Source organism: Eleutherodactylus coqui, chromosome 9 (genome assembly GCF_035609145.1).
Source record: "Eleutherodactylus coqui strain aEleCoq1 chromosome 9, aEleCoq1.hap1, whole genome shotgun sequence".
In the NCBI taxonomy this organism is placed as follows: Eukaryota; Metazoa; Chordata; class Amphibia; order Anura; family Eleutherodactylidae; genus Eleutherodactylus; species Eleutherodactylus coqui.
Window position 1 is genome coordinate 137,096,156 of NC_089845.1, and position 144,179 is coordinate 137,240,334.

The 144,179-nt window shown below is 45.3% G+C and overlaps 1 protein-coding gene across 1 annotated transcript; it reads left to right on the forward strand.

The window, feature by feature from the left end:
* Positions 1-17,569: 17,569 nt before the first annotated feature.
* Positions 17,570-88,858, forward strand: KCNV1 (potassium voltage-gated channel modifier subfamily V member 1). Its single transcript, XM_066579039.1, has 2 exons — positions 17,570-18,590; positions 88,350-88,858. The coding sequence occupies exons 1-2, from the start codon at positions 17,570-17,572 to the stop codon at positions 88,856-88,858; spliced, it is 1,530 nt and encodes a 509-aa protein (XP_066435136.1).
* Positions 88,859-144,179: the final 55,321 nt, after the last annotated feature.

Consider the following 144,179-nt stretch of genomic DNA (forward strand, 5'->3'; position numbering starts at 1 on the left):
TCAGTCACACAAATGAAAAAAAAATAAAACCTTTCCTATATTTCTGCATATTTCCATAACGAAGGTCGAAATAGAAGTCAATGGCGTGTGCGACTGAAATGCGGGTGCAAAAACACTGAATATGAGGGAACCCATTGAAAGCAGTGGGTTCTATTGTCAGCAGTTTATGCAAGCAATTTTGCACATGCGAAAATGCACACAAATCACCCGTGTGTAGGAGTTCTTAGCATTTTAAATCAGTGTGTCTTTGTTTGCCACGTGTAAATGACCATGAGCACAAAAAGGACAGTAAAATACACCAATGCATGCAAAAAAAAGCCATCTTCACGCACGTCTTTCACATGTTATTTCAATAGGAGAATTTAAAAATCATACTTATTCCATGTCCAGTGGTCGAGTTTTCTACAGAATAGGTCACGTTGCAATTAGAGATGAGCGAGCACCAAAATGCTCGGGTGTTCGGTACTCGAGTTGAACTTTTTGTAATGCTTGAGAGCTCGTTTCGAGTAACCAACCCCATTGAAGTCAATGGGCAACTCGAGCATTTTTGTATGGGACCGATGCTCCGCATAGCTGAGGACTTGTGAAACTCTGGAAAACCTCAGAAAGTTATGGAAACACCACAGAAATGGATAGGAAAGGGTAGGGGCAGCATGCATGGCTGCATCTGAGGCACCCAGGTCCCACTATTAAGCCAAAATGGGGGCAAGAGCCTGGCGGTCACCCCCTTAATAATTTACTTGGGACAAACCCTCATTAGCTAGGCACATGCGCTGAAACATCTTAGCTAAGCACCACACCACCTGCAACCAAGGACAATCACTGCCTGCGGGTCACACCGCTGCCTCTTCTCCTGGGTTACATGCTGGCATTGCTGTCCAACACCCCCGCACGACCCTGCATCCACAGCGCACACAAAAGTTTCCCTGGGCAGCGTTCATCTGCCCTCATGCCACACACTCGCTTCATGGCCACACCACCCTCATGTCTATTTATAAGTGCGTACTGGATGAGTAGGAGCCGGAGGCACACACTGCAGAGGGTTGGCAGGGCTAGGCAGCGACCCTCTTTGAAACTGGAAGCGATAGCCCACAATGCTGTTGAGAATTGATGATAAATTGACGTATGATCATCATTCCAATCCCATGCCATTTGCGTCACAAAATTGTCAGGAGCCGCAAACGTGGGCATAAAGGGGACTCAGGTGCCAGCACTTCTACACATCTCTACAATGCAGCAATACTCTGTATGGGAAGCACGTGAGCGGGCCCAGGGTCAGGCTCGGTCCCAGCCTCCACCTTGTGTGACCCAAGGTGCCGCGAGTTACATAACAATGGGAAATCCATGTGTCCCTACACAATTCATTCTGTGTAGGTGTCAGATCAATTGCTCAACACCGCAATTGGAAGTCTTTGAGTTCCTTGGGCTCGTCTACGCTCTCGGTGCACAAAGATGGTATTACACAGGAAGAAATCAGAGTGCCCAAAAATGGCAGAGTTTCACCCCACCAAGGACCTCGGCCTCGGTCCACATTTCTGCCCTAGTCAGTCAGTGTATTTGTGCCAGACAGGTAAAATACCACAATGGGAAGTCTATGTGCACCCACATCATAGGCGAGGCCAAGGAACTGAAAGATGGTATTACACATGAGGAAAACAGAGTGCCCAAACATGGCAGAGTTTCACCCCGCCAAGGGCCTCGGCCCACATTTCTACCCTAGTCAGTCAGTGTATTTGTGCTAGACAGGTAAAACACCGCAATGGGAAGTCTTTGTGCACCCACAGCATAGGTGGGCCCAAGGAACTTAAACATAGTATTACACATGAGGAAATCAAAGTGCCCAAACATGGCAGAGTTCCACCCTGCCAAGGGCCTCGGCCTTGGCCCACATTTCTGCCTTAGTCAATCAGTGTATTTGTGCCAGACAGGTAAAACAACGCGATAGGAAGTCTTTGTGCACCCACAGCATAGGCGAGCCCATGAAACTCAAAGACAGTATTAAACATGAAGAAAAGAGAGATTGCCCAAACATGGCAGAATTTCATCCAGCCCAGGGCCTCGGCCTACACTTCTGCCCTAGTCATTCAGTGTATTTGTGCCAGATAGGTAAAACACCGCAATGGGACAGCCGTCTGCAACCTAGCCAAGTCAGTCAGTGTATTTCTGTCAGACAGGTAAAACAACGCAATGGGAACTCTTTGTGCACCCACAGCATAGGCGAGCCTATGAAACTCAAAGAAGGTATTACACTTAAAGAAATCAGAGAGCCCAAACAAGGCAGTTTCACCCCACCAACGACCTCAACCTCGGCTCACACGCTCAGTAATCGTGGGTATAAAGTGGACTCGGATGCTAGTACAGCTGTGAACGTCTCTTTAAATCAGTAACGGTTGCTTTCATCGCTCCAAAGACTGAATGAACCACAGGCCAAACCTGACGCAGTTGATTCTTCCCCCCCAGGACCTTGGCCTCTGCCCACACCCTCAGTAATCGTGGGCCTCAAGCGGACTCGGATGCTAGTGCAGCTGTGAACGTCTGATTAATGCAGTAACACTCCTTTTGTTTGGCCCCAACCACTGTCTCAGATAACTGTGGTAACACGAGAGAAAATACATGTTGCCCACCGCTGATCCCCAGACCCCAAACAGGAGCAGGAGGTGGCATAATAAGGCCGAGAAACCATGACCGAGGAAGAACTTGCAATACTCTGTGTGGGAAGTATGTGAGTGGGCCCTGGGTCAGGCTCGGTCCCAGCCTCCACCTTGTGTGACCCAAGGTGCCATGAATTAAAAAGCTATGGGAAAACCATGTGTCCCCATACACTTAATTCTGTGTATGTGTCAGGCAGCTGAACACCGCAATGGGAAACCTTTGTGCACCCACAGTATAGGCGGACCCCAGTAACATTTCTGTAGCATGAGTATAGGTGAACCCCTCAAACTTTTCAGTAGCAAGTGTATAGGCGGACCCCAATAACATTTCTGTAGTAAGAGTATAGGCGGACCCCTGTAACATTTCTGTAGTAAGAGTATAGGTGGACCCCAATAACATTTCTGTAGCAAGAGTATAGGTGGACCCCAGTAACATTTCTGTAGCATGAGTATAGGTGAACCCCTCAAACTTTTCAGTAGCAAGTGTATAGGCGGACCCCAGTAACATTTCTGTAGCAGGAGTATAGGTAAACCCCTCAAACCTTTCAGTACCAAGTGTAAAGGTGGACCCCAATAACATTTCTGTAGTAAGAGTATAGGCGGACCCCTGTAACATTTCTGTAGTAAGAGTATAGGTGGACCCCAGTAACATTTCTGTAGCAAGAGTATAGGCGGACCCTAGTAACATTTCTGTAGCAAGAATATAGGCGTACCCCAGTAACATTTATGTAGCAAGAGTATAGGCGGAACCAAGTAACATTGATGTAGCAAGAGTAAGGCGGACCCCAGTAACATTTCTGTAGCAAGAGTATAGGTGGACCCCTGTAACATTTCAGTAGCAAGAGTATTGGTGGACCCCTGTAACATTTATGTAGCAAGAGTATAGGTGAACCCCTCAAACCTTTCAGTACCAAGTGTATAGGCAGGCCCCAGTAACATTGATGTAGGAAGAGTATAGGCGGACCCCAGTAACATTGATATAGCAAGAGTATAGGCGAACCCCAATAACATTGATGTAGCAAGAGTATAGGCGGACCCAAGTAACATTTCTGTAGCAAGAGTATAGGTGGACCCATGTAACATTTCTGTAGCAAGAGTGTAGGCAGACCCCTGTAACATTTCTGTAGCAAGAGTATAGGCGGACCCCAATAACATTTATGTAGCAAGAGTATAGGCGGACCCCAATCACATTTATGTAGCAAGAGTGTAGGCAGACCTCTGTAACATTTCTGTAGCAAGAGTATTGGTGGACCCATGTAACATTTATGTAGCAAGAGTATTGGTGAACCCCTCAAACCTTTCAGTACCAAGTGTATAGGCGGACCCCAGTAACATTGATATAGCAAGAGTATAGGCAGATCCCAGTAACATTGATGTAGCAAGAGTATAGGTGGACCCTAGTAACATTTATGTAGCAAGAGTATAGGCGAACACCTGAAAAAATTGGGTTACCAAGAGTGTAGGCGAAGGCTGGAAAAATTAGTTAGATAACAGTATAGGCGAGGGCCAGAAAAATTGGTGTACCAAGAGTACAAGTGTACCCCTGAAAAATTGCTCAACCGCGAGGGCAGGTGAAACCTATAAACATTTTTTAAAGATACAGCTCGCTGTTGCTTAATTTGTAATGGAGCCTGGAGGCAGCCCTGTGAAAAAAATTGGTTTCTGTTAAAGAATCAATACTTTTGAAACTTTAAAAAATTGTAAAAAACTTTTAAACAGAGCCTTTTGGGCCGCAGAAAAATTGGCAGTTCAGAGTGATGACATGATGTTTTAGGAGAAGGAGTAGTAGGAGGAGGAGTAATAATATCTGAAAGTGCCTGACAGAGCTAATTCCCTCTTTTTTGTGGTGATAGAGGATACATTATTCTCCTGTTCCAGCGAAAAGAATCATTAGGTTCCTCTGCTTTCCGCCGGTGGGAAGAGAAGTCTGGGGAAATCCAGAATTTGTTCATCTTTATGAGTATAAGCATGTCGGAACTGGCAGTTGACAGGCGGGTACGCTACTAAACACCCTCTCTGACAAGACGCTAGCGGCAGGGCAGGCCAGCACCTCCAGGGCATACAGCGCAAGTTCGTGCCATGTGTCCAGCTTTGACACCCAATAGTTGTATGGAGCAGAGGCATCACGGAGGACAGTGGTACGATCGGCTACATACTACCTCCCCATCTTTTTACAGTGTTCCCTCTGACTCAGCCTAGACTGGGGAGTGGTGACAGTCTTGCTGAGGAGCCATAAAACAGGCAAAGGCCTTGGAGAGTGTTCCCCTGCCTTCGCTGGACAGGCTGCCTGATCCCCGCGCCTCCCCTGCTACTTGGCCCTTGGAACTGCATCTTCTGCCACTAGTGCTGTCAGATGGGAACTTTAGCATCACTTTTTCCACCGGGCCCTGTGGTATTGCATCACTCTCGTACCCCTTTCCTCTTCGGGAATGAGAGTGGAAAGGTTCTCCATATACCGTGGGTTGAGAAGGGTGTACACCCAGTAATCCATGCTGGCCAGAATGCGTCTAACGTGAGGGTCATAGGAAAGGCAGCCTAGCATGATGTCAGCCATGTGTGCCAGGGTCCCAGTACGCAACACATCGCTGTCCTCACTAGGAAGATGACTTTCAGGATCCTCCTCCTCTTCAGCCCATACACGCTGAACAGATGAGAGGCAAGCAGCATGGGTACCCTCTGCAGTGTGGCCAGCTGTCTCTTCCCCCTCCCCCTCCCCGTCCCCCTCCTTCTTCAAAACGCGCTGAGATATAGACATGAGGGTGGTCTGGCTATCAAGCGACATACAGTCATCCCCGTCTCCTGTTCCAACCGCAAAGCCTCAGCCTTTATGCTTAACAGCGAACTTCTCAGCAGGCAAAGCAGCAGGATGGTAATGCTAATAATCTGCCATCCATGCCCACTCCTCAGTAAAGAATTGTGGAGACTTACTGCCACTCCGCCGCCCATGTTGCAGCTGGTATTCCACTATTGCTCTACGCTGCTCGTACAGCCTGGCCAACATGTGCAGCATAGAATTCCAGCGTGGGGCATGTCACACAGCAGTCAGTGCTCTGGCAGCTGAAACCAATGTTGCAGGGTCCTCAGGGTGGCAGAGTCCATGGTGGACTTGCGGAAATGTGCGCAGACGCGGCGCACCTGGCCGAGCAGGTCAGACAAGTGGGGGTAGTTTTTCAGAAACTGCTGAACTACCAGATTGAAGACGTGGGCCAGGCATGGCACATGTGTGAGGCTGCCGAGCTGCAGAGCCGCCACCAGGTTACGGCCGTTGTCACACACGACCAAGCCCGGTTGGAGGCTCAGCGGCGAAAGCCAGAGGTCGGTCTGCTCTGTCAGGCTCTGCAACAGCTTGGGGGCCATGTGCCTCTTGTCACCTAAGCTGATTAATTTCAGCACGGCTTGCTGACGCTTGCCCACCGCTGTGCTGCCACGCCGCTCGCTACCGACTGCTGGCGACGTGCTCACACTTCTTAATTGAGAGGTAGACGTGGCGGAGGAGGAGGAGGAGGGGGGGAGGGTTTGTAGGAGGTGGCATAAAACGCCACAGATACCAGCACTGAGGTAGGACCCGCTATTCTGGGTGTGGGTAGGACGTTAGCGGTCCCAGGCTCTGACTCGGTCCCAGCCTCCACCAAGTCCACCCAATGTGCAGTCAGGCAGATATAGTGGCCCTGCCCATCAGTGCTTGTCCATGTGTCTGTGGTTAAGTGGACCTTCCCAGTAACTGCATTGGTGAGGGCACGATTTATGTTGCGGGATACGTGCTGGTGTATGGCTGGGACGGCACACCGGGAAAAATAGTAGCAACTGTGGACCGAGTAGCACGGGACCGCCGCCGCCAACATGTTTTTGAAAGCCTCCATTTCCAAAAGCCTGTACGGCAGTATCCCCAGGCTGATTAATTTGGCTATGTGCACGTTTTAAGCTTGTGTGTGCGGGTGGGTGGTGGCATATTTCCGCTTTCGCTCCAACCCTTGTGTTAGCGACAGCTGAACGCTGCGCTGAGAAACATTGCTAGATGAAGTGGAGGATGGTGGAGGTGAGAGTGTGGGTGCAGGCCGAGAGGCGCTTGTGCCTGTGTCCTGAGAGCGGGATTTGATCTGTGTGGCAGGTTGTGGCACAAGGGAAGAGGCAGTGGTGCGACCAGGAGGTGGTGAATGTCCTTCGTCCCACCTTGTGGGGTGCTTGGCCATCATATGCCTTCGCATGCTGGTGGTGGTCAGGCTGGTAGTGGTGGCTCCCCGACTCATCTTGGTGCGACACAGGTTGCACACCACTGTTCGTCGGTCATCTGCGCTCTTACTAAAAAACATCCACACCTTTGAACACCTAGCCCTCTGCACAGAGGCTTGCCGTGAGTAGGTGCTTTGGGAAACAGTTGGGGGATTCTTCGCTCTTGCCCTGCCTCTACACCTGGCCACTCCACTGCCTCTTCCAACCTGTCCTGCTGCTGCACTTGCCTCCCCCTCTGAAGCCCTGTCCTCAGTAGGCTTAGCAAACCAGGTGGGGTCAGTTACCTCATTGTCCAGCAGCTCTTCCTCTGAATCCTCTGTGCACTCCTTCCTCGGACTTATTGCCCTTACTACTACCTCACTGAGAGACAACTGTGTCTCATCATCCTCATCCACAAAAAGCTCTTGAGACAGTTGCTGGAAGTCCCCAGCCTCATCACCCGGACTCCGGGAACTTTCCAAAGGTTGGGCATCGGTCACGACAAACTCCTCAGGTGAGAGAGGAACCCTTTTTTTCCACTCATGGCAGGGACCCGAGAACAGTTCCTGGGAGTCTGCCTGCTCAGAATATGTCATTTTCATGGAGTGAGGAGGCAGGAAGGAAGGAGGAGCAGCCAGAGGATTCAGAGGTGCAGTCCCTAGGCCAAGAGTAGTGGACTGCGTAGAAGACTGGGTGGTCGATACATTGCTGGAGGCGTTTTCTGCCATCCATGACAGGACCTGCTCACACTGCTCTGTTTATAATAAAGATCTACCACGCGGACCCGCAAATTGTGATATGAAGCTGGGGAGCCCAGAAACTTGCCTCTCTTTTAATCCCTCAGCAGTCGGCTGTGATTCACTACGCCCAGGAACTCGGTCTATGCCCATACCTCACTTGGACGCCCACGTCCTCGACCCTTAACCCTACTCCTCATCATGGCGGATTAAGAATAGAGCAGGGCCCAAATAAATTACCCCACTGTACAGCACTGACAACTGTGGCTTAATTCACCACACACAGAGACTTGTAGATAGCGGAGGCTCTATGCTGTAAAATGAAAAAATTAACCCGCTGTCTTGCGCTGATACCTAGGGGTAATTTACCGCTTACAGAGACTTGTACATAAGAGAGGCTGTATTTAGCGGTGAGACCTCTGTCTAATGCACTGCAGACATAGAACTTGTTTGCAGTGGCCCAGGAAATATTACAGTACTTTTTCGCGGTGAGACCTCTGTCTAATGCACTGCAGACACAGAACGGTGTAACTGAAATACTTTGCAGTGGCCCAGGAAATATTACAGCACTGTTTAGCGATGAGACCTCTGTGTAACGCATTGCAGACATAGAAGGGTATAACTAAAATAGTTTGCAGTGGCCCAGGAAATATTACAGAACTGTTTCGCGGTGAGACCTCTGTCTAACGCACTGCAGACTGAGAACGATATAACTGAAAGGCTTTGCAGTGGCCCCTAGGAAATATTAGAGTACTGTTTCGCGGTGAGACCTCTGTCTAATGCACTGCAGACATAGAACGGTATAACTGAAAGGCTTTGCAGTGGCCTAGGAAATATTAGAGTACTGTTTCGCGGTGAGACCTCTGTCTAATGCACTGCAGATATAGAACGGTATAACTGAAATATTTTGCTGTCGCCTAGGAAATATTAGAGTGCAGTTTCACAGTGAGAGCTGGTTGTATGGCACTGCAGGCTGAGAACGCTATTACTGAAAGGCTGGGAAAAGGACTAGATGCGTAATACAAAAATTGGTGCACTACTGCTCCCAGCAAGCCACAACTATAATGCACACGGTGAGATGTAGCCCTAAGAAGGACCATTGGGGTTCTTGCACAGAGGATCAGGAGTCCTGTAAAACTTTCCCTACATAGGCAGCTATGTCCCTAAACTCTGCGTAATACACTGCAGACTGACAACGCTAAAGCGGAAATGGCCTGCACAGCCCGAGATGCTTAAAAAAAAATTGGTGCACTACTGCTCGCTGCCAGCCACTACTGTAATGCACACGATGAGGAGTAGCCCTAAGAAGAACCATGGGGGTTCTTGAAGACAGGATCCTACGCTAACACTTCAAATTTCAGTTGCCAATGTCCTATTTTTTTAGGTGCGATTATTATTATTTTTTTTTTTCCACATTTAAAATTCCTTTGCTCGCATGTTTCCGTAGAAAAGCATTAGTTCTAATAATTAACTGAAGACAGAGACAATTATAACCCTTACATGTATAGGTCTGTTCTACAGAGAGAATAGCAAGAAAGCCAAGGTAGCAGTCAGTATAGTTTCCCATAACATCAAAAGCTACTTGAAGACTGGAGGAAACTCTGACAGGAAGTTGTTTGGCAAATAGAGATGAGCGAGCATACTCGCTAAGGCAAACTACTCGAGCGAGTAGTGCCTTATTCGAGTATCTGCCCGCTCATCTGTAAAGATTCGGCTGCCGGCGCGGGTGACAGGTGAGTTGCGGCGGTGAGCAGGGGGTAGCGGGGGGGAGAGAGGGAGAGATCTCCCTTCCGTTCCTCCCCGCTCTCCTCCGTCGCTCCCCGCCCCCTGTCGGCACCCAAATCTTTAGAGACGAGCAGGCAGGTACTCGAATAAGGCACTACTTGCTCACGTAGTTTGCCTTATCGAGTATGCTCGCTCATCTCTACTGGCAAAGCAAAGACCACTACAAAATCAGATAACAAGTTTTTAAGAGTCAACAGTTTACATGATCGGCTCCTCACAATACAAAATCTTCAAGCAGAACTTAATGCAGCAATAAACAAGAAGTTTCCATTTCAACTGCGAAGAGAAGACTTCTATCTGCAGGTTTCACAGGTAAAGAATCAGTAAAAAAAAAACCATTGCTGAGACTGCAAAATAAATTATAAACAACGTGTCTGGGGCAAGCAATACCTCCAGTGACTTCTTTGGTATATGCACATGGTTTCTGTATGCTGTCGATTAAGTGAAAGAATGATTTCTGAGTGTGTGACACCAGCTGGCAAGCATAGAGGAAGAAAGTGTAATAGTCTGGGGCTCTTTTGTTGGATGCAGACTTGGTAACTTGCACAGGCTGATTGACACAGTGGGAAAAAAGGGCTACCACAGCATTTTGATATGTCATGCAATACTCTGGTGGACGCCTATTTGATCAGGGATTCTTATTATCACAAGACAATGATCCAAAATATACTTCAAGGTTATGTTAGAACTACTAGAGAAGACAAGAAGAAGCTGGTAGGATTCAAAGAATGGAATGGCCTGCACAGTCTCCACACTTATATCCGACTGAGCATGTTTGGGATGAACTGGAAAGAAGGGTGAAAGCAAAGAAACCTACACGTGCAGCACATTTGTGGGAACTTCTGCAACAATGTTGGGAAGAAAATTTCTGACCAATATCTGAATGCAATTGTAAAAAGAATGCCTCAATTGTGTAAAGCTGTTATATCAGCTAGAGGCTACTGTGAAGAGTCAAAGGTCTAGATTTAATTTGGTGAAGCAAAGTTAATCCATTATTTGTATTCATCTTAACTTGTTTATTTGTTTTATGCCTTTATTATAAAGTACATTTGAGACATTAAACTGTGTAAATATCAATAAACTGCAAAAATTGAGGTGTTCTGAAACTTTTGACCACTGCTGTAAATGTGCACAGAAAAAAAGAGAGTGGGACAAATTCCTCTATGCTGTATCTGTCCAGTGCATTAGGTTGCCTCGGTAATCTGACTGAATTATAGAAACACATGCAAGTCGTTTTTACATATGAGAGATTTAAGAGATTTAATTTATGTTTGAATTGAAATATAGTCATGCCACAAGTTTAGAAATGTGCAGTACATTTAGATTCCATATTCTGGTAAATGGCTGAAATCTAGTAAGGTTATTTACTGCTGTTCTCCCATGCTGGGTTCCTGGCTTTGAATTCAACCAAGAGTTACATCTGTATGAAATGTGTTTCTTTTCTTCCTGATATTCCAGTTTACTCACATACAGAGATGCCCTAAAACACTAATTTCATAGGCTTTCAAGGCTGCAATACACAAGATACCCAACACATATTTGAAGCATTGAGACTTGCCTGAAGTGACAAAGTAATAGTGCCCCCACTAGTATCCCCCTTAGTGGCTCCAGTAGTGGTCCTAGTAGTTATAATGAACCTATTAGCGGTCCTAGTAGTAACATTGACCCTGTTTGGTGCCCCAGTAGTGATAGTGACCCTTGTAATGGCCACAATAGTAATAATGGCCCTCTTAGTGGGCCCAGTAATAGTGCCCTTCATAGTGACCTAAGTAAGTGTCTACCAAAGTATCCTTAGTAGTAATAGTGACTCCCCTACTGGACTACCTGCCTGATCCCCTAGGGGGGTTAAAAAAAAGTTAAAGCAAAATCAAAAACGTTTTTTACTAATTGTAAAAAAAGAAAAGTAATGAAGTTTAAATCACCCCCTTTTGCCATATTTATAATAAAAGAATCTAACTCATAAAACACAAATACATATTTGATATCGCCGCATTCGTAAAAGTCTGATCTATCAAAATAATGCATTATTTACCCCGTATGATGAATGTCGTCAGGAAAAGAAAAAATAAAGAACGCCAGAAATTCACTTTTTTGTTCACCCTGTCTCCAAGAAAATAAAGTTATCATGTCATTTTTGTTGCAGTTTTTGTAACGAAGAAACAAGACGCACCAAAAGATGGTGGAATGTCATTTTGTTTTTCATTTTTCTCCACTTAGAATTTTTTTAAAATTTTCAGTACATTAAATAGTACCATTGAAAAATACAACTCGTCCCGTAAAAAACAAGCCCTCGTTTAGCTGGATTGATGGATAAAAAAAGGAGTTAAGATTTTTTAAAAGGGGGAAAGAAAAAACGAAAATGGAAAAAAAAGGGCCGCGTCATTAAGAGGTTGATATGGCCAGAAAAAAATAAATACCAGCCAAGTGGCAGCCCAAGCAATGCCCCGCTACGGTCCTGCAGACTGTTGCCTGAAGCAGCGGCCTCACGGAAGTGGTGGCTCAGCTCACACGATTCAAAAAAACATATTAACCCCTTAGTGACCAAGCCTGTTTGCGCCTTAATGAACAGGCCAAATTTTGCAAATCTGACATGTGTCACTTTAACATGGAATAGCTCTGTAAAGGTTTTGCATATCCAAGTGATTCTTACATTGTTTTCTCACCACATGTTGTACTTCATTTAGGTGGTAAAAATAGTCCAATAGAGTTTGTGTATATTTATTAAAAGTACCAAAATTTAGAATTTTTTTTTTAATTGTCATTTTTTCACATTTTCAACTGCAATATCTCAAATATGTGCAAACATACTGCACACATTTTTTATAAGATATAGATTTCCATCTGTTTACTTTATTCTAGACGCACATTTGAAAAACATTCAGGTTTTTTAACCATTTAGGAGACTTAAAAATTTAACATTGACTATCAACATTTTGAGGAACACTTTATTTTCCTACACTAATCCAAAATTGCAAAGGCTCATAGGTGTCAGATGACAGATACCCCCACAAATGACCCAATTTTAAACACTACACCCCTTAAAATATTTACTGAGGGGTATATTGACGCACAGTTTTTTCAGGAATGAATGCAATTTACAGGAGCAAAAATAAAATGTCATATTTTTGCAAATATGTAATTTTAACCCCTCAATGACATGGCCTATTTTGGCGTTGAGGACCAAGCGACTTTTGGTATTTTTCCATCTCCATTTTTCAAAAGCCATAACTTTTTTATTTTTCCGTTGCCGCGGCCGTATAAGGGCTTGTTTTTTGCGTGGCGAACTGTAGATTTTTTTGGTATCATTTTTGGGTACATAGACTACATTGTAAAACTTTTATTATTTTTTTTATGATCGTAGGGAGAGAAAACACATCAATTCTGCCATAGATTTTTAGTTTTTTTTTTAAAAGCGTTAATGATGCAGCATAAATGATACAACACATTTTTTTCTGCGGGCCGGTACGGTTACAACGATACCAAAATTCTTATATTTTTTTTAGGTTTTTCCACTTTTCCACAATAAAACCCCTTTTTTTTGGAACTTATTTTTTTCTAAACTCAGTGCATTCAAAGTCCTATAACTTTTTTATTTTCATTTTGTCTCAGTTTTTTAGCATTTTTTTTACGCTTTTTGCCGTGCAGGATAAAAAGCATGTTCAATGTATTGTACGCATCGTTATGGACGCCTCGATACCAAGTATGTGGGGTTTTTAATTTTTTTAAATTTTTTTATGCTAATATGAGAAAAAGCATTAAAGTGTTTTTAACATTTTTTTTTTTACATTTTTATTTTTTTGAACTTTATTTTTCTCTTTTTTTTACAACACTTGTGTCCCTTTGAGGGACTTTTACTGTAGCACTTCAAATCGCTGCGATAAGGCATGGCAGGGCTTCTTCCCTGCCATGCCTTATTGCTTACTATACCGATCATAGGCTATGGCAGTACAGGACGCTGGTATCCAGCATCCTGTTGCCATAGCAACCAGCCGGGCTCTCGCAATAACAGCACGCTCCCTCTGTGAACCCTTTCCCTGCCGCGATCTACTTAGATCGTGGCAGGGAAGGGGTTAACAGCGGGTGGGCGCATCTCCGATGCCCCCCGCTGTTGCAGCGGGACGCTGGCTACTAGTGACAGCCGGCTCCTGCTGCAGGATAGTGCAAGATCTGCTATGATCTCGCGCTATCCCCATGACATAAGGGTACGTAATTTTGCGGGAAGTACCCGCCTCCCATGACGTACCCTTACGTCATGGGGCGGGAAGGGGTTAAAGACCTTTTTTTTTCTATAGTGCAAATGAAAATTACGTCTTACACCCCAAAATGGATACCTCTGTTTTTCTTGTGTGCACAGCAGGGCCCAAGATATAAGGAGCAGCTGATGGTTTCAGAACATAAATTTTGCTTGAAGGTGTTTTAGGCCCCATTGCACACTTGTAGAGCCCTTGAGTGGCCCACAATGATGGAGAAGCCCCACAAATGACCCAATTTTGAAAACTAGACCCCTTAACGAATTCATCTTGGGGTGTGCTGCGTATTTTGAACCCCCAGTTTTTGAATCAATCTAAGCAAAGCAGAAGGAAAAACATTACAATTTTCATTTTTTGGCAATTGTATCAATTTAAAAACTGTTTTTTTTTGTACAGTACACATATAAATTAAGACTTGCATCCCCAAATGGATACCCCTTTTCATCCCATGTTCAGAAACATACCCATTGTAGCCCCAATCTACTTATAGGATACATGGCTAGGCCTATAATGGAGAGAACACCCATTGAAATTCAGGGCACAAGGGAATAAATTCCAGGACCCATTACTCACTTGTAGAGCCATTGAGCGGCCAAAACGATGGAGAACACCCATAAATTACCCCATTTTGAAATCAAAACCCCTTACCAAATTCATCCAGAGCTTTACTACGTATTTTGACCCCACTGTTTTTGAATTAATCTGAGCAAAGCAGAATGAAAAAATTACGATTTTCATTTTTTGGCAATTGTGTCATTTTAAAAAACAGTTTTTTATTATACAGCACACATGTGAATGAAGACTTGCATCCCAAAATGTATCTCCCTGTTTGTCCCGTGTTCAGAAACATACCCATTGTAGCTCTAGTCTACTTACAGGACACATTGCTATGCCTATAATGGAGGGATGGAGGGAACACCCATTGGATTTCAGGGCACAACTGAATAAATTCCAGTCCCCGTTGCTCACTTGTGCAGAAAAAAAAATGAACACCATAAAAATACCCCCCCCCCCCCCCCCCCCGCGCGCCACCCGCACCCTTTTTGGCGTTCCCTAAATCCTAGATAAAAGTAATAATGTAAACTGTGATTACAGAGGTCCAGTTGGGATGGGTACATGGGGCAATAAAACTGGGTATCTCTCCCCCCATGTCTTTTTGGGGGGTATTTCTTTACCTCAGTGGCAGGGATGGGGTGCAAAAAGTGGCACTCTGTGAGGCTTCGTAAGCTTGCTGAGGTGCGGTGGTCTTAAACAGAAGGTGTTCAACAAGCTGCTCTTGGAACTGCAGGAAAGTGAGAGTTTCCGAGATTCTTCTAAATTACATCAGCATTACAGGTAGCGGTCTGAATAACGCCGGACTCACGCAGCTGTATGTAAAATCCGCTTGCGGAGGGCCGCAGCGGATCTCAGCTGTTATCCGAGCTGTAGCCCTGTGTACAGCCACATAATGTACTGTGCATAACTGCGTACTCACACAGGCAGTCATGCGCAGTACATCTTTTTTTGTTTATATTTCCCACACCGTTGCTTAGCGATGACTTGGATACCTGCAGCGATGTTGTTGCATATGGGCTGTGGGTATATCTGCAAGCATGGAGCACAATGGGCTCTATGTTACCGATATCCGTGGTAAAATAGAACATGCTGAATTCTGTTTTCTGCACGTAGATTATGTAATTCCGACCCACTAATGTGAACGGAATTATGTAATCCAATGCATTTGATTGTACCGTGTATTACCGCAGAGCAAACGCATGCGGAATCCGCAATTTCTATCCGCTTGTGTGAGATCAGCATATGGTAGATCGCTAACTTTTTATACCGGGGAAAACTTAACGCGGCTACCGGTCACCGCTCCAGGCTGGGAGCAAGGAGATTTTAATTTCCCAGGTACTCCCCAGCATCTGTGCATGTGTCCAGCATATTGCTGGTGGGTGCATGCGCAGAAGCCAGGAAGGACTGTGGAGGAGTATTGCATCAGGGTTTGAATGCAGAGGCCTCCGGTAAGAAGTTTAATCTCCTCTCATTGATCGCATGAGTGAGGGAAAATAAAACTTCAACTTTTTTTTAACTTTTACATGATTCAATGGATAGCGGTGATCACATGACCAGGAACCGTATACTGCAGCCCCCCCCCCCCCTCCCCATGACATCTGCAGGCTTTTGCTGACGGGCGTATGTATTGAAGCTGGAAAAGGTCCACGGATAAAGATCCCATCGGGGGACACATCGGGGACATATCTGAAGACTTTGGGTATGTAATTTCATCTCCCCTCACAGATACAATCCGAAAGGGGAGATGAAATTTTAGCTTTTTAAACTTTTTTTTTACACTTTTTTAACTTTACATAATCACTGTTATCCAATGGATAACGGTGATTACGTGACCGGGAATCGCATACTGCGGTCCTCGGTGACCACTCCCAGGACTTGGCTATCTTTTTTGCACATGCACACCACATCGTCGCATGCGCAGAAACCTGCGGCGGATGTGGATCGCTACGGGACATCATGGGGGACAGGCGTGAGTATTTTCAGCTGCCCTCATGGATCCGATCCATGAGGGCAGCTAAAACTTGAACTTTTTAAAACTTTTTTTTAACTTTTTTGTGATCGCCGTTATCCATTGGATAACGGTGATCAAGGGAGATTTAAAGTTTCCCGGGCCTCCTGGCATTCTGCGCATGCAGATCACATAATGACATCTTTCTTTTCTCTTCTTTCCTTCTCTTTTTCCCTTCTTTCTCTTTTTTTTCTCTTCTTTCTCTTTTCATTCTTCCTTTCTCGATTCTTTTCTCTTATTCCTTCTTTCTTTTCTGCCCTTCATTCTTTTTTCTCCTTCTTTTTTTTCTGCCCTTCATTCTTTTTTCTCCTTCCCTTTTTTCCTTCCTTACATCTTCATTCCTTCTTTCTCTCTCCTTCCTTCCTTAATTATTTCCTTCTCTCTCGCTCTCATTCCTTCCTCCTTCTCTCTATTTTTCTCTCATTCCTTCCTTCCTTCCTTCCTTCCTCTCTCTCTCTCCTTCCCTCCATTCTTTTCTCTCCCCCTCCTTTTTCTCTCTCCTTCCTGCTTTTTTATCTCATTCATTTCTTCCTTCTTTTCTCTCTCATTCCCTCTTCCTTACCCATTAACTATCTCATGTCTGTCTGTGTACATAATACTCCAGAAAAAAAACTTCACGTTAACGCATTGCTACATCTTCTGAAACCACATCCCAGTGTCACTTACTTATAAAACACACAAAATCAGTTTATGCTTCTTTAACCCTTGTTCCATGCATCTTAGGAAAATATTTCCCTTCATACAGCTTTGTTTTCTTTTTTTTACCATTTCTATGGATTTCTTATTCGTACAAGCCTATAAGCAAGTAGATACATGGAGCATTGATGTGGCATGTGTTTTACAGAGACTGGCAGCTCGGAAAGGTGTATCTAATTGGTTTGATATGTGCATCCTCTCCTTCCAGTCCTGTGCACAAAGGGCAGTCAGTCGGCTATGGAGGTGCTGCAAGCAGAGAGTGCTATCCATGCTAATGGTGCTGACCGCTCAGGGCGCTGTCCACTCTGAGGGTGCTGAAATGCGTCCTGATAATGGTGATGTCCATGGAAATGTGGCTGAGCACAGAAACCCTTTCCTCTCTGAGGGTGCTGAAAGCAGTATCCTATTGTCGATGCTGAAAGCTCACAAAATCCTACTGCTATATTAATATGAGCTGGGGCTAGGTAAGCCTCCTATTTACTTAGGTCTAGAGAACTTTTCAACACCAAAGGGAGGGAGTAACCAAGACAAAAGAAACAATTACGATGTCTTCATGAGCGATGAACACCAGGCAGGCAGCAGACACTCTGCACAGGTAGTCACGAATAGAGCAGGCAGCAGCAGCAGACAGCAAGGAGGTGATCTGCTGCACACAGCCAGCTCCAGAGTCCAGGACTGATGCTCCCACATTTATTTTGCTCTGATATCCCATCTCAATCTGATGATGAGGGGGGTGTCAGATTGCCCCCACATCCTGGCAGCAGTTACTTGAGGCAGCAAATATCCTTTTCTGCCTGTGAAGATTCAGATTCTGCTCTATCCTTGGACTCCAGTGTATTCTGCAGCGATTATTCTTCTACAGCCCCCCGAGATCATTTTACCATCAATGTGGGGGGCAGCAGATTCATCCTTTCATTGCAAACCTTATCCAGCCATCCACAGACCCGTCTAGGCAAGCTGGCAATTTCAGGAGGGGATGAGGTCTATGACCTGTGTGATGATGCCAACTTAATGGACAATGAGTATTTCTTTGACAGAAGCTCACAAATGTTTAAATACGTCATGAACTACTACAAGACTGGACGTCTGCATGTCATGGAGCAGCTTTGTGCAGTGTCCTTCCTCCAGGAGATTGAGTATTGGGGTATAGATGAGTTGAGTATTGACCACTGTTGCAGGGACAAATACTTCAGGAAGAAACTACAGACTGAGACACTTGACATTAAGAAGGATGAAGAGGAAGTTGAGGCTGAAGAAGATGATTTCACAGGTGTTATATTTGAAGACTTAAGACAGAAGCTCTGGGATGTCCTGGAGAAGCCTGGATCTTCTGTAGCAGCTAAGACCTTTGGCACAGTTTCTATGACTTTTGTGGTGGTCTCTATAGCTAACATGGTTCTGATCTCTTCTGAGGTCAACAGCATTGAACAACCTCTCTTAAACATCTTGGAATATATCTGTGTCTCCTGGTTCACAGTGGAGTTACTTCTCAGGTTTCTATGTGTTAAAGACAAATGTCGTTTCATGAAGAGTGTGGTCAACATCATAGACCTTATTGCAGTCCTACCCTTTTACATTACCTTGGTGGTGGAGACTTTGTTTGGAGAGAGTACCGAACTCGAGAATGTTGGGAGGATAGTACAGATTCTGAGACTCTTGAGATCACTGAGGATGTTGAAGCTGGGAAGGCATTCAACAGGTAAACACATCTATTAAGTATTTATTGGCATCAGAATGAGCATTTAATTATGTATGTGATTGGTCAGGTGCAATTACACATCTAAAGATACGTGAGCACACTCAGTCATTAACAATACTGAGGAACCATTGTCTAAGAACTAGGACTACAACGAGCAACACGATCAAATCTCTTAAAGCTGGATAAAACATATGAAAGGATAGGTAGGTAGATAATATAGAGAGGAGGGAAAGAGAGATAAGAAGGAGGAAAGGAAGAAGAGAGGTAAGGAAGAAAGGAAGGGCAGAGGGAAGGAAGGAGAGAGAAAAGAAAGAAGGAAGGAGAGAGAAAAGAAGGAAGAAACTATAAAAGAAGGAAGAAGAGAGAAAAGGTAGTAAGAAGAGAGAAAAGAAGAAAGGAAGAAGATAAAAGAAGGAAGCAGAGAAAAAAGAAGGAAGGAAAGAGAAGGAGAAGAGAGAAAAAAGGAAAGGAGATAGCTATATAGATATGAGATAGATAAAGTAAGATTAGATTAGATTAGATTGAATAGTTTGAGTCTGTCAGTTTGTGAATAACTTTTCAGTTTGCAGACCATGATAATAATTTGAAGAAGTTAAAGAGATTGCATCAAGATTACAAATTATCGCCTCTCCACAGGAGAGAGGATAACTTGCTAATCAGTGAGGGTCTCACCATGGAGACCCCTGACGATCTCGAGAATGGGACTCCCATGTCTTGGTCTGCCTGCCACTGAGGGGGTCACTTCTACCCCTGCAGTGATGTCAGAATAAATGGATCACTAGCCAAGTATGGGGTTGATGGAAATACCCAATCTTGGATGCTCAGCTACCTCCATTGTCTCATTGAAAGTCAATGGAGAGCCAGAACTACATTCAGTCTCCTCCTCATTATGAGGGGTGCAGCATCCTGCAGACAGAGGGCCAGGATCATGGGACCCCTGTTCTCAAGATCAGAGGGGTTCTCAGTGGTGAAACTCTGACCAATAAGCAAGTTATCCTGTGGATAGGGGATAACTTGTAACTTTGGTACATCCCCTTTGAGTACATGGATAACCTATGTACAGGATAGTTGATATATTTTTGATTGCTGGGTGTTGGTCCAACTACTGTGACACCCAGTGATCACAAGAACAGCACCACCCACATGTCCCATGTGATGGAGCTATAGTGCCCGTGAATGGCCACTGCTTTATTCCCGTCTGTGGGACAGATTGATGCACTGGGCTATCTCCCTTAGTTCCACAGAATTGAACAGAGCAGTGGTCACACATGCACATCTTAGCTCCATTAACATGGGGCATTCAGAGTGCACCATTTTCGTGATCGCTGGGCATTCTCCAGCAATCAGATATTTACCATATATCATGTGTATATATTTTTTATATCTTTTATGGGAAAATCCCTTTATTAAGCCCAATAGACTTTTAGGTGAATTTAAAGCTGTTGTATGCTTTAAATAATTCTTTATAGTTTCAGGGGTCCCCAAGCATAAAATGGTCACAGGCTCTTCTGATGCTGGGATGCCAATGGATCAGCTGTAGTCTGTGGGGACCCCTAATAGTTAATGTTCTGTTTTACAGGCATATTACATAGTTCAATTCAAATAAATGGACTATCTGTCTAGTGCATATACATGCCGGGTCCCTCATGTAAGAGATACTTTTTGTAGCCACTCTCTCCTGTGGCTGGTACAGATGTAGGAGTTAACATGACTTGTGATAACTCACATTGTAGTATATTGTAGTTGAGATATAATGTGTTAAATATCAAGTTAACATTTGCTACATCTGTAGATCAGGAATCTTTAAGTGGTTTTCCTCTACTAAAGGAGTTGTCCAGGACTAGAAAAGTGTCGTTTCCAACAACAGTATCACTCTTGTTCATTGGCTATGACGAGTATTGTCTTATTCCCTTTAATGCCAGACACAGCCCATGCACAAGAGTCCGTATGAACACAAGCGCTGCTTCTGACCTTGGACATTCCCATTTACTGAGAATTCCCTATACCCCTTTGTGAGAATAATGAGGTTAATCGATTCACTCATTGATTTCTGTGCACTGGTGAAATACTAATCTGTTATTTCTAATTATCTTCTGTTACTCGGTTGAGTAGATGCCGGTTCAGATGCAGCAGAGGCAAGTTAGTCATTTTGCACAATGTTCTTTAGTAACTCCATGTGCCATCAGTAATGTTTCATAGGCATTGTGAAGTGAATGCAGAACAAAGTGTATAGTATATCCAGATATTACACATACTGAAACAGTCACCCTGGGGTTTCATTTGTGGCATAAATAGAATTCAATGGGTCTGAAAGCAAACTTTTACTGCCCCTCCCCCCTACACACCCTAACTATACCCCAAAATATTGTTCCCCTTTCACACTTTGTACATCCCATTACAAGCAGGCAGTGCAAGACAGTAAATTAAATAATTCAATGTGCTTTTAATCACACCTTCTGGATATCCATTTACGGAGTATTCGCTCGGGCGATGTTCCCATGTGAGTTCTGTCCGATTTTGAGATGGGCAGAACTCATACAGGAAGAGAACCAATTTATTTGAATGGATTACTTTACTCAAACAATTTTACTCTCGGACTAATATTGCAAATTATAATAATTGCTCTATGTCTTATTTTTGATAAATTTGTCTTTAACCCATTAACGACCAAGCACCATAAATTTACAGTGCTTGGTCCAGGGCTTTATTCACAGCCCATTTTAAAACTACGGCATGTGATTACAGCTCCGACTTTTACAATGTAGCAGGGGCAGGTCAATTCCTTGGCTTTTGGTCATACCATGTTTCCCCGAAAGTAAGACCGACCCCTGAAATCAGCTCTACCCTGACTACATGAAAAAAACAATACTTACCTAGCAGGCGCCATCCAGGTCCCTCCCGCTGGTCTCCATAGTTCTGGAAGGCTTCCTTGCAGTTCTCAGTGCCGACAGAACATCGCTTGCTTTGTAAACCCCGCCTCCAGCAAACAATTGCTCTGATTGGTTCTCGAGAGCCACAACTCAGCCAATCACTGTGGTGCTTGATGAACCAATCACAGCCATCGTATTGAATGGCTGAGAACTGCAAACAATTCTGCCTGGACCTGCTGGGACCAGCGGGAGGGACCCGGACGGCACCTGCTAGGTAAGTATAACACATCCCCTGAAAATAAGACCTAGTGCCTCTTTTGGGGCAAAAAGTAATAAAAGACAGGGTCTTATTTTTGGGAAAACATGGAAGCTGAGGACCCAGAAAAGAAGGCATAAGCCATCTTTAACAAATTCTGCCTTCTTTGCACTCAACGAGTGACTAGAGAAAGCAAAATGACCCACTGCCAATGCCAACCTAAACTGTCACCATATGCGCCCCGTAATCAGAGACTATAAAAATTATATATCAAAATGTCTGGAAAAAAATGAGGAACCAATTCTTGTGCTTTATTTCAGCGTAAATATACTAATTTTAAAAACAATCAACTATAAGTAGAGATGAGCAAGCGTACTCGTCCGAGCTTGATGCTCGTTCGAGTATTAGGGTGTTCGAGATGCTCGTTACTAGAGACGAGCACCACGCGGTGTTCGAGTCACTTCCATTTTCTTCCCAGAAAATTTTGCACCGTTTTCTGGTCAATAGTAACACAGGGAAGGCATTACAACTTCCTACCATGACGTTCCAGCCCTATCCCACCCCCCTGCAGTGAGTGGCTGGGGAGATCAGGTGACACCCGAGTATATAAATTGGGGCCGGCCGCGGCTCGCCACAGATGCACGCTGAGAGACATTAGGGAAAGTGCCGTCCTGCTGTAGCTGCTATAGGGAGAGTGTTAGGCTGTTATCTTCATCTTCAAGAACCCCAACGGTCCTTCTTAGGGCCACATCTGACCGTGTGCAGTACTGTTGAGGCTGCTTTTAGCAGTTTTGCAAATTTTTTTTTTGTATATCGGGCGTGCAGACCATAGCGTCCTCAGTCTGCAGTCATTTTACTGAGTAAAGGGGCAGTACTGGTGAGGCAGGGACAGTGGTACAGGGAAAGAGATATACTGGCTATATAGGCAGTGGGCTTTTTCAAAAAAATTGGAAAAAAAAATCTTTGGGCTGCCTGTGACCGTGTTCAGTTTACTGCGTGTCTGCTGGGGGTAGTAGTCGCTCACTATTACCCAGCTAGGTGTTACTGCAGCCTTGCGCATAATTTTTTCTGGCTGCACTGTGCTTTCAATAACCACAGTCATCCTCCAACAGGGAAATCCATATACAGGCTATATAGGCAGTGGGCTTTTTCCCAAAAATTGGAAAAAATACTATATTTGGGCTGCCTGTGATCGTCTTCAGTTTACTGCGTGTGAGCTGGGGGTAGTAGTCGCTCATTATTACCCAACTAAGCCTGTGACCGTGTACAGTTTACTGCGTGTCTGCTGGGGGTAGTAGTTGCTCATTAATACCCTAGACTGCTACTACTAATGAAATGGAACTAATACTGTGCCCCCCCCCCCCTATACTGCTGCTTTGGAATTGTTACTGGGGCCTGTCTAGACTGCTACTACTACTGAAATGGAACTAATACTGTGCTCCCCCTATACTGCTGCTAGTGATATGTTACTTGGGCCTGTCTAGACTGCAACTACTACTGAAATTGAACTAATACTGTGCTCCCCCTATACTGCTGCTTTGGAATTGTTACTGGGGCCTGTCTTGACTGCTACTATTACTGAAATGGGCGGTTGGGCAGCATGTTACCCAGGAGAAGTGGCAGCGGAGTGTCATGCAGGCAGTGATTGTGCTTTTTTGGAGGTAGTGTGGTGCTTAGCTAAGGTATGCATTGCTAATGAGGGCTTTTCAGAAGTTAAAATTGTTGGGGGGGGGGGGGGCACTCTTGCCGCTATTGTGGCTTAATAGTGGGACCTGTGAACTTGAGATGCAGCCCAACATGTAGCCCCTCGCCTGCCCTATCCGTTTCTGTGTCGTTCCCATCACTTTCTTGAATTTCCCAGATTTTCACAAATGAAAACCTTAGTGGAGCATAGGTCCCATACAAAAATACTCGAGTCGCCCATTGACTTCAATGGGGTTCGTTACTCGAAACGAACCCTCGAGCATCGTGGGAAGTTCGACTCGAGTAACGAGCACCCGAGCATTTTGGTGCTCGCTCATCTCTAACTATAAGTTATAAAGATTTTTTTAGTTTTTTATCGCTAATAAAAATGAAAAACGGAAAAATAATTCTGTAAAAAAAAAGATGCTAAAATAGCCATGTATGTGATGAGAAAAAAATGCAGCAAAAAAAATTTTGACATCTAAAAAAAAACACCACAGAAGCCCTAAAAAGTTGCAGTCATTTTGGACCAAAACGCTCTAGTCTAAGGGGTTAAGAATCGCCTATTATTTTGGGGGGAAATGTTAAAAGATTTGTATGTGATTTTCATGTGAGTGAGATGTGTTTTTAATGCAGGTTATTATGGGGACCACTTAAAATAAATAATCCGGAGGTGCAGAGAAGGAAAAAATGCAAAATACAGACGTCTGTTTTTCAAGTGCGTGAAATTTGCATAAAAGTAGAAATGAAAATAGCTTGAAAATTGCATGGAAAATGGTCAGACTAAAATCACACTTTCCCATTCGAATGCACTCTTAGGTCGTATTCACACGACCATATACATGCAGCTAATTTACCCGCATTTTAAAAAATCGCGATCGTCTGAAGCATTGGATTCCAACATATTCAGATGAGGGATTGTAAGGCGCGTAAAAATATCACACCAGGAATAATAGGACATTGGTGACTGAAAACAGCGACTGATTTTATACGGCACATGAAAAGATATGTCTTACCCTATCTTTTGACAAGATACACTGTGAGCTCCCATAGACTCCTATGGGAGCTGAAAATAAAGGGAGGATGAGGGAGTTTAGTTGCGTCCAACACTGTGAAGAGAAGACCACTGCCTCAATTTAAGCATCAGTAGCCATTCCAAGGATTTCTGCCGACCGAAGGATTTCTACGCTGCAGCATATTTTTTCGCCGATATGCTGCAGCCACCCGCTTGAATGGATGAGAAAACTCTAATTAACATCGTGGCTATTCTTTTTTCACGCAATTTTTTGCTGTGATCAGCCGGGCGTAAAAATGCATACGGTCATGTGAATAAGACTTAGCGTGGTTTCAGACTGCCGTATGCACAACTACACTCGCCAGTACAGAACGTAGTTGTGCATGAACGGTTTTTCTTTTTTGCGTCTCAGGCTTTTCAAACTCTACACAATAGCACAGTTTTAAAACAAATAGCGGGAAGATCAGTCCTGCCCTATCTTTCCCGTACGTAGTTAATATTACGTGCGGGGAAGATTGGGCAAGTCCTATCTCTTCTCGTCCATACAATTAACGCGAGAATCCCGATAGTGAGAACGAAACCAGTGAAATCAATTGAAATCATTGGTTTTGCTTTGTCCTGTTATGCGGCCATGATTATCACGGTCGCATGACGGGACAAAAACACGTTCTTGTGTTTAAGCCCTGAGGGCGCATTTATCTAAGACCAGTGTTGTACACGCCAGTCTCAGAAAGCATTGATGGAGTAAAATGTGCCAAATGTAATAAGTGGCGCAAGCCTGTTGTGCTACTTGCTGAAGTCCACAGTAAGTTAAACATGCTGTAGATTGGCGCTAGAAGGAGGCGATGTAGTAGGCAGAAGTGCAGGAATTGGGATAGCCGGCTTCAGCTCCCATTGACTGCACTTCGGCTGCTGTTCCCTGCGACGAGGTGTAATAGCTGCTTCCATGGGAGTGAAGCAAGTTATGGCACTTCCACTCCCATCCCCTATAATGACAGCAGGCCAAGGATCCGCTCATCACTAGGGATCCTGAGCTATGGGTCCCCAGCGATTAACTATTTTAACATATCCTGAGGATTGGTCATCAATAGTTTTTGGCAGAATAGCCCCTTAAAAGGGGTTGTCTGCCCTATTTCCACTGATGACCAATCTGGATATGCACTGGATAGGTCATCAGTAGTTGATGAATGGGGGTCCACCACTCGGGATGTGTCTCCCTGACCAGGAGAGAAGCAGGACATGGAGGTGCAGTGTAGCTCTCCCAGTGATTTCAAGAAGTTTTAGTAAGCTTCAATTTTTCCAGTTGTGTGAGGGTCTTCTTCGGGACAGTGATCTCCCATGATTATTGTACATTTACATGGGCTTATTTACTTAGATGGGCGTTGCACATGCTGGTCTAAGTAATGCCTGGGCGTGCCTACTAGTGAAAAATGTATTGTGAGGTATAAGTCTCTTTATTGTCTCATTGGATGGCACCTCCATGCGCCAAATAAAAACCTACGCTAGCAACGAGCGGGAGTTGGTTTTTGCTATAATCTACACTAGTTTCTGATGTAAATTATGGTAAATACGAGGAAAGAAGATTTCTACACCAACAGAAGGGGGATCTTTACTGTAAGAGCAGTGAGACTATGGAACTCTCTGCCTGAGGACCTGTGATGGCAGATTCAATAAAAGAGTAAAAGAAGGATCGTGGACGCCTTTATTGAGCGATATAATATTACATGTTATAGTCACTAATAACTTCAGTAGGGTTGTTGATCCGAGGATTATTCTGATTGGCAGATTGGAGTTGGGAAGACATTTTTTCCCCTTAAATGGAGAAAATTGGCTTCTACCTCATTGTTTTGGGGGGTTTCTTGCCTTCCTCTGGATCAACATTCGAGTTAATAGGCTGAACTGGATGGACATATGCCTTTTTTCGGCCTTAAATACTATGTTATTATGTAAGTGAGGTCGGACTCAATTCAGACATAGTGTGTGAACAGCAATAGGAACACACTTAATAGTCAACATGCCTGTTGCAACAACATGAACAGTGCTGAGGAGGGTGTGTTATTAAGCCAACTGTTGTTATTCGCACTGCCACCAATGAGATACTACCACAGAGGGCAGTGCACGAGTTGTGTATAATAGGAACACTTAGACAGGATATGTACACTGAGTTTTCAACAGACCGCATTGTTTTTAGGAGTGGGTTAACCTTTTACAGATGAACTGTGTGTTATGTTACATGGTTTGTATTTCTATTCAACAGGACTGATCTGTATACCACATTATTGATATTGTTCTTGCGGCACTATTAAGTATTGCGCATAATCGATTAGTAATTCTAGGATTTAGCTAGCAGCACTTAGGCCGCCTGCACACGGGCAAGTCGGACCACGCACGCAGAATTCCTGCAGCAGAGTTCAACCAGTATCCGGACAGTGACCCCAGCTAACCTCTTCATCTGCAATGCTGATTGCAGAATGGCTGTGGGTCGGACGGCTTCCAATGACATCAATGGAAGCTGGCTGTGCGTAGCCTGCACAAAATCGCAGCATGCTGTGATTTCTTCCCCGCAAGCAGAAAATCGCAATCGATTTCCGCTCATGGGCAGGAAATTGCGATTTGCGAAAGCATGCTATGCACTGAGTATTGCTGCAAAAACCGAAGGCGGAATCCCGCTCTGGTTTTCGCAATGCAATTCTGCCCGTGTGCAGGAGGCCTTAGCGTTATTTCAGAAGAAAAAGTTACATTGTTCACTTGTGATTTTACTATTATTCACTTTATTCCGTTGTTTATAAATAAATCTTGTACATTTTGGTTACTCCATCAGATCCTGAATCCTGCATTCCAATACCGCCATCCATGACAATAAAGCCTAACTTGCTCTGCTGCTCTTTCTTTTTGAGGACTGTGGGTATCAGAGCAATCAGATCTCTAAACTAGAAAGTGAGGGCTACCCTAGTGATGTGCCATTGCTTACCTTTAGCCCTGTAATTGATAAGATATAGACTTGGTTTGATTTCTGTCACCTTGTGTAGTCAAGGTCAGCTAGCCATCATATCCCTATAGTTACAGAATAGCTTACCGCGATCCCTACCCGTGCTACATAGCAGCTCACACTTTGGTGTTTTGTTTACAGCCCAATTTTAATTACTAATTTAAAAGGTGAAAGATTTAGAATAATCTCATGAGGAATAAATACATTTAAAGCATGCAATGTTCCCGAGTCACCGGTTTACAGGGCAGAAGAGAAGCTAATTAGAGCTGTCTGGATAGTCATCTATTTTGGAAGCAGTGTACACCTGCCTATAATAACCATCTAGATGTGGAAAATGATACAGTTGTTACATTCAGGAATATGTGAAACATTTACCATTATATCTGGAGAAGATATTTACAGCTCATAGGAACAATATTTAAAGGGGTTGGGCAGAATAAGAATTTGGCATGGATTCTGGCTGCTTTCTTCCAAAATCCATGCCATTAACTGGTGGTTGACGTGTAACTTTCTGCTGGTTCTGATGCGTAGCTTAAAGGGGTTGTCCCGCGCCGAAACGTTTTTGTTTTTTTTTCAATAGCCCCCCCGTTCGGCGCGAGACAAACCCGATGCAGGGGTTTAAAAAAAAACGGATAGTACTTACCCGAATCCCTGCGCTCCGGTGACTTCTTACTTACCTTGCGAAGATGGCCGCCGGGATCTTCACCCTCGGTGGACCACAGGTCTTCTGTGCGGTCCATTGCCGATTCCAGCCTCCTGATTGGCTGGAATCGGCACACGTGACGGGGCGGAGCTACGAGGAGCAGCTCTCTGGCACGAGCGGCCCCATTCAGAAGGGAGAAGACCGGACTGCGCAAGCGCGTCTAATCGGGCGATTAGACGCTGAAAATTAGACGGCACCATGGCGACGGGGACGCTAGCAACGGAACAGGTAAGTGAATAACTTCTGTATGGCTCATAATTAATGCACAATGTACATTACAAAGTGCATTAATATGGCCATACAGAAGTGTATACCCCAACTTTGTTTCGCGGGACAACCCCTTTAATGGCTCTAACGGTGCGTTTAGACGTAATGATTATCTTTCAAAAATCGTTAAAATTAACAATTAATAATCATTTGGTTTAAACGCGAGCCACCGAACGAACGACGAATGAAAATCGTTCCCTTTTTGTTCTAAAAGTCATCAGCGGCTCGTTCACTTATCATTGTGTTTAAACGCTCTCACATAGGAATGTGAAACATTGAACGAGAAGTTAGTATTGCTCAATGATTATCTGCCTGTTTAAACAGGTGTGAATGAGTGAGATCACTCGCTCGTTCGATGGTTCAAACGAGAATCGGCTTGTCTAAAAGGGGCATTCGAAAATATTATACACCAGTTAAGGGATTTTCATGAACTTCCAGTTTGGTTTGAACTCATACAGACGAAACCGAACTCTTTGCAAAACTTTGGCGAATCAGCTGAAATAAATTTTTCAAAAGTCCACTCATAACTACTACTTAGATCAGGTTCTAGGACCACAATCTCCCGGGAGAAATAAGCACTATAAACAACTATTATTAAAATGCAGACCACTCCAGTGCTTTGGTATAAAAATACATATATTTTATTTACGCTAATTTTGCTTTTCAGCATCTGTTGGTGGCAGGTCTTTTTTGGCAGCAGATGGTGACTACCATTTTTCGGTGGCGGCAGATGGTGGCTGCTGTTTTTTGGCAGCAAGTGGTGGCCGGAGTTTGTGGGTGGCAATTGGTGGCTGCTGTTTTTCAGCATCTGTTGATAGCTGGTGTTTTTTTGGAAACAGGTGGTATTTGATGGTTTTTTTGGCAAATGGTGATTTTTTTTGGCAACAGGTGGTGACTGATGGTTTTTGTGGCATGGGGCTGCTGGTGTTTTCAGCAACTATCGGTGACTGGTCTTTTTTTTTGCAGCAGGTGGTGGCGGGTATTTTCTGGCAGTAGATGGTGGCCTGCCGTTTTTCAGTGGCGAGTGGTGGTTGAAGTTTTTTTAGCAGCAGGTGATGGCTATTTGTTTTAGCGTCTGATGGTGGCTGATGATGTATTTGTTGGATGGTTCCTTTTTTGGCAGTAAGTGGGGGCTGGTGTTTTTTGCCATTCGGTGGTGGCTCCCATTTTTGGAAGCATATGGTGGCTGCTGTTTTTCAGTGGCAAGTGGTGGTTCATGTTTTTTTTTATAGTAGATGATAGCTGACGTTTGTCAGATGGTTATATTTTCTCCCAACAGTGTATGGCTATTTTCTTTCAGCAGTGGGTGGTGGCTTACGTTTTCTGGCGGCAGGTGGCGACTGTTTTTTTCTGCAGCATGTGGTGGATGGTGTTTTTTGGTGGCAGGTGATTTGGGCTGTTCTTTCAGCTTTTTCTTTTAAATAACATTTTCCGTGAGGTATAAAAAGTGTACAGATACAACAATACCAAACATGTATATTGTATTCCCTTTTTTAAACAAAGGGAAAGATGAGCAAAAAGGGTGGAGTTTTTTTTTTACTATTTCCTTACTATTTTACATTTTTTATGTCCTATAGTAGATTTGAACCTGTGATGCTATGATCTCTCAGATAATAAACTGCAGTACTTCTGTCCCCCTATTTCCTATAGCACCTAAAAAGAAATAGAAACAATAAAATTACATTAAAAACATCAACTTATGTGATTTTATCTTTAATATATCCTTCTAGGAGCTTTAGGAAGCAGGGGGTTTGTACAGTGCTTGTAGTTTTCTTGAACATTTTTCATTTGCTAATGGCCTTGTGCAGCCAAAACATATGTTGCATTTTAAAGAAAGAGAAGAATAAAGATTACTTTTAATTTCCTGGATGCTTCTGGTGCCTCGGATCCTCTTGTATTATTTGATGCCTGTGGTTCTTTGGAAAGACGGAGGAGGAATGAGTGGTGCATGGGGCTGCAACGAATACTAGAATATAACTAATGGTGATTGATTGGATGATACTTTGTAGTTGCTGCCCAAAATAGAGTTTTTTTCCCCATCACATATGAAGAAATATGCAATGAAGTCTTCGAGCAGAACTTCTAAGGGTGGATTCATATGAGCGTGGTTTTGTCCCCTTATATGGCCGTTATAATCACAGCAGTATAAGGGGACAAAACAAAACCACTGATCTCTATGGGATTTCAGTGGTTTCGTTTTCACCACTGCTTTTCCCGGCTGTAATAGATAGGACCTGCCCTATCTTTCCGGCATGTAGCCCCTATCTTCCCACGGTTGTTTTCAAACTCCTGCACTCTGGTGCAGAATTTAAAAAAAAACAGCAAAGGGGAAGGGATTCCCCTTGTTCCTGTGCAACTAGTTGAGTCTACAGCAGTGGGAATAAGCCCTTAAAAGAAGGGGAAAGAAGAACTTTAGTGGTTTTGTCTAAGGTGAACCACTGAGGATTGTGTTCATGCCGAACTAAACTTTTAGCAAAGTTCAACCCAAAACAGGATTTGTCTCTTTCCGTTCACTCAACACTTTTCTTGAGGAACCAGGTCAGAACAAGGGGAGCAGTCTGATATTAGTTGGGGGAAAAACACAAGCAATGTCAGGAAATGTTATTTGACTGAAAGAGTAGTAGATGCCTGGAACAAACTTCCAGCAGAAGTGGTTGGAAACCATAAATTCATTCAAGCTGCCTGGGACAAATGTAGATCCATCCTAAGGGCTTCTTCACATGACCGTCCTTTTAATGCTTAGATAGCCGCACCAAAATGTTGTGGCTAACTGAGCGTTATATCAAGTGAATGAATAGCAGCTGCAAGGACGTTGCGGCTGCTATTCGCAAGAAGGCTGCTCCCCCTCTTGCCCCTTCCCTTTGCGAGCTGGTTCACAATAGACTCCCATAGGAGTCTATTGCAGTCGCTGGAGTTTTGCCGTCAAAGGATAGGAGAAGTCCTATCTTTTGATAGCGTGAAATATTGTAAAAAAAACGCGCCTATTGTGCTTTTGTTTACGCACAATTTTTATTTATTTGAAAGAACCCATAGGAAACCGTGGGTTCTTTTAGACACAATTTTTTGACGTGCCTACACAACGTCAAAACGACACTCATGTGAAGGAGCCCTATGAGAGCAATAGTATAAGGGAAGAACAGATGGACCATGGGGTTTTTTTCCGTCAACAATTTTCTATGTTTCTAGACAAAACCTAAAAAACCTTTATTGGAAGTATGATTTGGCAGGATGGGAGACTTGTGTATTACCTGGGGCTTAAACGGTTGTGTTTTTGTCATGAAAATCATGACAGCATAAAGGGCCCGAAACAAAATTGATTTCAATGGTTTAATTTTCATCGAGATTCTCGCGTGTTATTACGATGCGCAAGAAAAGATAAGACTTGTCCTATCTTTCCGGCATGTAATTTTTCCATGTGCAAGAAAGATTGAGAAGGACCTATGTCCCCGTTTTGTTTTTTTTTCAAACTCGCGGCACAGCTCATACACCTACGTGATTTTGCCCTTACTTTACTTGAACCAAATTAGAAATACTAAAACCACACAGTAGACCATATAATGTGAAGTCTCCTTTATATCATGCACATGATCCTCAGCAGCAGCAGCCAAGTATTTATAGCCATTGTGTGATCTCACGCTGCTGAGGAACGGGAAGTGTTTCTGGAGGTGTGATCCTTCCTGTCTGGAAGATTTGATTCTTTTATTTACTGCACAATTAACAATGCAAAAATACTAAAAGTGAGAAGATAAAACTTTGTTAAATGCCTTCTAGTCTAATCTATCATCCTCGATCCTGGGTCATGCTGGTTTACATCAAAAATAGAGATGAACGAGCATACTCACTAAGGACAATTGCTCGAGCGAGCATTGTCCTCAGCGAGTACCTGCCCACTCGGAAGAAAAGGTTCGGGTGCAGACGCGGGTGAGCGGTGAGTTGCGGGAGTGAGCAGGGGGGAGCCATTGGGAGAGAGGGAGAGAGAGATCTCCCCTCTGTTCCACCCTGCTCCCCCCCACCGCTCCCCGCCCGCCGCCGGCACCCGAACCTTTTCTTCCGAGCGGGCAGGTACTCGCTGAGGACAATGCTCGCTCGAGCAATTGTCCTTAGCGAGTATGCTCGCTCATCTCTAATCATAAACTTTATGGCTGTGTGTATTCAGCCCCTTTGCAGACCAATGTGGTTACAGAGGGAAAAAATTGTGTGTCGTCTGATCTTGCAGTCATGGGCGTCCTTAGGGGTGTGCAAACTGTGTAATTGTACAGGGTGCACAGCATTCGAAGCTTGTAGCCACCAAGAATCTTATTATTAGTTGCACTGTATAGCGGTATTATTTAGACCACGTGCAGCATATTGTTAGATTAGGCTAATTTTATATTTGGGGGTACTTGGTTATAGCACCACAGAATGTAAAGCTGACATAATAAAAGACATCCATCAAGTTCAGCCTATTATCTTGCAATGTTGAGCCAGAGGAACCCCTCCCGAAGCCAATGTTCCTCATTTTAGGGAAAAAAATCCCAACTCCAATCTGGCAATCAGAATAATCCCCGGATCACGAACCCTTCTGAAGTAATCAGTGATATAACATGTCATATTGTTACACCCAAGAAAGGCATCCAGGAAATCACAGTGGTATGAAAATCTATATGTTAAATATTTGAAACCCTTCACAGATATAGATAAAAATTACTAACTTTTATTAGATTAACTTAAAAAACATGGGCTTACACTGACATTTACAACATAAATCAAAGTGAAACACAAAAAAAACAAAGAAAGAAAGTACCCTGGTTCAGGATTGTATGGGGAATTCACCACCTCAATAGTACGTGGAAATAGGTGTGTTTCAACCTCGTACTATAACATATTAATGCAAACCTTGCTTATATAGAGGCAGCTAATCAGTTACTGCTAGGTTTAAATATTCAGGTGTGGGTTCACTTTTAGGTGATTGCTGGAGAATCACCTATGTGAATATACGATTTAGCGGTGGCAAAATTGCGAATCCACCGTAAAAACCATATTGTTTATTACTTTCACCGACCCTGGTGACGAATGGTCCACATAAAAGGACTGCATATTAATCGAGGGTATACGTACCTTTTTGCTCCTGAGGAACTATCCAAAACATCGGATAGGGAAACGCGTCGAGCCCATCTCTGAGCATGAATGCATGGCGCTAAGGCAGATCGGGAGCCTATAGACTCGTATTTGCCTAGTGCCACCGCTAGCTCGATTATCGAGCCTTTAGATTCAGCACTACTGAGCTGCAAAGAGTGTGTTTAGGGGATCTGGCTAACGCACCATAACCAGATCCTACAACAAAAACACTTAATATGCAAATGAATATTGTGGCATACTTAGGGAGTCACCGCTAAATCGTATATTCACATAGGTGATTCTCCAGCAATCACCTAAAAGTGAACCTACACCTGAATATTTAAACCTAGCAGTAACTGATTAGCTGCCTCTATATAAGCAAGGTTTGCATTAATATGTTATAGTACGAGGTTGAAACACACCTATTTCCACGTACTATTGAGGTGGTGAATTCCCCATACAATCCTGAACCAGGGTACTTTCTTTCTTTGGTTTTTTTGTGTTTCACTTTGATTTATGTTGTAAATGTCAGTGTAAGCCCATGTTTTTTAAGTTAATCTAATAAAAGTTAGTAATTTTTATCTATATCTGTGAAGGGTTTCAAGAAAGGCATCCAGGCCCCTTTTTTATTGAGTTCACCATGTCCTCAAGCAGAGAGCTCCATAATCTCACTGCTCTTACAGTGAAGAACCCCCTCCTGTGTTGGTGTAGAAACCTTCTTTTCTCTAGACGTAGAGGGTGCCTCCTTGTTAGTCACAGTCCCTGGTATAAATAGATGATGGGAGAGATCTCTGTATTGTCCCCTGATATATCTATACATAGTTACTTCTGACAGAATGGCGCACATCCAACTCAGCAGATTCCCTACCCCAGCGTCAGCTTGACCACTGATAGCAGTCCGGAAGGCGCATCCTTAGGGTACGTTCACATATAGCAAGAGTGCTGCAGTTTTCTGCAGCGGCAAGATCCACAGTGTTTCCACATCTGCAGCTGATTTCAGCAGCACATAACACTCCTCTCACCTCTGAATGCTGCCAGCACCAAGAGCGCAGTGCACACCATCACAGGGCAACTACTACTGAGCACTGCTGTCACCAGTCAGGTGATGTGGAAATGGGCTGCCTGTCACTGGGGGAAAGATGGTGGCGCTCAGCAGCAGTTGCCAGGTGACGTTGTGTGCTGCACTTATGGTGCTGGCAGCGCTCAGACGGAAATCAGTTGCGGATCTATAGCTTAATCCAAGTGAAAATTTGCACCAGTGCTGTGGATATTGATGCAGGCTTTGATGCAAATTTTCCACTGAAGAAAATCCTCAGCATTTCAGCTATGTGTGAACACACCCTTAAAGCGCCAACACGCAACTAACAAATTCTTCTCTGGCCAATTATCTGGAACCTTTGGCTATGGCAGAGGGATTTTCCAGGCAGCGCCTGTTGTCAGTGCCGGGATATACCAAGTCAGAGTGGATGCCGCTGCTTCGACCCCCGTATTTATGCCTGCTATGAGCCTGTGTAGATTTGAGCCATAAACGTACCAATTTCTGGTATAAATGATAGTAAATTTGCTGGTCTGTAAAAGGCTAGACCCTCCTCCTAAAATACCCCCTTTTCAGAATATGCGCGAGAAGGTAAAAGTTGCAAATTTTTGCACAAATAACTGTAAGTCAAAATTTGCAACTTTTATATGCCACAAAAGTGACGTAAATGGTTTGATAAATATTCCACACTTTGCCTTTAACAGTAATCTGCAAGCATTAGGGACCTTTCACATTGGACAAAATTATCCGCAGGATGCAGCACAGATGCAGATTTTGTCAAATAGTGCTGACTTTTTAATATTTGTAACTGTGGAGCATCTTGTGGAACTTCTAGCATTTTTTACACCGACTTTAATTGTGGAATTGCATCTCCTGTATGTTAGAAATCCACAACAACAATTCTGCAAGATGCCTTTAATTTCCGCTGTGGAATTTAATCTTGTGGTTTTGAATTAAAGATGCAGAGATTTTAGCAGGGGCGGAACTCAAGCCCTATAGGGATAACATTGTGATGCAGAAATGTCCACCCTTTATGAAAGACTAGCTGATATACCCGGCTTCGCCCGAGTTAATTTGGTACTGGTGTTTATCTGGTGTTCACACGGAAAAGCTTATGAAGTCGTGGTTACTTTAGAGATACTGAGGAAAAAAAATATGTTCACCACTTTGCATAGTTCTCTGCGTTACCCAGGAAACACCACGGGGAGGTAACCATGCCTTTATATAAAATGACATCAGGAAGTGAGAGAATTAGATTACGTACATAAAATTTGGACACTAATTCTTTTGCGCTTAGAATTGAATAATGGAGTTGGGACCCATTAACTTTTCCTATTTATGACATAATCAGTGCTCGTGCCAAATTTCCCATTTCTATGACACCGGAAAGTGAAAAAATTACATTCCGCACGTAAAATTTTGACGCCAATTCTTTTGCGCATAGAATTGAATAATGGAGTTGGGACCCATTAGCTTTTCCTATTTATGACATAATCAATGCGCGTGCCAAATTTCCTGTTTTTATGACACCGGAAAGTGAAAAAATTACATTCCGTACGTTGAATTTGGACGCTAATTCTTTTGCGCATAGAATTGAATAATGGAGTTGGGACCCATTAGCTTTTCCTATGTATGACATAATCAATGCTCGTGCCAAATTTCCTGTTTTTATGACACCGGAAAGTGAAAAAATTACATTCCGCACGTAAAATTTCAACGCCAATTCTTTTGCGCTAGAATTGAATAATCGAGTTGGGACCTATGAACGTTTCCTATTTATGACATAATCAATGCTCGTGCCAAATTTCCTGTTTCTATGACACCGGAAAGGGAAGAAATTACATTCCGTACGTAAAATTTGGACGCTAATTCTTTTGCGCATAGAATTGAATAATTGAGTTGGGACCCATTAGCTTTTCCTATTTATGACATAATCAGTACTCGTGCCAAATTTCCCATTTCTATGACACCGGAAAGTGAAAAAATTACATTCCGCACGTAAAATTTTGACGCCAATTCTTTTGCGCATAGAATTGAATAATGGAGTTGGGACCCATTAGCTTTTCCTATTTATGACATAATCAATGCTTGTGCCAAATTTCACGTTTCTATGACACCGGAAAGTGAAAAAATTACATTCCACACGTAAAATGTGGACGCCAATTCTTTTGCGCATAGAATTGAATAATGGAGTTGGGACCTATGAACGTTTCCTATTTATGACATAATCAATGCTCGTGCCAAATTTCACGTTTCTATGACACCGGAAAGTGAAAAAATTACATTCTGTACGTTGAATTTGGACGCTAATTCTTTTGCGCATAGAATTGAATAATGGAGTTGGGACCCATTAGCTTTTCCTATGTATGACATAATCAATGCTCGTGCCAAATTTCCTGTTTTTATGACACCGGAAAGTGAAAAAATTACATTCCGCACGTAAAATTTCGACGCCAATTCTTTTGCACTAGAATTGAATAATCGAGTTGGGACCTATGAACGTTTCCTATTTATGACATAATCAATGCTTGTGCCAAATTTCCTGTTTCTATGACACCGGAAAGTGAAAAAATTACATTCCGCACGTAAAATTTTGACGCCAATACTTTTGCGCATAGAATTGAATAATCGAGTTGGGACCCATTAGCTTTTCCTATTTATGTCATAATCAATGCCGTGCCAAATTTTAAGTTTCTATGGCATTGGGAAGTGACAGATTTAGATTATGTATGTAAAATTTCGACGCCAATTCTTTTGCGCTAGAATTGAATAATCGAGTTGGGACCCAATTACTTTTCCTATTTTGGAGATGATTTATGCTCGTGCCAAAATTCATGTTTCTACGATATTGGGAAGTTGGAGAACTTTTGGCGAGTCAGTCAGTGAGTCAGTCAGTGAGTCAGTCAGTGAGTCAGTGAGGGCTTTCAGCTTTATATATATAGATGTTTTGGAAGGGTTGTACCAAAATCAACTTTTATCACCTATCCATAGTAGAGTTAATAAGAATCTGATCAGTGGGGGTCTGCCATGTCCCCCTCTCCTCCTCACTGCGGGCTCATTGTACCCTGCACAGTGATGTGCAGATTGAATGGAGTGGTGCTCGAACATGCAAGGTGCCACTCTGTTCATTTCAATGGGGATTATAGAAATAGCCCAGTAGAATTGCTTAGTTATCTCCAGCAGTCCCATTGAAAATGAATGTAGCGGAACAGCGCATGTGCAACTGTCAATCTGCCCATCACTGCGGGAGTGCAGTTATCCCACAGTAAGTAGGAGAAGGAGACATGGGACCCTCGTTCTTCAGTGCTGAGACTTCAACCGATCAGATATTTATCATCTATCCTATACTTGGGTAATAAAAGTTAAACTCCTGTAGTAAAGAAAATAAAGTTTCTCTGTTTCACTTTAGGTAATACACAGTGGGTATCGTAGCCTCATCACTCAGGTATAACTAACTATTAGATGATGCATCAGAGAAGAAAACAATGAGAAACGCTCAAGTAATGTTTACAAACTCTCCGTCTGATGCACATGTATTAAGTACATCTTATATAGTAAACTTAGTACTGTAAGGAGCTAATCACGAGCTCACCTCACGCCTTTAGCAACCAATCAAAATATAATAAACATTTCAAAGCGAATCATAGTAAGGTTATGGTGTGTGCACATTAATAAGCATTTCATAGAAATTTTTAATTAGTGATGTAAATAGAGATGAGCGAACGTACTCGTCCGAGCTTGATACTCGTTCGAGTATTAGCGTGTTCCAGATGCTCGTTACTCGTAACGAGTACCACGCGATGTTCGGGTTACTTTCACTTTCCTCTCTGAGACGTTATCGCGCTTTTCTGGCCAATTGAAAGACAGGGAAGGCATTACAACTTCCCCCTGTGACATTCAAGCCCTATACCACCCCCCTGCTGTGAGTGGCTGGCGAGATCTGGTGTCACCCGAGTATAAAAATCGGCCCCTCCCGCGGCTCGCCTCAGATGCGTTGTGAGATAGCTGAGGGACAGTGGTATCGTGTTGGAGCTGCTGTACGGAGAGTGCTAGGAGTTAGTGTAGGCTTCAAGAACCCCAACGGTCCTTCTTAGGGCCACATCTAACCGTGTGCAGTAGTGTGGAGGCTGCTTTTAGCAGTGTTGCACTTTTTTATTTTTTTGGTATATCGGCCGTGCAGAGCATTGCGCCCTGCAGTAATACTCCAGGTACAGAAGTGTGGAGGCAGGGAGAGCGTTAGGAGTTATTGTAGGCTTCAAGAACCCCAACGGTCCTTCTTAGGGCCACATCTAACCGTGTGCAGTAGTGTGGAGGCTGCTTTTAGCAGTGTTGCACTTTTTTTTGGTATATCGGCCGTGCAGAGCATTGCGCCCTGCAGTAATACTCCAGGGATAGAATTGTGTAGGCAGGGCCAGAAGACATATATTATAGATTGAATATACGCAGTGGTCCTTTAGAAAAAAATATTGGAAAAAAATCTATTTGGCCTGCCTGTCACTCTGCTCAGTGTTCTGGGTCCGTGTCTGCTGGGGGTAGTATTTCTCCAAATAAATACGCAGCCAGCTAAGTGTTACAGCAGGCTTGCGCCAAATTATTTCCTGGCTCTGAAATCACCGCTCTGTTGCACTTAATAACAGTGCAACGCTACAGTTCCGTGACACACACATCAGGGACAGAATTGTGTAGGCAGGGCCAGAAGACATATTATAGATTGAATATACGCAGTGGTCCTTTAGAAAAAAATATTTGGAAAAAATCTATTTGGCCTGCCTGTCACTCTGCTCAGTGTTCTGGGTCCGTGTCTGCTGGGGGTAGTATTTCTCCAAATAAATACGCAGCCAGCTAAGTGTTACAGCAGGCTTGCGCCAAATTATTTCCTGGCGTTCCGTAAGCGAACTCAGCCTCCAACCACAGGCCAATAAGCGGCACATTTAATTACAGTGTTGTGTTTCTGCATTCCTGGTAATACAGCATGCTGAGGGGTAGGGGTAGGCCTAGAGGACGTGGGCGCGGCCGAGGACGCGGAGGCCCTAGTCCGGGTGTGGGCACAGGCCGAGCTCCTGATCCAGGTGTATCGCAGCCGACTGCTGCGGGATTAGGAGAGAGGCACGTTTCTGGCGTCCCCACATTCATAGCACATTTAATGGGTCCACGCGGTAGACCTTTATTAGAAAATGAGCAGTGTGAGCAGGTCCTGTCGTGGATGGCAGAAAGTGCTTCCAGCAACCTATCGTCCACCCAGAGTTCTGCGCCGTTCACTGCTGCAACTCAGAATCCTCTGGCTGCTGCTCCTCCTTCCTCCCAGCCTCCTCACTCCATGAAAATGAGACATTCTGAGGAGCGGGCAGACTCCCAGGAACTGTTCTCGGGCCCCTGCTCAGATTGGGCAGCAGTGGTTCCTCTCCCACCAGAGGAGTTTATCGTGACTGATGCCCAACCATTCGAAAGTTCCCGGGGTCCGGGGGATGAGGCTGGGGACTTCCGGCAACTGTCTCAAGACCTTTCAGTGGGTGAGGAGGCCGATGACGATGAGACACAGTTGTCTATCAGTGAGGTAGTAGTAAGGGCATTAAGTCCGAGGGAGGAGCGCACAGAGGATTCTGAGGAAGAGCAGCAGGACAATGAGGTGACTGACCCCACCTGGTTTGCTACGCCTACTGAGGACAGGTCTTCAGAGGGGGAGGCAAGGGCAGCAGCAGGGCAGGTTGCAAGAGGCAGTGCGGTGTCCAGGGGTAGAGGCAGGGCCAGACCAAATAATCCACCAATTGTTTCCCAAAGCGCCCCCTCGCGCCATGCCACCCTGCAGAGGCCGAGGTGCTCAAAGGTCTGGCAGTTTTTCACTGAGAGTGCAGACGACCGACGAACAGTGGTGTGCAACCTTTGTCGCGCCAAGATCAGCCGGGGAGCCACCACCAGCAGCCTCACCACCACCAGCATGTGCAGACATATGATGGCCAAGCACCCCACAAGGTGGGACGAAGGCTGTTCACCGCCTCCGGTTTGCACCGCTGCCTCTCCCCCTGTGCCCCAACCTGCCACTGAGATCCAACCCCCCTCTGAGGACACAGGCACTACCATCTCCTGGCCTGCACCCACACCCTCACCTCCGCTGTCCTCGGCCCTATCCAGCAATGTCTGTCAGCGCAGCATCCAGCCGTCGCTAGCGCAAGTGTTTGAGCGCAAGCGCAAGTATGCCACCACGCACCCGCACGCTCAATCGTTAACCGTCCACATAGCCAAATTTATCAGCCTTGAGATGCTGCCGTATAGGGTTGTGGAAACGGAGTCCTTCAAAGCTATGATGGCGGCGGCGGCCCCGCGCTACTCAGTTCCCAGTCGCCACTACTTTTCCCGATGTGCCGTCCCAGCCCTGCACGACCACGTCTCCCGCAACATTGTACGCGCCCTCACCAACGCGGTTACTGCCAAAGTCCACTTAACAACGGACACGTGGACAAGCACAGGCGGGCAGGGCCACTATATCTCCCTGACGGCACATAGGGTGAATTAAGTGGAGGCTGGGACAGAGTCAGAGCCTGGCCCCAGAATTGCGGGCCACAGCTCGGTGGTGGTATCTGCGGCGGTGTATCCTTCCTCCACTAAACCACCCTCCTCCTCCTCCTCCAACGCAACCTCTGTCTCGCAATCAAGATGTGTCAGCAGCAGCAGCACGTCGGCAGCAGTCGGTGTCACGCGTCGTGGCAGCACAGCGGTGGGCAAGCGTCAGCAGGCCGTGCTGAAACTACTCAGCTTAGGAGATAGGAGGCACACGGCCCACGGACTGCTGCAGGGTCTGACAGAGCAGACCGACCGCTGGCTTGCGCCGCTGAGCCTCTAACCGGGCATGGTCGTGTGTGACAACGGCCGTAACCTGGTGGCGGCTCTGCAGCTCGGCAGCCTCACGCACGTGCCATGCCTGGCCCACGTCTTTAATTTGGTGGTTCAGCGCTTTCTGAAAAGCTACCCACGCTTGTCAGACCTGCTCGGAAAGGTGTGCCGGCTCTGCGCACATTTCCGCAAGTCCCACACGGACGCTGCCACCCTGCGCACCCTGCAACATCGGTTTAATCTGCCAGTGCACCGACTGCTGTGCGACGTGCCCACACGGTTGAACTCTACGCTCCACATGTTGGCCAGGCTCTATGAGCAGCGTAGAGCTATAGTGGAATACCAACTCCAACATGGGCGGCGCAGTGGGAGTCAGCCTCCTCAATTATTTTCAGAAGAGTGGGCCTGGTTGGCAGACATCTGCCAGGTCCTTCGAAACTTTGAGGAGTCTACCCAGGTGGTGAGCGGCGATGCTGCAATCATTAGCGTCACCATTCCTCTTTTATGCCTCTTGAGAAGTTCCCTGCAAAGCATAAAGGCAGATGCTTTGCACTCGGAAACAGAGCCGGGGGAAGACAGTATGTCGCTGGATAGTCAGAGCACCCTCCTGTCTATATCTCAGCGCGGTGAGGAGGAGGAGGAGGAAGATGAGGAGGAGAGGGAAGACACAGCTTGGCCCACTGGTGAGGTTACACATGCTGCTGGCCTGTCATCCTTTCAGCGTGTATGGCCTGAGGAGGAGGAGGAGGAGGAGGAGGAGGATCCTGAAAGTGATCTTCCTAGTGAGGACAGCCATGTGTTGCGTACAGGTACCCTGGCACACATGGCTGACTTTATGTTAGGATGCCTTTCTCGTGACCCTCGCGTTACACGCATTCTGGCCACTACGGATTACTGGGTGTACACACTGCTCGACCCACGGTATAAGGAGAACCTTTCCACTCTCATACCCGAAGAGGAAAGGGGTTCAAGAGTGTTGCTATACCACAGGACCCTGGCGGACAAACTGATGGTAAAATTCCCATACGACAGCGCTAGTGGCCGAAGGCGCAGTTCCGAGGGCCAGGTAGCAGGGGAGGCGCGGAGATCAGGCAGCATGTACAGCACAGGCAGTGCAACAGTCTTTAAGGCCCTTGACAGCTTTATGGCTCCCCAGCAAGACTGTGTCACCGCTCCCCAGTCACGACTGAGTCGGCGGTAGCACTGTAAAAGGATGGTGAGGGAGTACGTAGCCGATCGCACGACCGTCCTCCGTGACGCCTCTGCCACCTACAACTACTGGGTGTCGAAGCTGGACACGTGGCCTGAACTTGCGCTGTATGCCCTGGAGGTGCTTGCTTGTCCTGCGGCTAGCGTCTTGTCAGAGAGGGTGTTTAGCGCGGCTGGGGGAATCATCACAGATAAGCGTACCCGCCTGTCAACCGACAGTGCCGACAGGCTAACACTCATCAAGATGAACAAAGCCTGGATTTCCCCAGACTTCTCTTCTCCACCAGCGGACAGCAGCGATACCTAAGCAATAGGTAGGCTGCACCCGCGGATGGAAGCATCGTTCTGTATCCCCCTCAAAAACGGGGACCTTTTTGCTTCATCAATCTGTGTCTAATATTCCTCCTCCTCCTCCTGCTCCTCCTCCTGAAACCTCACATAATCACGCCGAATGGGCAATTTTTCTTAGGCCCACAAGGCTCAGTCATATAATTTTTCTAAACAATTTTTATACGTTTCAATGCTCATTAAAGCGTTGAAACTTTCACCTCCACCAATTTTTATTTTAACTGGGCTGCCTCCTGGCCTAGTTACCAATTAAGCCACATTAACCAAAGCGATTAATGGGTTTCACCTGCCCTCTTGGTTGGCCATGGCCAATTTTTCTGATGTACATTAGTACTGTTGATACAGCAATTTTTGTGGGCCCTCGCCTACAGTGTAATCAAATGAATTTTTAGCCCACCTGCATTACAGCTGACGTTACATCCGCTGTGTTGGGGAATGCAATGGGATATTTTTATGTACTGCCGGTGGGTTCCAGGGAGCCACCCATGCTGTCGGTCCACACGGAGTTGTAAATGCATCTGTTTCCACTTCTAAAGAACCCCAGTCTGACTGGGGCATGCAGTGTGGGCCGAAGCCCACCTGCATTAAACATGACATTACTACCTCAGCTGTGTTGGGCAGTGCAATGGGATATATTTATGTACCGCCGGTGGCTTCCTGGCACCCACACATGCTGTGGGTCCACAGGGAGTTGTAAATGCATCTGTTTCCACTTCTAAAGAACCCCAGTCTAACTGGGGCATGCAGTGTGGGCCGAAGCCCACCTGCATTAAACATGACATTACTACCTCAGCTGTGTTGGGCAATGCAATGGGATATATTTATGTACCGCCGGTGGGTTCCAGGGAGCCACCCATGCTGTCGGTCCACACGGAGTTGTAAATGCATCTGTTTTCACTTCTAAAGAACCCCAGTCTGACTGGGGCATGCAGTGTGGGCCGAAGCCCACCTGCATTAAACATGACATTACTACCTCAGCTGTGTTGGGCAATGCAATGGGATATATTTATGTACCGCCGGTGGCTTCCTGGCACCCACCCATGCTGTGGGTCCACAGGGAGTTGTAAATGCATCTGTTTCCACTTCTAAAGAACCCCAGTCTGACTGGGGCATGCAGTGTGGGCCGAAGCCCACCTGCATTAAACATGACATTACTACCTCAGCTGTGATGGGCACTGCAATGGGATATTTTTATGTACCGCCGGTGGGTTCCAGGGAGTCACCCATGCTGTGGGTGAACACGGAATTCCCATTGCGGAGTTGTACCTGCCTGTGACTATTTATAAAAAAACGCGGTCTGACTGGGGCGTGCAGACACCTTGACAGAATGAATAGTGTGTGGCACATAGGTTCCCCATTGCTATGCCCACGTGTGCAGCTCCAGATGGAGGTGGCACAGGATTGGATTGCTTCTGTACAGCATTGTGGGCTATCGCCCCGCCCCTTTTAAAGAGGGTCGCTGCCTAGCCGTGCCAACCCTCTGCAGTGTGTGCCTGCTTTTCCTGTGGCAGACGCACTTATAAATAGACATGAGGGTGGCGTGGCATGAGGGCAGCTGAAGGCTGGGCAGGGACAGTTTGGTGTGCGCTGTGGACACTGGGTCGTGGGGGGGAATCGGCAGCATGTAACCCAGGAGAAGTGGCAGCGGAGTGTCATGCAGGCAGTGATTGTGCTTTGTTGGAGGTAGTGTGGTGCTTAGCTGAGGTATGCATTGCTAATGAGGGCTTTTCAGAAGTAAAAATTGTTGGGAGGGGGGGGCACTCTTGCCGCTATTGTGGCTTAATAGTGGGACCTGGGAACTTGAGATGCAGCCCAACATGTAGCCCCTCGCCTGCCCTATCCGTTTCTGTGTCGTTCCCATCACTTTCTTGAATTGCCCGGATTTTCACAAATGAAAACCTTAGCGAGCATCGGCGATATACAAAAATGCTCGAGTCGTCCATTGACTTCAATGGGGTTCGTTACTCGAAACGAACCCTCGAGCATCGCGAAAAATTTGTCTCGAGTAACGAGCACCCGAGCATTTTGGTGCTCGCTCATCTCTAGATGTAAAATAAAATAATAAAAGATGAATCCTTGAAAGTGTACATCTAGTATGTAAATTAGGAATAATGCCAGTACATCTGAAGTACATGATTGTGTCTGGTTCAAAAGAACAGTTCATTATAGGGTGTTGACTTGTTGCTTTGTGAACTGTGATCAAAAGGAGTCATGTAATACCCTGTTTCCCCTGAAAATAAGACAGTGTCTTATATTAATTTTTACTCCAAAAGATTTCACTTTTTTACATATAGAGCTGCCTGGAGACTATTTAAATTGACTTTCTTTTATTAACTGTAGCTAGGGCTTAATTTTGGATTACGGCTTATAGTTCAAGCATCCTGAAAAATCCTGAAAAATCATTCTGCATCCTCAAAAATTCTGAAAAATCATGCTATGGGTTATTTTAGAGGTCGGTCCTATTTTCAGGGAAACGGGGTACCACATTTTTCTGGGTTACTTTCACGGCTGCAATTGCATCGTACACGATGGTATTAAAGGGGAACCCATCCTACATGTTGTCAAGAATAAAAGCAGTTTACAAAGCATTTCAATGGGCCTTATTCACTATTTGATTGAATAAAAACTATTCAATCTATCATATACATATTTTTCTCTTGTTTCAAGCCTCTAGATCTTGATGATTTTTCAAATCTTCAGTCAAATCACATGTGCGCTGTCTTTTCAGGTCTTACACGGAGGTGATGTGCTCCTGTCAGTAACACCCCGCCATCAGCTGCCTGCTTTGTAAATGATCACAATCATTCATATCATGCACAGCTGTTATTTAAGTACTGCGTGGATGCAGTTCTATCAGTCGTATACAGTACAATGAATGGCCATTTAATTGGAGACCCCCACCTTCGAGCCTGCTGGACCTCCTTTGGCCTTCAGAGCCACTCAAAGAGGGCTTATTCACACAAATGCATTTGTACAGCGTATTACATGGGCAAATTTTGCATGTGCATTACGAAAGTGGATAGAATCCATTGATTTCCATGAGTTCGGTCACATGTGTGTTGTTTCAGTCATGCAAAAAAACGCAGCATGTCCTATTTCCGTGCTTATTGCACAGAAAAATAGCAATGTTTTTGTGCATGCAAATAAGCACGGCATGCAAACTAAAAAAATACAGTAAAATACGCACACGCGCATGTGTGAGAGTAGCCTAAGTCGTAGAATCCATACACAGGATACACAGAGAATAGAGATGAGCGAGTATACTCGCTAAGGCTAACTACTCGAGCGAGTAGTGCCTTAGCCGAGTATCCTCCCGCTCGTATGTAAAGATTTGGGGGCCAGTGCGGGTGACAGGTGAGATGCGGCAGTGAGCAGGGGGAAGCGGGGAGAGAGAGATCTCCCCTCCATTCCTCCCCGCTCTTCCCCTCCGGCCCCCGAATCTTTACACACGAGCGGGGAGATACTCGGCTAAGGCACTACTCGCTCGAGTAGTTAGCCTTAGCGAGTATACTCGCTCGTCTCTAATAGAGAACCAAAAGTGTGCAAAGAAAACATTCCCCACACTACTAGGACTTCAACAGATGGGCTCATGCACTACTCCGCTCACCGCTGCAGAGTGTATTAATGCACGAGTCAGGGTTTTTTTTTCGACTATTCAAACTTTGTGCTATTCCGCGAGTTTGAAAAAACAGTGAGAAGATAGATCCTGCCCTATCTTTTCTTGCCGTAGTATTAACACTAGAGATGAGCGAGTATACTCGCTAAAGGCAATTGCTCGAGCGAGCATTGCCTTTAGCGAGTATCTCCCCCGCTCGAGACGGAAGGTTCGGGTGCCGGCGCGGGGGAGCGGTGAGTAGCGGCAGTCAGCAGGAGGGAGTGGGGGGAGAGAGGGAGAGAGAGATCTCCCCTCCGTTCCACCCCGCTCCCCCGCAGCTCCCTGCCCACTGCCGGCACCCGAACCTTCCGTCTCGAGCGGGGAGATACTCGCTAAAGGCAATGCTCGCTCGAGCAATTGCCTTTAGCGAGTATACTCACTCATCTCTAATTAACACACAAGAATCCCAATAGTGAAAATGAAACCATTGTGGTCAATGGTTTGTTTTGTCCCGTTTTGCAGCTGTGATTTTCATGGCTGCATAACAGGACTAAAACACGGCCAGTGTTTAAGCCCTGACTGTGCAAAGCCTGTTTATCAGAACGACTCTTGACATCCTCCTCTGACCCAATTTGGTGACGAGTTGTTTCCATCCCCCAGATCCCCTTTCACTGGATATTTTTTCTCGACTACACCAATCACTGTATACCCTCCACACCGTTAGGATGCACTCAAACGGGTGAGAAAAATCGCATTGTGAGACACAGAAAATATGCACAAAACTACAACCTATTTTTGCAATCGGTGTATTTAGACAAATGATTTTTTTCCCTTACAGCAATGCTGCGAAATGGAAAAATCGCAGCTTGTTCTATTTTTGTGCGAGTCTCAAACAAGAATAGAACATGTAGATGTGAAAATAAGTTTGACACCCCTGCCATAGGAGGTTTGAACTTACAATCATTTGATCACTTATACAGAATAAAATATTGCAGGTATTGCACTACTATATTTTAACAGGCTGCCTATCAGGGGCATAACTAAAGGCTCAGGGGCCCGAGTGCAAAAACTCAGATATGCTGCCTAGAGCCGCAAAACAAATTTACATACATGATTTAGCCCATTGGCATAAGCTTTCTAAATACGACTCATTTCCTGTACAGCATGAATATTTGTTTGTAGTCCCTAATTTCACACAGATGAGTTCGACATGGGGCCGTGAATTACAGCCCAATATAGCGCTTGCCAGCCTGAGATTCTGCCGTGAATGCAAGGCATTTTTAGATCAAGAACGTCTCACATCACTCTGGGGAAGTAGAGATTAGAGATGAGCGAACACCAAAATGTTCGGGTGTTCGTTATTCGGAACGAACTTCCCGTGATGCTCGAGGGTTCGTTTCGAACAACGAACCCCATTGAAGTCAATGGGCGACCAGAACATTTTTGTATTTCGCCGATGCTCGCTAAGGTTTTCATGTGTGAAAATCTGGGCAATTCAGGAAAGTGATGGGAATGACACAGTGACGGATAGGGCAGGCGAGGGGCTACATGTTGGGCTGCATCTCAAGTTCACAGGTCCCACTATTAAGCCACAATACCGGCAGCCATAAAGCTGGCCAGGCCCTTAAAGACTGTTGCACTGCCTGGGATGTACATGCTGCTCGATCTACGCACATCCCCTGCTACCTTGCCCTCGGTACTGCGCCTTCTGCCACTAGCGCTGTCGGCTGGGAATTTTACCATCAGCTTGTCCGCAAGGGTCCTGTGGTATAGCAACACTCTCGAACCCCTTTCCTCTTCGGGAATCAGAGTGGGCAGGTTCTCCTTATACCGTGGATCGAGCAGTGTGTACACCCAGTAATCCGTAGTGGCCAGAATGCGTGCAACGCGAGGGTCACGAGAAAGGCATCCTAACATGAAGTCAGCCATGTGTGCCAGGGTACCTGTACGCAACACATGGCTGTCTTCACTAGGAAGATCACTTTCAGGATCCTCCTCCTCCTCCTCCTCCTCCTCAGGCCATACACGCTGAAAGGATGACAGGCAATCAGCCGGTGTACCGTCAGCAGCGGCCCAAGCTGTCTCTTCCCCCTCCTCCTCATCCTCCTCATGCTCCTCCTCCTCCTCCTGTACGCGCTGAGAAATAGACAGAAGGGTGCCCTGACTATCCAGCGGCATACTGTCTTCCCCCGCCCCCGTTTCCGAGCGCAAAGCAGCTGCCTTTATGGTTTGCAGGGAATTTCTCAAGATGCATAGCAGAGGAATGGTGACGCTAATGATTGTAGCATCGCCGCTCACCACCTGGGTAGACTCCTCAAAATTACCAAGGACATGGCAGATGTCTGCCAACCAGGCCCACTCATCTGTAAAGAATTGAGGAGGCTGACTCCCACTGCGCCGCCCATGTTGGAGTTGGTATTCCACTATTGCTCTACGCTGCTCATAGAGCCTAGCCAACATGTGGAGCGTAGAGTTCCACCGTGTGGGCACGTCGCACAGCAGTCGGTGCACTGGCAGCTTAAAGTGATGTTGCAGGGTGCGCAGGGTGGCAGCGTCCGTGTGGGACTTGCGGAAATGTGCGCAGAGCCGGCGCGCCTTTACGAGCAGGTCTGACAAGCGTGGGTAGCTTTTCAGAAACCGCTGAACCACCAAATTAAAGACGTGGGCCAGGCATGGCACGTGCGTGAGGCTGCCAAGCTGCAGAGCCGCCACCAGGTTACGCCCGTTGTCACACACGACCATGCCCGGTTGGAGGCTCAGCGGCGCAAGCCAGCGGTCGGTCTGCTGTGTCAGACCCTGCAGCAGTTCGTGGGCCGTGTGCCTCTTATCGCCTAAGCTGAGTAGTTTCAGCACGGCCTGCTGACGCTTGCCCACCGCTGTGCTGCCACACCGCGCGACACCGACTGCTGGCGACATGCTGCTGCTAACACATCTTGATTGCGAGACAGAGGAGGAGGAGGAGGAGGAGGAGGGTGCTTTAGTGGAGGAAGCATACACCTCCGCAGATACCACCACCGAGCTGGGGCCCGCAATTCTGGGGGTGGGTAGGACGTGAGCGGTCCCAGGCTCTGACTCTGTCCCAGCCTCCACTAAATTCACCCAATGTGCCGTCAGGGAGATGTAGTGGCCCTGCCCGCCTGTGCTTGTCCACGTGTCCGTAGTTAAGTGGACCGTGGCAGTAACCGCGTTGGTGAGGGCGCGCACAATGTTGCGGGAGACGTGGTCGTGCAGGGCTGGGACGGCACATCGGGAAAAGTAGTGGCGACTGGGAACTGAGTAGTGCGGGGCCGCCGCCTCCATGATACTTTTGAAGGAATCAGTTTCCACAACCCTATACGGCAGCATCTCAAGGCTGATGAATTTTGCTATGCGGACGGTTAACGTTTGAGCGTGCGGGTGCGTGGCGGCGTACTTGCGCTTGCGCTCGAACACTTGCGCAAGCGACGGCTGAACGGTGCGCTGAACTACACTGCTGGATGGGGCCGAGGACAGCGGAGATGAGGGTGTGGGTGCAGGCCATGAGGCGGTAGTGCCTGTGTCCTGAGAGGGGGGTTGCATCTCAGTGGCAGGTTGGGGCACAGGGGGAGAGGCAGGGGTGCAAACCGGAGGCGGTGAACGGCCTTCGTCCCACCTTGTGGGGTGCTTGGCCATCATATGTCTGCGCATGGTGGTGGTGGTGAGGCTGTTGGTGTTGGCTCCCCGGCTGAGCTTTGCGCAACAAAGGTTGCACACCACTGTTCGTCGGTCGTCAGGCGTCTCTGTGAAAAACTGCCAGACCTTAGAGCACCTCGGCCTCTGCAGGGTGGCATGGGGCGAGGGGGCGCTTTGGGAAACACTTGGTGGATTATTCGGTCTGGCCCTGCCTCTACCCCTGGACACCGCACTGCCTCTTGCAACCTGCCCTGCTGATGCCCTTGACTCCCCCTCTGAAGACCTGTCCTCCTGAGTAAGCGTTGCACACCAGGTGGGGTCAGTCACCTCATCGTCCTGCTGCTCTTCCTCCGAATCCTCTGTGCGCTGCTCCCTTGGACTTACTGCCCTTACTACTACCTCACTGCAAGACAACTGTGTCTGATCGTCATCATCCTCCTCACCCACAGAAAGTTGTTGAGACAGTTGGCGGAAGTCCCCAGCCTCTTCCCTCGGACCCCGGGAACTTTCAAATGGTTGGGCATCAGTGACGATAAACTCCTCTGGTGGGAGAGGAACCGCTGCTGCCCAATCTAAGCAGGGGCCCGAGAACAGTTCCTGGGAGTGTTCCCGCTCCTGAGCAGGTGTCATTGTAGTGGAGTGAGGAGGCTGGGAGGAAGGAGGAGCAGCAGACAGAGGATTCGGATTTGCAGCAGTGGACGGCGCAGAACTGCGTGTTGACGATAGGTTGCTCGAAGCACTTTCTGCCATCCAGGACAGGACCTGCTCACACTGCTCATTTTCTAATAACCGTCTCCCGCGTGGACCCATTAATTGGGCGATGAATGTGGGGACGCCAGAAACGTGCCTCTCTCCTAATCGCGCAGCAGTCGGCTGCGACACACCGGGATCAGGAGCTCGGGCTGTGCCCACACCCTGACTTGGCCCTCCGCGTCCTCGGCCGCGTCCACATCCTCTAGGCCTACCCCTACCCCTCAGCATGCTGTATTACCAGTGATTTGATTTAACAGGCAGGAAATAAATTGGCGCAAGACTGCAGGCCAAATATAATTTTTGCCCTTTTGGGAAAACGAAAGGCCCCACTGCCTCTAGTGAATGAATAATCTAAGTTTAATAACTGTGCTGTGTCCCTGCTTATGTGTCACAGAACGTGAGGGTAGCAGAGTTATTATAACTCTGGCAGAGCAGGTATTTTTTTTCCCAATTAAGGAAAGCAAATGGCGAAGCCAGCAGTAAAGCGTAGCTGGGTGCGTATGATTTAGCAATGTTTTTCACGCAGCTCACACGTGTCCACAGGCGTTAGGACGGACAGAGGCTGGACAAATAGATTTGTTTTCAGTTTTTTCCCACCAAAAGGCAGCACTGCGTATATTCAATGAACATGAGAAGTGTAATAACTGTGCTGTGTCCCTGCTTATGTGTCACAGAACGTGAGGGTAGCAGAGTTATTATAACTCTGGCAGAGCAGGTATTTTTTTTCCCAATTAAGGAAAGCAAATGGCGAAGCCAGCAGTAAAGCGTAGCTGGGTGCGTATGATTTAGCAATGTTTTTCACGCAGCTCACACGTCTCCACAGGCGTAAGGACGGACACAGGCTGGACAAATAGATTTGTTTTCAGTTTTTTCCCACCAAAAGGCAGCACTGCGTATATTCAATGAACATGAGAAGTGTAATAACTGTGCTATGTCCCTGCTTATGTGTCACAGAACGTGAGGGTAGCAGAGTTATTATAACTCTGGCAGAGCAGGTATTTTTTTTTCCCAATTAAGGAAAGCAAATGGCGAAGCCAGCAGTAAAGCGTAGCTGGGTGCGTATGATTTAGCAATGTTTTTCACGCAGCTCACACGTGTCCACAGGCGTTAGGACGGACAGAGGCTGGACAAATAGATTTGTTTTCAGTTTTTTCCCACCAAAAGGCAGCACTGCGTATATTCAATGAACATGAGAAGTGTAATAACTGTGCTGTGTCCCTGCTTATGTGTCACAGAACGTGAGGGTAGCAGAGTTATTATAACTCTGGCAGAGCAGGTATTTTTTTTCCCAATTAAGGAAAGCAAATGGCGAAGCCAGCAGTAAAGCGTAGCTGGGTGCGTATGATTTAGCAATGTTTTTCACGCAGCTCACACGTGTCCACAGGCGTTAGGACGGACAGAGGCTGGACAAATAGATTTGTTTTCAGTTTTTTCCCACCAAAAGGCAGCACTGCGTATATTCAATGAACATGAGAAGTGTAATAACTGTGCTGTGTCCCTGCTTATGTGTCACAGAAAGTGAGGGTAGCAGAGTTATTATAACTCTGGCAGAGCAGGTATTTTTTTTCCCAATTAAGGAAAGCAAATGGCGAAGCCAGCAGTAAAGCGTAGCTGGGTGCGTATGATTTAGCAATGTTTTTCACGCAGCTCACACGTGTCCACCGCCCGTAAGGACGGACACAGGCTGGACAAATAGATTTGTTTCCACTTGTTTTTCCACCAAAAGGCAGCACTGCGTATATTCTATGAATAATAACTGTGTTGTGGCCCTGCCTATACAATTCTTTCCCTGCAGTATCAATGGAGGGTGGAATGCTCTGCAGAGGCGATTTTGAGAAGCCCAAAAAAAATGCAGCACAGCTAACAGCAGCCTGGACAGTACTGCACACGGATAAATATGGCCCTAGAAAGGACCGTTGAGGTTCTTGAAGGCTACACGCACTCCTAACACTCTCCCTGCCTATGCAGCACTTCTGTCCCTAATGCCAGGTGCAACGGTCTGCAGAGCCGATTTTGAGGAAAAAAAAAATCCCACTGCTAACAGCAGCCAACACACAGCTATCAGTGGCCCTAATAAGGACCTTTGGGGGGTCTTGAAGCCTACACTAACTACCAATTCTTTCCCTACAGCAGCTCCGGTATAAACAGCACTGTCCCTCATCTAACTCACACCGCATCTGAGGCGAGCCGCGGGAGGGGCCGACTTTTATATTAGGCGAACACCTGATCTCGCCAGCCACTCACAGCAGGGGGGTGGTATAGGGCTTAAACGTTGCAGGGGGAAGTTGTAATGCCTTCCCTGTCTTTCAATTGGCCAGAAAAGCGCGCTAACGTCTCAGGGAAGGAAGTGAAAGTAACCAGAACACCGCATGGTGTTCGTTACGAATAACGAACATCCCGAACACCCTAATATTCGCACGAATATCAAGCTCGGACGAACGCGTTCGCTCATCTCTAGTAGAGATCCTCCGCCACAGGCTGACAGTGGGGAAACTTGCCTTGCATCATGTGCAGCTAGCATGTGGTGCATTGCTGCCGCCGGCCCCATTGAAAACTATAGGGGATGCACGCACAGAGCGATAGGGCTGCAGAGACCTCACATCTCCTGTATATAATTATATATGTATAGCTGGTATAAGTTATATCTCCTGTATATTTTTCAGTGGGATAATGATTGGCTGCATAGACAAGGGGGTCCCAGAAATGCCTCCACAATATTGTCACACTTCCGTGGCGGTACAACAGGGTACTAGAGCCTCAAGGCCCATCTGTACCGCATCTTGTATCCAAGCTAGAGGCAGCTAAACAGGGTAATAATAATAATAAACTTTATTTGTATAGCGCCAACATATTCCGCAGCGCTTACATAGACAGGGGGAATACAGAAAGACAAAATACAAAAATTACAGAACAACGGTTACATAGTAATCAGTTGATGGAAACAATAGGGGTGCGGGTCCTGCTCCAACGAGTCTACATACTGCAAATAGTGGGGTGATACAGAAGGTAAAGGGGCTGGAGATGTGCACGGTATGGCGAGATGGAGAGTGAGCGATGTTATACACATAGACAATGGTCAGATATTTAGCCGTGTGACGGCAGAAACGGTATGACTGCAGGAGCGGTTTATGATGGCTAGCAGGGATTGCAGTCAGTAGGTCAGGGAGCTTGTTATCAGGCGGAGTACAGAGAGGTTTGTTTAGGGAATGCGGTATGCCTCCCTGAAGATGTGCGTTTTTAGAGCACGCCTGAAGTTCTCCGAGTCCTGGATTGCTCGGGTAGCCTTTGGTAGTGCGTTCCAGAGGACTGATGCTGCTCTGGAGAAGTCTTGGAGGCGGGAATGAGAAGTTCGAATTAAAGGGGTGCTCAGTCTGGTTTCGCTAGCAGAGCGGAGAGCCCGGGCTGGGTGATGGATTGAGATGAGGGAGGCGATATAGGGTGGCGCTGCGCTGTGGAGGGCTTTGTGGATGAAGGTAGCGAGTTTAAATTTAATTCTGTATTTAACGGGCAACCAGTGCAGTGACTGGCACAGGGCAGAGGCGTCCGTCCGAGTAGCGGCTGGACAGGAAGATGAGCCTGGCTGCTGCATTCAGGATGGATTGGAGAGGGTAAAGTCTGGTGCAGGGGAGGCCGATCAGCAACGAGTTGCAATAATCGAGCCTGGAGTGGATGAGGGCAACAGTAAGCGTTTTTAATGTGTCCACAGTGAGAAAAGAGTGTATTCTTGCGATGTTATTGAGGTGCAGCTGACATGTTCGGGCAAGAGATTGGATGTAGGGGGTAAATGATAGATCAGAGTCGAATATGACCCCAAGGCAGCGGGCATGTTGTCTAGGAGTTATGGTGGCGCCACACACTGAGAGGGAGATGTCAGGATGAGGTCGGTTAGTGGAGGGTGGAAATACTAGTAAGTCAGTTTTAGAGAGGTTTAGTTTTAGGTAGATAGAGGAGGACATAGTGTTAGAGACAGCGGACAGACAATCAGTGATGTTTTGGAGGAAAGGTGCAGAGATGTCACGGGAAGAGGTGTATAGCTGGGTGTCGTCAGCATACAGGTGGTATTGGAGGCCAAATCTCCTGATGGTTTGTCCAATAGGGGCTGTGTAGATAGATAAAAGAAGGGGGCCAAAGACCGAGCCCTGGGGGACCCCAACAAGAGGAGGGGAGGTAGAGCCAGCAAAGGAGATGCTGAAAGAGCGGTCAGATAGGTAGAGGGGAGAACCAGGAGAGAGCAGAGTCCTTTAGGCCAATGGAGCGTAGCATACTGAGGAGAAGTTTGTGGTCAACAGTGTCAAATGCTGCGGAAAGGTCGAGGAGGATCAGTAGGGAGTAATCGCCCCTCGATCTGTCTGTCAGTAGGTTATTGGATACCCTTGTAAGGGCAGTTTCTGTCGAGTGTTGAGGTCGGAAGCCAGACTGTAGGGGGTGTAGGAAGAGTGCTCTGATAGCTTACAAGGCAGGAGTAAAGCAGGCGTTCTAGCAGTTTGGAGATGAAGGGGAGATTAGAGATGGGTCGGTAGTTGGCAGCATAAGTCGCGTCCAGAGTCGGCTTCTTTAGCAGTGGGGATATGATGGAATGTTTGAAAGAAAAGGGAAAGATGCCAGAGGTCAGAGAGAGGTTGAATATAGTGGTGAGATGGGAGATGACCACTGGGGAGAGGGAACGGAGGAGGTGTGAGGGGAGGGGGTCGCTAGCGCAGGTGGTGGGGCGAGCAGAGAAGAGCAATTTGGAGACTTCTTCTGTCGCTGGTCTGAGTACAGACAGTGAGCAGGAGCTAGATGCGGTGCTGACAAGACTAGGGTCAAGGCTAGTCTGGGATTGGGAAGTTATTTCCTGACGGATGTCATCAGTTTTATTTTTGAAGTAAGCAGCCAGCTCTTCAGCACTAAGATCCGTCACAGGGGGCTGCGGTTTAGGGCTCAGAAGGGAGTGAAAAGTATCAAGGACCCATTTAGGGTTGAGCGATAGTGAGGAGACTAGAGAGGTGAAATAGACTTGTCTGGCGTGGTGGAGGGTGAGGTTGTAGGGTACTAGAGCCTCCATGCCCGCCTGTATCACATCTTGTATCCAAGGTAGAGGTGGTACAACAGGGTACTAGAGCCTCCATGCCTGCCTGCATCACATCTTGTATCCAAGCTAGAAGTGGCCCAACAGGGCACTAGAGCCTCCATGCCCGCCTGTATCACATCTTGTATCCAAGCTAGAGGCGGTACGACAGGATACTAGAGCCTTACTACAAAGGGTCGGTTCTCCACAATAAATTCTTCTTTTGCTCTCATTTTGTAATCACGTACTTATATCAACATTACAATCACACAGAGAAAGCTTTGTCCATTCCATCAACGTCTAGGAGAGGGATTGTTATACAATGAGTGTATTTATACAGAGAGGTTTTTTTCTGAACTAAACCCCAATTTTGATATCCTCTCTGGGTTTTGTAGCCCGCATATTCTATTTATTACTTTAGTTGCCTGTCTTTGTACCTGCTCAAGCTCTGATATGTCTTTCTTGAGTCCCAGACTCCCTGTATGCTCTGTGTGTGGGACTCAGCTATAGATTGTGTTCATGTGAGTTACAGTTGGTTCAGATGTACCGGTAGTAGTAATAGTGATCCCCATTGCAGCCCCAGTGGTGATAGCACCCCCATTGCCAACCTAGTAGTAATAGTGTCTCCTCTATCGGCCCCAGTAGTAATAATGATTCCTATTGCGGCCCCAATAGTAATAGTGACCCCCTATATTGGCCCCAGTAGTAATAGTGACCCCCTATAGTGTCCCTAGTAGTAATAGTGACCCCTATATTGTCCCCAGTAGTAATAGTGACCCCTATATTGTCCCCAGTAGTAATAGTGACCCCTATATTGTCCCCAGTAGTAATAGTGACCCCTATCGTGGCCCTGGTAGTAATAGGCTCCTCTATTGTGGCCCCAGTAGTAATAGCATCCCCCATTGCCACTTCAATAGTGATAGGGTCCCCTTTTGCGGACACAGTAGTAATAGGGTCCCCAACTGAAGTTGGAGGTTTAGCAGTGTGGATTACAATAGGGGCAGTTGGGACTGCCATGGGCCCCCTTGGTGTCTCAGACCTGGGGAGGTCACCCCATTCGCCCCTATTGTAATCTAACATTGGTCCCCGCTCTACTCATCAGAGTCCAGGACCTGTGGATCACATGACCAGATCTGGCTCATGTGATCCGCGTTGCTCTGCCGACCACAGGTTCTGGACTTTCATTACAGGCTGTCCAGATACCGCTACAGGGGTGAATAGAGAGGGGACCTAGACCCTCTGTCGGAAGTTCAGATCCCTGGTTATCTGTCGCATCTGGGCCCCCTCAGAGTAGGGGCTCAGTCGCAATTGCGACCCCTAGTGCTACGCTACTGCTGCCTAATAAAGACATGCCACAGGCAATCATGGCAGCCCAGGGCGACTTTAAAAGGTCCTAGATTGCCATGACACCCGGAGTGAGTCTATTCAGAATTGACAGCATTTAAAGGGTTAACAGAAGCGATCTGAGTTATCTCTGATCATGACTGTGGCAAGTGCATATCAGCTGTCAAAGACAGGCGATAGTCGCCGTGTATGGAGCAGGCATAAACTGTGGACATCTATAGATGTCCTAACTGCAGGGCTTATAGCAGTATGTCTGTTGGGAAGAAGTTAATGAATGTTGCCAGTAATTCTTTCATCTTCTGCTGCAGTTATTCTCCTTTTCCCTCTTTGCAAAAAAGATGGGGGAAAAGTCCCCGTACAATGTTTTGCCCAGGAACTGACAAATATATGGTTTTAGACTTGTGTAAACTTACTGCGAAAAAAGTGAGTATACAGTACATTTAGAGTAGGCGAATACAGTATATACATTAAAGGTGTTCAACTAGAATTGACTTTTACCATCTATCCACAGAGTAGGAGAACTTTGAATGGAGTCATGGCCAAAATAGTGCGCTGCCATTCCATTCATTTCAATGGGGCTGCTGGAGATACTATAAGTGCTCATAGAGCGGGTGGAGGTACAGCGATGCAGGATTCAGGATATGATGCAGCAGATGGAGTAACGAAAGTGTACAATATTTATTTAAAATACAGAAATAGAAGTGAATAATATTAATATAATAGTGATTAAGCAGTTAACCCTTTACCTTCAAGTACATCTACTGCTAACTAAAACATAGGAATAATAATACATTTTAAACAAACTGTAGTAACAGTAATAGCCACAAGCAACGTGTATAAAACTTTATAAATATCAATTCTTTTTCTCAGAAGTACTGATCACTGAGTATGGCATTCATTTCCCCCTTTAGGGGTTAAAGCTCAACTACTATTAGTAGGATCTATTAGAAATACAACATGTGAAACCCACTAGAAGTGTTTCTTTTACCCACAGCCCAAGTGCTGCTGTCCTGTAATAATATCATCCGCATTAGCACAAGCAATAGTAATTTGCTAAATAGTCCAGCTCTTTCAGCGCTATTCGTATCTTCTCCAACAGGCTTGCTGACTAACTGTTGACATCCTTATCAGTTTACACACCTAGCATTTATGTCGAGGCCAGCCTCACTTCCAGTTTGTCTTGAAAAAGCTGTAGCTTTTACTGACCCCACCAATGCACTCCTCTGTCCGGATTTCCATTGGTGCTGATAGTTGTCGCAGTACTCCTCTCACTCTGGGTCCCTAGAGTAATTGCTCCGCGCTGGTCAGAAGTGCAATGTTCTCAGCCTCCTCAATCTCAGTTCTGCAGGCCTCCTGCACACAGCTTTTAGCTCCCAAAACCTCACTTTAGTCCCTGTGCTCTCCTGTTGTCCCTTCTATGTGAGAGCCTCATACAATCAATAAGCGTTCATTAAGCATTGGTGCAAATTTTGGCATACATGATGATTTGGTGCAGTTTTTGGCGTACCTTACAGTCCGTCTCTATAGTTACCTTCAAGCCTTTAGATTGCGTGCCTTATACTCGCATGCTCGGCACTGCTTCATTCAAGCTCCTCTTCACACAGGACATGGGACTCTCCTTTTTGGGATGGGTGGTGGTTTCCTGTGGATAGTTGATAAAAGTCAATTATGGGAATGCCCTTTAAATTCTCTCCAAACATTTATACAACTATTAGGACTCCTACAGACCCTGTGTGCTGCCAAATAGGGCTTTGCACTATTGTTTAGCTATTCTCCACTAGAAGCCCAATTTTTTTTGTTGGATCCATACACAGTTGGACAAAAAAAACTTTGCTAGCCTCAGTAGAAAATTAGAAGCATTGCAGATAACCAAGGCACCATTGAAGCCAATGGGAACCCTATTACGGTTTCATACAACATGGCGGCTACATGCAGCATTGATACATTGAGACCCAATATATGGTAGTAAAAATCAATAGTTACGGGATTAGTCATGAATATATGGATTGGCAAGGCTCCATTGCTACATGTAATTTTCCTATACAGCTTCTGTAGTTTAGTATCAGTATTGTCTACTCAGCATACAAAAACAGCTAAAGTAAAGCAGGAACCATTTTACTATTTACTACTTTGCAACTCTAAGAATTCTCTATTTTATGGGATAATGTGTAAGATCTTGTTGGTGCGCATACAGAGGAACAGATTTATAGGTACATATTAAAAACCGCTATATTGGCTTTACTTGGGAGGATGGAAAAGTCAATTCTTAGTGTCAACGAGGTGTGAATGTGAGAACCAAGGAGACGGAGCGGAAAAAAATCTTTTCGGAAAGCTTCACAGTACAGAGCCTGAAATGTGGCTGTTCATTTAGCAGAAAAAAGGGGACGTTCTTATAATCCATTTACAGTGTGAATGGGGAACATGGTGATCATATGTAATCTCATAAGGCTTTAAACTGCACCTTAAAGAAGATGTTCATGTTGCTTTCCAATGTATCTATGCAGTGGAGTAACTTGAAGCTCCTGGGCCCCAATGCAAAACCTGTAACTGGGCCCCCAACTATAATGCTTTATTCATTGTACTGGGCTCCCTATATGGAGAGGAGAGGCCTTTGGGCCCCCTAAGGCTCTTTGGCCCGGGTGCAACCGCATCCCCTGCATCCTCTATAGTTACGCCCCTGTATCTATGTATAATCGTTCTTCATTAGTTTTAGACAAATAACATTGTACAATATGTTTTATTCATATTCGGAAGATTAAAGTACAAATACTTATACAACAAAATCAGAAATAGAAGAACACCAAAAGAGAAATACCCACATTTTTTGTAGCTCAAAACAGAACAGTTATATAGAACTCATAGTGCAGACACGCCAAAAAGTTAGTAGGCGTGATGCGGCTTCAAATTCGAAGAGGGAACACTGCTGATAACACAAAAATGCACATCTACCTCATTAATGATATCTGACTAGCTTCTATGACCGTTGCAAGACCTGAAACAAGAGGTCACAAAGGACCTCCGAAAACATTAATCCTATACAAATTGGGTGAGTGAATATAACCATCAGTCGAAAAATTCTAGAAGGCAGCAGAACAAAAAGAAGATCAAGAAGGAAGATGAAAGAAAAGTGGGGATCTAAGTATACAGCTCTGGTCCCAGAGGGATAACAAGCAGTGTAGAAACGCAGGCCAGCTTCGACACCCCTATGATAGGGAATGCCAATAAACGGGATGGGGGGAGTATTAGTATTTATCAATCGTGACTCCACCATTCCCACACACCGGTATGCTACACGACAGAAAAATGAACACAGGGACTTGTGTACAGTACCTTATGTACCCAGGAATGGTTAGGGCACAGTATAACCTTTACTTGATAATAAACTTTTACAACACGTATTCAAAGCAATGCAGGTACAGTTCTCTTTAAGTGACAGAAGGCTAGAGCTCAAAGGTATGAAGGATACACAGGATGAATATGGTCCTACAGTCCACGTTATCTGTACGTCACTGGTCCTGGATTGGGAACACTCCAGAAGAGGAAGGGGGTCGGGGTCACTCCACAGACTCTCTGGTAGACAATTATTAACAGGAAAGGCTCAATCAATAAACACCCGACACGGCAAGCGCGTGGATGTAACTCAATCATGTACCTCTGTGCGGTGATCCTAACTTTGGATGGCCGCACAAGAAAGGCCTGTAGTGTGAACTGGTACCTGAATAGGACTGTTGTAGGGCTCTCTCTCTCTCTCTACTGATGGGACTCACTCCATTCACATCCACTCTCCACACACTATGGGATATCGCTCCTCCTCTTCCATTTTCACCTACATGGAAGCTGAAGGAGCGTTTATGCGGCTCTGTGTTAACACTCTCTTGGGTCCCTGAACAAATGGCACTCACAGGTTGAAGACAGAACTCCTCTTCCAGCTCTCTAACACTCACATTTATAACCTCACTTGTACCACATGACATGACAAACTGATACATCTATATGCAGGCATTGATTTTATTACTGTTAACATCTCAAGTACCTCAGCTGTTCAACACACACACTGGAAATAACAAGACAAGCTTTGCACAGTGCATCTGCATAGGACAAAACATGTCTGACATTTATGGAGGGGACCAGGATGGTGTTCTAAGCCACTACAGTACCAGAACCAAGCACATAACATAAATGCAGTACAGGACCAAAGTCATTACATAAATACAGCACCAAAACCAATCTCAGAACATAATTGCATCACCAGATCCAAGCTCATAACATAAATACAGCACAAACCAATATCAGCACAAAGATACAATACCAGAACCAAGCTCATAACATAAATACAGCATGAAGCAACCTCAATGCATAGATACATTACCAGAACCAAGCTCATAACATAAATACAGTAGCATAACTAAGTGATTGTGTTGCAGGCGTGCTGATGACTGCTGACATCAGAGCGCAAGAGCCAGAAAGAAGACGTTTCATATAGCTCCACAAGACACAGTTGCGTAGAGGAAGCAGGTTATCTGTCCAGGCGGACCTAAAGTAGGTGATCACCCACAGCCTACTTCTGCCTAGTGCCCCTTCAAGTTGGTGGCTGGCGCGCTGTGTGAATGCACTTGTTGCACATAGCTAAGACCGGCCAGGCTGGTGCATTGATAAGTTGATTTACATCATTTCAGTACATTGTGGTTAAAAGGATTGTTCAGTTATAAACTATTGATTGCAAGTCCCCAGGATAGGTAATTAATAGTAGATTAGCAGGGATCTGTCATCCAGGAGCCCCCGCAATCAGTTATTCTTTACTAGTAAGCTAGTAAGCTTGTGCAAAGCTTGTTCACAATCTGATTTGTGCAGCAAATAGCTCTGTTCTCACTGCAGTGGCCAGGCTTGGTATTGCAGGCAAAATTCCTATTCCCTTCAATGACAACTTTGCCTGTAATACCAAACGTGGCCACCACAGGGGGAACAGAGATGTCTGCTTCCTGCAGAAATCTGCTCTGTGCACATACACACTGACCCAAAGAACAGTTGAACGATAAAGTTCCTGGTCAACGGACTCCCTCCAAACTACTATTGATGACTTATTCTAAGGATAGGCAATCAATAGTTTACAAGTGGACAATCCCCTTAAGTTATCATAATGCATTAAATGTCAGATGTCTGCATGCTGATACTACTTAAGCATTGTATGGTACTACTACTTAGCCACTGACAGTATATTATTTTTGCAGTGTGTGATGGTGGGGGCATTGTATAGCATTATTATTTATGCAACTGTGTGGAAGCGCAATGTGAGCAATGCACAGTAGGGTGCTCTTATTTGGGCACTATACTATATAGTACTTCTAATAAGGCATAAACAATATAATGGGACCAAAAGAAGGTGCCTCACAAGGCATCACTTAACAGTACATGACAGCAGGATCACATTCGCATGTGCTTTGTTTATAGACTGCAGAGAAGCTGTATGCAGAGGATGGTAAGCAAAACAGTTTGTAAAATTCCTTCATTTTTATATTTTATATGCATTGGAGCAACAAAACTGGCTTGTAAAAGTGTTAACAGTTAGGAGCTGTCAGACAGCTAGAAATCCCAAGAGGCACCCAAATTACAGACAACTAGGTTTAACTCTTTGTGAATAGGGAAAGATCTGTCTATCTAGAGAAGGTAGGTGGGAAGAAGCCAGCAGGGAGCCGCCTCAATGACTCTTCTCTCTGTTCCCCCTTGTTTATTAATCTAGGTTTTCTCTGAAACACTCCAACTTTTTCCGGCTTGAATATAGTTGTCTGTAATGTTGATGCCTGCCAGGATTTCATGCTGCCCGCGGTTTGGGTAGCATAAAGCTACTGACAAATACCCTCTAAGCAGTAGACTACGTGTAAGAATATGAGGGAAACCCATAGTGGAGAAACATATAAACTCCATGCAGATGTTGTCCTTGGTTGGATCCAATCTCAAGGTCACAGTGCTGTGAGGTAACCAATGAGTAAAAAGAGCTGTACACTGGACAAGTGGCATCCGAATAATTGCACAATACAGTGAATGTAAGTGCCAGGGTATGTGTAAACATGGCCAACAACCGCGTGACAAGCGAGTGTTAATTCACTAGTCGCTTTGTTTCAGCTCACCTAAAAATAGTCATCTGGTGTAAACAGATATTCCTTGTCTTAAATGACTAGCCAACAACTTTGCAGGGAGGGGTGCTCTTGTTTGGTGTGCCCCTCCCACTGAATGCTCATTGGCTCCCACCTTTTTTTAAAAAACATATTTCCTTCCCACTTAACGCTCATTGGTTCCCAGAAACCCATAAATATATGTGAGCAATATATATGTCCCTGCCGGTTTCAAAAGAACACTTATTGCTACAGTCTCTGGCTGGTGTTGGTCTTTGAAGATGCACTCACGGCTGGGGTCTCTTACTGGTTTGGCCTTCAACAGAGCAATCATTGCTGGAGGCTTTCGTTTAGAGACCGTTCACACACATTTGTGTATATTCAATGGCCTCAGTAACCCGTGAGCGTGTGTTGGGGAAGGGTCAAAATTTCAAATACACGCCCGACGAAGGACCTCACACCCCCTAATTAGCTGACAAATTATATTTCAGCTCTTGTGAATGCTTTCAACAATTTGTTCAGCTATCACAAAACTGAACAAGAAGTGAACAATAATCAGTTGATTGTACTGTTTAACTACTATTTCAAGTGACTATTTAGAAAATAGTTGTCCCACGTAATGCCCCCCTAATATTACCTGCCCATATTAATGAAAAAATTAAAAGTTTTTTTTTTTTTTTAATCTGCTTTTGAAATTGTCTGTTCCACTTTGAAGAGTTCACATATTTGTATTCTTGATCTGACACAGACAAACGAATAGCAGGATCTTATTCTTAGATATAATTGTTTCCATAGTTACATTGAACATTCTCTCTCCTATTTATGGTTTTCAAGGCCTGCTATCTGCAGTGAGCTGTACCATAAGTCTCAGCTGTACTCAAAAGACACTGTAGCTTACAAAACAAAATTGGAAAGATCAAATGGGGCTGTAATGGCCGACACGGCCAATGGATGAGAGCGGAGCTGTTCGTGGTACAAAAAAAAAACTTTTCTGTGAACTCGCAATGATTTTTTAATGATTTGTTCGGAATAATTTGAAGACCTCATGTACATTAAGAGTTAGGAGTTTTGAGCTTTGCAAATAATCTGTAATATAAAATTAATGCAAACATATTCTATATGGCCGGGGGATTATGATTTATTTTTAAAGCACCATTAATTACAAGGTGCTGAACATATGTAAAGGGTTTATAGCACATAAGAAAGAAGAAACAAGAACAATAGATGTGACTACATGAGTGACAGACTGGCACAGAGGAAGAGAGGACCCTGCCCACGAGGGCTTAAACTCTACAAGGCAAGGGTAGAAGCTGCTCATATGGTAGTGTAGTATCAGCACGGATATTGTAGGTTGTAGGCTTGAACCTGAGTAAGAGATAGTTTCTCCAGCAGTGGCCACCTTAGATAGGGGACCTAAGCAAACAAGCAAAGGTAAGCGCTAGAAAGGGTTACCTGACCCAACCGAGTCCAGCAAGCCTATATCTGAGGAACTATCCACCACTGGTCCCGCTTTATGGTATCGCGATATTAGGTCAGAGGTATATGAATGGGAAATGTTGTGGAAAGCCTTGCAAGTCATTGGTAATATTTTGAACTGGACAATGGACAGCCAGTGGAGGGATTGGCAGAGGGGAGAGACAGGGGTAATGGGGAGAGGTGGATGAGGGCAGCAGAGTTGAGGTTGGATTGAAGTAGTGTGTAAGAGCGTTAGAAGGGAGGCTATCCAGAATAATGCTGCAGTAGTCTAGGCAGTAGATAATCAGGGCATATACTAGCATTTTTGGTGACTAGAAAATAAAAGAAGAGTGGATTCAAAAAATGTTTTTGAATTGGAGGCAGGAGGAGGTGGTGAGGGCTTGGATATGCGATTTGGTGGACAGGGCAGAAACAAAAGGTGCGGGTTTGGGTAGTATTTTGCACATACCCATGCATACATATAGACCTCTATGGGGCTCTTTGGTTCACAAGTACACTCAAAATAGAGCAGGTCCTATTTTTTGCACCTACCGGAACCGCGTGTGTAAAAAAAGAAATGAAATGAGAACGAACCCATTGAAATCAATGCGTTCTGTTCTCCACATTTTGTGCACTGGATTTTCCCGAGCATAAAAAAAAAAACTGGCTGTCTGAAGGAGCCCTTAGGCAGCAGACTTGTGAGACTGGGGTGAGTGTAGAGCAGTGGTTCCCAAATGTTTTCAGCATGAAGCCCTTTTTAAAGCAAAGGCTTCTTGTGGAACCCTTAAAAGAATGTGAGGTCAGGGGAGACGTTAGGGGCTTGGTTTATCACAACATATGATTTCTTACCTCCGTCTATTATGATCCAGCATTGGTCCCTGCTCTACTCGCTGGTGTAGTGGTCTCCGGATAGGCTGTACTGAGTAAACAAATGTCCAGGACATGCGGTTGGCATAGCAATGCAGATCACTTGACGGGAGCCGGCTCATGTGACCCGCGTGGCTATGCCGACCGTAGGTCCTGAACATTTGTTTCCTCAGTACAGGCTGTTCCAACACTGCAACAGCGATTAGTAGAGCGGGGACCTAGACACTCTGTCACAGCCCCTGATAATCAGTCATGGAGCACCAAGGCCTCCGCAGAGCAAATTTTGGGAAACCCTGGTGTGAAGCTATTCATTGTGATTGATAGGCCTGATGGGATTGGGTGAGTGAGATGGGGAGATGATAAATTTGGCCGTACTGGAAAAAAAATGGCCACAACATTAAGGGGTTAATATTCTGGCAAACTTTTAAAATAACTTGTGTGATATAAAAAATTAACAAAAATCCAGACAACTTAAAACAATATGCAAAAAAACTAAACCCTTGTGTTAAGCGAATGGTGATTTTCTGATGATAGATTCCCTTTCGTCTCGTCTTGCTGCAGCCGTTCCATGCGCTCTGCTTATAAATGTGGTATTAAGCAGATTCTATACTCAATACGCATCTCATTTACGTAGAGAAATTATTATAATGTCAGTTTTTCCTTGTGGGAGTGATCTGAATGCTTGAGAAGTATGTAACGCATCCCTGTGAGAACAGTGAAAGCAGAATCCAGCATAACGTAGCCCTCTCCGGCGAATACCATATCATATAGCAAGTTCTCAGCCGCGACAATGAGGATATGCAAATAGTGTAAAAAAATAGAATTGTCCTTGAAATTAGTCCCTAAATGTCCCTGCTTATTCAGCTGTAATCAAGTCATGCATAAGTACTCCAACTCTGTTTCATGAAACCCCCAATAAAAAAGGAGACCCCCACAATTCATGTGTTTAAGGCCACATTTACATCTCTGTTGGGCTTCCGATAAACATTTAGTTTTGCTGCTCCGTTATAGGGAGCGGAAAAACTAAATCCCTCGCCAAATGGATCCATCCTATAACGGATTCAAACAGTGCAGAACGGACCCCATTATAACTAGTCAGGCTTCTGTCATGCCCTCCGGAGTTTTCCCAGACAATGCAGAGCAGCATGCTGCACTATTTCGAACAGGATTTTATGGCGAATCCGTGCCGAACACTCCAAGCAGAGACTCCAATGTATGTTAATGTGGCCTTACCTTAAAATCAGTCTGGATGAAGGTAAACCAAGAAGTAACTGACTAAATGTTCGCTTGTCCAATCATTGGCCTGTCTGAATATACCCACAGTCAGCGGATGAATAAGCAAACGTTGTTTTGTCAATCTCAGTGCATCTTTGATGATGGCATAGAAAAGCTTTCTTGTCATTTGAACATTACTCTGTGTAAATTGGGATGTGCTGCCAATGAATGCAATGTGGATGGGGCCAAACAATTGTAGTATTTATTGTTTGTCCCCATACCAACAATTTTCTGCTGTATGTGAACGGCAGTAACCAGCACTCACTGATATGCAATTTGGTGATCAACGCTCATTATACCAGCAGAGAATCAAAGGTGTAAAAGGGCTCTTATACACGCCAAGGTGATGTTTCAGTTATTTATGACACATGCATAGAGCTTTTTGCAGTTTTTATAGTCTTTTCCTAGAGAAAGTAAGTGAACCATTGTGTTTATGACTTCTCCAAGAGCTAACTGGCAAAAGTTGTTTAAATTAAATTGGCAGTTCCAGTTTCAGAGGTGCTTTGCCCATTAAATAAAGGTGCATAAAGCCTGGTTATTGACAAATCTGTTCTTCTCATAAAAGCTTGTTTAGTATGAGCCATGCCTTGATGCAAACACATTTCAGAAGACCTCTGAATATGGATAATGCTGGAAAAGGCTACATTCAAGTTGCTGATGGTTAGACAAATAATTTATAAATGGAGACAATTCAGGACTATAGTTCCTCTTCCTAAGAGTCAGCATCCTGTTAAGATTACTCCAGGAGCACAATGGGCACTAGGGGAACACCTAAAGGCCTACAGAAGCCTCAACTACTACCAAAACCTCTGTGTATGTTTTTACTATTGGAAAAACAAGAATAATCTTCATGGAAAGATACCGTTGAGGAAGCCAAAGCTGTCCAAAAAAGCATTGCAGCTAATCTTTAGTTTGCCCAGGACCACCTTGAAGTTCCCAAATGCTTCTGGGAAAAAGTTCATTGAGTGGAGGTGTTTGCTACAAAAGCGGAATCTATAGGTTATTTATTAAGGAATTGACTAGGTCTGAATTCACACCTATATGAGGGATTCCGTTTTTCCTGCTCAGTTTTGATTCTTTTTGGTCATTGGTTATAATGGGTCTGTTCGGTTCCTGTACCTGACTGGCATTTTTACCGGAGGAAAAAGTCCAGCATGCATGACTTTTTCGTCCAGCATTTCATGCTGAATCTTCGCCAGAGCCTCTGAATGGAGCCTGTGATGCAGATATGAAGAGAGCCTTATTTTTTCTCACCTTCATTGTCAATGTTTACTTGATGTTCTTAACAAAAGACATGAGCTGTACAACTGTTTGTGTGTTGTTAATTAGATTGGGGGAGCATTATGAACACCTTTTTGGGGTAAACAAGTTGCAGAACTTGGTGGAAGCCCCTCTTGTGCAAAAATTGAGCGACCTTTGGAGCAGTACATTGCTTTGCGACATCTTCCTGAAAAGGGGACATGGCTTGTTGGGAGAGGGTTTGATCACCCCAGACCGACACATTTCTGTATAATTTATGATAGATTTTTGTGTAGGCGCATGGAGCAGCCAAGATGCACCTAATGTATGTAAAGGCATGTGCTTCTTCATGTATTGACAAGGCAACTGTTAAGTGGATTCAGAACTGGCTGAGTGATCGTTCTCAAAGAGTGGTCATAAATGGCTGCACATCCAAGTGGAAGAATGTATCAAGTGGGGTACCAAAAGGCTCTGTCCTAGGCCCAGTGTTGTTCAACATTTTTATAAATGATCTGGCGAAGGGAATTGATGGGAAACTGATCAAATTTGCTGATGACACAAAGCTAGTAGGGATAGCTAACACTAGGGAAGAGAGCGAGAGAGTATTCAAAAAGATCTAGAAAACCATGAACAGTGGGCAGCGACTAACAGAATGGTATTTAACAAGGAGAAATGCAAAGTTCTACATCTGGGCAAGAAAAATGAAAAAAGCACATACAGAATGGGACGAATTGGGCTAAGCAACACATGTGAAAAAGACTTGGGTATACTAATAGATCATAGACTGAACATGAGTCAACAGTGTGATGCAGCAGCCAAAAAGGCTCACACAATTCTGGGATGTATTAAGAGAAGCATAGAGTCTAGATCACGTGAGGTCATTATCCCCCTCTACTCTTCCGTAGTCAGACCTCATCTGGAATCCTGTGTCCAGTTCTGGGCACCCCACTTTAAAAAAAGACATAGATAAACTACAGCAAGTTCAGAGAAGAGCTACCAAGATGGTAATCGATCTGCAAATCATGTCCTATGAAGAACGGTTAAAGGATCCGGGAATGTTTAGCTTGCAAAAAAGAAGGTTGAGAGGAGACTTAATAGCTGTCTACAAATATCTGAAGAGCTGTCACAGTGCAGAGGGATCAGCCCTATTCTCATTTGTACAATGAAAGACTAGAAGCAATGGGATGAAACTGAAAGGGAGGAGACACAAATTAGATATTAGAAAAAACTTTCTGACAGTGAGGGTGATCAATGAGTGGAACAGGTTACCACGGGAGGTGGTGAGTTCTCCTTCGATGGAAGTCTTCAAACAAAGGCTGGACAAATATCTGTCTGGGATGATTTAGTGATCCTGCACTGAGCAGGGGGTTGGACCCGATGACCCTGGAGGTCCCTTCCAAATCTATCATTCTAGGATTCTATTGGGTATATCATATACCAGCGGAATAATATTAAGACTGGGGTTTGAAGCGCCAGTCTTAATAAATCTCCCCAATTGTGTTTATAATTGTAATTTAGATAACAGTCAGAGCACATTTTGTTACTGATCAATGCAGAAATCCAGATCATTCCAATGGGTTCACTTACTGTTTTTTGCTACTGTAATTCCATTAAAGTTGCCTGAACCATTCATATATTTTCAAAAATAAAGATAATTTAATTCCTTTTGTGTTTGTGTCAGACAATGTCGTTCTGCAGATCCTCAGCCTTGGGTTATATATGGCATTTCCACAGATCAGGGTGTTTGGTCTTACTAATAAGAACAAATACGGTAGCTGCCTATCTGGCTGCTGTTCAGTGAAGCAAACAGTGATCTAATCAACAATTTCTTGGCGGCCACAATATTGAGTAATAAGACATAATAAGCTTAGGATTATTGCTGCTGAGTTCCGTTGAAGATTCTCAGCTCTTGTTTGAGGTTGGAAAAAAGAGCTGTAGGCCACATCTTATAAAACTAATAAATGTCTTACCATAGGAACCGGCTTCCAGGCATGTTTACATTAGTCTTGTAAGATGTTCCGAATAATGAAGCTATATAGATAATAGATATATGCATAGTAACATAATATGTAAGGCTGAAAAAAGACATATGTCCATCTAGTTCAGCCTATTACCCCCCAATGTTGATCCAGAGGAAGGCAAAAAGCCCAAATGAGGTAGAAGCCAATTTAACCATTTTAGGGCGCCTACCCACTTGCGTTGCCGATTTTCGCGTGTGAAAAACGCGGCGTTTTCGCGCGGCGTTTTTTGCAGCCCTCCATTGACAATCATGGGTGCATTAAGAGAAAAATAGGGAGACATATGCAACTGACAGTTCCTATGTGAAAAAACCCCACGAAATGGAAAAAAAAAACCCAGATGGACAAGAACACATTCTATACTAATTGCTCTTGAGAAAAAACGCAAAACATCTCAGGAAAAAAAATCGCAAGTGGGTAGGCACCCTAAGGGGGGAAAAAATTCCTTGCCGACTCTAATTTGGCAACGAGAATAATCCCTGGATCTCCGAGGCTTCTGAAGTAATCAGTGACTAATCACGCCACAACCTTAATTATTTCCATATCTGCCTGAGATGTAACTGCATGCTCAGTGTTGTATCACTATAACAACTTCTTCTTGGTGCTTGATTTTTTTTTACAATAAGCGTATTTTGTCAGAGTAACAGAGTGTAAGGCTGAAAAAGACACATGTCCATCCAGCTCAGCCTGTTGTCCTGCAATGTTGAGGGGCAACCTTCCCCCACCCACCACCACCTCCCATTTAGGCAGAAGCCAAGTTTCCTACTTTTAGGTAAAAAAGATTCCTTCCTGACCCAAATCTGGCAATCAGAATGATCCCTGGATCACAGACATTTCTGAAGTAATCAGTGATATAACATGTCATATTGTATCACTCAAGAAAGGCGTCCAGGCTCCTCTCAAACTCTTTTATCAAATTTGCCATCCCCATGTCATCAGTCAAAGAGTTCAATAGTCTCACAGCTCTTACAGTAAAGAACCCCCTTCTATGTCGGTGCAGAAACCTTCTTTCCTGTAGACGTAGAGGATGCCCTCTTGTTACCGTCACAGTCGTGGGTATAAACAGATGATGGGAGAGATCTCTGTATTGTCCCCTGATATATTTATACAAAGTTATTAGGTCGCCCCTCTGCCATCTTTTTTCTAAACTAAATAACCCCAATTTTGATAACCTCTCTGGGTATTGTAGTGCACCCATTTCATTCATTACTTTAGTTGCCCACCTTTGTCCCCGCTCAAGCTCATATGTCCTTCTTGAGTACCGATGCCCAAAACTGTCCACAATATTCCATGTGTGGTCTGACCAGTAACTTGTAAAGAGGAAGAACAATGTTCTTGTCATGTTCCCGTAGACCTCTTTTGATGCACCCCATGATCCTATTTGACTTGGCAGCAGCTGCTTGACACTGGTTGCTTCAGTTAAGTTTAAGGTTAACTAAAACCCTCAACTTCTTTTCCATGTCAGTCTCTCCCAGTGGTTTCCCATTTAGGGCTCAGTCAGATGAGCCCTTTTTTGCACACGCATGTGCGCAAAAAAAAACAAAAACACAACTCCGTGCCAATTGCTTTCAATTGGGCCAGCGCTGCTGCTACTGGCCCCATTCAAAGCAATGGGATGCAGGCAACCCCTGTAGTGATTTTCGGGGGAAGGGCTTTAAATATAAGCCCTTCCCTAAAAATTATCCCTAGGTGTAGAAAAAAAAAAAACCATTACTAACCTAGCAGCGCTGTCTGGTCTCAGGCGTGTCTTCTCTCTGCAATGCCTGATCTAAAGCACTTTAAAGAGGCATTAAATGATAGCTGAGTGCTGCATGTGATTGGTCACAGAGCTCGGCCAATCAGAGGCAGCGCTCAGTCATTCATTGAATTCAAGATTCATTAACCTTTTTTATTTTTTTGTTTTGGTTGCAGAAACTTTAACCCTTTAACTACCAGCCATTTTTAAGATTTTTGCTTTCATTTTTTAACCTCGTTTTTCAACAGCCATAACTTTTTTTTTACTAATTTGTCAGCATAAATGTATGATAGCTTGCTCTTTGCAGGATGAATTGTATCTTTTAATGGTTCCAATGTATGCACCATTTAATGTACCGGAAAGCTTTTTTTTTTCTTTAGTGAGGTAAAATGGAGAAAAAAAGATTTGCTCCATTTTTTTTTACGGGGGGGGGGGGGGGGGGGCGGTTGGAAGTGTTCATGGTGCAGTAAAAAAATTAGCTGTTACCATAAGTCAGTACCATTATGATCATACAATCTTTGGTACAGCATGGTTGATATCACTGTATACAGAGGATATATATATATATATATATATATATATATATATATATATATATATATAATTAGCTGATATACCCGGCTTCGCCCGAGTTAATTTGGTACTGGTGTTTATCTGGTGTTCACACGGAAAGTCTTATGAAGTCGTGGTTACTTTAGAGATACTGAAGAAAAACATATGTTCACCATTTTGCATAGTTCTCTGCGTTACCCAGGAAACACCACGTGGAGGTAACCATGCGACGTTTCCTTTATATAAAATGACATCAGGAAGTCAGAGAATTAAATTACGTACATAAAATTTGGACACTAATTCTTTTGCGATTAGAATTGAATAATCGAGTTGGGACCCATTAACTTTTCATATTTATGACCCAATCAATACTTGTGCCAAATTTCATGTTTCTATGACATTGGGAAGTGAGAGCTTTAGATTATGTACGTAAAATTTGGACACTAATTCTTTTGCGCTTAGAATGGAATAATGGAGTTGGGACCCATTAGCTTTTCCTATTTATGACATAATCAATGCTTGTGCCAAATTTCCCGTTTCTATGACACCGGAAAGTGAGAAAATTACATTCCGCACGTAAAATTTGGACGCTAATTCTTTTGCGGATAGAATTAAAAAATAGAGTTGGGACCCATTAGCTTTTCCTATTTATGACATAATCAATGCTCGCGCCAAATTTCCTGTTTCTATGACTCCGGAAAGTGAGAAAATTACATTCCGCACGTAAAATTTGGACGCTAATTCTTTTGCGCATAGAATTGAATAATGGAGTTGGTACCCATTAGCTTTTCCTATTTATGACATAATCAATGCTCGTGCTAAATTTCCCGTTTCTATGACACCGGAAAGTGAAAAAAATTACATTCCGCATGTACAATTTCGATGCCAATTCCTTTGCGCTAGAATTGAATAATCAAGTTGGGACCTATGAACTTTTCCTATTTATGACATAATCAATGCTCGTGCCAAATTTCACGTTTCTATGACACCGGAAAGTGAGAAAATTAGATTCCATACGTAAAATTTGGACGCTAATTCTTTTGCGCATAGAATTGAATAATGGAGTTGGGACCCATTAGCTTTTCCTATTTATGACATAATTAATGCTCGTGCCAAATTTCACGTTTCTATGACACCGGAAAGTGAGAAAATTAGATTCCGTACGTAAAATTTGGACGCTAATTCTTTTGCACATAGAATTGAATAATGGAGTTGGGACCCATTAGCTTTTACTATTTATGACATAATCAATGCTTGTGCCAAATTTCCTTTTTCTATGACACCGGAAAGTGAAGAAATTACATTCCGCACGTAAAATTTGGGCGCTAATTCTTTTGCGCTTAGAATTGAATAATGGAGTTGGGACCCATTAGCTTTTCCTATTTATGACATAATCAATGCTCGTGCCAAATTTCCCGTTTCTATGACACCGGAAAGTGAAAACATTACATTCCGCACGTAAAATTTTGACAACAATTCTTTTGCGCTAGAATTGAATAATTGAGTTGGGACCCATTATCTTTTCCTATTTATGACATATTCAATGCTCGTGCCAAATTTCTAGTTTCTATGACACTGGGAAGTGAGAGATTTAGATTATGTACGTTAAATTTCGACGCTAATTCTTTTGCGCATAGAATTGAATAATCGAGTTGGGACCTATTAACTTTTCCTATTTATGACATATTCAATGCTCGTGCCAAATTTTAAGTTTCTATGATATTGGGAAGAGAGAGATTTAGATTATGTACGTTAAATTTCGACGCTAATTCTTTTGCGCTAGAATTGAATAATCGAGTTGGGACCCAATTACTTTTCCTATTTTGGAGATAATCTATGCTTGCGCCAAAATTCATGTTCCTACGACATCGAGAAGTTGGAGAACTTTTGGCGAGTCAGTCAGTCAGTGAGGGCTTTCGTCTTTATATATATACACTAGCTGATATACCCGGCTTCGCCCGAGTTAATTTGGTACTGGTGTTTATCTGGTGTTCACACGGAAAAGCTTATGAAGTCGTGGATACTGAGGAAAAAAAATATGTTCACCATTTTGCATAGTTCTCTGCGTTACCCAGGAAATACCACGGGGAGGTAACCATGCGACGTTTCCTTCATATAAAATGACATCAGGAAGTGAGAGAATTAGATTACGTACATAAAATTTGGACACTAATTCTTTTGCGCTTAGAATTGAATAATCGAGTTGGGACCCATTAACTTTTCATATTTATGACACAATCAATGCTTGTGCCAAATTTCATGTTTCTATGACATTGGGAAGTGAGAGATTTAGATTATGTACGTAAAATTTGGACGCTAATTCTTTTGCGCATAGAATTGAATAATGGAGTTGGGACCCATTAGCTTTCCCTATTTATGACATAATCAAGGCTCGTGCTAAATTTCCCGTTTCTATGACACCGGAATGTGAGAAAATTAGATTCCATACGTAAAATTTGGACGCTAATTCTTTTGCGCATAGAATTGAATAATGGAGTTGGGACACATTAGCTTTTCCTATTTATGACATAATCAATGCTCGTGCCAAATTTCCCGTTTCTATGACACCGGAAAGTGAAAAAATTACATTCCGCACGTAAAATTTCGACGCCAATTCTTTTGCGCTAGAATTGAATAATGGAGTTGGGACCCATTAGCTTTTCCTATTTTTGACATAATCAATGGTCGTGCCAAATTTCCCGTTTCTATGACACCGGAATGTGAGAAAATTAGATTCCGTACGTAAAATTTGGACGCTAATTCTTTTGCGCATAGAATTGAATAATCGAGTTGGGACCCATTAGCTTTTCCTACTTATGACATAATCAATGCTCGTGCCAAATTTCCCGTTTCTATGACACCGGAAAGTGAGAAAATTACATTCCGCGCGTAAAATTTCGATGCCAATTCCTTTGCGCATAGAATTGAATAATCGAGTTGGGACCCTTTAGCTTTTCCTATTTATGTCATAATCAATGCTCGTGCCAAATTTCCCGTTTCTATGACATTGGGAAGTGAGTGATTTAGATTATGTACGTTAAATTTCAACGCCAATTCTTTTGCGCTAGATTTGAATAATCGAGTTGGGACCCAATTTGTTTTCCTATTTTGGAGATAATCTATGCTTGCGCCAAATTTCATGTTTCTACGACATCGGGAAGTTGGAGAACTTTTGGCGAGTCAGTCAGTGAGTCAGTCAGTCAGTCAGTCAGTGAGGGCTTTCAGCTTTATAGATTTTATATATATATATATATATATATATATATATATATATATACATATACACACATCTCCTGTATATAGTAATGTGGAGCATAATGGTATAACCTGGGCATTTCCTGCATATAATTGCGCACTTTGCACACAATTAAAAAACATATCAAAAACCTGCATGCTGTTTTTAATAGTCTATGCAGTTTCTTGAATACATTGAATGAGTCACGCAGAGTCAGGCCTTAGTCAGACGACGTTTTTTTGCACGATTTGCGCATGCGCATGCGTCTGGCGATTTTTTTTTTTAAAAACCATTGCTTTGCAATGGTATCGGACACATGAGCGCTTTTTATGCGCTCGTCCGATAAATAATAGAACAGAAATCGCAGATCGCACCTATCTGCGATCTGCGATTCCTGTTCTCTTCTCTATATGCGCTCAATGGGGCCGGCGGCAGCAGCGCCGACCCCATTGAGAACATATAGTAGACAAATCATTCTTCTCTGCCACAGCTGTAACAGCTGTGGCAGAGAAGAACGATGTTTGCCCATTGAATTCAATGGAGCCGGCAATACAGCCGACTGCATTGAAAGCAATGGGCTGCCGGAGAGTGCGGGATGAATTGTCGGGAAGGGCTTAAATATATAAGCCCTTCCCTGCAATTCATCCAGAAAAGTGTTAAAATAAAATATATATATACTCACCTGCTCCCGGCAGCCGGAGTTCCGCGCGGCCGGCCTGCAGTGGGTGTGAAGGGGGTGTGAGTCAGACCTGCCCCCTGATTGGCGTGCAGAGCATTGCGTCCTGAGTCTGCAGTAATTGTACATAGTATAGGGCCAGTACTGGTGAGGGAGGGACAGTGGGAAAGGTGAAAGAGATATACTGTCTATATAGGCAGTGGGCTTTTTCAAATAAATTTGGGAAAAATACTATCTTTGGGCTGCCTGTGACCGTCTTGAGTGTACTGCGTGTCTGCTGGGGGTAGTAGTCCTAATTAATGCGCAGCTAAGTGTTACAGCAGGCTTACGCAAAATTGTTTCCTGGCTCTGCGTTGCCCGTTACATCACCGCCGTCATCCTGTCCAGAGGGAAACAGTATACATATATATGCTGCCTACAGTATCTGTCTGCTGTCTCAGCTCAGCCTTTAAAAAAATAGAAGCAAAATACTTAAGGCCTACTAGTGACCTTTGGACACTTGACTGCGTCTGCGCTGTGAATTCCACTAGCTCAGTCATACGCACCTACGTCTCACTACAGGCTTGCGCAAAATTCTTTCCTGGCTCTGCTGTGTGTTCCGTAAGGGAAGTCAGCCTCCAACCACAGGCCAATAAGCGGCACATTTAATTACAGCGTTCTGTTTCTGCACTACTGGTAATACACCATGCTGAGGGGTAGGGGTAGGCCTAGAGGACGTGGACGCGGGCGAGGACGTGGAGGCCCAAGTCAGGGTGTGGGCACAGGCCGAGCTCCTGATCCAGGTGTATCGCAGCCGACTGCTGCGGGATTAGGAGAGAGGCACGTTTCTGGCGTCCCCACATTCATCTCACAATTAATGGGTCCACGCGGTAGACCTTTATTAGAAAATGAGCAGTGTGAGCAGGTCCTGTCGTGGATGGCAGAAAGTGCATCCAGCAATCTATCGACCACCCAGAGTTCTACGCCGTCCACTGCTGCGACTCTGAATCCTCTGGCTGCTGCTCCTCCTTCCTCCCAGCCTCCTCATTCCATTACAATGACACGTTCTGAGGAGCAGGCAGACTCCCAGGAACTGTTCTCGGGCCCCTGTCCAGAATGGGCAGCAATGGTTCCTCTCCCACCGGAGGAGTTTGTCGTGACCGATGCCCAACCTTTGGAAAGTTCCCGGGGTCTGGGGGATGAGGCTGGGGACTTTCGGCAACTGTCTCAAGAGCTTTCAGCGGGTGAGGAGGACGATGACGATGAGACACAGTTGTCTATCACTCAGGTAGTAGTAATTGCAGTAAGTCCGAGGGAGGAGCGCACAGAGGATTCGGAGGAAGAGCAGCAGGACGATGAGGTGACTGACCCCACCTGGTTTGCTAAGCCTACTGAGGACAGGTCTTCAGAGGGGGAGGCAAGTGCAGCAGCAGGGCAGGTTGGAAGAGGCAGTGCGGTGGCCAGGGGTAGAGGCAGGGCCAGACCGAATAATCCACCAACTGTTTCCCTAAGCGCCCCCTCACGCCATGCCACCCTGCAGAGGCCGAGGTGCTCAAAGGTCTGGCAGTTTTTCACTGAGAGTGCAGACGATCGAAGAACAGTGGTGTGCAACCTTTGCTGTGCCAATATCAGCCGGGGAGCCACCACCACCAGCATGCGCAGGCATATGATGGCCAAGCACCCCACAAGGTGGGACGAAGGCCGTTCACCGCCTCTGGTTTGCACCACTGCCTCTCCCCCTGTGCCCCAACCTGCCACTGAGATCCAACCCCCCTCTCAGGACACAGGCATGACCGTCTCCCGGCCTGCACCCACACCCTCACCTCCGCTGTCCTTGGCCCCATCCAGCAATGTCTCTCAGCGCACCGTCCAGCCGTCGCTAGCGCAAGTGTTTGAGCGCAAGCGCAAGTACGCTGCCACGCACCCGCACGCTCAAGCGTTAAACGTGCACATAGCCAAATTGATAAACCTGGAGATGCTGCCGTATAGGCTTGTGGAAACGGAGGCTTTCAAAAACATGATGGCGGCAACGGCCCCGCGCTATTCGGTTCCCAGTCGCCACTACTTTTCCCGATGTGCCGTCCCAGCCCTGCACGACCACGTCTCCCGCAACATTGTACGCGCCCTCACCAACGCGGTTACTGCCAAGGTCCACTTAACAACGGACACGTGGACAAGCACAGGCGGGCAGGGCCACTATATCTCCCTGACGGCACATTGGGTGAATTTAGTGGAGGCTGGGACAGAGTCAGAGCCTGGGACCGCTCACGTCCTACCCACCCCCAGAATTGCGGGCCCCAGCTCGGTGCTGGTATCTGCGGCGGTGTATGCTTCCTCCACTAAACCACCCTCCTCCTCCTCCTATGCAACCTCTGTCTCGCAATCAAGATGTATCAGCAGCACGTCGCCAGCAGTCTGTGTCGCGCGGCGTGGCAGCACAGCGGTGGCCAAGCGTCAGCAGGCCGTGCTGAAACTACTCAGCTTAGGAGAGAAGAGGCACATGGCCCACAAACTGCTGCAGGGTCTGACAGAGCAGACCGACCGCTGGCTTTCGCCGCTGAGCCTCCAACCGGGCATGGTCGTGTGTGACAACGGCCGTAATTTGGTGGCGGCTCTGCAGCTCGGCAGCCTCACGCACGTGCCATGCCTGGCCCACGTCTTTAACTTGGTGGTTCAGCGCTTTCTGAAAAGCTACCAACGCTTGTCAGACGTGCTCGTAAAGGTGCGCCGGCTCAGCGCACATTTCCGCAAGTCCAACACGGACGCTGCCACCCTGCGCACCCTGCAACATCGGTTTAATCTGCCAGTGCATCGACTGCTGTGCGACGTGCCCACACGGTGGAACTCTACGCTCCACATGTTGGCCAGGCTCTATGAGCAGCGTAGAGCTATAGTGGAATACCAACTCCAACATGGGCGGCGTAGTGGGAGTCAGCCTCCTCAATTCTTTACAGAAGAGTGGGCCTGGTTGGCAGACATCTGCCAGGTCCTTGGAAACTTTGAGGAGTCTACCCAGATGGTGAGCGGGGATGCTGCAATCATTAGCGTCACCATTCCTCTGCTATGCCTCTTGAGAAGTTCCCTGCAAAGCATAAAGGCAGACGCTTTGCGCTCGGAAACAGAGCCGGGGGAAGACAGAATGTCGCTGGATAGTCAGAGCACCCTCCTGTCTATATCTCAACGCGTTGAGGAGGAGGAGGAGGAGGAGGGGGAGGAGCATGAGGAGGAGGGGGAAGAGACAGCTTGGCCCACTGCTGAGGGTACCCATGCTGCTTGCCTGTCATCCTTTTAGCGTGTATGGCCTGAGGAGGAGGAGGAGGAGGAGGATCCTGAAAGTGATCTTCCTAGTGAGGACAGCCATGTGTTGCGTACAGGTACCCTGGCACACATGGCTGACTTCATGTTAGGATGCCTTTCTCGTGACCCTCGCGTTACACGCATTCTGGCCACTACGGATTACTGGGTGTACACACTGCTCGACCCATGGTATAAGGAGAACCTTTCCACTCTCATACCCGAAGAGGAAAAGGGTTCGAGAGTGATGCTATACCACAGGACCCTGGCGGACAAACTGATGGTAAAATTCCCATCCGACAGCGCTAGTGGCAGAAGGCGCAGTTCCGAGGGCCAGGTAGCAGGGGAGGCGCAGAGATCAGGCAGCATGTACAGCACAGGCAAGGGAACACTCTCCAAGGCCTTTGAGAGCTTTATGGCTCCCCAGCAAGACTGTGTCACCGCTCCCCAGTCAAGGCTGAGTCGGCGGGAGCACTGTAAAAGGATGGTGAGGGAGTACGTATCCGATCGTACAACCGTCCTCCATGACGCCTCTGCCCCCTACAACTACTGGGTGTCGAAGCTGGACACGTGGCCTGAACTCGCGCTGTATGCCCTGTATGCCCTGGAGGTGCTTGCTTGTCCTGCGGCTAGCGTCTTGGGGGAATCATCACGGATAAGCGTACCCGCCTGTCAACCGACAGTGCCGACAGGCTTACACTCATAAAGATGAACAAAGCCTGGATTTCCCCAGACTTCTCTTCTCCACCAGCGGACAGCAGCGATACCTAAACAATACGTAGGCTGCAACCCGCGGATGGAAGCATTGTTCTCTATAACCATAAAAAACGGGGACCTTTTAGCTTCATCAATCTGTGTATTATATTCCTCCTCCTCCTTCTGCTCCTCCTCCTGAAACCTCACGTAATCACGCCGAATGGGCAATTTTTCTAAGGCCCACAAGGCTCAGTCATATAACTTTTGTAAACAATGTTTATACGTTTCAATTCTCAATTCAATAAAGCATTGAAACTTGCACCTGAACCAATTTTTATTTTAACTGGGCTGCCTCCAGGCCTAGTTACAAATTAAGCCACATTAACCAAAGCGATTAATGGGTTTCACCTGCCCTGTTGGTTGGGCATGGGCAATTTGTCTGATGTACATTAGTACTGTTGGTACACCAATTTTTGGGGGCCCTCGCCTACAGTGTAATCCAATTAATTTTTTGCCCACCTGCATTAAAGCTGACGTTACCTCAGCTGTGCTGGGCACTGCAATGGGATATATTTATCTACCACCGGTGGGTTCCAGGGAGCCACCCATGCTGTGGGTCCACAGGGACTTCACATTAGGGATTTGTACCTGCCAGTGTATATGTATTAAAAACCCCGGTCAGACTGGGGCATGCAGTGTGGGCCGAAGACCACCTGCATTTAATCGGACGTTACCTCAGCTGTGATGGGCAATGCAATGTTATATATTTATGTATCACCGGTGGCTTCCTGGGACCCACCCATGCTGTCGGTGCACACCGAGTTGTAACTCCATGTGTCCACTTCTAAAGAACCCCAGTCTGACTGGGGCATGCAGTGAGGGCCGAAGGCCACCTGCATTAAACCTGATGTTACCTCAGCTGTGATGGGCAATGCAATGGGATATATTTATGTACCGCCGGTGGCTTCCTGGGACCCATCCATGCTGTCGGTCCACACGGAGTTGTAACTCCATCTGTCCACTTCTAAAGAACCCCAGTCTGACTGGGGCATGCAGTGTGGGCCGAAGGCCACCTGCATTAAACCTGATGTTACCTCGCCTGTGATGGGCAATGCAATGGGATATATTTATGTACAGCCGGTGGGTTCCAGGGAGCCACCCATGCTGTGGGTGCACACGGAATTCCCATTGCGGAGTTGTACCTGCCTGTGACTATTTATAAACAACCGCGGTCTGACTGGGGCATGCAGACACCTTGACAGAATGAATAGTGTGTGGCACATGGGTTCCCCATTGCTATGCCCACGTTTGCAGCTCCTGATGGAGGTGGCACAGGATTGGATTTCTCATTGCTTCTATACAGCATTATGGGCTATCGCCCCGCCCCTTTTAAAGAGGGTCGCTGCCTAGCCGTGCCAACCCTCTGCAGTGTGAGCCTGCGGTTCCTCCTCATGGCAGACGCACTTATAAATGGACATGAGGGTGGTGTGGCTGAGGCCAGCGTGTGGCATGAGGGCAGCTGAAGGCTGCGCAGGGACACTTTGGTGTGCGCTGTGGACACTGGGTCGTGCGGGGGGGTTGGGCAGCATGTAACCCAGGAGAAGTGGCAGCGGAGTGTCATGCAGGTAGTGATTGTGCTCTTTTGGAGGTAGTGTGGTGCTTAGCTAAGGTATGCCTTGCTAATGAAGGTTTTTCAGAAGTAAAAATTGTTGGGAGGGGGGGGCCCACTCTTGCCGCTATTGTGGCTTAATAGTGGGACCTGTGAACTTGAGATGCAGCCCAACATGTAGCCCCTCGCCTGCCCTATCCATTGCTGTGTCGTTCCCATCACTTTCTTAAATTGCCCAGATTTTCACAAATGAAAACCTTAGCGAGCATTGGCGATATACAAAAATGCTCGAGTCGCCCATTGACTTCAATTGGGTTCGTTACTCGAAACGAACCCTCGAGCATCGCGAAAATTTCGTCTCGAGTAACGAGCACCCGAGCATTTTGGTGCTCGCTCATCTCTAATTATTACTGCATGTAGTTTTTTTAATGTGTTTTTTTTTAATTGCGGTTCAAAAATACAACAAAAAACATGAACACAGCCTAAGGTCACTCTCGCACACAATGTCGGCAAAATGCCGCGATGTTGATTACAGCATTTTGCCGCAAGTTTTATTGCCCTTTTCGAACGCAGGTTACTGCATTCAACAAGGCTTTTTTACGCACCCCATCATTGTGATGAGTGATGAGGTACGGTAAAAAGTGTGAAAACATGCCAGAATAGAGCAGACAGCATTTGAAAATTGAGACGTTAGTAAACACCATATTTGAGCACAGGTCTGTGATGCCCCACTGAAATCAATGGAAGAGTTTACTGCGTTTTGAACCCTGTGGTAATCGTGGTAAAAAGCGCATGTGTAAGAGTGGCCTAAGGGGCTAAAAACACCTTTTCAAGTAGTCCAAGAAATATGTCATGTTTGGAAAGCATTTTGCCAAGGGGTTAGATCATATAAGTAAATTCATTTTGCAGCTTTATGCAGTGCGATTTAGGCATGGGTACGGGTATAGGTGTGGCGGGGGTCCGAGATAAACCTTTGCACCCAGGTCCCTGAGGCTTTAGTCTGTATGGGAGTGTGTGAGCACTGGACTTTAGAGGACATGGAGGACAGGGGGACTCAGAAACCCAATTCTAGTGAACAACTGGCCTGAGTGATCATACATTTATCACCTATCCTCATGATAGCATTTAGGAAGAAAACTCCTTTAGTGCTTTAGGGACATGGCTTAGATTGGTACAGTACCTCCATTCTCAGGATTGGTCGGGGTCTCAGCGGTGACCCCCATGATCAGACTTCTATCACCTATCCATGGATAGTTAATAAAAGCTTAGTATTATATATAGGCTAATCTGACCAATTTGCAATAGATATTAATAAAAATAAATGCACAATAAAGTTCACACTGACTAATTCATATTATGTTCCTCGTAGGCACGAGCATGAATAATTAAAGCATATTTTTTATGAGAGAGCAATACACGAATAAATCTAATTATTATTAAATATGTTTGTTCGTCCTTTAACCTTGGCTATTATTGTAGTGCTGATGCCACAGGCGCTCAGTTATTAAGATTCTCGGGAGCTTCCCAGAGGAACAGGTCTGTGGCAGAACACGGTCAAAAGGAAATACATATGTATCAACATTCACCAGAGCATGAAAGAAAATGCAAAGTTCTCGACGATGGGATTTATGTAGGTTATGCATGTTTCTTCTGTATCACAGTGAAAATACTAAATTTTTTCCATCCAGTGCTAGACTTTATTCTACTGATTTTTTAAAATATAATTTCATATTGAAAATAAGCTTTATGTAAAAAGATTACAAAGGAGACACAATATGGTTATTGTTGTGACCTCATGGATAAAACACCACAGCCATAGCCAGATTAGAACCCATGGCCCCAACATGTCAAAGAAATAGGACTTGTTGCAGCGTGCTGGCTGTAATTAGGAAACTGAGCTATATTGATATCATGACAACAGCCATGTCATCCCCGGCAGCCCTTGTGACTGCGCCTTCAGCACATGCACCATGTCATTCAGCACTGGGCACAAATGAGTGCCTTCTTTCTGTCAGGGAGCCCCACCAAGGCTGGTTAGGGATAGCTTTTCCTTCCCTTTATTTCTGTTGCCATTAGTTGCCCTATTTTGTGTTCCCCACACTTTGGTGTTATGATACATGTCTATATCTTTCCATTGCGGGTATTGGTTGGGTCTAGGTCTGATGTGTTGGTGACATCCATGGAGAGCTCGGTGCTTTCATCCTGCACGAATGTAACAATAGTAACCACTGGGTCACTATCCCAGCCATAAAATACTTTAGTAGGGTTAGGGGAAAAAAGGCTGCCAGAAGCAAAGACATCAATGCATCCCATTTCACGAAATGTGGAAAAATAGGCATTTGTAGCTGTTTGAAATGACATGATAACGTTTTTCTGCTGGTTGGTAAGATTACAATGGACCTTTCCAGAAAGACCTTTCAATTTTTTGACTTCTTTCCCCTCTATGGGTTTTCACAGAAGATATTTAGAAACCACTCTAAGAACTTGGTTTGATGCCTTCTGCAGTTTTGAGTGTTGCTAAAAATTAGCATTGAGCAAACCGAACCAATATAACCCTGTTTTGGGTAGAACTTTGCTAAAAGTTTGGTTTGGTGCAAACTAGAACTGAGCTTTTAGCAAATGGCATACGGCAGTTCGTATGCCAGTATGCAAATGGTAGTAATGGCATACGAACATCGGCCTCTGAATTGTGTAACTCCCGTACTTGTTTCTGCAACATATCTACCTCTTTTTCTAAGGTAGAGACCTTCTCCTGGTACGTTGTACAGAATTCTTGTAACTCCGTAACTTGTTTTCGTATTGTGGCTACAACGGACTCCATGTTTGGGCGTTTTTATTCTGTCATGTGTCTGGCACGGGACTGGAATCTCATGTTGTAGCCACTTACTGGAGGGTAGCGTGGTCCAGGAGTAGCCAAGGTCTGGTTCACAAGATGGCGGTGCAGTACAGTGGGTTTAGGCAGAAGGATAGTCATGTGGGATAGCCGAGGTCTGGAACAGTCTTCTTTTGTAGGGAGCAAGTAAAGGTAGGAGCAGGTTTATAGGCTGAGGTATTGAGCACAATAAACATGCAAGGAAGGAAGAAACAGGGCCAGGTTTATATAAAGGGCTAATTGAGGGAGGAACAAGACATGCGGTGGAACTAGACAGGAAGACACGGAACCAGCAACAAGAAACAGGAGTCAAGAAATAACGAACAAGGTATCAGGACTCAGGGAAGCTATATACAGGTAATCATTGTCCTTCAGTGACTAGCCCACAACTTTACAGAGAGGTGTGCGATTGTTCGGCATGCGCTTCCCACTAAATGCTGATTGGCCCGCCTTTTCCGAAACATTTTTCCCTTCCACCTAATGTTTATTCATTCTTGTGTGTTCAGTACACTCGGCAACCAATGAACATGCGTTTAGGAAGAGTCAAGATTTCAAATACACGCTCGCCAAAAAAACTCACGCCCCCTAACCAGTCAACCAGTCATATTTCAGCCCATGTAAATGAACCCAACAATTTGTTTAGCAATCGCAAAACTGAACAAGTGAACAACAATCTGTTATGCCCAAGTTGGATGTCAAAAACACCTCTTTCAGATTACGTATATACACACTCTGTAAATAACTCGGAGTACAAAACAAGCAATAATGAAGCTAAATAAGGAGAAGAAGGGAAATCTCACCCTAGTATACTGCAACAGGAAAACCCTGCCTAAAGCAGGGTAAACGCCCTGATCAGGGTGACCCCATGTTTGTCCTTGCCGACAAATCGAACCATATATCATCTGATGGATGTGGACTGATTGGCATCTGGTGCTGATTGACAGAGCACATGCTGGGCTGTGCTAATATCATGACTCCAGCCAGGACCCACTTGCATATTGTGGCCATTACGTTGCAATACAGATGAGGCTGGAAAACAGTGACATAATCACTCTATGCAATAGCACACAAACAAAATTGCTTGTACAGTTTTGTGACCACTTCAAGCAACTATTCAGATGATAATTGTCCAGTTTAAAGTCCCCCTTAGTAGGGTCACACATAACAGCAGAGGTGCTCGCAGGCAGCAGAGGACCCTGTGCAAGATGGACTCTTTGCTCTGCAATAGCTTGTCATAGATCACTCCCTTATATGCTTCTCTACTAATCTACAAATAATTGTGAGCAATGAGATTCATTAGCGCCATCTTTTACATGCAGTTTCATTGCGGCCCTGTCAACACTGTTTCTGCAAAAACTGCAGTCCCAGACAAGCGTTACATTCATGGTAAAGGGTCACATTTTTTTCTTAATTATTGACAAATTTTAATTCACATTATTCCATGTTGATTCTTCCCATGAGAAATGATAAGAAACAAAGAGAAATGGAATATAATTCAAACACAGGGACAGAGCCTCTCACGGCCTTCTGGTTGAAGCAAATTTTTGGATGTGGGGTGACAATTGGATATGTCTTATGCAGTGAAGTACACAACTGCATAGTGAATATTACAATACTTCTACAGCACTAGGTACTAAGCCTTTTAGGGTTTAGTATGACTGACAGATCTAATTGAATGTCTATTTGTGAGCTCAAAAATGATACACATATCATAGGGGATGATTATCTATTAATAATTTTCCTCAGTTTTTTCTCTTTGGTTACATTTTAGCCCAGCTCCATTATGGCAGTGCTGTGATCAGTGACTACAGCTTAGCTCCAGTGTCTATAGGAAGTCTATGGTAGTCTGATATACACCCTGCCTCATCATTGGTTCAGGAAGACACACCCTGTATCATCATTGACTCAGGCTGCTACTCCCTCCCTCCTCTTTTAGATCTATCTTCTCCGATAGGCTGTGGTGTATAAACACAACTCTATTACTACCTTTTCCTTGTGTGACATTCATGTGAGGGCTGGGTATGAAGCAGGTTCGAGAGCTGAGCCCGCTGACTACTTGACTTTTGCCATAGGGTATGTGAATGTTAAAAATACAATATACTGTAATTCTTAATTTTTTCAGCATTTTTTCAAACAATTTTTTTAGTCCTTAGGGAGAATAAAAAGAGTGTAAGATAAAGTCAAAAAATGTTTTGCGATAAAAAAATATTAAAAATTAAGAAAACCCTTTTCAAATTTTGCATGCAAACAATCTAAACAACAAAGAAAAAACATAATTGGTATGAGCATGTCCGAAAAAAAACAAACTAAGTATCGTATTGTTTACTCCAGGGCTCGGTCAGGCAGATGGATATCCGTGCATTTTTTTGAGTGGAAAAAAAACTGCACTGCGTGCGGAAATAAATCCGCATGACCACGTCCATTGCCATCCATATGTTCTATCTTTGGTAGGTGCGGATTTTTACCCACAAACGGTGCGGTTTTTTTTTTCCGCGAGGATATCCGCTCATCTGACGGAGCCCTCATACAGAACATGCAGTAAAAAAAATACGTAGTGACAGAACTGTGTTTCTTTGGTCACCCCGTTTCAGGAAAAAAAAGTAATCAAAAAGTCATACGTACCCAAAAATAGGAGAATTAAAAACTACAACTCATCCCGCAAAACAACAAGCCCTCACACTGTTCCATCGGCAGAAAAATTAAAATGTTACGTGGCCCAGAATATGACTTCATTTTTTAATAGTAATAAAACCAAAAAAACTTGTAAGCATAATGCTGTCATAATGGTACTGGCCCATAGAATGAAGTTAACACCTCCTTTTTACAGCACTATAAATGCTACAAAAGCAAAACCCCCTAATAAGTGGCGCAATTGTGCTTTTTCATATCATCCCACTTTTTTTAAAGCTTTCCAATACTTATAAAATGCTTTTAATGATACCATTCAAAAATACCATTTGATACACAAAAAACAAGTTGTAGCACAGCTATGTTGATGGAGAAATCATAAAGTTATGGCGGGAATGAAGAAAACAAATAAAAAAAAAAAAAGATATGGTAGCTAAAGTGTTAAAAACTACAGAAAAGGCAAAATATCCGTAAAGTAGAGGCTAGAGCTATTCACCTGACTAGGAGAGTCATTTTGAGTTGCACATAAAAATGAACATATATACATGGAAATAAAATAGAAATGTTGATGATTGCAAAAAGATGAAGATAAACAGCGCCACACCTGTCAACAGGTTGTGTATGGTATTGCATCACAGCCTCAATTACTTTAATTGAACTAAACTACAATACCGGACACAACTCATGCGCAGGTGTGGTACTGTTTCTGTTTTGCTAATCCTGTACAATTTCTTCCCAAGAATCTTCATGATAACCTGGATGTTTTTTGGATGTTTTTTGCATATACTGTACAGTAAATTGATTGATTCTTGTCTTTTCATATTCCAGGATTAAGGTCTTTAGGAATGACCATCGCTCAGTGTTATGAAGAAGTCGGCCTCCTGCTTCTCTTCTTGTCGGTGGGAATTTCTATTTTCTCTGCCCTGGAATACGCCGTGGAGTATAATGTCCCTGACACGACTTTCACAAGTGTCCCCAGTGCCTGGTGGTGGGCGACAACCTCCATGACAACTGTAGGCTACGGAGATATCAGACCAGACACAACATTTGGTAAACTTGTTGCCTTTTTGTGCATTTTATCCGGGATCTTAGTTTTAGCACTGCCAATTGCTATTATCAATGACCGATTTGCTGCTTGTTACTTCACATTAAAAATGAAGGAGGTGGCTCTGAGGCAAAGAGAGGCCTTAAAGAAGCTGATGAAAAACATCAGTACTGAATCCGACATAAGTGTTAACCTAAGGGACATTTACGCTAAAAGTGTCATGGAAATGTTACGACTGAAAAACCGAGAACGAGCGAGCACGAGGAGCAGCGGAGGAGAAGAGTTTTGGTAGATCCGGATTGTTTCTGGTTCATTTTGGATTTTTCTATGTCTACGATCATTTTATCCTACTTGGATGTGGTTCTTTGCATTCAGGTGTAGCAACCATTCTTCATTTTACATTTTGGGATTTTCTCATGGTGTACTGTTTGGACATAGTAATAACAATACAAAATACCTAATAAACTCCTTTACTACATGATAAATTGAGCTTCTGGCTGCAGTAAAGGTGTCCACCTGCTGTGCAGGTTCCTGGATAGATCATAACTGCTGCTCAAGATCTGAGGGTCTACGAGAAACCTACAAGAGGACAACGCTGATCTTTCAACTAGTCGGGACTAAAAGTTACTTTACACATGGCGATTATATATTTATAGCCAGAATTCTCACTGGAAACAGCAAATTTAGGTGATAATTGTCTCGTATACACGGGGACGCCGACAGGGCCATGATCAAGAAATCACTCACTTGTTGGAGTTGCTTGGTTTTTAGCTGAACTTAAAAACAAGTCACTATCTGTCGGTGTAAGCAAGAGCCGCTCAATGTTTGAGCAACTCCTGTTTACTGTGAATGGAGGCGGCGGGCTGGAACGATTCCGGCCCACTCCAATTCCATTCACTTAATTGACTATCTCTCTCATGTAAGTATTGGAGTGATAGTTGGGCGACAGTCAGTGGGACGGTTGTTGGGAGTTTATGCATCCAGCAGTCATCCCGTGTAAAGGGACATTTACCAAGACTTTGGGTGTGTGGTGACTGTCTGGAGTTTCAGCTCAAAGTGTTACTTTAAGGATGGAAACCTTCTTTCATAACACTTTTTCTGAGTGGAGAAACAATATATCAAGGCCTGCTGGTCTTCTTATCCAGTGTCCTCATGAAAATACTTCCTGTTGTTATTGTCAAATATGTATCCTAATGGACATACACCTTAGAAGAAGAAAAAATATATATAAACTGTACTAAAAAACCCTAGTGTAAGATATAGCGACCAGCCATGACTTGAACAGTTGAACCCTGTTTAATGTCAAACTTTTCTAAAAGTTTGGTTTTGGTGAGAACCTGAACCTTTAGCGGTTTGTCTCATTCAAAACCACTAATAGAAGAAGGTAAAAGAATGAGAAGTAAAAAGATTCATTTTTCTTTTTCTTTTTCCTCCTTTTTTTGGCTTTTCTTTTTGGTCCTTCTTTTTCTCCTTTTTTTCTTTTTTAACTTTGCCTTAAAAACAGCTCAAAAGTGCTTTATACATTCCAATTAGAACTAAAATTGTTATACAGGGATTTTATGGGCTTAGACAGGGTTACACACCAGTTTCAGGGGTACTGGTAAAGTTCCGGTTCGGTTTGAGCTAATTTGGACCAAACCAAGCTTTGTCCTGGAATTCAGTAAACCAGCCACACCAAACATTTCAAAAGTATGCTCATCAGTAGCCATAACTTTAAGACCACTGAGTAGTGGATGAGTAACATTGATTACCTATCAAGAGGTGGGCTATAAGGGGCAGCAGGTGAGCAGCCAGTTCTTGAAGTTTTTGGAGGTAGTGTCAGGGTAAAACCGCTTACAGCATCAATCAGGCCCACCCCAAGGCCCCGTTGCCGGCGGTAAAAAAAAAAACACTCCACACGGAGGTCTGGTATAGGAAAATTTAAGGGTAAGAAAATCTTCAAATGGCAGGTCTTGTGGGATGTTCCTGGTATGCAGTGACTGTTACCCACAAAAGTGGTCCAATGAAGGGCAACTGGTAAATGAGCAATTGGCTGTTTTCGGGAACTACAAAATACAGGGTGTCCCAGTTGCTGTGGAGGCCTGGAAAAATTAGCTTTAACTCCAAGACTAATGAAGATGCTTTAATGAAATTTTGATCACAGCATAGATTTCTAAACGAGAATCAGAAACCTCTTATAACATCCTTAACTCCTTAACCCAACTGCAGGTGTCTACATGGCAGCAGTCACCGGCCAGGGAGATGGAACATCTAGTCTTGGTGGCTAGCCTGCCTGCCTTGCCTGGCACACCATGCCATCCTGACAGCCATATTTTCCTTCAGTTGTGCAGTCAATAGGAGCCTGTGCTACCTCCTAGGGGACATTTTTCTGGAATAAGCCACAAACTATTCAGAAATTAAAAAGGAAAATTGTGCAAGAAATGGCTGCAGTAACACCAGAATGTTCAGCAATATGGAACATCAGGTTCAAGTATGCTTGACTGCAAACAGGAACCAATTTCAGCACATGTTCCTGATTCTCATTGACCATAGGTTTTGACCAAATTTAATTAAAATGTGTTCATCAGTTTCGGGATTACTGCTGATTTTCAGGGCCTCCTGCAAGTAGGACACGATGTATTATGCAGATGGTTGCAATCTCATGGCTGAATGGTGTATATTATAATTTACTACATGATATTACAGTCCTGTCTGTAAATTATTGGCCCATATTAATATATACATGTTCTTTCGCTGAGGGTTTTAGAGGTACTACAAAATTAGAACACTGAATTGGATATGGTTGAAGTTATTCTCCAGTTGGATTGAGCCATTGAGTCCCAAGGAAAGGAGATACAATCCAGCCGTCACACGTTAATGGTCTTTCCCATGAGTTAGTAAAGAATATATTTCCACAGAAAACCTCTATATTGCTCTGAAAATCATATATATATATATATATATATATATATATATATATATATATATATATATATATATATATATATATATATATATATATATATATATATATATATATATATATATATATATATAATCTTATATTGTGTGCTGTCAAAAGATCTAGTTAAAGGGATGAATAGGATTAGAAAACCTGGTTGGTTTATTCTAGACACAATACACAAATGATTTGTATGGGTCTGGTATTGCAGCTGACCTCTTCTAAAATAACTGGGGCGGAGCTGCAGTACCACACACAAACTGTTGAAGGTGTGGCACTGTCTTTGGAAAAAAAGTCAGCCATATTTAGTTTTTTCACTAATCCTGGGAAGTACTTTAATAAACGAGGATGACACAATGTACGAGTGTACACAGATTAATATCTGAATGAATATCTGGTTATAGTTAAAGGGGTATTCCCACTTCAAATTGGGTTCTAAAATCTGGACCTTTCACTGATTACATGGAGGGAATCATCTGACTCCCATTAGGCAAGCCAAGGTATATGGTGATGTCCACATATTCTTGTAGATTTAGGGGAGTGGTCTCTATGCATTTTAGCTGACCCTCTATCACATAAGAAGACACTAATATTATAAATGGCACATAGTAGGTGGGGATCACTGTTACAGATTTCTCATTGGGGTCCAAGAGCTTTTAGTTACGCCTCTGCTGATAGGTGAAGGTCCTAGTAATCTTTCAGATGTATCATAAATGTCTGGATTTGGACTATTCTTTAAGTACATGACAGTACTTAGGTTTAATATTTATACAAACTAATGTCAAGAATTATCTGTTTTGGACAATTATTGATAGAAGGTTACATAAATGATATATGAATCACCTGTCCGATTTCTGGAACCCCTGGAAATAAGCTATAAACTGCGGAGGAGTCCAACAGCAAATGTCTGGTTTCCCTGCAGAACCAACACAAAGTGAATTAAAGGTATTTTCCTGGACTAAAAAAAATGGCCAACAGCATGGAACAGAAAAAATAATAAATTATCCGGTATTTACCACCCTGTCACTCCAGTGCAGTCCTGCAATGGTCAGATGGCATTCATCATTCACAAGAACTGTGGCAGCCAGTGACTAGAATCAGTGATGATGGTGCCATTTATGGCATGTGACCGAGGAGGCCAGTGAGTGGATGCAGTGGTCACGTGAATGATGAATGGCACATGACCACTAGCTTCCAAGACTAAACTAGCATGGGAACAGAGCAACGGTTTATGGTTGAATATGTAAAAGTGTGTGGTTTTGTTCCATTTTCTGTCCATGGGCAGTTTCTGAGAGTCCCAGAAAATCCCTTTAAGCATTACACAGTACTGTGCTCTGGGTAGGCATCAGCACCCAGCAAACCTAGTCAGGCGCAGGAGCCCACTGAACCTGGGGGGACCAACTCACAGATGGGTTCATTGCAGTCTGAGTTCTTTGAAATTCATTGGATGCATGTCTTAAAGACATAGATACAACTCCTTATTACAGCAACACTGCAGGTACCAAGCACCTCCTGCTCTATTGCCCAGTGCCTTTTCTGTCATCACAGCACCTACATTGTTCCACACAGTCCTGAAGACTCCAAGGCAAAGGACAGGGGACACTATGAGAGTGTGATGAAGTGAATGAATTATTTTATTTTATTGCCAAGGCACAGTAGAGTCTTATTAATGACTTTGAGGGGCACAAGGAGGCCTATAAATTACTCAGGGGGCACAACAGGGTCTACAAAATTTACCAAGGGGGCACATCAAGGCCTATAATTTACCAGAGGGCACAGCAGGGCCTATAAATTACCAGAGGGCACAGCAGGGTCTATAAATTACAAAAGAGGCACAACAGGGCCAATAAATTACTATGGGAGCCCACTATGACTTTGTTACCCAAGGGCCCAAATAAATCTGAAGTCAGCTCTGAGAATACTAGAGATGAGCGAGCACCAAAATGCTCGGGTGCTCGTTACTCGGGACGAAATTATCGCGATGCTCGAGGGTTCGTTTCGAGTAACAAACCCCATTGAAGTCAATGGGCGACCCGAGCATTTTTGTATACCGCCGATGCTCGCTAAGGTTTCCATTTGTGAAAATCTGGGCAATTCAAGAAAGTGATGGGAACGACACAGCAACGGATAGGGCAGGCGAAGGGCTACATGTTGGGCTGCATCTCAAGTTCCCAGGTCCCACTATTAAGCCACAATAGCGGCAAGAGTGCCCCCCCCCCTCCCAACAACTTTTACTTCTGAAAAGCCCTCATTAGCAATGCATACTTTAGCTAAGCACCACACTACCTCCAACAAAGCACAATCACTGCCTGCATGACACTCCGCTGCCACTTCTCCTGGGTTACATGCTGCCCAACCCCCCCCCCCCCGCACGACCCAGTGTCCACAGCTCACACCAAAGTGTCCCTGCGCAGCCTTCAGCTGCACTCATGCCACACCACCCTCATGTCTACTTATAAGTGCGCCTGCCATGAGGAGGAACCGCAGGCACACACTGCAGAGGGTTGGCACGGCTAGGCAGCGACCCTCTTTAAAAGGGGTGGGGCGATAGCCCACAATGCTGTACAGAAGCAATGAGAAATATAATCCTGTGCCACCGCCATCAGGAGCTGCACACGTGGGCATAGCAATGGGGAACCTATGTGCCACACACTATTCATTCTGTCAAGGTGTCTGCATGCCCCAGTCAGACCGCGTTTTTTTATAAATAGTCACAGGCAGGTACAACTCCGCAATGGGAATTCCGTGTGCACCCACAGCATGGGTGGCTCCCTGGAACCCACCGGCTGTACATAAATGTATCCCATTGCAGTGCCCATCACAGCTGAGGTAACGTCCGATTAAATGCAGGTGGGCTTCGGCCCACACTGCATGCCCCAGTCAGACTGGGGTTCTTTAGAAGTAGACACATGCAGTTACAACTCCCTGTGGACCCACAGCATGGGTGAGTGCCAGGAAGCCACTAGCGGTACATAAATATATCCCATTGCATTGCCCATCACAGCTGAGGTAATGTCATGTTAAATGCAGGTGGGCTTCGGCCCACACTGCATGCCCCAGTCAGACTGGGGTTCTTTAGAAGAAGAAACATGCAGTTACAACTTCCTGTGGACCCACGGCATGGGTAGCTCCCTGGAACCCACCGGCGGTACATAAATATATCCCATTGCAGTGCCCAGCACAGCTGATGTAACATCAGCTTTAATGCAGGTGGGCAAAAAATTAATTGGATTACACTGTAGGCAAGGGCCCCAAAAAATTGGTGTACCAACAGTACTAATGTACGTCAGAAAAATTGCCCATGCCCAACCAAGAGGGCAGGTGAAACCCAGTAATTGCTTTGGTTAATGTGGCTTAATTGGTAAGTAGGCCTGGAGGCAGCCCAGTTAAAATAAAAATTGGTTCAGGTGAAGGTTTCAACGCTTTAATGAGCATTGAAACGTATAAAAATTGTTTACAAAAATTATACGACTGAGCCTTGTGGGCCTAAGAAAAATTGCCCGTTCGGCGTGATTACGTGATTATGGTTTCAGGAGGAGGAGCAGGAGGAGGAGGATGAATAGAATACACAGATTGATAAAGCAAAAAGGTCCCCGTTTTTGATGGTGATAGAGAACTATGCTTCCATCCGCTGGTGCAGCCTACGTATTGCTTAGGTATCGCTGCTGTCCGCTGGTGGAGAAGAGAAGTCTGGGGAAATCCAGGCTTTGTTCATCTTGATGAGTGTAAGCTTGTCGGCACTGTCAGTTGACAGGCGGGTACGCTTATCCGTGATGATTCCCCCAGCCGCACTAAACACCCTCTCTGACAAGACGCTAGCCGCAGGACAAGCAAGCACCTCCAGGGCATACAGCGCGAGTTCAGGCCACGTGTCCAGCTTCGACACCCAGTAGTTGTAGGGGGCAGAGGCGCCACCGAGGACGGTCATGCGATCGGCTACGTACTCCCTCACCATCCTTTTACAGTGCTCCCGCCAACTCAGCCTTGACTGGGGAGCAGTGACACAGTCTTGCTGGGGAGCCATAAAGCTGGCAAAGGCCTTGGAGAATGTTCCCCTGCCTGCGCTGTACATGCTGCCTGATCTCTGCGCCTCCCCTGCTACTTGGCCCTCGGAACTGCACCTTCTGCCACTAGCGCTGTCGGATGGGAATGTTACCATCAGTTTGTCCGCCAGGGTCCTGTGGTATAGCATCACTCTTGAACCCCTTTCCTCTTCGGGTATGAGAGTGGAAAGGTTCTCCTTATACCGTGGGTCGAGCAGTGTGTACACCCAGTAATCCGTAGTGGCCAGAATGCGTGTAACGCGAGGGTCTCGAGAAAGGCATCCTAACATGAAGTCAGCCATGTGTGCCAGGGTACCTGTACGCAACACATGGCTGTCCTCACTAGGAAGATCACTTTCAGGATCCTCCTCCTCCTCCTCCTCCGGCCATACACGCTGAAAGGATGACAGGCAAGCAGCATGGGTACCCTCAGCAGTGGGCCAAGCTGTCTCTTCCCCCTCCTCCTCATGATCCCCCCCCTCATTCTCAACGCGCTGAGATATAGACATGAGGGTGCTCTGACTATCCAGCGACATACTGTCTTCCCCCGCCTCCGTTTCCAAGCGCAAAGCGTCTGCCTTTATGCTTTGCAGGGAACTTCTCAAGAGGCATAGCAGAGGAATGGTGATGCTAATGATTGCAGCATCCCCGCTCACCATCTGGGTAGACTCCTCAAAGTTTCCAAGGACCTGGCAGATGTCTGCCAACCAGGCCCACTCTTCTGTAAAGAATTGAGGAGGCTGACTCCCACTACGCCGCCCATGTTGGAGTTGGTATTCCACTATAGCTCTACGCTGCTCATAGAGCCTGGCCAACATGTGGAGCGTAGAGTTCCACCGCGTGGGCACGTCGCACAGCAGTCGATGCACTGGCAGATTAAGCCGATGTTGCAGGGTCCGCAGGGTGGCAGCGTCCGTCTTGGACTTGTGGAAATGTGCGCTGACCCGGCGCACCTTTCCGAGCAGGTATGACAAGTGTGGGTAGCTTTTCAGAAAGCGCTGAACCACCAAATTAAAGACATGGGCCAGGCATGGCACGTGCGTGAGGCTGCCTAGCTGCAGAGCCGCCACCAGGTTACGGCCGTTGTCACACACGACCATGTCCGGTTGGAGGCTCAGCGGCGCAAGCCAGCGGTCGGTCTGCTCTGTCAGACCCTGCAGCAGTTTGTGGGCCGTGTGCCTCTTCTCTTCTAAGCTGAGTAGTTTCAGCACGGCCTGCTGACGCTTGCCCACCGCTGTGCTGCCAAGCAGCGCAACACCGACTGCTGGCGACGTGCTGCTGCTGCTGACACATCTTGAGTGCGAGACAGAGGTTGCGTTGGAGGAGGAGGAGGAAGGTGGTTTAGTGGAGGAAGCATGCACCGCCGCAGATACCAGCACCGAGCTGGGGCCCGCAATTCTGGGGGTGGGTAGGATGTGAGCGGTCCCAGGCTCTGACTCTGTCCCAGCCTCCACTAAATTCACCCAATGTGCCGTCAGGGAGATATAGTGGCCCTGCCCGCCTGTGCTTGTCCACGTGTCCGTTGTTAAGTGGACCTTGGCAGTAACCGCGTTGGTAAGGGCGCGTACAATGTTTCGGGAGACGTGGTCGTGCAGGGCTGGGACGGCACATCGGGAAAAGTAGTGGCGACTGGGAACCGAGTAGCGCGGGGCCGCCGCCGCCATCATGCTTTTGAAAGCCTCCGTTTCCACAAGCCTATACGGCAGCATCTCCAGGCTGATCAATTTGGCTATGTGCACGTTTAACGCTTGAGCGTGCGGGTGCGTGGCGGCGTACTTGCGCTTGCGCTCAAACAGTTGCGCTAGCGACATCTGGACGCTGCGCTGAGAGACATTGCTGGATGGGGCCGAGGACAGCGGAGGTGAGGGTGTGGGTGCAGGCCGGTAGGCACTCGTACCTGTGTCCTGAGAGGGGGGTTGGATCTCAGTGGCAGGTTGGGGCACAGGGGGAGAGGCAATGGTGCAAACCGGAGGCAGTGAACGGCCTTCGTCCCACTTTGTGGGGTGCTTGGCCATCATATGCCTGCGCATGCTGGTGGTGGTGGCTGCCCAGCTGATCTTGGCACGACAAAGGTTGCACACCACTGTTCGTCGGTCGTCAGGCGTCTCTGTGAAAAACTGCCACACCTTAGAGCACCTTGGCCTCTGCAGGGTGGCATGGCGCGAGGGGGCGCTTTGGGAAACAGTTGGTGGATTATTCGGTCTGGCCCTGCCTCTACCCCTGGCCACCGCACTGGCTCAGCCTGTGCCCACACCCTGACTTGGGCCTCCGCATCCTCGCCCACGTCCACGTCCTCTAGGCCTACCCCTACCCCTCAGCATGCTGTATTACCAGTAGTGCAGAAACAGAACGCTGTAATTAAATGTGCCGCTTATTGGCCTGTGGTTGGAGGCTGACTTCGCTTACGGAACGCACAGCAGAGCCAGGAAAGAATTTTGCGCAAGCCTGCTGTAACACTTAGCTGGCTGCGTATGAATTAGGACAACTACCCCCAGCAGAGACCCTGTACACTGAGGACGGTCACAGGCAGCCCAAATAGATTTTTTTTCCCAAATGTTTTTGGAAAGGCCCACTGCCTATATACACTAAATATGTCTTCTGTCCCTGCCTCACCACTACTGGCCCTGGACCGTTTCCAAGCGCAAAGCGTCTGCCTTTATGCTTTGCAGGGAACTTCTCAAGAGGCATAGCAGAGAAATGGTGATGCTAATGATTGCAGCATCCCCGCTCACCATCTGGGTAGACTCCTCAAAGTTTCCAAGGACCTGGCAGATGTCTGCCAACCAGGCCCACTCTTCTGTAAAGAATTGAGGAGGCTGACTCCCACTACGCCGCCCATGTTGGAGTTGGTATTCCACTATAGCTCTACGCTGCTCATAGAGCCTGGCCAACATGTGGAGCGTAGAGTTCCACCGCGTGGGCACGTCGCACAGCAGTCGGTGCACTGGCAGATTAAGCCGATGTTGCAGGGTCCGCAGGGTGGCAGCGTCCGTCTTGGACTTGTGGAAATGTGCGCTGACCCGGCGCACCTTTCCGAGCAGGTATGACAAGTGTGGGTAGCTTTTCAGAAAGCGCTGAACCACCAAATTAAAGACATGGGCCAGGCATGGCACGTGCGTGAGGCTGCCTAGCTGCAGAGCCGCCACCAGGTTACGGCCGTTGTCACACACGACCATGTCCGGTTGGAGGCTCAGCGGCGCAAGCCAGCGGTCGGTCTGCTCTGTCAGACCCTGCAGCAGTTTGTGGGCCGTGTGCCTCTTCTCTTCTAAGCTGAGTAGTTTCAGCACGGCCTGCTGACGCTTGCCCACCGCTGTGCTGCCAAGCAGCGCAACACCGACTGCTGGCGACGTGCTGCTGCTGCTGCTGACACATCTTGAGTGCGAGACAGAGGTTGCGTTGGAGGAGGAGGAGGAAGGTGGTTTAGTGGAGGAAGCATGCACCGCCGCAGATACCAGCACCGAGCTGGGGCCCGCAATTCTGGGGGTGGGTAGGATGTGAGCGGTCCCAGGCTCTGACTCTGTCCCAGCCTCCACTAAATTCACCCAATGTGCCGTCAGGGAGATATAGTGGCCCTGCCCGCCTGTGCTTGTCCACGTGTCCGTTGTTAAGTGGACCTTGGCAGTAACCGCGTTGGTAAGGGCGCGTACAATGTTTCGGGAGACGTGGTCGTGCAGGGCTGGGACGGCACATCGGGAAAAGTAGTGGCGACTGGGAACCGAGTAGCGCGGGGCCGCCGCCGCCATCATGCTTTTGAAAGCCTCCGTTTCCACAAGCCTATACGGCAGCATCTCTAGGCTGATCAATTTTGCAATCTGCACGTTTAACGCTTGAGCGTGCGGGTGCGTGGCGGCGTACTTGCGCTTGCGCTCAAACAGTTGCGCTAGCGACATCTGGACGCTGCGCTGAGAGACATTACTGGATGGGGCCGAGGACAGCGGAGGTGAGGGTGTGGGTGCAGGCCGGTAGGCACTCGTACCTGTGTCCTGAGAGGGGGGTTGGATCTCAGTGGCAGGTTGGGGCACAGGGGGAGAGGCAATGGTGCAAACCGGAGGCAGTTAACGGCCTTCGTCCCACTTTGTGGGGTGCTTGGCCATCATATGCCTGCGCATGCTGGTGGTGGTGGCTGCCCAGCTGATCTTGGCACGACAAAGGTTGCACACCACTGTTCGTCGGTCGTCAGGCGTCTCTGTGAAAAACTGCCACACCTTAGAGCACCTTGGCCTCTGCAGGGTGGCATGGCGCGAGGGGGCGCTTTGGGAAACAGTTGGTGGATTATTCGGTCTGGCCCTGCCTCTACCCCTGGCCACCGCACTGGCTCAGCCTGTGCCCACACCCTGACTTGGGCCTCCGCATCCTCGCCCACGTCCACGTCCTCTAGGCCTACCCCTACCCCTCAGCATGCTGTATTACCAGTAGTGCAGAAACAGAACTCTGTAATTAAATGTGCCGCTTATTGGCCTGTGGTTGGAGGCTGACTTCGCTTACGGAACGCACAGCAGAGCCAGGAAAGAATTTTGCGCAAGCCTGCTGTAACACTTAGCTGGCTGCGTATGAATTAGGACAACTACCCCCAGCAGAGACCCTGTACACTGAGGACGGTCACAGGCAGCCCAAATAGATTTTTTTTCCCAAATGTTTTTGGAAAGGCCCACTGCCTATATACACTAAATATGTCTTCTGTCCCTGCCTCACCACTACTGGCCCTGGACAATGTAAAATTACTGCAGACTGTTTCACTGTGGACAGGAATACAGCGGTGATGTAACAGGCAACACAGAGGCAGGAAAGAATTTTGCGCAAGCCTGCTGTAACACTTAGCTAGCTGCGTATGAATTAGGAGGACAACTACCCCCAGCAGAGACCCAGTACACTGAGGATGGTCACAGGCAGCCCAAATAGATTTTTTTTCCCAAATGTTTTTGGAAAGGCCCACTCCCTATATACACTAAATATGTCTTCTGTCCCTGCCTCACCACTACTGGCCCTGGACAATGTAAAATTACTGCAGGACGTAATGCTCTGCACAGCCGATATACAAAAAAAAACAAAATGTGCAATACTGCAAAAAGCAGCCTCCACACTACTGCACACGGTTAGATGTGGCCCTAAGAAGGACCGTTGGGGTTCTTGAAGCCTAAAATAACTCCTAACACTCTCCCTATAGCAGCTCCGGCACCAGCAGCACTTTCCCTGAACTATGTCAGAATGCATCTGTGGCGAGCCGCGGGAGGGGCCTATTTATATACTCGGGTGACACCTGATCTCGCCAGCCACTCACTGCAGGGGGGTGGTATAGGGCTTGAACGTCGCAGGGGGAAGTTGTAATGCCTTCCCTGTCTTTCTATTGGCCAGAAAAACGCGCTAACGTCTCAGAGATGAAAGTGAAAGTAACTCGAACATCGCGTGGTACTCGTCTCGAGTAACGAGCATTTCGAACACGCTAAAACTCGAACGAGTATCAAGCTCGGACGAGTACGTTCGCTCATCTCTAGAGAATACGCATTAAAATAAATTCGCTGTGTATTGAGTTGGTATGTTGGTCCTCCAAAGGCAGAAAAAGAGATACTGTTTGTAGCCACTTTCTGTTTTAAGAGGCGAGTCGGCGAACGCCTTTAAGAACCCAGAATTCCTCAAATTGAAGCTACACAATCCCTTTAACATAAAATGTTTCACATTTCAGAACTACTATAACTTAAAATTCTTAAAATCTTGAATCATGGTGCAGTTGCACAAAGCAACCACTCAGGTGGTTTTCCTAAGTACCCCTGAAAAAACTCTGATTGCCAAGGGCAACTGCTTCACCTTTAACATGCACCCATTTTAATACATTTCACCCCAGTGTAATACTTTATAAAGAAATGTAGATAATATTATTTTATTAGCTTCCATCTTCCTATCCTGACAAAAAGCTGTTTCTATTTGCAATGCAAAGGAGAAAAAGCCATAAATTAAAAAAAAGAAAATTCTGAACCTTCGAAGCTGATCTCCACCCGGAATCTAAAACTGCCCCAATATTAGTAAATCTGAATTATGTTTATTTTACTTATAGAGATATTAACACTTTTTTGTTTTGTTGCAGCAGGCATAAGCGGACATCGGGAAGTGCAGTCCTTTTGGTATTCCGTTTGTATTTGATTTAACAGGCTGACAGGATGACGGTTGATCATCATTTTCTAAGAAGCTAATTTAATAGTGACGAGTGACAACCAATTGCACTAACTTCCTTTAATGGAAATATAATTGTAATCACATAAAACATAATTATCGCACTTTGGCTTTTGTTCTAGCTTGTGATTCAAGCTAGGTTACCATTTGCCTCAGAGGCTCTCTTCAGATCTTTCTGGTGCCATTTGTTTCTGCCATTTGACTGATCTGGCATTCTGTTTTCCTGCTTCCAGGACAGAGCAGAAAACGGAATGCATAACTTACTAATATATGGACAATATAAAGGAAACCTTTCAGCACTTCTGAATTTACCAAGCTGCCCAGAGTGATACAACGCTGAAGTTTAACTCAAACAGAAAATGGGTCTGGGGTGACGTCATGACGTCAACCCTGCCCATATGGCCATGTGGTCTACGTATGCGCCTTGTCATTCAGTGCTAGGCACTGACATGAACACTTCTATGTGCTGGTGTGGGGTTTGATTAGTTGGCGAGGAGGTGGTTCTCCACCCGCCCAATTAACCATTATTGTAGTGTATTTATTTTGGCTCCTCCTCTCATAGGGCCCCAGTTATCCATCTACCTAGTGAAGTTCTGGTCAGGTTCATGTTTGTTTGGTGTCTTCACACTTTCAGATATGTCTGCAGTGTTAATACTTATTGTTTGACTGTGTAACATATGTTGCTTTGTATTGTTGTGTTAATTGTGAATAACATCTGTAAATTGTCCCCCCCCCCCCCTGGCATCACTGAGGGGCAAGCAAGGTTGCCCCCTGTTCCAGAAGTGGGACCACCCTTGTCAGGACAATCACCCCGTATTTAGGTAGGGAGTTTTCACATTAGTTTGTTAGAGTGAGATTACCCTTTTCCCTACTTTTAGTTTTGTTATACAGACTTTCTCCAAGTTACGTATGGTGTGTATATTTGCCCTTATTGGACAACTATTACATCCAATCTGGACAAGATGTTTGGCGTCTGGCTAGAACATAACAATTTGGTTAAGAAGAAGACATCCCTTTACTCATAGGATTTTAAAATTACTTGTTGACTAGTCCAGTGGGTGGACCAGACAGTCTCTTCTGTCTCAAGTATGTCCTATTATGCCACCCCTCTCTGACTCTGTGACATGGATGATGTAAAAGACATCAGCCACAGGGTCATCAAAATCTCACACTTGTGTTGGGAGATCATGAACAGGCACATGTGCAGATCATTTTGCCTTTTTGGGGGAAGACTCAGCACATTCATATGTGTGTGTGCCAATCCGTGTTCCCCTACAATATGCATGAGGTTTTGATTGCCTAGTGGAAGATATCTCCTACGCCATCCATGTCACAAAGGTAGAGAAGGATGGAATTATGGAACATACTCCAGGCAGCAGAGATGGTCTGGCAAGCCCATCAGATCGATTGGCAAGGATTAGCATACAACACAGGAAATTATGAAACCCTTTTATAAAATATATTCTTTCTGCAGAATCCATAACCACATATGTTTTTCAATCAGCCCTACTTCATTGTTGCATTGCTCTGGGCAGTTTTATATGACAATTGGTTCCCTTTAACATTTTGGATGGACATCCCTTTTAAAATTGAGTAGCAGGTGATTAATATGAAGATGTCACCTCTTCAGCAAGTCTTGTTACTTTCATGACATCTCAAAAAAGCCATAAAAATAATAAACTCATGAAATGGCCTCAAAAGTGACAATCAGGGAACATTAAGGCATCGTGTCACAGTACCCCTCCTCTTTGTGTCCATTCTTACAATTAAACCAGACTCATAAAATATTAAACTGGTCTTGTTTCTAAAGAGTTTGGAAAAGGGAACGTTTATCACTAACTCTGATGTGACTTTTCGAGAGGCTATTTAGTAGATGACAGAACATTGTATGGTTGGCATAAAGGATAAAAGAGCTTGTATGGGCAGGTTCATTTAAAGTGCCCGTCCTCTCTTAAACACTATTTTTGTTTTCTTTTAACCTTAATTGGCCCTAAATTCTGTGCTGACTTCCTGAATTAGGCTCTCTTCAGACTTCATTTTATACTTCGTCCTAGGGCTCTGCCATGGGGTTCCATCTGAATCCCCGAAAATGTGATTCAGATGGAACCCAGGGACAGACATATGGGCTTTCATTGCTCAAAAGGAGACCAATAGGGTCTTTATTTGTGTTCATGCTTATTGGTATCTTGTGAGCAAAGAAAGCTCATGGTTCCACTCTGAGGTTCTGTCTGAAACCTGTTGTTGCAGATTCAGGTGGATCCCTGGGAAGGAACCCCATGGCGTAGTGTACAACAAAGTCTAAATAGAGCCTAATCTTTGTAACATTTTTCTAAAACAGAGTTCCAGATTCCCTGAAAAGACATAAAACAACACTGTCTACAGTTGCAGTATTACAGAAGTCATCATTCATACATATGATCATGACAACTGCTATATAACTACTGTCGAGAGTGCAGTTTCAAACAGAGGTAAGAGATCTTGCGATAATGAGTGAGATCTCACATTTCTGATACTGTATGTATCAGAGGAGATTATGGGAGCACCTCCAAACATGCCAGGAGTGCCCCTGACCAGGAGATTGGATGTAACTCCTGTAGCCTGTAGAGTAATTTCCGTAAGGTAGATCAGCAATAAAAAACATTTTGCTAAATTTTTTAAAATCACTCATGTTTAGAAAAAGTTTTCTTTATGGACTAAAAGTGACCAGAGAGGTGATAGGACCTCTTTAAACCACCACTAGAGGGAGCTTGGGAACTTACTATATACTGTTTATTTACACTGAATGGCCACTTTATTATCGATATCCATCTAGCAGTGCATTGGACCTTGAATAGGTTCATCATTGATGCATACTGTTTGTACTAAATTCTGACTCTTCCATCAGCATGGTATAACAGAAATCTGGATTCATCTGACTAGGTGATGTTTTTCCACTGCTCAGTGATCCAATTTTTGCACTCTTTTGTCCAGTGAAGTCTTGTCATTCTGCTTCCCTAGGCAACAATCGTGCTGGAATTGGTCATTGCTGTTGTAGTGCGTCCATGCTAAACAACACCGAGTTGTGGGTTCAGACACTTTATAGGGAGCATCAGTGTTATGTTCAGCTGCAATCTGCTTGACTTTGCAGCACCTGTTTGGCAGAACAATTTCTGACATCCTCCTCTGACTCCTTTCATTAGTGAGCTGCTTCTGTCCACTGGATGTTTTTCCTTGATCACACCATTCTCAAGTACTCTCCACACCGTTAGATAAGAAAACCCCACAGAGTTGGCAATGAAATTCCAGCCCCAGCTAGTCTAGCACCGATGCCCAGGCCTCATTGGAAGTCACTCAGATCGCTGGATTTTTCAAATGTGGATTCACACTGAAACTGATCCACAGAAAACTTGTCACCTGATTTTATGCTGCACTCCGGGGTCTAATTTCCACAGAGGGAAGCTCCAACCGTGAAAGGCACAGAATCTCTTATAAAGGGCCGGAATTTCTAATAAAGTGGTCATTCGATATATATACTATGCAGTACTCTCTCGCTAGTTGTGACTGCATCAAGCAGAATTTTATCTTTTTACTCAATTCGCCAATTTTCCATTTTTTAAGAGAACAATTCAGAAATAAAAAAGTGTTATGGGCAACAAAGATAGTTCTTATTTCAAACAGTTTCATTAATCTGCTCCCTTAATATCTATGCAGTGGATTTGGAGCTCTGTACCGAAAGGATATTTAATAAAATATGCACTTTATATACACATCTTGGAAACACTACAATATTTAAAGCCCAAATTTTTGGGACTGAGACAAATTTTGATTTTGCACAAATTTTACTGCATCAGTTTTACTCATATATTGGCAACTTGCGCTAACTCTAGATTGTTATGAAAGGTGATCAGATGAATTGCAATACATTGCTAAGTAATTCCTTGCCATCCAAGGGTGCAGGCTCACTTGCATAAATAAAGAATGGTATCTAGACATCCTCCAAGAGTAAATTCACCCAACCAATCAGGAGCAATTTGGTGACGAACAATACTTTTTACAACATGATGGAGCAACATGTTACAAGTCAAAAGTAATAACTAAGTGGAAAAAAACATTGATATTTTGGGCCCATGGACAGGAAACTCCCCAGATCTCAATCCCATTGAGAACCTGTGGTAATTTTCAAAAAGCGGGTGGACAAACAAAAGCACAGAAATTCTCATAAACTCCAAGTACTGAATAGGAAAAATGAGTTGTCATCAGTCAGGACTTGGCCCAGAAGCTTATATTCAACATGCCAGGGTGAATGGCAGAATTCTTGAAAAAAGGGTCAACGTTGTAAATATTGAATCTTTGCCTAAACTTGATAAATCGGTCAATAAAAGTCTAAAAACATATGAAATGTTTATTATCGTACCTCAGTAGCTATAGAAACTACATCCGACTAAAAGATGTAAAAACACTGAAGCAGCAAACTGTGAAAACCAAAATTTGTGTCAGTCTCTAAACGTTTAGCCAGAACTGCAGTGATGTTGGTACAGACCTTTACTATTCATGGCTTTCACGCAGTGATAGAAACTTGCATTTCTAAAATATGTTAAAAAAAAAGTAGAAACAATTATTTTTCCATTTTACTTTTATTTTCACATGCTATCTATTGTATGGGAGGATTATGTGGCTTAGTATGCTGTGGTTGTTCCTTGGAAGCACAGAAGGTACATTTAGTACAGACAAATTTCTACATAATTACTTTACATCTTTTTGTGCACAATTCAGCTAAATGTAACATTATGTGATTTTATTTGAAAAAAATCAATGCCAGTAAGTTTTATTGTGTTGCAGATAGGCCTTAAAATAATAAAGAAACTGATTCATTATTTCCTTTGTTTCTATTTCATGTATAATTGTACTGTCACATCTTTCCCAGACTGCTGACGAAACTATGGTAAGCAAGGTAATGTAGCAGTCTGGATAGGCATGTGTACACAACATTAAAAAGCTGGCTAAGACACAGGGTGAACTAAAGAAAAGGTGCACAGATATGAGGGGAGCACCTTGAACCTCTCTGACAGGACCCACCTCAAAGCGGAGCACCCTCCCTTGAAAGGACGACCCCACTGCAAAAAAAAAACCTTAATTTGTTTCTCAATTATGTAACTGGTAAAAGGACTTGCAATGAGAGCACTGGCCCTTAAATAAATAATGCAGGAGAAATCATAGAAGATGATGGGGGGAAGGTGAGTTATCAAATAGTTTTTACGCAAGTATTTTCAGAAATGTTGCACGAAATGCAAGGGGATAAAATAACACCCCCCCCCCCCCACACACACACTAAATATCAGCTGCCTAATGCAAGATAAAGTCTAGAGCCAGCTAAAAAAAATAAAAATAGACAAATCGCAGGGCTCTATTGGAATACACCCAAAGGTTCTAAGGAAATTCAGCGACATGATTGACAGACCCCTATTTGGTATATTTAGGGACTCTATTGAGACTGGGGTTGTACCACTGGATTGGCGTATTTGCAATGTGGTTCCAATATACAAAAAGGGGTCAAGAAGAGAGCCTGGTAACTACAGGCCAGTAAGTCTCACTTCAATAATTGGAAAAATATATTAAAGGAGTTTCTGAGAGATGCCATCCTGAAATACCTGAAGGAAAACAACAGTATAACCCCTCATGAGCATGGGTTCATGAGAGGTTGATCATGTCAGACCAATTTGATCAGCTTCTACAATGAAGTAAGTTCTAGGCTGGACCTGGGAGAGTCTATTGATCTTGTATATCTGGACTTCTTTAAAGCATTTGACACCATGCCGCATAATAGGTTATTATTATATAAAATGAGACAGCTTGGTCTGTGCAAAAACGTGTAGCGGGGTAAAGAACTACAGAAATAAATGGTTTGTACTCTGATTGGGCCACCGTTGCTAGTGGGGTGCCACAGGGTTCAGTATTAGGCCCCATTCTGTTCAATATATTTATCAATGACCTGATATAAGGGCTGCATAGTAAGATATTGATATTTGCAGACAATATGAAATTATACAAGGTAATTAATACAAAGGAGGATAATGTACGGCTTCAAATATACCTAGATAAACTGGGGGCTTGGGTAGAAAAATGGCAAATGAAGTTCAACATTGATAAATGTAAGGTTATGCACATGGGCAGGGGAAATGGATGCCAGCAATATACACTAAATGGGGTACTGCTAGGGAAAAGTGATATGGAAAAAGACCTGAGGGTACTAGTTGACTGTAGACTTAACTGCAGCAATAATATGTCGTTTTAACCCTTTGCAAGCCAATTTTGGATTCAGAGTTTCCTAGGGGGCTTTCTCTTTCTGCCATTATACAATGGCGCTTTCGGCTGGCTAGAGCCAGTACTGCTGTATGAGACATGCCGGAGAGGCCCTCGACAACAGAGCAGCCAGTAATACACAGTAAGAATACCCTGCCGGACGTCTTCCGACATTGGAGCTATACAGCCTTCAATCAGAATGTCTTCAGACGTCAGACAGTGAATTAGAAAGGTTTAATAGATTGGATTTTTACGGATGTGGTGATACCAAACTTTTTTTTTTTTTTTAATTTGATATATGGGAAGATGATTTTTTTTTTTAAACCCTGTTGTCACGTTATGTGACCTGTGATATAACTCGGTCTTCCGGCCCTAATGAAATTGGTGCCGCTAGATGGACTGGACTAATTACCTGTGGAATACTACCAGGCTCCTGCTGTTGCAATGGTACATTACTTCACTGAAACCCCACTCCTTCCAGTTTCTGGGTATCCTCCTCCACTTGTGATCAGTATGCCTACACCAGAAAAAGGCTTTGCACCCTTATTCTATATTCATGGAGAATTTTTTTCTAGCTCAAGAACTTTTTCCTGACTGTTTTAAATAAAACCTGTTCAGTTATATGCAACATGTGGAATTCAAGAGATTTATTGCATGCGTCTGCACAGCTTTGGATAGAGGTGAAAGCCCAAAGAATCGCAATGAACTCTTCTGACCATATTTGGATCTTAATAGGTTCATGACCACTTGCACCGTCAACCACTAACCACTGGTTAGGTAAGACCTCGGCAGCCACAGCTTACCCACCCAGGATTTGGACCAGCTATTGGACCCTCTTACACTCATGAACATCACAAATGAGATCCAGATGAGCACTGCAGCCTCCTCTCACGCCCATGATATCATGTTCATTGGTCACATGGCTTGAAAGTAACTCAGTCCCATTCCAGTGATTGGGACAGAGCTAGGATACCAAGCAAAGCTGCTATACAATATATGGCAATGTGCCTGGTATGGACTAAAGCTGTCACTTCAATCAGCTGATCAGGGGATCCCAAGCAGCAGACCCCCAACCATCAACTATTGAGGTTAGGTCATAAATAGTTTAGTGCTGGAAACCCATTTAATACCTCACAGTTTTCAGGATCTCTACTTGCGGTCATTTAACAGGATTCCCTTATAATTTATTTCACATGAATACAAGTTTCCCTTGGTCATGTGATGGGCATGGCTCATATCAATACTAATTAGGCAACTTGAACTTAATAAGGCAACTGGAACAATATGTCACACAGTAGTTCATTAACAAAGAAAAGTCCTCCGGATTTCACAGTATCTGGAAACAGTTTACTTAAGCTAGCTTTGTGTGTAAGCACCCTGGCTAAAGTCCCTATAATAGCTCATGCTTAGCTGGTCGAGCCCCGGGTTAATCCCTACAGTCCGTATAAATAATATTCAAATCCTCAATGATGTGCAGCAGGCCTGTTGGCTACCCATCTTGTCCTTACTGGTGTGCATAATGATCAATTTTTAACAGGTATGGCCTCACTTACAGTAGTTGCTAGTTGCATCACTGCTGACATCATGAAAGCGAGAAGCCTCCTCTCACAGTAAGTGCTTGGAACATGGCGTTCAAAGCACCTCTTCTTCTTCCCTACCAGATACCTGCAGGGAAATGGGACCTTATACGGTGCTTGCCCAACACCTTACACTTATTTCCCCATCAGACTGAATCTCAGGTTGGAGGGATAGCTCTTGCGCCGCGTTGCTTCCATCTTTAAGGTGGACAGCGGAGTAGTGCTGTCCCCTTACACAAGCAGAAATCTTGAAAGCAAGGAATTGGTACAGAAAGTATATTAGCAAATTGTATTGCTTTTCAATATCCAATGACTGATATTTAATTGCTGAAACCTCAATACCGATTTAAATAAACATAGTCTTCTGTATCAAGATATGCCATTGTATTCTGTTGCTAGCTCTACATCATGAACATGATACAAAAATGTTAACCAGTCCACATTCGGCTTTAATTTTCAGAACTGTTCTAGAAAAACAATGTAATCTGACTGGTTTATTTGGATATCAGCACATTTATGAACATCAAGTCATCATTTGCAGCTGAAATTCATGGTTATTTGGGGACCCAAGAAAGATCATAATTTAAGGTTATATAAAGCTCTTGGGAAATAAATACATGGCTGAAAATGGGTCATGCAGGCAGTTTTTGTAAAATGTCAAGTGGGAATAGACGATCGAGGTCATGTACGTAATAAAGCGTAGAAGAAAAATGCAATGCTTGTCTGAAATAATTGGGAAGGAAGCGAAGGACTTAGAATCCCTGAGATGTGGCGCTATATGTAACACTGCGGTAATTACTGTATTACAGTATGACAGTGGTGCCTGCGTCATCTACTGTGTCTTGAATAGAGATGAGCGAGCACCAAAATGCTCGGGTGCTCGTTATTCGGGACGAACTTTTCGCGATGCTCGAGGGTTCGTTTCGAGTAACGAACCCCATTGAAGTCAATGGGCGACCCGAGCATTTTTGTATTTCGCCGATGCTCGCTAAGGTTTCCTTGTGTGAAAATCTGGGCAATTCAAGAAAGTGATGGGAACGACACAGCAACGGATAGGGCAGGCGAGGGGCTACATGTTGGGCTGCATCTATAGTTCACAGGTCCCACTATTAAGCCACAATAGCGGCAAGAGTGCCCCCCCCCCCCTCCCAAAAACTTTTACTTCTGAAAAGCCCTCATTAGCATGGCATACCTTAGCTAAGCACCACACTACCTCCAACAAAGCACAATCACTGCCTGCATGACACTCCACTGCCACTTCTCCTGGGTTACATGCTGCCCAACCGCCCCCCCTCCCCCCCACAGCGCACACCAAAGTGTCCCTGCGCAGCCTTCACCTGCCCTAATGCCTCACCACCCTCATGTCTATTTAGAAGTGCGTCTGCCATGAGGAGGAACCGCAGGCACACACTGCAGAGGTTGGCACGGCTAGGCAGCGACCCTCTTTAAAAGTGGCGGGGCGATAGCCCACAATGCTGTACAGAAGCAATGAGAAATAGAATCCTGTGCCACCGCCATCAGGAGCTGCACACGTGGGCATAGCAATGGGGAACCTATGTGTCACACACTATTCATTCTGTCAAGGTGTCTCTGCATGCCCCAGTCAGACCAGGCTTTTTAATTCATAGACACAGGCAGGTACAACTCCCTATTGTGAAGTCCCTGTCGACCGACAGCATGGGTGGCTTCCTGGAACCCACCGGCGGTACATAAAAATATCCCATTGCAGTGCCCAACACAGCTGAGGTAGTAATGTCGTGCTTAATGCAGGTGGGCTTCGGCCCACACTGCATGCCCCAGTCAGACTGGGGTTCTTTTCAAGTGTACAGATGTAGTAAAAACTCCGTGTGCACCTACAGCATGGGTGGCTCCCTGGAACCCACCGGCGGTACATAGAAATATCCCATTGCATTGCCCAACACAGCTGAGGTAGTAATGTCGTGCTTAATGCAGGTGGGCTTCGGCCCACACTGCATGCCCCAGTCAGACTGGGGTTCTTTTCAAGTGTACAGATGTAGTAAAAACTCCGTGTGCACCTACAGCATGGGTGGGTGCCAGGAAGCCACCGGCGGTACATAGAAATATCCCATTGCATTGCCCAACACAGCTGAGGTAGTAATGTCGTGCTTAATGCAGGTGGGCTAAAAATTTATTTGATTACACTGTAGGCGAGGGCCCACAAAAATTGCTGTATCAACAGTACTAATGTACCTGAAAAAAATTGGCCATGGCCAACCAAGAGGGCAGGTGAAACCCATTAATCGCTTTGGTTAATGTGGCTTAAGTGGTAACTAGGCCTGGAGGCAGCCCAGTTTAACGAAAAATTGGTTCAAGTTAAAGTTCCAACGCTTTTCAGAGCATTGAAACATCTAAAAATTGTTTAGAAAAATTATGAGTGAGCCTTGTGGCCCTAAGAAAAATTGCCCGTTCAGCGTGATTACGTGAGGTTTCAGGAGGAGGAGCAGGAGGAGGAGGAGGAGGAATATTAGACACAGATTGATGAAGCAGAAATGTCCCCGTTTTGGATGGTGAGAGAGAACGTAGCTTCCATCCGCGGGTGCAGCCTACGTATTGCTTACGTATCGCTGCTGTCCGCTGGTGGAGAAGAGAAGTCTGGGGAAATCCAGGCTTTGTTCATCTTGATGAGTGTTAGCCTGTCGGCACTGTCGGTTGACAGGCGGGTACGCTTATCTGTGATGATTCCCCCAGCCGCACTAAACACCCTCTCCGACAAGACGCTAGCCGCAGGACAAGCAAGCACCTCCAGGGCATACAGCGCGAGTTCAGGCCACGTGTCCAGCTTCGACACCCAGTAGTTGTAGGGGGCAGAGGCGTCACCGAGGATGGTCGTGCGATCGGCTACGTACTCCCTCACCATCCTTTTACAGTGCTCCCGCCGACTCAGCCTTGACTGGGGAGCGGTGACACAGTCTTGGTGGGGAGCCATAAAGCTGGCCAGGCCCTTAAAGACTGTTGCACTGTCTGGGCTGTACATGCTGCTCGATCTACGCACCTCCCCTGCTACATGGCCCTTGGAACTGCGCCTTCTGCCACTAGCGCTGTCGGATGGGAATTTTACCATCAGCTTGTCCGCCAGGGTCCTGTGGTATAGCAACACTCTCGAACCCCTTTCCTCTTCGGGAATGAGACTGGGAAGGTTCTCCTTATAGCGTGGGTCGAGCAGTGTGTACACCCAGTAATCCGTAGTGGCCAGAATGCGTTGAATGCGAGGGTCACGAGAAAGGCATCCTAACATGAAGTCAGCCATGTGTGCCAGGGTACCTGTACGCAACACATGGCTGTCCGCACTAGGAAGATCACTTTCAGGATCCTCCTCCTCCTCCTCCTCCTCCTCCTCCTCCTCCTCCGGCCATACACGCTGAAATGATGACAGGCAACCAGCATGGGTACCGTCAGCAGTGGGCCAAGCTGTATCTTCCCCCTCCTCCTCATCCTCCTCATCCTCCTCCTCCTCCTCCTGAACGCGCTGAGATATAGACAGGAGGGTGCTCTGACTATCCAGCGACATACTGTCTTCCCCCGGCTCTGTTTCCGAGCGCAAAGCGGCTGCCTTTATGGTTTGCAGGGAACTTCTCAAGATGCATAGCAGAGGAATGGTGACGCTAATGATTGCAGCATCGCCGCTCACCACCTGGGTAGACTGATCAAAGTTTCGAAGGACCTGGCAGATGTCTGCCAACCAGGCCCACTCTTCTGAAAAGAATTGAGGAGGCTGACTCCCACTGCGCCGCCCATGTTGGAGTTGGTATTCCACTATAGCTCTACGCTGCTCATAGAGCCTAGCCAACATGTGGAGCGTAGAGTTCCACCGTGTGGGCACGTCGCACAGCAGTCGGTGCACTGGCAGATTAAAGCGATGTTGCAGGGTGCGCAGGGTGGCAGCGTCCGTGTGGGACTTGTGGAAATGTGCGCAGAGGCGGCGCACCTTTACGAGCAGGTCTGACAAGCGTGGGTAGCTTTTCAGAAAGCGCTGAACCACCAAATTAAAGACGTAGGCCAGGCATGGCACGTGCGTGAGGCTGCCGAGCTGCAGAGCCGCCACCAGGTTACGGCCGTTGTCACACACGACCATGCCCGGTTGGAGTCTCAGCGGCGCAAGCCAACGGTCGGTCTGCTCTGTCAGACTCTGCAGCAGTTCGTGGGCCGTGTGCCTCCTATCTCCTAAGCTGAGTAGTTTCAGCACGGCCTGCTGACGCTTGCCCACCGCTGTGCTGCCACGCCGCGCGACACCGACTGCTGGCGACGTCCTGCTGCTGCTGACACATCTAGATTGCGAGACAGAGGTTGAGGAGGAGAAGGAGGAGGAGGGTGCTTTAGTGGAAGAAGCATACACCGCCGCAGATACCACCACCGAGCTGGGGCCCGCAATTCTGGGGGTGGGTAGGACGTGAGCGGTCCCAGGCTCTGACTCTGTCCCAGCCTCCACTAAATTCACCCAATGTGCCGTCAGGGAGATGTAGTGGCCCTGCCCGCCTGTGCTTGTCCACGTGTCCGTAGTTAAGTGGACCTTGCCACTAACCGCATTGGTGAGGGCGCGTACAATGTTGCGGGAGACGTGGTCGTGCAGGGCTGGGACGGCACATCGGAAAAAGTAGTGGCGACTGGGAACTGAGTAGCGCGGGGCCGCCGCCGCCATCATAGCTTTGAAGGACTCCGTTTCCACAACCCTATACGGCAGCATCTCAAGGCTGATAAATTTGGCTATGTGGACGGTTAACGATTGAGCGTGCGGGTGCGTGGTGGCGTACTTGCGCTTGCGCTCCAACACTTGCGCTAGCGACGGCTGGACTGTGCGGTGCGAGACATTGGTGGATGGGGCCGAGGACAGCGGAGGTGAGGGTGTGGGTGCAGGACATGAGACGGTTGTGCCTGTGTCCTGAGAGGGAGGTTGTATCTCAGTGGCAGGTTGGGGCACAGGGGGAGAGGCAGCGGTGCAAACCGGAGGCGGTGAACGGCCTTCGTCCCACCTTGTGGGGTGCTTGGCCATCATATGTCTGCGCATGCTGGTGGTGGTGAGGCTGTTGGTGGTGGCTCCCCGGCTGATCTTGGCGCGACAAAGGTTGCACACCACTGTTCGTCGGTCGTCAGGCGTCTCTGTGAAAAACTGCTAGACCTTAGAGCACCTCGGCCTCTGCAGGGTGGCATGGCGCGAGGGTGTGCTTTGGGAAACACTTGGTGGATTATTCGGTCTGGCCCTGCCTCTACCCCTGGCCACCGCACTGCCTCTTGCAACCTGCCCTGCTGATGCCCTTGCCTCCCCCTCTGAAGACCTGTCCTGAGTAGGCATTGCACACCAGGTGGGGTCAGTCACCTCATCGCCCTGCTGCTCTTCCTCCGAATCCTCTGTGCGCTGCTCCCTTGGACTTACTGCCCTTACTACTACCTCACTGCAAGACAACTGTGTCTCATCGTCATCGTCCTCCTCACCCACAGAAAGTTCTTGAGACAGTTGGCGGAAGTCCCCAGCCTCTTCCCACGGACCCCGGGAACTTTCGAATGGTTGGGCATCAGTGACGATAAACTCCTCTGGTGGGAGAGGAACCGCTGCTGCCCAATCTAAGCAGGGGCCCGAGAACAGTTCCTGGGAGTGTTCCCGCTCCTGAGCAGGTGTCATTGTAGTGGAGTGAGGAGGCTGGGAGGAAGGAGGAGCAGCAGACAGAGGATTCGGATTTGCAGCAGTGGACGGCGCAGAACTGTGGGTGGATGATAGCTTGCTCGAAGCACTTTCTGCCATCCAGGACAGGACCTGCTCACACTGCTCATTTTCTAATAAAGGTCTCCCGCGTGGACCCATTAATTGGGCGATGAATGTGGGGACGCCAGAAACGTGCCTCTCTCCTAATCGCGCAGCAGTCGGCTGCGACACACATGGATCAGGAGCTCGGCCTGTGCCCACACCCTCACTTGGCCCTCCGCGTCCTCGGCCACGTCCACGTCCTCTAGGCTTACCCCTACCCCTCAGCATGCTGTATTACCAGTGATTTGATTTCCCAGGCAGGAAATAAATTGGCGCAAGCCTGCAGGCCAAATATAATGTTTTCGCTTTTTTGCAAAGGGAAGACCCCACTGCGTGTATTCAATGAAAAACAAGAAGTTTAATATCTGTGGTGTGGCCCTCAAAAAGTGTCACACAAGTATAGTGTAGCAGAGTTATTAACTCTAGCAGAGCAGGTATTTGCCAGTCAGGAAAGACAATGGCGCTAGGCTGCAGTAAAGCGTAGCTGGTTGCGTCTGATTTTTGTACGTTGTACACGCAGCACACACGTACACGCAGACCTTAGGATTGACACAGGCAGGCCAAATATAATTTCTTTTCCTTTTTAGCTTAGGGAAGCACCCACTGCGTATATTCAATGAACAAGAAGTTTAATATCTGTGGTGTGGCCCTCAAAAAGTGTCACACAAGTATAGTGTAGCAGAGTTATTAACTCTAGCAGAGCAGGTATTTGCCAGTCAGGAAAGACAATGGCGCTAGGCTGCAGTAAAGCGTAGCTGGTTGCGTCTGATTTTTGTACGTTGTACACGCAGCACACACGTACACGGAGACCTTAGGACTGACACAGGCAGGCCAAATATAATTTCTTTTCCTTTTTGGCAAAGGGAAGCACCCACTGCGTATATTCAATGAACAAGAAGTTTAATATCTGTGGTGTGGCCCTCAAAAAGTGTCACACAAGTATAGTATAGCAGAGTTATTAACTCTAGCAGAGCAGGTATTTGCCAGTCAGGAAAGACAATGGCGCTAGGCTGCAGTAAAGCGTAGCTGGTTGCATCTGATTTTTGTACGTTGTACACGCAGCACACACGTACACGCAGACCTTAGGACTGACACAGGCAGGCCAAATATAATTTCTTTTCCTTTTTGGCAAAGGGAAGGACCCACTGCGTATATTCAATGAACAATAACTTTTAGAACTGTAGTGTGGCCCTGAAAAAGTGACACACAACTTTAGTGTAGCAGAGTTATTAACTCTAGCAGAGCAGGTATTTGCCAGTCAGGAAAGACAATGGCGCAAGCCTGCAGTAAAGCGTAGCTGGTTGCGTCTGATTTTTGTACGTTGTCCACGCAGCACACACGTACACGCAGACCTTAGGACTGACACAGGCTAGCCAAATATAATTTTTTTCCTTTTTAGCTTAGGGAAGACCCCACTGCGTGTATTCAATGAATAATAAATGTCTTCTGGCCCTGCCTACACAATTCTATCCCTGTAGTATTAATGCCGGGTGCAATGCTCTGCACAGCCGGTTTTGAGAGAAAAAAAAAATATGCAACACTGCTAACAGCAGCCTGGACAGTACTGCACACGGATAGAAGTGGCCCTAGAAAGGACCGTTGGGGTTCTTGAAGCCTACACTAACTCCTAACACTCTCCCTGCCTAACCCCCACTTCTGTCCCTATTGCTGGGCGCAATGCTCTGCAGATCCAATTTTGGACAAAAAAAATAAAAAATACTGTGCTAACACAGTACTGCACACTAGTAGATGTGGCCCTGAGAAGGGCCGTTGGGGTTCTTGAAGCCTACACTGACTCCTAACGCTCTCCCTACAGCAGCACCAGCAGCAGCACTTTCCCTCAGCTAAGTCACAAGGCATGTGTGGCGAGCCGCGGGAGGGGCCGACTTTTATACTCGGGTGACATCTGATCGCCCCAGCCACTCACAGCAGGGGGGTGGTATAGGGCTTGAACGTCACAGGGGGAAGTTGTAATGCCTTCCCTGTCTTTCAATTGGCCAGAAAAGCGCGCTAACGTCTCAGAGAGGAAACTGAAAGTAACCGGAACACCGCGTGGTACTCGTTACGAGTAACGAGCATCCCGAACACCCTAATATTCGCACGAATATCAAGCTCGGACGAGTACGTTCGCTCATCTCTAGTCTTGAACAGTGTAGGACTCTATAATGCACAATAAGGATGATTGTCTTCTCTTGAAGTGCAAACGTTATTTCAGATCCTGAGGTGATCGACCTTGTAGAAAAAATATTGGCTTGAATATGAAAATGTCATCTAAAGACTAAACTTATGGTGTTCAATGCACAGAATTGTGGATTCTAAGCATATTTGTCTACTTTTGAAAAGAGACATCTGGGATATCCTGAAAAGGGATGTGTTAAAGGGGTTCTACGAGGATGAAAGGTTATCTGCTATCTAGAGGGGTGCATAAGGGGTCCTTCCAAACTCTGGGTAACATTTCTACAGATGGGGGCATAAGGAGGGGCATTATCACTAATTGAAGCATAAGAGAGAGCAGTATTACTAATAGGGGCATAAGGGAGAGCATTATTAATGATGGAGGCATAACAGGAAACAGTGTTACTAATAGTACAAAAGAGGGAGAATTGTTAAGGATGGGGCATAAGAAGGGGGATTATTTCTTGTAGAAACATAATGGGGAGCGAAATTACTGATGGGGCATAAGAAAAAGCATTATTACTTTGTAGGGGCATAAAGGGGAGCATTGTTATTGATGAAAGCATAAGAAGGAGCATTATTACTTATGGAGGCATAATGAGGAGCAATATTACTGATAGAGGAATAAAAGGGAGCATTATTATTGATGTGAGCATGAGAGGGAGAATTGTTAATTATTGGGACATAAGGGAAAGTAATATTACTGATGAGGCATAATGAGGAGCAATGTTACTGATTTGGGAATAAGAAAGAGCATTATTACTGATGGGACATAAGGTTGAGCATTATTACTGGTGAAAGTATGTTTAGGGATCTTTTATGATTTCTGACATTGTGAAGGTCCTTCGATGGAGTTACTCCGAGTATTCTATAGGGAGTAGAGTTGAGCGAACATACTCTGCCGAGCTTAATGCTCGTTCGAGTATTAGCATACTCGATGGTGCTCGTTACTCGAACGAGCATCAAGTCGTGTTCACCCCTGTTTTTGGCTCCTCCCCGCTGTGACATGCCTGTTTTGGCCCCTCCCCACCACAACGCAGCGTGCGTCAATGGCAAATTTTTTGTCTGGCAGGCAGGGGGAGAGAGAGAGAGACCTAGGAAACAAAAAAAAAAAGCTCGGCACCCGGCGTCCCACATACAAAAATGCTTGAGTCTCCCATTGTAGTCAATGGGGTTCGTTACTCGAGTAGAGCTCTCGAATTTTACGAAAAGCTCGACTCGAATAACGCGGACCCGAGCATTTGGGTGCTCGCTCATCTCGAATAGGGAGCTATGATGTTAGCTTAGGTCATTAGATCCATGGAATGCAGTAAACAAATGGACACAACAATGACCTCCTGTACACAGCTTGGTGTAACTTGGAAGGATATCTGTTTGAGTATATAAGATCAATTGCTTACAACATTGTTCTGAAATGCTGAATTTGAGGAAGTAATGACATTTCTGTGCAGCCGTCTCCGGGGAACCTGCTACAACAGCTTTTGAATAATATATCGCTTTGATGCCACTGCTATAAAAGCAAGATGAGGACATCAGACTAACCAGTCATGAATATGACACCAGCAATAGACATTTCATGTAACCAAGTACTGATCTGCCCAGCATCTAATACTGAGATCACTAGGTAACAAGACAAAGTCATCTATAATACATGCATGTGCCTTAATAAAAGGTCAATACTGTAGCTTTAAGCCCTTAATGATACGGCTCTTTGTTTTTCTTTTCGATTTTCAGCTTCTCCTCCCGACTTTCAAAAAATTGTAACTTTACATTTTTTCGTCAACCTAGCTTTCTGAAGGTTTGTATTTTGCAGAAAAAAATATTTTTTTCAATGGAACTATTTTCTGTACCATTTACTGTACTGAAACTTTTTAATTATTTATTAGGGAAGTAAAATGGAAAAAAAACTAACTCTGTAATCATTGTGGGGTCCTTGCTTTTATGATGTTTAAAAATGACATCACTTTATTCCATAGATCATTATGATTACAATGATACCAAATGTATTTATTTAGTTATTTTTATTATCATTTTATCGTCCAGTTGTACGAGGGCTCATTTTTTGCAGGGTGACCTGTGGTTTCCATTGGAACTATTTTGGAGTACATACGACTTTTTGGTGACTTTTCATAAAATTTTTTCTTGGAGATCGGGTGATCAAAAAAACATAAAGCATACAAAAAGTGCCCCAAGGTGTACACTGGCCTTATCAACAATAAATAGCACCAAATTATTATTGCTATCCAACTTCTATTGAACTAAATTAAAATACTAAGAGGCATAGGGATTAAAAATACAAACCCCTGCCTAACAATCCTGGCACGCTGAGCCACCTGAAATATATATCATTCAATGCTGCGGCAGTACTTTGTATACTGGGCTTAATAGAGCTCTCCTAAGTAGCCAGTAGCTACATAAGACATAGATGATGGTCCCTGCTTCAGACGAATGACTTTGCCTAAATAACATTGCCAGGTCTGCGTGTTTGAGCTAAAGGAAAGATAGAAACCCCCCAGCATGTTTTGCCTACATAGTGGCATCCTCAGGGGTCTGGGGTAGGTAGTAGCATAAAAAATTCTCCTCCTACATGTGTTGCCAACGTAGTGGCATCCTCAGGGGTCTGGGGTTAGTAGAGGCACACCCACCTAAATGACAGCTATTATATAACATGAGGGAGGGATTGTCCCATATGACTAATCAGTGAGAGACACTGCATGCTGAACAGCCAATGGAGAGAAAGCTAACGATGTAGGACAGGTCCTTAAGTCAATCATACAAAGTGCCTCCCTCATACACAGCCAATCCCGATGAGTGATGATGTAATCTGCTCAGAACATGAAAGCTTATACGTAGGCCACTCTCATACAGCAGCATGGCAAAGCACTGAGATTTTACCTTTGTTTTCGGATGTAGCTCCCTGCGTCTGGCAGTGGGGCTTAGCACACTTCATCATTGATGAGGTGCGCTAAACGCAAAAAATAGAATAGACTCTGCTTAAAAATCACAGAGTTGGAAAGTGGCACGATCAAACACATGTCTGCAAGGCTCCCATTGAAATCAATAGAAGCGTTATACCGCATTTACCACTGTATTTTAAATGGGGAAAAAAGCGCCTGTGTGAGAGCGGCCTTAGGCTCATTTGCCCAGGGCTGCAATTCAGCAAGATACTGTGATATATAGAACATGCCCAGTTTGCAGAAGTTCACACTTTAAAAATGTTTTCTTGTGGCCTCGGTGCTGTAAAAAGGGATTATGCAATGTTCACTATCTAAGGAGTGTCGTGGGTTACCGATTGGCAATTGGATATTCCAGGCATTATATCCAAAGATTAAGTTCTTATATTAAGTTAAAGGCTTGTTACACTAATACATATATTTTTTCCTCCAAGTGTCAGTGCGCACATTCCAACATATACCTATGGCTAAAAATCACGTCAGTATGTACCAACGGCGCTGCGAGTGGCAAAGACCCTAAAGTAGCATTTCTGAGAGTATTCTGTAGTATATTCCACCTTCCAATCTTAACTGTTACTTATGCAGAACAATTCATTGTAGCTCAATCCCATTCTGATGTTTCCAATGGATATCTAGATCGTTCCTATAATTAGGACCGTATAATATATCATTGTGGCTGCCTTCTAGTCCAAGCGTACATTTTATTACTGGTTCATAAGCTATCCGTCTATTTATATTGAGCAACTCCTAAGGCATACTAGAAATATTGGCCAATTTTAACACCAGATTCAAATCTAGAAGGGGCCATTACCCACTACCCAAGAGATCAGAATTTATGCAAGTATCAAGTGCAAAGCCAGTTTGTCAATCCTCTTCCCCTAAATAGACAACTTTCCAAGTTCAAACATACCAATTCTCATCCCTTTGGGAGATGCTCTTTCTGTCTACTTATCATGAATGCCTTTACATTTCTCAATCCAGTGGGAAGCAAAATGTATCAAATAAAACAGGAAACATGTCACAGCACAAGTGTTATATATGTAGTAAAGGCCCTTTTACACACAACGATTATCGTTTGAATGACTGAACGCATTAATGACTTTTTTGGATAAAATGCTGAACAGTTGAATGTACAGATAATCATCTGAAATCCTCTCCATTTCTCTCATTAGCTAAGTAAATACTGTATATGTTGTTTGCTCAGGTGGGCGTGTGTTTATGCGAGGAAAACTCTGGCCAACAGGTTTTCAATTAGTGTGAGGAAAAGCCATTGCCTTCTGCCGGCATGAGAAAACAAGTAATCATTGTGTTTTAGCACGGCAAACAATCACCCCTCCCCTCAATTCTTTCAAAGACTAAACAAATGCCATTTAAATGGAACGAAAATCAAACTACCTAACGACTATTTTCTGCAAGCTGAAACTCAGCAATAAGCGACAAGAGACTGAATAGTGCACGATGCCCGGGCATTTACACATAACTAATATTGCTCACTTTCGCTCGTTTGATCGAATTTCGAGCAATAATCATTGTGTGAATGGGCCTTAACATGCCCCTGGCCTAGGATATATAGTGGTTAGATGATTCCGGAGCTTAAAAGCAGCTTCTCCAAACATCTGAGCTCTTTACACATAAAAATGGACAGCTCCACTGCAATTTATGTAAATGGATATCATGGAGGTGATGGTATTCAACTAATATTCTGGGGCATTTGTCAGACACAACTGGGTCCCCATAAGGGAGATCTGGACAAAATTGCTAAGCGAGGAGCTGTGCTGGATCTTCCGCCTTAGGAGTAAGAACCCTGTGGACCTAAATGAGGGATTTTCTTATTCAGCATTCATTTGAAATCAGCTTTTTGAAACGCTATTCAGTCACTTTTATGAATTGTATATTTATTGAAAAGGCTTTTGCTTTGTAATATAGCATCCCCATAATGACCTAACAGTCTTTTCATGTAGTCAGTGTAGGGTAGTGAGCCCCTGTGACAGGAGGGCATAGTACATACTAGTAAGGCTTAGGAGTCACTCATAATAAATTTCATTACTAATGAAATGTAAGCTTGGACTGGAAGGCATTCAAAATAATATATTGCACCAATTATGGGGATCCATCTGGGTGTCTGTGGGAAACGTTGGAATTACCCCACGGGCTTAAGCTACATTGAATTGTTCTGCATCAGTAACAGTTGAGATTGGAAGATGCAATAAACTACGGAACGTTGGAGCATCCACAATACAACATGAGGGTTATGGGGGAATGCAGCAGGGAGTCCTTTACTGAGTATCGTCCAATGATTGTAAATAATTCAATGTACTGACCTACTGTCCCAACTGAAGGTAGAAGGCATCGGGGATACGCTAATTTGAATCTCACTTTGGTTCTTTTTTTAACAAATTCTCCTGTGGAATCCCATTAAGTGCATCTCTGTTGCTGGAGGATCACATCAGGAAACCCCCTTTCTTTAAATCTCTCTTGTATCTCGTCTAACCATGCTTAACTCATGGCTGGTTTCGATACAATTCTTTTGATCCACGTGTACTCTGAAAGCGGAAGGGACATTATGAGTCCAAGGATGTAAAAAATAGAATAATGCAGGAGGCTGTTCTTGTCTGTTGGTTTTTTGTGTAAATCAAGAGATAAATAACCTATGTTTACTTCAACCAAGACATCCATGAAAGATGCTTTAGAGGCGTCGGCTGCCATAGTAAAATGGATTGAAGGAAAAGCAATGTTGAGTGATTGGTGGAAGCTCTCCAAATTAGGCATAGCAACCGGCCAAATCAAGAAAACATAATCAATATACCTCAAGTACAATTGGCAATGTTTATTAGACCCTTACTGAGCAAGCCTGTTTGCGCCTTAATGACTAGGCAAAATTTTGGAAATCTGACAGGTGTCATTTTAACATAGAATAACTCCGTAAAGGTTTTGCATATCCAAGTGATTCTGACATTGTTTTTTCGCCACATAGGTGGATAGAATTTGTGTATATTTATTAAAGGCGCTAAAATTGTCATTTTTTCACATTTTCAACTGCAATATCTCAAATATGTGCAAACATACTGTACACAATTTTGATAAGATATATATTTCCATCTGTTTACTTTATTGTGGAAGCACATTGGAAAAACGTTTTTTAACCATTTAGGAGACGTACAAATTTAACATTGATTTTTAACATTCTGAGGAACCTTTTGTTTTCCTACACCAAGCCAAGCTTGCAAAGGCTCAAAGGTATCAGAATGATAGATACCCCCACAAATGACCCCATTTTAAAAATTACACCCCTTAAGGTATTCACTGAGGGGGGTCATGAGTATTTTACCCCACATTTTCTTTCAGGAATTAATGCAATTTAGAGGAGAAAAAATAAAATGTTATATTTTTTTGAAAATGAGGATTTGCACCCAAAATGGATACCCCTGTTTGTCCTGTATTCAGAAACATACCCATTGTGGCCCTAATATTATGTCTGTATGCACAACGGGCCCAAATCGAAAGGAGCACCAAGTGGCTTTCAGAACAGACATTTTGCTTGAAGGTGTTTTAGGCGCCATTGCCCACTTGTAGAGCTCTTGAGCGGCAAAACGACAGAGAACCCCCACAAATGACCCCATTTTGAAAACTTGACCGCTTAATGAATTCATCTAGGGGTGTACTGCTTGAAGACTTTCACCCCAAAATGGCTATTTCTGTTTGTCCTGTGTTCAGATAAAATAAACCGTTGCAGCCCTAATATTATGTCCGTATGCGCAACGGGGCTCAAACTGAAAGGAGCATTAAACTTCAAATGTGTTTTAATTTTGACGTAATCGCCATTATCCATTTGATAACAACGATCACATGACTGGGAACCAATCCCCCCGGCTTTCAGTCAGTGTTCCAGGCTCTCAGCTACCTTTAGTAGCCAGGAGCAAGGAGACTTTACATCTGCCGGGCCCTCTCCAGCTTCTGCGCTTGGGTCCACCATTTTGCTGATGGGCACATGCACCAAAGTTGGGGAAAGGTCCGCGGTTAAAGATCCCATCGGAGGACATCGCCGGAGGCCTTAGGTAAGTAATTTTACCTCCCCCACGGATCGGATCCTTGATTGGAGGTGAAACTTTTTTTACTTTTACGTGATAGCCGTTTTCTACTGGAAAGCGGCGATCACATGACCAGGGACCGCGTACTGCAGACCCCAGTGAAATCTCCAAGCTCTCGGCTACATTTGCTAGCCAGGAGAAGGGAGATTTTAAATTACTCTGGCAATCTGCAGCTTTTGCAAATGCGTCCGCCATTTTGGTGGCGGGCACGTGCGCAGAAGCTGTAGTGAGGTCCACGAATAAATCTGGGGGCCTTAGGTACTTAATTTCCTCTCCCCTCACGCATATAATCCGTGAGAGGAGATGACGCAAACTTTTTTTTCTTTTTTTAAACTTTTTTTTACTTTACATGATGGCTGTTATCCATTGGATAGCAGTGATCATGTGACCGGGAACCGCATACAGCAGCTCCCAGTGACATCTCTTTGCTCTCTGCTACACATGGGAGCTGGGAGCCAAAGAGATTTTAAATTTCCTGGGCTGCGGGCCCTTCTGTATACATGCCTGACGTATTATGTCTGGCGCGCATGTGCAGAAGGCGCCGTTGGGACCCGGGAGGCCAGGACACCACGGGACATCGCAAAGGAAGCGGCTGAGTACTTTCAGCTGATGGATCCGATTTTGCTGTACACATGTGAAGAGGATCCATTGCTGGTCACAACTCTTTTCATTGCCAATACCAGCTCTAATCTGGTAATATCGTTTTTGGAAATAACACCATAGTTTAAATTGGCCATATAATCTCCCAAGTGGTAAAAGTGATTTATCTCCCATTGTAACAAAAATCTGCCATGTTGGAATCCAACATGCTCAATCTGAAGTTCCTCTACCATCTGTTTTAAGGAGACTGCTGGCCAGAAAGACCTTTCGCCCGTGCCCCTTCAGTGACCGCTGCGGCTCACCCGCTGCTGGCGTCTCCCATCTTTGCTATGTGGCGGCTGCCGGCCATCCGGCGCATGCGCACTGCGGAGTCGGCGCGTCACTAGTGATGTTTCTATGCAGGCTTTTGTGAGGCCCACACAGAAATAGGACATGCCACAATTTTTTTTTTTTGCGAGTGTTTTCATGCGGACAAATCACAGCTGTGTTCATAGGATTGCATTATCGAATGCAATTCTATGGCAGCGGGCATGGGTGGAAATTCTGCAGGAAATCCCACAACAGAATTTCTGCCCGTCTGCAGGAGGCTAAAATCAATAGATTACTTTTAATCCAGATTAAGACCAGTATCATAGGTTGAAGCTGAAACTTCTAGGTCAGGGTGGATCATACACTATGTTACAAAAAGTAGTTAGACACCAGAGCAAGACTCAAAAGTAGAATTTATTTCCATATATACAATATGGACAAAAGTATTTAAATTTTGCAGAAAATCAACAAATATGCAAATCCTGAGTTTGCCGAACGGTATGCTGGGAAGGGCATGGGTAAAATAAAAAGCTGCTCATTTTGTAATAACTATTCATTCATCCGATCGAGCGCTTGTGGGACGAACTGGAGCGACAGGTACGACACTGCCACCCATGCCCATCTTAACAATAATCTCTTCTCACAGCCTTGCACGAGGAATGGCGAGCTAATCCTGCCCAGACTTACAGAGACCTTGTGGAAAGTATGCCTCGACGTGTTACTGCTGTAATACAAGCAAAAGGAGGGCCCACACGTTACTAAATAGAAGAATAAAGCAATTTTTTTGAAAAACATGCAGTGTCCAAATACTTTTGTCCATCTAGTGTATTAATACTTAGTGGGGCCTCCTTTGGCCCTAATGACATCAGATACTCTCTGTGGCAAACTTTCTACTAACGTCTGATACACTTTAGCTGGTATTTCCCTCAATTCATCCTGCAAATATCTTGTGAGATCTCTCAAACATGACGCCCTTCATATTTCGTGACTCAACATTGCAGTTCATCCCAGAGATGTTTAATAGGGTTCAGGTCGGGACTCTGTGCAGGCCAGTCCAATTGTGGAACATCCATATCCTCAAACCAATGTAAACTGGCGTTGGATTTATGACAAGTGTGTTGTCTTCTTGGGACTATTGCTGACTATTTCCAGAGTATTGTCACATTGTAGGCAGCACATTATTGTCTAGAATGTCAAGGTACACATCCATGTTCAAGTTTCTTACCACTGCAAACAACGGACCAAGAGCATGCCAGGTAAAACATCCTCAGACCCTAACAGAACATATGATGTACTTAACTGTTTGCACAACACACTCAGGCAAAAGCCGTTTTCCGGGTACCTCCACACTCAGTTACAGCATGCTTTGTCCCTCTATAGAACATTCTTCCATTGCTCAACTGTCCAATGATGATGCTGTTTCCACCACTGTAGACAGTCAGACGCATTGTGCTTCATGGTGGACAACTTGTGTACAGTGGCATAACCTGTATCTCTAATAGCATGCAGTTCCCGTCACAAGCTACAACTAACAACTCCAAGGGTCTGCAGCTTATGCAACATGGTTTAGGATGTGTGACATGTGTGATACCTGCAACCCAACATATTGCAGGTATCTAAAGTGACTCTATAGGAAGGTGCAACTTCAGATTCATCCAAGATCAGGTCAAGGCATACATATGACATTTTCAAATATCTTTATTTGTGGTGATGTTATACACAAGACACAACTTTTGGGAATGGAAAACATAGCACAGTGTCCCCATAACAAAGGAGAACACAGAGTAATTGTTCTGTGTATGGTAGAGCAGAGCTTTCAGGATACAGAAGCGATCATACCAATCATTATCTTGGGGAAATCAGCTGCTCCATAGGACTTCATCTTCCCTGCATATTAGGCATATGAAGGCTACAGGCTACCTTTTGGGCATTGCTAGTACATACATTATCATACTAAAAGTAATAGGACACCTGAGGAAGAGCTAGGGTGCTTTTGCACGGTATGACCGGTCAAGCACAAGATGCCTTACAGGTTGTTAGGGAAAAACTCCCGTTAGTATGTCATCCGGCGTCCAAATTGAAATGAGTACTCATCATTGTTTAAGTAATACCGATCGGCAGGAAGAGAGACCAGTACATATGCATTGCTCATGTACAAATTCATCTACTTCGAGTTTATTGGCGTTACAAGAGGTCTTTTTATAAGCATATCATATGATTAAAGTGATGTTGATTCTGAGCCAATTACATAGGTGTTTACATGTCAGCGATAAGCGTTCTTTTGCCGTTATCGCTAGTAAATGGAGGTGGAGCAGGCCAGGGATCCTTCCGGACCACTTGCCTCCATTCGTAGTACACAGGCAGTCATTCATAAGTGAACAGCTGCCTGTCAACAGAGGCAGATCCATCAGAAACTGAAAGAGAAGCGAACCAATTCTCATTCATCGTTAAGTCGGGGCAGGCACTTACACTGAATCATAATCATTCAGATTCTTGCTGAATCAGGGGAATCCAAGCAATTATCAGCCTGTGTAAAAAGGGTCTTTAAAAATGACATCGGCTGCTCTCCATTGGATACTTTCTACTAACATCTGATACACTTCAGCTGGTATTTCCCTCCATTCATCCTGTAGACGTCAGATGAGTTCTCTCAAAGAAGATGGATGCTTCATATTTCCTGATCTGACATTCCAGTTTATCCCAAAAATATTCAGTAGGGTTCAGGTTGGGATTCTATGTAGGCCAGTCCAATCATGGAACATACGTAACCTCAAACCAACGTCAAATGGTGTTGGATATGTGACAAGGCACGTTGTTTTCTTTCAAGTATTGCTGACCATTCCCAGAGTATTGCTACATTGTCGTCAGCACATTATTGTTTAATATGACAAGGAACTTTGTGTTCATGGTTCTTGCCACGACGATCAACGGACTTAGACCATGCCATATAAACATCAACAGACCACAACAGAACCTCTTCCAAACTTAACTGTTGGCACAACACTCTCCAGCAAAAGGCATTCTCCAGGTAATCTCCACACCCAGGTATGTCCATCGGATTTGAAGATGGAGTAGCGTGATTCATCACTCAGCATGGTTTAGGACATGTGGTATGCTAATAAGACATGATCCATGCTTCTGATGATACTGCCCAAATACCTTTGGTAGGATAATGTAATATAAGGCCCACAGCCATCTCTTAAAGGCCCCAATGGAAAAGCTATAGCAGTCTTTAGGCCTTGTAATAGTCTTAAAGCCCCATTAGGCACTAGAAATGCAATGCAACACCCCCAGATAAGACCCCTAAACATAACCATTAGTTTGAGTCCAAGAAATAGAAGTGTTAAAATCGAGGGAAAAGTTATTAGCTGCCACAGAATAGCCTATTTTTAATAAAGAACTTTTCTGATACATTTATCATTAAAAGCAACATTTAACGCTCTTCTTATCAAGGTCCTTAGTTCAACAATGATTTTGAACAAGATGTCAAGGTAGATTGCATTAGAAATGTTCGTAAATTGCTTTTTACAAGGATTATGCATTGACGTCAGTGAGCGTGATGCTTCTAGAACATTCTATCAATTCTGCATCTCCCAATATATAATGCCAACTGCTAGTAAATGAAATGGAAGCAAAGGTGAATTAAATCACATAAAGGACTGTAGGAATCAAGGCAGACTGCAAATGCATTATGTTTGTATGAAAGTTGTCTCCAATGTTTTCTAACATTTTATTCTCAGGATGACTCTCTATTCTTCTATTCTGTTCTTAGAAATGTGAAAGAAAAATACAAAGCTCTGTAATGTGTCATGTTCTAGATCAAGTCCCAGGCTGGATTTGTTTCTAGGGATCATACTGTACAAACATGCTTAACCCCTTAGTGATAAGCCTATTTTCTGCTTTAAGGTCCAAGTGATTGTCATTGTCGCATTGCAAGAGCCATAACTCGTTGACATAGCCACATGAGGGCTTGTTTTTATGGGACAAGTATTTTTTATTTTAAGGAAAGAAAAAAGCCCTAGGGTAAACCTGGTTAAACAAACAATTACCAAGTTTAATACTGATTCAAGCTGACGCATTGTCTAGGCCTAGGTCTGGAATGGTACTCTCTGAACATTTCTCTCTCACCAGGTTGGGGACTGTTAAGATCCTTACCCGCATGAGGACCGGAACGCCGGTGGTAGGTGAGTATTGATGTTTGATTTTTTTACATGTAGTGTAAAACTTTCGATTATCGTTTAAAATTCATTCAAACGATGTTTTTTGAGTGATAATCGTTGACTATAAACGCTTCCATCTTTCACTCTTTGCCTGAACGATGATTTTTAGGTGAGCATAAAATCCATTGTTCAGCTGGAGAGAGATAGCAGGGACTGTACTCTATGTTCTCCATTGGAGCAACTGATTACATTGTATTCAGCTGACAGACCATGTAAGCCATTGCGAAGACAATGCAGCTGAGTGCAAAGTCCAGACCACATGCTGATATTTAAAAACGCTGCTGAGGCTCATTTATATGCAAATGAAGCTGATAAAGTGCTAATGGGCATTAATGTCCATTAGTACTTTATGCAAAATGATCGCTAGAACTGTCAATCTTTCAATTGTTTGAAATATTGTCTTTGCGTGTAAATGAGCCTTTAAACTTCATTAACAAGTAAGGATGGCTATAAAACTCAGAGAACAAAACAACCAATACAAAACCAGAGAAGGAAAAGGAAAATCTCATCCTCATGTTCTAATATGGGGTAAACCTAGCTTAAAGCAGGTGAATCTCCCTGATGAGTGTGGCCCCATGTCTGGACCAGTGGGCTTCCTAAACTGCCTTAGATGGATATGGGAATAACAAAAGACATATGAAAATGGCAATAGACACCACAGTATAGGAAGCAGATATAACACCACAATATTTGTATGAATGCTAGGAACTTATCAAGATGAAGGATAACTCCAGAAAGATGTGGAGTAAATCAGAACTCTACTAAGGCCGCTTGCACATGGCAGAACCGGATTTTGCATACGGAATACCACAGCGGAATCCATCCCCGACCGTGGCATCAGACTCTGCATACCTGTAAGTTGTCTCCTTTTTCTGTACTGCAGATGGTCCAGACGGCGGTGTACAGATTTTCCCATGCTATTGCTAAGTGATGATGCGGGTGCACGCAACCTTTCCATAATGTTATTTCCGAAAGGACCATTCGAAATGGAAACCATCTGCGCAGAATCAGAAGAAAAATTGAGCATGCAGTGATTTTCCCTCTGCAAGCGAAATTCGCAATTGATTTCCGCTTGTGTGCGAGAAGAATCACTTCTAAGAAGCACTAAAATCGTACAGGGAAAAAACAAATATGCAAAGATAAAATCAAAATGGCTAAGGAGGAGGCAGAAAGACTGATCGCCAAAGAGAGCAAAAACAACCCAAAACTATTTTTCAACTATATCAACAGCAAAAGGATTTGCACTGAGAGCACTGGCCCTTTAACAAATAATGTGGGAGAAATCATTGAAGATGATGGAGGGAAGGCAAACCTATTAAATATTTTCTTTTCAAGCGTATACACAAACGAAAAGGTAATGCCACATGAGATGCAGGGGAATAAAATGAACCCCTCACAAAATATGTCATACCTAACGCAGAAGGAGTTGCGGAACTGGTTAAGGAAGATTAAAATCGATAAATTGCCAGGCCCAGATGGAATACACCCAAGGGTACTAAAGAAACTAAGTGATGTGATAGCTAGGCCACTATATCTAGTATTTGTGGATACTATCAAGACCGGGGTGGTACCATTGGATTGGCGCATTGCCGATGTAGTTCCAATATACAAAAAGGGGTCCAAAAGAGAGCCTGGTAACTACAGGCCGGTAAGTCTTACTTCAGTAACTGGAAAAATATTCGAGGGGTTTCTGAGAGACGCCATTGAAGAATACCTCAAGGAGAACAACGGAATAACTCCTCACCAGCATGGGTTCATGAAGGGTCGATCATGTCAGACCAATCTGATCAGCTTCTACAATGAAGTAAGCTCTAGGCTGGACCTAGGAGTCTATTGATCTCGTATATCTGGACTTCTCCAAAGCATTTGACACCATGCCGCATAATACGCTGATATATAAAATGAGACAGCTCGGACTGGGCGAAAACTTGTGTATCTGGGTAAAAAATTGGCTCAGAGAAAGAAAGCAGAGGGTGGTAATAAATGGTTCATACTCTGATTGGGCCACCGTCACTAGTGGGGTGCCACAGGGTTCAGTATTGGGCCCCATTCTGTTCAATATATTTATCAACGACCTGATAGAGGGAATGCACAGTAAAATATCAATATTTGCAGATGACACAAAATTATACAATATAATCAATGCAACGGAGGACAAAGTACGGCTGCAAACAGATCTAGATAAGCTAGGGGCTTGGGCATAAAAATGGCAAATGAGGTTCAATGTTGAAAAATGTAAGGTTATGCACATGGGCAGGAGAAACGCATGTCACCAATATACACTAAATGGGGTACTGCTAGGGAAAAGTGAGATGGAAAAAGACCCGGGGGTACTAGTGGATCGTAGACTAAACTGGAGTAACCAATGCCAGTCAGCTGTTGCAAAAGCTAATAAAGTCTTGGGGTGCATTAAAAGGGGTATAGGGGCGAGGGACGAGAACATTATCCTTCCACTATATAAGGCACTCATCAGACCCCACATGGAATGCTGTGTACAGTTCTGGTCACCGGTGCTCAGGAAAGATGTTACAGTGCTGGAGGGTGCTCAAAGAAGGGCAACTAAACTAATACATGGAATGAAGGGACTGGAATACCCAGAGAGGCTATCCAAATTGGGATTATTTACCATGGAAAAAAGACGGCTAAGGGATGATCAAATAACTATGTATAAATTCATTAGGGGACAATACAAGGATTTCTCCCATGATCTGTTTATACCCAGGACTGCAACTGTAACAAGAGGGCATCCGCTACGTCTAGAAGAAAGCAGGTTTCATCGCCAACACAGAAAAGGGTTCTTTACTGTAAGAGCAGTGAGACTGTGGAACTCTTTGCCTGAAGATGTGGTGATGGCAAAATCGATAGAGGTGTTTAAAAGGGGATTTGATGTCTTTCTGGAGGGGCAGGATATTGCAGGATATAAATCTTAGGTTAATTGTTAATCCGGGTATACAGGCAGGTAGGAACTATTAGGGGTTGATCCAGGGATTAGTCTGATTGCCATTAGGTAATTGGGAAGGAATTTTTCCCCCAAAAGGGCTAATTGGCTCCTGCCTCTTAGGGTTTTTTGCCTTCCTCTGGATCAACAACATAGGAGGATAACAGGCTGGACTAGATGGACATTGTCTTAATTCGGCCTTACATACTATGTTACCATGTTACTATGTCACTTTTCCATAGCATGCTATGGACGGTATTTGCTGTGGAATCCAGGGGCGGACACTCGCCGTGGATTCCGCAATGCAAATACACCCGTGTGCAGGTGGCCTAACAGAGAATAACTGGTGCCCTCTGAGAGGAGGGGCCGAAATACATATATATTATAACAGCGGATGATTGGCAGGCTGGGGACAACACCTCCTTGTCAACTAATCAGACCACATATCCTCATATAGGTGTGACCTGGTTGGGGTCCGGCACTGAATAACAGGGCCCCTGTGCCAGTACTTGTGTCACATTGGCTTATTGCAGTTTACAAGAAGCATTATATAACCATATTTACCTACCACATATTCCGGGCAACTCCAGTAATTGCTTCTTGGCTCTTTCATAGTGCATTAATGAATCAAGCCTCTTCAAATACCAATGTACTTCAAAGGCAAAAATAGAAAAAAGCATCCTCAATCCTCATGTATAAAATATAGATATATTACTTATTCTCCCTATATGCTTCAGAATACAGATGTTGTTGGAATGCTCCATCAAGGGCTGAAAAATTACCTTCAGGATTGGATTCATCACCTATTTTTGTTCTCTTCACATATCGGAGGATGACTTAGATATCTCTGCCGCAATTCATTGAAATTCTAATCACAATTTCTATAACTTTACTGTGAAAATCTTTTATCAGAGAGTAATTGATACATGAAATATTCTTTGACAGTTTACATAATTTACCTTAAAATTGGTTGACAGCGTCTGAACACATGCATACAAATCCGCTTAAGAGGAACGCTGCTTTCCCATCAGCATAGGAGGAGAATTTCAATGCATGTTTTACAGTGTAACAAAGGATATAAGAAGCCATATATTAATATTAATGTTTGTGTGTAATGGAATTCCAAACATATACGGTAACCAAGGTACGGTGACCTCTTTTCTTTAATAAGTACAGTAGAAAGATTTGTAAACATTGCAAGGTGAAAAAATGTCAAAGCTGCAAAAAATGTAAAACTCATTAACAATTACTGGCAGAGATAAATGAGTACAGTGCTCAGATATCTCCGGCGGCCCCATAGAGTTGAATGGAGCTGCAGCAGAAATGCGCTATTGGCCCTCTATACAAAACAAGGTAGCACAGGACTTGTGGGGGTCCCAACAGTTGGACACTCACCTTTCAGACACTTAGTGCGTTAACCTCCTCCCCAGGCAGACTCCTTACCGCATCTTCTCTTTGCTGATCTTCCCCAATTCCCCAGGTCACCTCACCGCAAGTCATCCAGATCCTCTTCTCCTTGTTATGAAATGTGCATTTTTCGCATTCTTCTTCCTCCAGATCAGTGAAGGTCACGTCACTGTGAGGAATGCTGATCTATTGCAGAGACAACCAGCATGAGCAGCCTCTGAAATAGCTCAGCATCCCTGCTAGGCTGTGAACTAGTGACGTAGCGCACATTGCAGGACAGGAAGGAGACTGCCTATGAATGTACGTAATGTCACAGGAAGGAAAAGATTGGGGAGGAGAAGATGAGCTAGGTAGACTGCCTGGGGGGGAGTAGCTCAGTATAGAATATTTTTTTTAATGACAGAACCCCTTTAGGGTAATGGCCTTTTTTGGCCATAAGGACATATTGAGTTTTGGGGGATTTTCATCTCCACTTTTCAAAAGCCATAACTTTTTAATTTTTGCACCAACATGGCCCTATAAGGGCTTGTTTTTTTCCGTGGCAAACTGTAGTTTTTATAGGCCCCATTTTTGATTACATATAATGTATAGTAAATAGAGATGAGCGAACTTACTCGGTTCGGGTGTTTTTGGACCCGAGCACCGCTTTTTCCGAGTAACTGACTACTCAGACGAAATGATTCGGGGGATGCGGGGGGTGCGCGAGGGGTTGCAGAGGGGAGTGGGGGAGAGAGAGCTCCCCCCTGTTCCCCACTGCTACCCCCCGCTCCACCACGCCGCCCCCCCCCCCCTAATCTTTTCGTCCGAGTAGTCAGTTACTCGGAAAAAGCGGTGCTCGGGCCCAAAAACACCCGAACCGAGTAAGTTCGCTCATCTCTAATTGTAAAACTTTTATTTTTTTTTGGATGGCAGGGAGAGAAAAACACATCAATTCTGGCATCTCATACTGCATAAATAACATGATACATTTTTTCTGCAGGTCGGTATGATTATGAGAATACCCACCGCAGATTTTTTTGGGGGGGGATGGGTTTAGTTTTGTTTTTTTTCACTTTTGCATAGTAAAACCCTTTGCTTTTGGAAATTATTATGTTTTTTACATTCAAAGTCCCATAACTTTTTCATTTTTTCATGGCTGGAGCTTTTTGAGAGCTTGTTTTTTGCATGGGGAGCTGTGGTTTTCATTGGTACCATTTTGGGGTACATATGGCTTTTTTGATACCTTTCGTTGCGTTTTTTTTTTAGGAAAAATGGACAAAATAAACATTTTGCCTCTATCTTTTTAGGGCTCTTTTTTATGTTTTTTGCCATTCAAAATAAATAGTGTATTCAATTTATTGTACAGGTCATTATGGAAACAATTATATGAAATATGTTTTTTTTTTTTTTTTTTTAATGCTTTTTTATACAAAGAAAGGAAGTGCACAAAAAAGTTTTTTTTTTCAATGTTTTTAAGTCCCTTTAGGGGATTTGAATGAGAAAAGCTCAGATTGCTATGATAATGCATTGCAGTATTTCTGTACTGCAATGCATTATCACTCATAATAACAATCACAGGCCATGGTAGGCCCAGACACCAGTGTCTGGCATCCATTTGCCATAGCTACCCTTTTGCTCGCTGCGATAATATAGTGGAGGGCCGCGGACATCACAGAGGGAGCGTTCTCCCTCTGTGAACCCCTTAACAGCAGGGATCAGTGTTCTCTTCTGTTGCAGCGGGAGGCCAGCTCTGAGTCATAGCCGACTCCCGCTGCAGGATGGCATGGGCTCACGTCTGAGCCTGTGCCATTCTCAGGATATAGCTTTTTATCTTGTTGCATTAACTACCATCCTACCAGGATGTACACTTATGTCCTGTGGCATTAAAGGGTTAGAGCTTAGCACAGCCCCTTTAATTCCTTAAGGACATGGCCCCGTTTTTTTTTTCCATTTTCGGTTTTCCCTCCCCCCTGTTAAAAATATACAACTTTTATTTATCCATCGCCATCACTGTCTGAGGGCTTGTTTTTTGTGAAATGAGTTGTATTTTTTAATGGTACTATTGAATGTACGATATAATGTACTGAAAAACATTTTTAAAAATTCAGTGAAATGGAAAAAAAAGCTAATTCCGCCAACTTTACTGTGTCTTGTTTCTACAGCATACACACTGCAACAAAAATGACATGATAAATGTATTTTATGGGTCAGTATGATTACTACGATGCCAAACTTATATCAGGTTGTTTTTGCCGTACTATTATTTTTTTCAAAGCTATTTAATTTTTTAACATTTTTTGTATAGCTATTTTCTGACTGCAATAACGTTTTTTCATTTTTCCATTGACATAGTTGTACTAGGGCTCATTTTGTGCGGGACGTCTTGTAGTTGATGTTGGTACTATTCTGGAGAACATACGACTTTTTGATCACTTTTTATTACATTTTTTCTTGGAGATGGGGTGACCAAAAAAGCACAATTCTGGTGCATTACTTTCATAGATCTGACTTTTACAGACGCAGCGATACCAAATATGTATGTTTGTTTTATTTTTATATTCTTTTATTATAAATATGGAAATAGTGTGGGGGGGTTAACTTTTATTACTTTTTTTTTTTTTTCCAGGATTAGAAAACTTTTTTAAACTTAATTTTACTTTTAATTTCAGTCCCCACAGCATTACATCATACTGCAATCTGACAGGCACTCTATCAAGCCATGACATAGGCACACCTTAAAAGGCATTCAGCTATGAAACTTTTAGAAGGCCCCCAGCTCCCATGACACCCACATGGCAGCCTGCTAAGTTATCATAGTGGAGGAGGCCGTATGGGACCCCCAAACATTGGTCGGGGATTTAATTATCACTTTCAGAATTGACGGCGGCATTTAAAGGTTTAACAATTCCGCTCAGGCACGCGACTTATCGTAGTTGTAAGAAACAGCCAGCAGATGCGATGTATGGAGCGAGATCGCCCCACGATCTCTCTCCATACATACCCCGAAGCTGCAGGACGTGACTGTACATCCTGTAGCGTTAAGGGGTGTAACAGGGTAAGAGGAATGGTCTGGAGTGGAAGGTATGTGTCACAGAGGTTATTAGCCTCTGTGAGGTAGTCCGGTCATCTTTCACTCCAGGCCAGACTTTACCACCTGTCCAGCATGCCATTTAAGGAGACAGGTGGAAGGTAGAAGGAGGTGTGTGTGTGCCTGGGAGATACAGGCTGCAGTTACTTTGTGACAGGCGCTGTGGACGAGGCGCTACCTGGTTGCAGCAGGACCCCTGGGGATACGCCTGCCCTTGGACCAGAGCCTGAGAGAGTGAAGGCATAAGGACGAGCGGCGCTCTGGACATCCACAGGTCTGTGCACCTCCAAGGACTTGTATGGTTTCCTCAGCTGAGGAGTGACCTGTGTCCCTCCGGACTGAGGAGGGTAAACCTGAACAGAGACTTTTGTGTTGCTATCATTTACTATTCATCTGGAGACCCAGTTATTTATGTTTCTGTTAAAGACTGTGTAAATAAACTAAAAGAAACGAAAAGTGACGGTTTGGAGTGCTCTTCAACCCCCGCTGTGCTACAGGGGTTAAAGAACTACTCCAGAGAAAACAAGTTTTTCCATCCCTGACCCCCCCCCCCCCCCACCCGATTGCCTGTCACATTCTAGAGGTCTTCTATGTATACTGCAGTGACTTCTGTTAGGGGGGTCACAAGGGGACCCGTCAGCTGATGCTGTCTGCTTCCCAATCAGTTGAACATGCGAGTATACTCGGAGGAGATCAATGGACACCACACCGTATGTGCTAAGCAAAGAAATGCCTGTTTAATGTACAATGTATTCAATCTTTATACATTTCTACGAAGCGAGTGGCTTTATGCCAGATACAATTAAAATTAATAAGCACATATATTGTTTTAAAACATCTCGGCCTCTTATCAGTATGTCCTCCTCTGTGTAGGTGTTAATCGGGAGGTACATTCCTGTGAGCTTGTTAGTAAGTTTCAAATAGAACTTATTTACAGATAAGAACAGCACAGAAACCTTGTGATATTCCAATTAATATTTCCAGGTGGATTATTCAGACTGAGATCTAACATATTTCTAGGTGAAAGTTGAAAACTATATAGATATATATTAGAGATGAGCGAACGTACTCGTCCGAGCTTGATACTCGTTCGAGTATTAGCGTGTTCGAGATGCTCGTTACTCGTAACGAGCACCACGCGATGTTCGGGTTACTTTCACTTTCATCTCTGAGACGTTAGCGCGCTTTTCTGGCCAATTGAAAGACAGGGAAGGCATTACAACTTCCCCCTGCGACGTTCAAGCCCTATACCACCCCCCTGCAGTGAGTGGCTGGCGAGATCAGGTGTCACCCGAGTATAAAAATCGGTCCCTCCCGCGGCTCGCCTCAGATGCGTTGCGACATAGCTGAGGGACAGTGCTATCGTGTTTGAGCTGCTGTAGGGAGAGTGTTAGGAGTTAGTGTAGGCTTCAAGAACCCCAACGGTCCTTCTTAGGGCCATATCTAACCGTGTGCAGTACTGTGGAGGCTGCTTTTTGCAGTGTTGCACTTTTTTTTTTTTTTGGTATATCGGCCGTGCAGAGCATTGCGCCCTGCAGTAATACTCCAGGGACAGAAGTGTGTAGGCAGGGACAGAAGACATATATTATTGATTGAATATACGCAGTGGGCCTTTTCTAAAAAATATTGGAAAAAAATTTATTTGGCCTGCCTGTCACTGTGCTCAGTGTTCTGGGTCTGTGTGTGCTGGGTGTAGTAGTTCTACAAAATCATACGCAGCCAGCTAAGTGTTACAGCAGGCTTGCGCCAAATTATTTCCTGGCTCTGTCTGGGCTCTGAAATCACCGCTCTGTTGCAGTTAATAACAGTGCAACACTCTGTAGTTCTGTGACACACTCCAGGGACAGAAGACATATATTATTGATTGAATATACGCAGTGGGCCTTTTCTAAAAAATATTGGAAAAAAATTTATTTGGCCTGCCTGTCACTGTGCTCAGTGTTCTGGGTCTGTGTGTGCTGGGTGTAGTAGTTCTACAAAATCATACGCAGCCAGCTAAGTGTTACAGCAGGCTTGCGCCAAATTATTTCCTGGCGTTCCGTAAGCGAACTCAGCCTCCAACCACAGGCCAATAAGCGGCACATTTAATTACAGCGTTGTGTTTCTACATTACTGGTAATACAGCATGCTGAGGGGTAGGGGTAGGCCTAGAGGACGTGGGCGCGGCCGAGGACGCGGAGGCCCTAGTCCGGGTGTGGGCACAGGCCGAGCTCCAGATCCAGGTGTATCGCAGCCAACTGCTGCGGGATTAGGAGAGAGGCACGTTTCTGGCGTCCCCACATTCATCGCACATTTAATGGGTCCACGCGGTAGACCTTTACTAGAAAATGAGCAGTGTGAGCAGGTCCTGTCGTGGATGGCAGAAAGTGCTTCCAGCAATCTATCGTCCACCCACAGTTCTGCGTCGTCCACTGCTGCAACTCAGAATCCTCTGGCTGCTGCTCCTCCTTCCTCCCAGCCTCCTCACTCCATGAAAATGAGACATTCTGAGGAGCGGGCAGACTCCCAGGAACTGTTCTCGGGCCCCTGCTCAGATTGGGCAGCAGTGGTTCCTCTCCCACCAGAGGAGTTTATCGTGACTGATGCCCAACCATTGCAAAGTTCCCGGGGTCCGGGGGATGAGGCTGGGGACTTCCGGCAACTGTCTCAAGACCTTTCAGTGGGTGAGGAGGCCGATGACGATGAGACACAGTTGTCTATCAGTGAGGTAGTAGTAAGGGCATTAAGTCCGAGGGAAGAGCGCACCGAGGATTCTGAGGAAGAGCAGCAGGACAATGAGGTGACTGACCCCACCTGGTTTGCTAGGCCTACCGAGGACAGGTCTTCAGAGGGGGAGGCAAGGGCAGCAGCAGGGCAGGTTGCAAAAGGCAGTGCGGTGTCCAGGGGTAGAGGCAGGGCCAGACCGAATAATCCACCAACTGTTTCCCAAAGCGCGCCCTCGCGCCATGCCACCCTGCAGAGGCCGAGGTGCTCAAAGGTCTGGCAGTTTTTAACTGAGAGTGCAGACGACCGACGAACAGTGGTGTGCAACCTTTGTCGCGCCAAGATCAGCCGGGGAGCCACCACCACCAGCCTCACCACCACCAGCATGCGCAGACATATGATGGCCAAGCACCCCACAAGGTGGGACGAAGGCCGTTCACCGCCTCCGGTTTGCACCGCTTCCTCTCCCCCTGTGCCCCAACCTGCCACTGAGATCCAACCCCGCTCTGAGGACACAGGCACTACTGTCTCCTGACCTGAACCCACACCCTCACCTCCGCTGTCCTCGGCCCCATCCACCAATGTCTCTCAGCGCACCGTCCAGCCGTCGCTAGCGCAAGTGTTTGAGCGCAAGCGCAAGTACGCCGCCACGCACCCGCACGCTCAAGCGTTAAACGAGCACGTAGCCAAATTTATCAGCCTGGAGATGCTGCCGTATAGGGTTGTGGAAACGGAGTCCTTCAAAAGTATGATGGCGGCGGCGGCCCCGTGCTACTCAGTCCCAAGTCGCCACTATTTTTCCCGATGTGCCGTCCCAGCCCTGCACGACCACGTCTCCCGCAACATTGTACGCGCCATCACCAACGCGGTTACTGCCAAGGTCCACTTAACAACAGACACGTGGACAAGCACAGGCGGGCAGGGCCACTATATCTCCCTGACGGCACATTGGGTGAATTTAGTGGAGGCTGGGACAGAGTCAGAGCCTGGGACCGCTCACGTCCTACCCACCCCCAGAATTGCGGGCCACAGCTCGGTGGTGGTATCTGCGGCGGTGTATGCTTCCTCCACTAAACCACCCTCCTCCTCCTCCAACGCAACCTCTGTCTCGCAATCAAGATGTGTCAGCAGCAGCACGTCGCCAGCAGTCGGTGTCGCGCGTCGTGGCAGCACAGCGGTGGGCAAGCGTCAGCAGGCCGTGCTGAAACTACTCAGCTTAGGAGATAAGAGGCACACGGCCCACGAACTGCTGCAGGGTCTGACAGAGCAGACTGACCGCTGGCTTGCGCCGCTGAGCCTCCAAACGGGCATGGTCGTGTGTGACAACGGCCATAACCTGGTAGCGGCTCTGCAGCTCGGCAGCCTCACGCACGTGCCATGCCTGGCCCACGTCTTTAATTTGGTAGTTCAGCGCTTTCTGAAAAGCTACCCACGCTTGTCAGACCTGCTCGTAAAGGTGCGCCGGCTCTGCGCACATTTCCGCAAGTCCCACACGGACGCTGCCACCCTGCGCACCCTGCAACATCTGTTTCATCTGCCAGTGCACCGACTGCTGTGCGACGTGCCCACACGGTGAAACTCTACGCTACACATGTTGGCCAGGCTCTATGAGCAGCGTAGAGCTATAGTGGAATACCAACTCCAACATGGGCGGCGCAGTGGGAGTCAGCCTCCTCAATTATTTTCAGAAGAGTGGGCCTGGTTGGCAGACATCTGCCAGGTCCTTGGAAAGTTTGAGGAGTCTACCCAGGTGGTGAGCGGCGATGCTGCAATCATTAGCGTCACCATTCCTCTGCTATGCCTCTTGAGAAGTTCCCTGCAAAGCATAAAGGCAGACGCTTTGCGCTCGGAAACAGAGCCGGGGGAAGACAGTATGTCGCTGGATAGTCAGAGCACCCTCCTGTCTATATCTCAGCGCGGTGAGGAGGAGGAGGAGGAAGATGAGGAGGAGGGGGAAGAGACAGCTTGGCCCACTCCTGAGGGTACACATGCTGCTGGCCTGTCATCCTTTCAGCGTGTATGGCCTGAGGAGGAGGAGGAGGAGGATCCTGAAAGTGATCTTCCTAGTGAGGACAGTCATGTGTTGCGTACAGGTACCCTGGCACACATGGCTGACTTCATGTTAGGATGCCTTTCTCGTGACCCTCGCGTTACACGCATTCTGGCCACTACGGATTACTGGGTGTACACACTGCTCGACCCACGGTATAAGGATAACCTTTCCACTCTCATACCCGAAGAGGAAAGGGGTTCGAGAGTGTTGCTATACCACAGGACCCTGGCGGACAAACTGATGGTAAAATTCCCATACGACAGCACTAGTGGCCTAAGGCGCAGTTCCGAGGGCCAGGTAGCAGGGGAGGCGCGGAGATCAGGCAGCATGTACAGCACAGGCAGGGCAACACTCTTTAAGGCCCTTGACAGCTTTATGGCTCCCCAGCAAGACTGTGTCACCGCTCCCCAGTCACGGCTGAGTCGGCGGGAGCACTGTAAAAGGATGGTAAGAGAGTACGTAGCCGATCGCACGACCGTCCTCCGTGACGCCTCTGCCCCCTACAACTACTGGGTGTCGAAGCTGGACACGTGGCCTGAACACACGCTGTATGCCCTGGAGGTGCTTGCTTGTCCTGCGGCTAGCGTCTTGTCAGAGAGGGTGTTTAGTGCGGCTGGGGGAATCATCACAGATAAGCGTACCCGCCTGTCAACCGACAGTGCCGACAGGCTAACACTCATCAAGATGAACAAAGCCTGGATTTCCCCAGACTTCTCTTCTCCACCAGCGGACAGCAGCGATACCTAAGCAATACGTAGGCTGCACCCGCGGATGGAAGCATCGTTCTGTATCCCCATCAAAAACGGGGACCTTTTCGCTTCATCAATCTGTGTATAATATTCCTCCTCCTGCTGCTCCTCCTCCTGAAACCTCACATAATCACACCGAACGGGCAATTTTTCTTAGGCCCACAAGGCTCAGTCATATAATTTTTCTAAACAATTTTTATACGTTTCAATGCTCATTAAAGCGTTGAAACTTTCACCTCAACCAATTTTTATTTTAACTGGGCTGCCTCCTGGCCTAGTTACCAATTTAGCCACATTAACCAAAGCGATTAATGGGTTTCACCTGCCCTCTTGGTTGGGCATGGGCAATTTTTCAGAGGTAGTACTGTTGATACACCAATTTTTGGGGGCCATCGCCTACAGTCTAATCAAATTAATTTTTAGCCCACCTGCATTACAGCTGACGTTACATCAGCTGTGTTGGGCACTGCAATGGGATGTATTTATGTACCGCCGGTGGGTTCCAGGGAGCCACCCATGCTGTGGGTCCACAGGGAGTTGTAAATGCATCTGTGTCCACTTCTAAAGAACCCCAGTCTGACTGGGGCATGCAGTGTGGGCCGAAGCCCACCTGCATTAAACATGACATTATTACCTCAGCTGTGATGGGCAATGCAATGGGATATATTTATGTACCGCCGGTGGCTTCCTGGCACCCACCCATGCTGTGGGTCCACAGGGAGTTGTAAATGCATCTGTGTCCACTTCTAAAGAACCCCAGTCTGACTGGGGCATGCAGTGTGGGCCGAAGCCCACCTGCATTAAACATGACATTATTACCTCAGCTGTGATAGGCACTGCAATGGGATGTATTTATGTACCGCCGGTGGGTTCCAGGGAGCCACCCATGCTGTGGGTCCACAGGGAGTTGTAAATGCATCTGTGTCCACTTCTAAAGAACCCCAGTCTGACTGGGGCATGCAGTGTGGGCCGAAGCCCACCTGCATTAAAAATGACTATTACCTCAGCTGTGATGGGCAATGCAATGGGATATATTTATGTACTGCCGGTGGGTTTCAGGGAGCCACCCATGCTGTGGGTCCACACGGAGTTGTAACTACATGTGTCCACTTCTAAAGAACCCCAGTCTGACTGGGGCATGCAGTGTGGGCCGAAGCCCACCTGCATTAAACATGACATTATTACCTCAGCTGTGATGGGCAATGCAATGGGATATATTTATGTACCGCCGGTGGCTTCCTGGCACCCACCCATGCTGTGGGTCCACAGGGAGTTGTAAATGCATCGGTGTCCACTTCTAAAGAACCCCAGTCTGACTGGGGCATGCAGTGTGGGCCGAAGCCCACCTGCATTTCATCTGACGTTAGCTCTGCTGTCCAGGGCACTGCAATGGGATACATTTATGTACAGCTGGTGGGTTCCAGGGAGCCACCCATGCTGTGGGTGCACACGGAATTCCCATTGCGGAGTTGGGGATTCCCAGTTGTACCTGCCTGTGTCTATTTATAAAAAACTGCGGTCTGACTGGGGCATGCAGACACCTTGACAGAATGAATAGTGTGTGGCACATAGGTTCCCCATTGCTAT

Excerpts from the sequence above, each read along its gene's own strand:
- KCNV1 (XM_066579039.1), top strand. The coding sequence starts at position 17,570 with ATGCTCCCACATTTATTTTGCTCTGATATCCCATCTCAATCTGATGAT. Across the intron at positions 18,591-88,349 it reads GCTGGGAAGGCATTCAACAG|GATTAAGGTCTTTAGGAATG; the intron begins GTAAACACATCT and ends TTCATATTCCAG.